Here is a 143523-nt window from a genome sequence, read left to right as displayed (position 1 = left end):
GTCGTACAAGTGGCGGACGGGGCGTAACAGACGAGACGCGCAATTTTCTCTCTGACGTTCGCTGGGCGGCCATGAGCAATGGCGGGGCTTGCTGGCTGGACAGGACGAGGAGTGGACTGTTTTATTTTCCTTCAACTGCTGCCATCCTTTCTGCCTGACCGAGCTCTGCGGGGCAAGGAAGGATGGGAGTGTGGGGTAGGGTCCTGCCAGTCACATCTCCTGACGCATGGACGGTCGTGTCGGAATAGTCTTCTGTGGCTTCTGTCGCTGAATCAACACTAACTTTATCTGGGTGTCAAATGACACGTGTCACAAACGCTAGCTTTAACTCATCCTTCCTACCTTTACCAAGATTCGGTTTTCCTGTAATTTGTTTTAGCAGGTGAACGTGGCACAGTGAGCTAAACTGATCACAGTTTATAACCGTTTGAACCCATTGTTACTCGTTTACCCATCAGTCAGTGTCTTGCTGCGATATTTGAACCTACCTCCAGGGTATGTAATTATAAAGCGATAAGTTTCTGTCCAGGGGAAAATTGGAGAAAGGACAATCGCTCTGTCTCCCTAGGATCCAAGCATCATGCAGTCCACACGAATATTGCTTTCTGTTGACATGTCTGTCCTTCGCCTAGCAGGCTGGGGGATCTGTCCTTCTTGATTTTTTTTTCTGCTCTGAGGTCATGCTTCATGGATGAAAAGTCTTGGACCTCATGTTTGCATCTTTTTCTGTTGCTGGATTCCATTCCGTTCTGCTTCACTCGGCAGCGACTTTGAGTTGCATTGAATAAAGTTACAATCACACTCGTTTCTTTTTAATATTCTCCAGATTACTGAATATTTCTCAGTATCCTGATATTACTAACCTTTGTTCTCTGGAGTCGTTATCGTTAAATCTGCAGTGATCGCCTTTATTGCCGGAACTCAGGAAGTCTTCGTATTGTTCTTCATTTTACATATTTATGACTATTTTGTGATTATGTTCAGCACATTGAGCTTGGCTTTTAGCTGATATATTGCACTACATACATTTTAACTTATTATTATTACTATTCCAGCAACTGGTAGAACAATAGCAGTAATGACAAAATTGTTGGGTATTCATACGTACAAACTCACATAAAATATGAACTGATGAATCTCGAAATTCAGAAATAGCTCTTGCTCTTCTCTACCTCAGACATCTGTAGAGCGCATTGAGTGAAGAAATGCTCTACATAAATCTCCATCACTATCACTACTATGTTACTTCACTCAAGAGAGGCCTGGCCACTGCTTTACAACTACGGTCCTGGGGGTAAATCAACATCCGCGGGGTCTGGGGGTCTGGACATCGCTTGACACTGATCTGAAACCATTAGACAGGCCCTCAGTCTGCGCTGTAATAGAAGTTGTAATGGAACCACGCCGCCATCTTGTAAGGTCACGTGATCCAGTGCAGGGCGTGACCAGACTGATGCTCACCCCATCAGGTTTCTAAATAAAAAGGTTTCTTTATGTTACCCTGGGTCAACGATATACCCTCATTTCCTACCTGCGTTGCCTCGTAGTTATTCTGTCGAATAAAGAAGATGATGGTTGCCTACCCGTGGACATGAATACCCGGCTCTCTCTCTCACACACACACGCACACGCGCACACATACACACTAACAAGTTCAGAATGACAGACTAAGTTCATTGTTGTCTTTTTATAGGAAGCTAAATGATATTTTTATTTTTTAATTCCATAAGAGCACTCTACGTTTGTGGCTCTAAACATTATTTGCACTCTGAAGATTTTTTCTTGCCGAAAGGCTTAAGTAATTACTCCAAGAAAAGTCTTCTAGACACGGCGGCATGCATAACTAAGCAATCTCATAGGGTTATTAAAGTTAAAAAAAAGCAACAGCTCACCATAGCAACATAGCAACACGTTTAGTTTAAGTGTCTGACAAGAGTACAAACTTGTATTGTGCCTCAGTGCGAGACTAGTTTCCCAAACCTGAGTCACTAGTCCTCTTTTTTTCTCATCCCTTCCGAGGGGCCAAAACCATGATACGACGAACATCCCTCTCGTCAAGGATGCAGAAAGGACCCTATGTTAATTATGGGTATCCGAGGATACTTGTGACATCAGAGTTTTGACCTCATTCGGTGCGAACTGGTGTTTGGAGACTTGCATCTCGAGACAAGAAAGGTGGGGTTGGCTTCAACAGTGTTGTTGTATCAATCCTTCATTAACATATCTTTGAAGCAAAAGGAAAGGTAAGTCTTCGGAAGGGTCGAGTCTTAGACACGGTGAGCCATGTACATTCTTTACATTCGATTTTTTTTATTAGGTTTACTGATTAAAAAGTAATGGATAAACCCTTGCTGTCTCCTCGAAGCCCACAAACCCGCCATACTGATACCCGACAGGCGATACTGTCTCAGTATTCAGAATAATCTGCCATATTTCTGTATTTTTTCCTCAACTATCATTGTAATTTTGTAAAAATTTTCTTAAACTGCTTTCTATTTTTTTTTCTTCAAAACTGAGGAGGAAGACTTGAATCTGTTCATTTTTCGTGTTAGTTCATGTAACATAATGAGTAGTAAGATGGCTTCTTGGTGGCTGCAGCAAGTTCTATTACAGCTTTCAAGCAGAGTCCGGTAGTTTGAGATCAGTGATTAGGTCACGTGACCTGACCTTACCCTAACCTTAGCCTAATTGACTTCCGGGTGTATTATTGTTCTCCTGTTTAATCGTCTTCGTCTCGACAGGCAAAAAGCACTTCCCAGGATCAAGAGAGCGGAAGGCAATACTATCTGGCCATCATTAATTTAAGATGACCACAATACCGGGCAGCGGTGTAGGAAGGTCACCGGAAACACCCTGCAATAAACCTTCATTATGATCTCCAGTGCGGTGCTGGCATAGGTCAACTATATCAACATGTCCTTGACCTCGAGTGACGTCAGTATAATAAACGGCTCACGAATACAAATAAAATAAATGCTCTGTCGTAACATTTGTATGTGTGTGTGTTGTCGCAGATTACGAAAGATTATGCGACGATTGTGAGAAGATGAAAGACCTACCTATAAATACAATATTTGTATACTTATATATTTGTATACTTAAATGAGAATGTCATTATTGAGCATCTGCAGCGCGGGAACAGGACAAATACTCAAGAACTCTTTAAACATTCTGGGCGTAAGAATGGACCCCAGATGAACAGATATAAGAAGAAACTATTTTGCGAATGGCTGAGGATGGAAGGACCATCATTTCTCAATTCCGAGCTTGGATGGATGGACATGTACGCACACACATACACTCATACACACACGCGCGCGTGCATACTCATGTTCTTTCACTCGCAAGAAGGCATCAATGTCACTCACGTGCAGCTCGACTCCCAGACGCTCAGAGGGTAGACAACTCCACTTCCTGCAGAATTCTCTCTCGCGAAGAAAATTGTCAACGGCCATTACGGAGATTCTACGACAGGATCATGCCAATCACGTGACTGCTATCCCGAGCGACGTGGAGCCCATCGCCGACGGTTTTGCGGAGTCATGTCCTGTTTTCACGAAAACTTTCTGCTGACTTATCCTCCCGTGAAGCGCGCCATACGTATCCAACCCGCATCACGGCAATTTCTTGGCGCTGCACATCCTGGTCCTTCTGGTGGCGATTAAAACCTGTTGGCACTGCCCGGAGCCGAGCTACGAGGACGGAGGAGACAGGCGGGATCCTGCTTGCGTGTTCTGCGATCACTGTTGTAAGAAAACGCCTTGCAGGGCTTGTTGAAAATCTTTGCCCTCGGCTAATGACGTGTTTAGAGCGAGAAAATGCAGTTGAAACGGACACAGCTCCATCATCCATACCGTGTTTGTCCCTAGAGGTTCGCAGTCTTGGCTAGCCGGGACGGGGGTTGGGGGGTGGTGGTAGGGGTAGGGGGAGCAGGGGGAGGGAATTGTTGAAGGGTGTAGGCGACGCCAGGAAGACGAGAGGGAGTCATCTGGCAGCTGAGAAAATCGCTGACCTCAAGAAGGGGAAAGATGCTGCTTTCAGAGAAAATTGCACTTCTCCCAAAAGTCCTCCCAAACTCTTTGTGCGAGTGTGTTAGTTTTATGAATGGGTTATATGCCTGTGCGCGCGCGCGCGTGTGTGTGTGTGTGCTTGATTGCTTGCCAAAAAAGTGGTGATAGAGTAAGGGAATGTGTAAGAAGTAGAGATAAAATTTATTGTTACATCTCTGTTGGAAATCCACCTTTCTACATGAAATACCTTTCAGGATCAGTGAACTCTTCTGCTCCCTCTTCAATTCCTCCTCTTCGTCCATGTCCGTCGTTGATGTTGGCCATGGTGTTATCTGTTTGCTGCTGCCTGCCTGCGTGCGTTGTTTTTTTGTTTTTTGTTTTTTTTGTTGTTGTTTTTTTTTGGGGGGGGGTTTGTTTTTGATTACTTCATCGACGTTTTGTGTACAGAAGAAAATACTGTTGGTCTGAGCTTACATTTCCACAACACGCAGTTCCTTTTGCAGGATTTGGAAGACTGTCGCTGCTTTTGAGAGCGAGCTTTAAATATGTAATGGCAAGCTGACACCCGAGATTATGTAACTGAGTTCAAACTGTAAATTCACACTTTTCTAGCCTATGCTAGAAACCCTAGCTGTCTGCTATGTTTTCAAAACTTTTGAGACATTTTCTTAGAATGTACGACTTACACATGCAGTTCCCGGTTAGCGACTGTCGGAGTTAAACGCAAGCGGTTGTTATTAATGAGCGCGAGAAATAGTTTATTATCCTATAATTATTATGTTTCAACATTTTGTACGATATTTGGAACTACTTCTGAAATATTTATGTGTTCAGAAATGTAAAATATATGACTAGGCGATGCTAGACACGAACCTTACAAATGTTTTTCGAACTACGTACAGCAGATGGTAACTCGCTCGTAACTCGAAAGCTACCTTAAATTTTGAATGTATTGTCATCGCTCTAGTAAGATTAGTTGTTTTGGTAACACAAATTATTATGCGTATAAAAGACCACCGAATAAAAATAAACCTTGGGTGAATACCATGTCATATGATCACCCAGTACACCTTGATGTCTCAATTATCTGCGATCTCTCTCAGTCGTGGGTGTGAACATGATGGTCTAGATAACTCTCATCAATAAAAGCCGGTGATCACATGGCAGTCAATAAACAGCTCGACCTACACTTGACACTGTCAAAGACAGCCAGGAAATCCCCAAGGCGATATTACACACTATCATTTTTCAAATGTCCTGATCTGATGCCATGTGGATTTCTGCACTGTAATCAGTTTTACATAATTGAGCGACAAACATGTCAACAGATTAATGAGCGAACTGGAATAAAGACGAATTCATTATAAGACGATCAAGAAGGGGAGAGAAGGACGGTCAAGAGGAGTCAGAAAAGCAGCAAAAAATGGTAAACAATGTCAATATGAGCAAAACTGGGAATCAGCTCCACTCCAAGGGTATTGATAACATGGGAGTACGATTAAGATTCATTGGTTTTAGTTTATAACAAGACTCTATTCACCTAAATCCGTTCCATTTGTCACATTCAATCCCTCATATTGACATGGGGTTGAATTCGTCCAATCATATTAAAACAGAAATACATCTCATCAACATACGCTCTCAGCTGTTTCCGTTTTCTGATTTAACGAAAAATCAAAGGAAATTGCAAGTTAGCAAACTTAATTATAGAAACTGATGCTTTGAATTGTTTAAGCTCAAAATTTGTGGCTGCAAATGAATAGAGTATTAAATAACCCCCCAAAAACACATCTCTTGGACGGAACAGGAAGGCCGCCATATTTTTGTTATCGAATGATGTCATCCCAACCATCTGGTGCCCTCATTTATTCTCAGTCTCTTATGTGCTGTAGTCAGAACTGGCATCGTGGAAACCTCGCCAAGCAATTTTAAACCCGAGCACAGCGAGAAAGAGCTGAGCAAAATGGAAAAGAATGGCGTGCCTGAGAATGCCCTTGTCAAATGGTTCTTTTCTCGTGACGAATTAGAGTCAGTTTGTTTTCCTTCGCGAAAGAGGAAGAAATATTGAGGGGTCCAAGAGCCTGCTCGTGCAGCTGTGTCTTAGACACGAGTGTAAGTAAAAGATGGCTTGTAATGCAATTTTTTAAGGCGGGAACGACGCTTTATGTCGATATCTATATAATTTAAGCTCAACTTTTCATTTATCTTTTCCTTTGAATTTTTTTTTAAAAAGTAGAAATCCCTCCGATCTGTAAAACTAATATACAGCTTGTTAAGTTGCAGTTGAAGTTGGAAGACAAATAGATATAATTGAACAAAATATTTTTGGAAAAATGAAAAGAAATTAAATAACAATATTTCTATAAGAAATAACGATGGATATTATTGCACACATAGAAAGTATTATTTTTAAAATGTAATATCTGTTTTAGGATCAGGATACACTTATTCTAACAGAGATAGAAATAAGGTGGATTTTTTTATTCCGAGGTTCAGTATTTGAGGATGTTAGCTGGACATCAGATAGACAGGTCTTGTGTAAGTAATTTGTTTGTTATTCACTGAGACAAACATGTTGCAAAAATATTGATGTGGTCAGATACAATCATTTCTGACAAATAAAACCAAAAAAAATAATCATGCTTTGTGAGTCACCAGTCTTCTTTTTACACTGAAATCAAGGATTACAAACAATTTCATTGTTATTATCTTACTATTGTCACAGTATTTGAATCTTCACCAACTGCCGCAAAACTGTTTCCAAATATACTACGTCGCACAAGTCTGTAAATCCGACAAATAACAACAAACAGCTGTTGTTCCCGAGGCCTGTAATTTGAAAACACACAAGAATACAAGATGGAGAGATATATTTACACTTTCACTCTTGCTCGGGTTCATCCACAACAAATACAAACAGACTGACTCGGAGACGTGGTCAACAGCAAGCAGAAGGCAAAAGACTAAGAGGATTTGTTTAGGAATGAGAAACCTAGTGTTTACCCTGTTTGCATAACAAAGATGGCTGCATAAATATCACCTACTTTGATGGATGATGCCAATTTCCGGAGCTGCGCAACAGTAGCTCCTGTTGCAAGTTCCTATCGATCTCGTCCTCTGATCACCAAGACTGGAAAATACCATGACGTGTCGGATGGAGATGTATCTTAACGGTGTATTGTGAATATTTCTTAATCAAATGTCTACCTTGTTTGGCGCCAGGGGAGAGCACTGCTGGCAAAAAGTCTGTCTAGTGAGCGTCTAGTGTAGCACTCCTCGTGCGCCGGCGCCACGTGGGAAATTACCATCCGTTCCTACCCTGGCTGCTTCAGTTTTTGGTTTGGTGCTAAATGGCCAATGTATTTTACTTGCAATTTACTTGCTGACCTTTAGGTCACGGCTACACGACCAGGTTGTTTAGAACAGGCTTTTGTCAGGTATCTCCTGGTTTTGTACAGTGAACTCAATCTACCCGCTACTACGTGCCGAAGCCCGCGATAGATCATTTCGACCGCTAGTTTTTGAATAAAAATGTGGAGAAGGAGGAGGATTTATTTTGAATCAAAATGTGGAGGAGGAGGAGGAGGAGGATTTAAATAGCGTTTTTGTAAAGGTTTACTCAGATCAATTTACATAAATAATACACAGGCTGAATCTCCAACAACCACGCACCCGCATTCGCATATAATAGACACATTTTTTCAATGTACACTAACTCATATACAAAATAAGATGCAGACACATGTTGTACACGCTCATGGTCAGGGCAGGGTTGCATTAAAGTCGTAGTTCTGGAAAAATGTGTCTTAGTTTAAAATTAATTTATATTGATTAACCTACAAATACATTTTCTTGATTTTCGATATTGTTGCTTGTGATGTAAAATAATTTCTATTCCCTAAATTTTGTAATGATGTAGGAGTTGATCTCATTTCCAGACATTTCTCGAAAATACTTATATAGTTATTCTGTTGTTTACCGAAGACGCATAAAAGCTGCTTTGTAACTGCCTATATATTTGGTGCGAAGAGGGTGATTGAAGGTGATCTGCAACTCCCTCTCAGTGCCATGGTAGTCTTTGCACCCACTGTTTGACTGAAACTCATATATATCTCATATATATTCCAACTACCTAGATAACTTCAATTACCTATATAATGTTCAATTCCCAAGGCACCTTTCACCTGTTGTGACACAGACTTCCTAAATGGCAAGAAAAGTGGATCACAATTTCTGATATCTGCATCTGTTCGAGACGATCCTTAAGTGATAACGAATACTGGAAAGATTTTTATGTAAACTATATCTATTTTGAAACAAAACTCGTAACAACAACAATAATTAAATAAATGTCATGGTCAGGGTGTATTTTATGGTGGTGGTGATTCAGGCCTTAGGCAATGGGAGAGGCGGGGTCAAATGTTAAAAAGCTTGTCTGTGTACAAACGTGACGTCACGATTTTGACCATATTCTGTGTGCACACACACAAACCTGCACACGAACTGATGTACGAGGAAATACTTACAAACACCATCACCATAGCCAGCAAATCTCGGACCTCCAAAGAATTATCAATATGCAAACATCTACAGCGGAAAATGTGTTGTTGTGTGGCATGCTTTCTAAATAAAACAAACAAACAAACAAACCAAAACAAAAAAACACACAACAGCAAACAAAAAAAACAAAAAAACAACAAGAAAACAAATTCTATACATGACAAACTTTCTTTTATGATTTATAAACTTTCCCTACACCGCTCACCTTAGGTTTTCATCAATAATTAACATTTTTGCAATGGAAAATTATTCCGAAGTTTGTTTTCCTTTGTGGGGCGCGAAGTGAGCTTGATTCACCAACAATGAGACTACCGCTGCTTGAACTTTCACTAACACGATATTTGTTTTTATCAAAGGATAGTGGAAGAGACACATTACAAACATTAGTGTGTCGGACCTGAATGGTTGTTTGATGTCATATCAAAACATATTCAACATAGCTTCACTTTTTTGCTACTTTCTCTCGGGAAAATGTTCGTCCTTTCAAATGGTCTCGATTTTGTTTTCTTACAATTGTTATTGTCTTATTTTTCTCTCAATTCTGGTTGTTTCAGACTAATCTCTTATCGCCTCACAGCTCAACTGTTATCTTTTTGTGGCCATGAAGTTTCTGGGCTTTGAAGCTTTGCTGTTTTTTCACTTACTTTAGATGTGTTTTTTGCTTTGAACTATGTTTTCAATTTTCTTTTACTGTCCTCTACTGCTGTTATCACCAGGCCGTTATCTGCGTGCACACAGTGCCAAGGACTTTAATTATGTAAGTTCTTTGATCCTGATCTTGTCTGGCTGGGTTAGTGGAGCCTTGTATATCAGTCTTTAGCACTGTGGGATTTTCTTCTATTATTACAACCCCAGTCTTGTTTTCTCGCTTAAAATAATAATGTTCCTTTTCGTGCTTTCTTTAAAAATGTTTTTGCAATTTTAGGAAACACAGTTTCTTTCAGCGGCTGCAGTGATAAACATCTTTCTCCTCTTTAATTCTTGGAATGGATTTTCCATTGCAGAAACTTTTTTGTGCTTGTTCATAAAGGGGAATACTTTAGAATCAATGCAGTGAACATTTTCACGGTAAACCACTCACATGCTCGGTAAATTTTCACTCGTGTCGATCACCTGGTTTCTTTTACAAGCAAATGTGGATGAGGAAGGATTAGATATCAGAAGAAAAGTGTAGAACAGTAAGAAGCATTCGCACAGTCTGTAAACAATTTTTTAAACAGTCGTCGAGTCCGACAGAATTTCTCTACGGACAGTATTCTCTAGAGGCAACTCAGTCAAAATACAGACGGATTTATCATCATAAATAATAGTTGATGACATATGAAACTGTCTGCCTACCACGCCAAAACACACTCATGCGAGCAATCGAGAAGACAGATGAACAAAGCAAAGATACTTTTACGATTTCAAATGAAGATTTTTAATATCTAACTGTTTGTAGCTCTGTATACTTAATACAACATGAATAATCTGCCCAATACAACCTTGCTTGGAAAATATGCATGATTAAATAGCTAATTAGGATTTACTATATCTCACACATTTGAAATTTATTAATTCAGAACTGGCAAAAGTATCCAAATTTTTAAAAATAAACCAAGTAACAGCTCAACTTAATACACACGTTGCTTACTTCTGTCCCCTTATACACATAAGAACAGAATATTTTGTTAAAGATTTATAAGTATTTACACTATGATTGCATATTGACCATAATACTCATTTACATATAAACCACCTGACTCTCCTGAGTTCTCTTATCTCAAATGGTTCTCTGAAATCAGTTCAATGTTTTCATTCTAACAGTATTTTGCTAATTTGGAGACAAGTAAAAGGGAAAGATATACACAGCAGGAAAGTACCCAACCGAAAGCAAATGTCTGCTTTTTCCTTCCATCCTAAATGCCATTCTTAACAGGACAAACATGGCAGAAGGATTGACCAAGTCTGGCAAACTTCTTCTATAAGTGACATTTAGAAACTTGGTCAAATATTCCTCCATAACAAGAGCCTTACGACAATGCGCCATCACTTGTCTGTCCTGAGAAGAAATCTAGAAACAAATTTATTCAAAGGATGATTATGATTGATTATTAATTGCCAGTCAAAAGTAACATGTCAGGTCAACATTTGGAGGAAAACACGGAGCACTAGATAACAGACACTCGCGATACGAAGCTCCTGTTCGAGATACGAAAATGAAAACGGGCCTCTCGCACTGTTTTATTGCAGGATTCGCTCGCTAGAGCCGAGGAGATGTCGGAGACGAAAGTGTTAATAATTCAATATGTTCCGTGCTGACAGATTCATGGGCCAGTGATGCGATCCAGCGCCTCCAGCAAGACTTGACCGGCAATTCATTACACGAGCCGTCACGGCGCGAGGATGTTGGTCTGGCACGTCTGATTGTTTATGTACCTTCCCTACAAGATGCTCTCGGCCATCGCTTGTCAACGCGCCGGTAATGAATATCGAATTTAAAAGCATTTCATTTCCTTGGCAGCACTCCCTGCAGACTCCGCTTCGCCTAAAAATACTCTCATCATATTCGGAAAATGTTGGAAATTCTTTCGAGAAAAAGACTACAAATATTTTTTTTTCGAACAATTGAAAGAAAATCTTAAAATCACAGGCTTCTTCTTCTTCCTATTATTATTATTAGAGAATCTGTGAGACAATAAGACTTTGCGACATCATAAAAAGATAACACCACAATAGGTTGCCAAAAAAATGAAATGTCATTATTCACGGACAACATCTGTAGATGACATCATTAAAATATTGATGGCATCGAATTTTCTTTATCGCCATTTTCATCAAGAGTGATACTTATTAAGATGGCTGAATAAGAGTCGATGCAGGCGACTTCTGGAAAGAGGTCCTGAACCGTTTGATAGATAACATACAGAGAACTTTTACCTACTGCAACCTTCTGAAGTGTTTATTGACTGAACAGCTGTGAACAGCTTTTATTCGCAGCCATCATTATTCCTGTCAGGGGATATTCCAACTCTTCCCATGTCACTTTGAGGTCACGAACAGAGCTGGCAGATATCCCGACAACCTCGTGACCTGGAGTTGACATCGTCACCATATTCATGGTGCCAGAACCAGACAGCCGACAGAGTAAAACAAACAAAAAGTGAACCCCATCTCCAGAGACAGGAAAAAAAACCTGTTATTTGTCAATGATGATGGGTTCGCCGTCCCTCAAGAGTATTTCTAAAGGTTCATGAAGGACTTATTCATTCGCGGCAGCCGAGTCTACAAGTGCAATGTAGCCTGGAAGTCCCCGACCCCACTGCGTCCCCCAACGGTAAAAACCGTCACAACATTGCGACACTTGGGGTTAGTAAAGCTGCACACACAAGGCTTTATTTTCTTTCTTCATATGTTCCAAACTTTTTGTTGGCTACTCATAAAGCGGGCCAAGTTATGTCCATCCAGAAATTCGTAAACTCATGCTAACCACACGGAGCAGAATTTGAATTAACGATCCGTGAAGTCGGGTACGTTTGGGTTTACGTTTGCAGGAAACTTTACAACTGGCCTCGCTCTTACAGAAAGGGGTATTAGCATTCAGTTGTCTAATTTCTCAAAAAAATCCTTTTTGTCTACTTAATCTCCACTATATTTTTACAAGAACTATTTAAACTCATGCAGCACTTACATGAGTAAGCCTGCCGCTGATGTTTGTCTTTTAAATCATGTTCAAATCATAGTAACGGCTGTCTCGGGGTGTTGGCTGCCACGACAAGCTGTCATGGAAATTCCACCATGTCTCTCAGGTTAGGGAGATAAAAACAGTTTACGCTTTAAAGGGCTGGTGCAGTCCCATTTCTTTTTGTTATCAGGTAAATCTCGGTGCAAGATATGTTTTCCAAAATTTTGGATAAAAACAACTTTCCGTTTAAACAGGCGTTTACAAACATCATCCTTAAGTGAATAAGGTTACAATGCTGACGTCACGTTTGCACACAGATTTGCCTGATTCACAGAAGGTCGCACTGCTCCCATTGGCTGAGATATTCACAGCGTAAGTATACATGTACAATTGTGACGTCAGTGGTGTTGACTTCTTTCTGTGGGTAGAGATGTGTGTAGGGTGTTTTGAGGGAATGAAGAGGGCTATTCGCCCACATATGGGGAAGCAGCATCTTTCACTGGGTTTGACCTATTGCACCCTATTAGTCCTTTAACAGTGTGAGGCTTTTTTTCTTTTTCAGGTGTAATGTTAAGTTAAACAGGCGAAATGTGTTTTGGTGAGGCAGAGAGATCAGCACCGCGAGATTAAAATTATAACGGACGACTCGTAAGCCCCCTAGGTTGAAGAGTGAGCTTGCTGATTGCAAGAGATGGGTTTTCTCACGGCTAATAGTGATAAACTTGTGTTAAAGGCACATAAACTCATGCGCAAGCACGCATAAACAGGGAGTGAGTGAAGACGGGAAGGACGCATGCTGCCACACACACACACATACATACACGTGTGTGTGTGTGTTAAAATAATGCATAGAGCCGACAACTTCATTTACATAAGCTAAGAAACAGAACAGAAACTGTCTTTTTGGACCAGAACTATTTTAAAAACAAAGCACCTTTCAATGAATTCGATCCGTCTTCATTAAACTTTCGTGTGCCGAATTTAGATCAAAGCTCCTTCAGGATATGGCTGCCGAGGCTTCTTCGTGTCGGGCTAATGTTGCGCTGTGGGTGGGTGCATTCTAGAGTAGTTTTCAGTCTTTAAATGCTTGATGAAACCTCTTCGAAGTCCTGAAACCATTTTGCTTCCAGCTGGGTTGCTGAGTTGTTTAAAGGATTAGGCTTAAGCGTCAAACTACGTTTTGCACTTGAATGGTCAGGGGTTGATGGCCTGTCCAGATCGCATCCCTCCGCTTCAGTCGCACTTCTACTTGCTAACCTTTTCGGGATTTTTTTCCAGATTGTGTCTACCTGGAGCCGTAGGTATGAAGCAAAGTAATATTACCTCAGGGATATATTTTGGATGGGAGATTTTTTCACCGCCCTGAAATTTAAAAAAATCCAAGGTCGGAGGGTAATCATCAGGTCTTCGACGTGTGCGGTCAATCCACAGCAATAGGTACAGAAAGTTTATTATGGCTGTATGTGCTGAACGTGAGTGATGCAAACCAGGAGGTAATGATGCCGGTTTCAAAATTACAATCCTGATGAAGCTTAGTCAATAAACATTTTCTTCCGCAAACAGGAGAAAATTGGGGTTGCAATATGAACAAAAAATAACAGGCGGGTTTTGAAATAATTGTTTCATGTTACATATTTCTTTCTCAGACCTCCCTAAGGACAAATGCCCCAGATTTTTCCAAAATATTTCTCCAATTCTTTTTCTGTAATATTCTCACTCCAGATGTCAAGATTTCCATGTTTGACAGAACCAACTGACTCTAAACACACATGTTGTGTTCTTAAAGCGTGACCGCAGCTTTGAAAGAATCAAAGCCAAGACAAAAATAAAAACAAAACAAAAAAACCAAATTGCAGCTTTGATGATCGTGGATCCGTAGCCAAGGGTCTAAATGCGTAGCTGCTTAGAAAAATTTGTTTCGGTAGGAAGTTCTGAACTCTCAAGAATTTTTTGCGCCTGCTCATACATCATTCAGATTTAGGTTCTTTGGGCAACATGTTTCACATAAATACAGATTTGCATCTACAAAGAGTACCTTTCAACCCTGTGAATTTTAACATCGCCATTCTTCATAAATGATATGAGATCTGACAACAGGTGTATTAACGCATCTAGTTTTTATTTCTTAAAGGTGGTTAAGGACTTTTCAGAAGGAAGACAATGTTTCTAACAAAAGAACATAGAACCTTGTGCTTAAACTTCGTTTCTGATTGAACCATTCAATCAATGAGTGACAAGAAGCTATGCTTACAATCCTACAAGAACAGATATTTCTTGAAAAAGGTAGAAAGGATTTGGTCGCATGAGAGATAGGGAGAGAAGAATTATATATTAACAGAGATTAAAGATGCATGTTGTAGCTTACGATTGGGTTAAGAAACTATCAGTCTCACACGCCGGACAAACAAGCGCCATGATCAGTGAAGAAAGAAAGAAAGGCGATATTGAATTTTGTTTGAAATAATCTAGTCTTCAGGAGGAATAATACCCGCAGGCTATCAGGATTACAAAGGAACATTCCAGAATAAAAGACATCAAGAGCTTGGGAAGTCAGCTTTGAGCCTTTGGCAGTATGTGTGACAAGGATCCAGAGATATTTTTCACAACATGAACTAATGGAGATCCTGTCTGTAGTACACCTTTGTCAAGATCATTATCTCCTCCTCTCGCCACCTCGGCTAAATGCTTGCTTTACTGTTTCTCAATTTTTCTTTAGCTTTCATCTTCTGTCTTTCTCGAGCTTTCTCTATCACACACCACACCTATTGCACAGAGAGCATAAAGAAAATATTTGTCATGATTCATTAAACATTTCTTCCCATCTGCATAGCTCCATACATACACAAAGTCATACTGCTGATTACACACGTGTCTTGTAAAATGATAGACTAAAAGTGTTTACCTATCTTTTAATCCGTCTTTTTAGGACCTTTTTAAGTTCATGGGATATTTTACATTTGGCCATGAGGCACTCACAAGCACTCACCGAACCCAGTCTGATCATGGACGTGTACAGGTGGACTGCTGTCTGTCTGCCGAGACCAAGGCTTAGCCTCTTGCGAAGTTCTCTGCTGTTAGTCTCGGCGAGCCTAAACAAAGAATGTGACTAAACCGGAAGCTTTGTAGTCTCATGCCTCGTTTTAGTAGTTCATCTGAAATGTGAATAAACCGGAAGTTTTGTAGTCTAATGCCTCGTTTTAGTAGTTAACTGGAAAAAATCGTCTGCTGGCAGTCCAGTAATACAAGTTTGTGGTCTGATTTTACATCTCTAATAGTGATGTGTGTAAGAAACTCGAGAACCCGATGTAAACAAACTCACCAGACATAGCAACTGTATTATGTAGGTAAAATCTCACATATTTTCTCCTATGAGATAATAAAGTTTTGCTGTATTACAACAAGATCAGCGGGCATAAGAGCGACCTTAAAATGGGGAAGGGGACTGGCCAAGTGCACCCGGCGATGTTCACTCGTCCTCCCACGTTCACTTGTCATAATTGTACCCCGGGATCCCTCCAGTGACCTCACTATCGATCTGTACTCTCCTCCACCTCCACCAGCATTGTTTTTCTCATGTGGCAGGCGGTGGATGGCATGATCATAGTCTTTTAATACTTTTTTTTTTTAAAAAAACTGGCGTGAATATTATTTTTTGTAATTCTTTCACACCTAATGCCCACATGTTGTTCGCTTTGAGAATAACTCAAATGACAACACTATCTCTGGAAAAATTGAGCGAACTGCTCACCTCCTTGCCAGAAAACTTGTTCCTTTGATTGTATTTTTTATGAAATAACTGACGTTTCATTAGTTTCGTTTTCTTCCCACCTCTCTCTCTACCCACCATTCTGTGTGTTTTCAGTCGTGAGTCGTGCTCATTGAAATTATTGGTAAAAAGTTGTTTTTTCTGTGTAGGATCTTTTTATACCACACTCGCCTGTTAATTTTTTTCGATGATAGAATGGTAAAAGATAAGACGGGAGAGAATAGTAACCATTCTACTAGCTATAAATTTAAATTCTGCCAAGTCTTACAAAAAATTCTTCAAACACAACATTCAATCTATTCAATCTATTCACTCAAGCAAAATAACAAGAAGAGAAAGCAGACATTCTAACTAAATGTTTCTAAATATTTTAGAAGACCAACTGAATTTCCTATTTATATCGTATTTGCTATTTAAAGAAAAAAATTTATAGATAATAATGCAATATATTATTCTATTAATAATATGTTAATTGATAAATTATTATATTATAGTTTATTACTCATTAAGCGGAATCCTCTACAAACCCTCTAAATAATACGACTTTTATGGAATATTTTATTATACTAGAAGTTTGGATTGTGGAGGAGAAACTTAATATTATGGTACATTTGAGTGCAATTTTTGAACAAAACACACAACTAAATTATTTTACAACCTTGAGGTTTCTAATTTCCATCTAGTTTGTAACTACGGTTCCGACAAGGTTTCTGGAACTGTTGCTAGGGACCGGAAATTAACAGAAGGCTGTTCAGATTGCTAGATCTTTCGACAACTAGGTAGCTGGATAGATGGATGTTTGGATAGCTAGTCGGTTGGACAGAGTTCGTGACCCTCATCCCTAACTTTCACATTCATTACAGGCTGTAGTAATGTGTTCTCAATAAAAACAAGTTAGCGCTTTTTTGATTAGATGCATAATACTTACAGTTTTCAGAGAAAATAAGATTTATCATATTATTATTTTCCTTTGTGCCAGAAACTCTTCCTGTTTTTGAGCTACTTTGCCTTTAACAACCTCAAGGAATTTTAACAATATCATTGGACGCGGTTATCTGCGCATGCAGAATGAGAGGGTGTTGACCGATTGACTTTCTGTAAACAACACTTTTTCTCTGAACATTTTGTTCTTTCTTCATTACTTTCTGCATTCTCTTGGCGACAGCAGTAATTTATCTTTGAATATTCTGCATGTAGACGCGTTTCTGACGCAACTCTTTCCCTTTTTTGTTCAGCCATTCCATCCGTCGGCGCCACTGTCAGTCTCCAATTTTTTTCTTTTGGTCCATAATCTGCGAAGTAACCGTTATTGTCTGTGCGCATGCGCACACAAACGCTTTCTCTCTTTTTCACACACATGAACTACATATACACAATCATCACCACCACTACCACCACGCACAAAGATTTCTCAGCATTACTCTGTTTTTCTTAGAGGTTGACAGCTTTTGATGAATTCTTTGTGACTATTTTTAACTTTCAAGTGGCATGGATCCTAATAAGTATTTCAAGAAATAATGCATTTTCCAAAATGACTATTTACTTCCTACACTCAGAAACCTGTACTTCTGACCCCCACACATTCGATCTGTTTGTGCGTCCTTTCTTGTTTCATTGTTTTTCTTCTGTTTCAGTTTGTTTTACCCTGGTGGCAAACCCTCTAGGGACACACAACTTCCAGATTAACTCGAATATGTCGTCCATTTATTTCCTTTAGTGCTCCTCAGTCTTGCTTTTGACTGGAAAATTCAGTTTTTCTCTGTGGGTAATCAAGTTCTAATCATTAATTACTAATTTGTGGGACATGAAGCATCTAAGATGTCGCTTACAATACAATTTTATCTAGGCTGAAAATGTTTTGGTCATTTTTCAAAATTTTTCTTTTATTCATCGGGAAAGAAACATTGGCTGTTGTAATGAATGGTATTCTGCAAGTAGTTCAGTTTTTGCGGGATATTTCAGTGGCCATGCTACACAGCTTAGCACTACTCAGCCCAAATGTTTTTATTTATTTATTTATTTATTTATTTATTTATTTATTTATTTATTTATTTATTTATTTATTTATTTATTTATACTCACGAGATATCATTGTCATACAGTCTTTATTGTCTGCAGGGAGGTAAACAGTACCAGCCAGCCTTTCTGGGAAGGGAAAGGTTGTGAAGTTAAACGAATTTTTCTATTTCCCTTGAGTGATCACCCATGGTGTGTGTATATGTGGGATGAGGGGGACATGGGGAGTGGGAGGCAAACAGCAGAACTGCATTATTTCAGATGTATTTTCGTACAGAAGATGCTGCAGCATACCTGTCTGACCTACTGTCGCCTCAGCACCTGAGTCGGTACCTGCTTGTGTTCTCTGTTCTCTGTGCCACTCATCAGACGAGGATAATCAGCAGATGCTTTTTCTCCATCCCACAGGTCCCATCATTTAGAATTCTCTGCTTCTTTCTTTACCAACTTTAAATTGTGTCCACGCTCGAAGTTTTCATTTCCGGCCACAGATTCAACTTCTTTAAGAAATATCTTTTATAATCAAGCGAACTATTCGACTCCTTGATTTTTCATCTTCATGTTCGCTATAGGATCATGTGTTTCTTGTGTGGCTGACTATTTTCTTCCAGTCTTTCTCGTAGAACAAGCTCGCCTCTTCCCTGGAAAACGTTCTTCACAAATTCAATATTATCTAAAACAGAAGGGGGAATAAACGGAAGATATAAAAAAGAAAGAAAGAAAGACCATTTAAGCTCGATAAATCTCCCATTCGATCTTACAGAAAGAACTTTTTTCCTATTGTCTGATTTGTAAAGCTGGGCAATAAACTGTTTCGGAGAGGATCAGGGAACAGCTTACAGCGTTTACAAGATGTGAGTTCACTCTCAGACAAATTACTTGTCAGAACTTACCCATCTGAGAAGCGAGGCTGCCACTTGGCCACACGAGAAGGCTGTGACATGGAGCAGAGAGTGGATGTCGGGAGAGAGTTAATGAAGGACGTGAGAGCGAGGCGCCACTTAACGCCCTCGTATTCCTCCGCTACGCTCCTGCCAGACGAAGTGCTCTTAGTGGCTGGGCGCTGGGCATCTTTTAGGGTTTACTTAGCTCACTAGTCTGATTGCCCTCCCATGAACACAGCTCAGCTTCCCCGCTGTCTTGGCTAATCTCCAGCATTGCTAGACTTCTTTGGTAGAAAGACCTTTGAAGAATTTTGTGCAAGACGAATCCTCTGTTCGGCAAAGACATTGTCCAAAGGTTTTGCCGGATTCCTTTCTTAGGGTCCAGAGGAGTTCTCGGCTTTGCAAAATTTTTAGGTTTATTGCATCTGTTATGTCTTATGTAAAAGTTCTGGGTTTTTATAGCAGTCTGCCTGTGAGTAGGACGGTTTGTTTGTCTCGCCCTCTGTTCTTCTGATCGTCCATTTCTTCTCGGTTCACACGCGCGGCGTGCTTCTCGTGATTTCGTTTGATGGCTTCTAGAAAGGCTTCGTGACTCCGCGGGATAGTAGTTTGTTAGTTGTATCAGTAATCAACAATTTAATTATGCTGTTTGTATACTCTGATCAGGACTCATATATTTTTATTAAGGCACAGAACAGAAAACCGGCCTGTCTTCTAAAGTCTGATAATGTCTACCTATGTAGGGCGTGATGTAGTTCGTAGTCAAACAATAAAAGTTTTATGGTAGTCAGTGAGGCTGGTCTTGTGTCAAGGGTTCGACATATAGCGTAAGCCAGCTTTGAGCTGCATTTCTCTCCTCCCTAATAAATAAGCTGCTGGTTGGATGGAAATCTTTTAATTCCAACATCCACCCCCGCACGCCCCCGTTTTCAAAATTCTGAAGTTGATTGAAAAGTGGAGTCTGACTGAAGCTGACGGCTGAACGAGTGAATGACCTAGAAGCAAAAAACATTTTAATAAATCAATTCTAAAAAAAAATTAAATTAAAAAAAAACATTATTAGAGAAACTGTTATTGATGTCGTTCTTAGGCAGCAAGTACATCATTATGACGATCGGCAGCCGGGGTATGAGTTTTCCCTTGACATAAGAAAACAACGATAGAAACTGGATACAAAGACAGCCATGATACATTGTTGTCATGTCCACACAAATGATTCACGCTTTCTGTTACAGCAAGCACTCCCTTTAGGTCTTGTTTCTAAGCTCATAACACATATAAGCAATTTTATTTTATTTTATTTGTTTTTTGTTTGTTTGTTTGTTTGTTTTTTGTTTTGTTTTTGTTTTGTTTTGTTTTTGTTTTTGTTTTGTTTGTTTTTTGTTTTGGTTTTGTCAGTTAGTTGTCATTTGCAAACGTCCATGCAAGAGTTTTTAAGGTACTAACAGAAACAGAACATAAAATACAGCCAGAAATTCTCCATATCAGTGTCTGTAATTGAAACGATGTGGATTCCCTGCTTAAATTTACTTTCGTTTTTTTTTTCTTCTGCAAGGAAAATGCGAGAGACACTATTGCCCGACACGTGTCACATACCTAGTCCTAAAAATATATTCCAAATTCATCATACAGAATTTGTTTAACCTGAATACACGTGCATCCATTTTTCGTTCTTTCTAATGTTGTCATATTTTTAAGGGAGTTTTCTGTACATCCGTCTGTTTGCCTGTAGCTATCGCATTTGTATTACGAGAATGACATGCTTGTTTAGTCTTCTGTTCGCGATTTGTTTTTGCCTCATCTATCCTTCTTGACTCTTCTTTAATATCACATTCCTGCTAATACTTCCCTTCCGCCTCCCTTCTACCTCCATCAAGTAGCTGTCTGTTTGTATCCCATCATTTTAACACTCACGTGTTATCAAGATTTTGTTGTTATGCTTTATGCGGTTACGGTATGTTTACATTTACTTCTGCTAATACATTTCTTCAGATTTTAACTTTTTCCTTCACAGTTGTCCAAACTGTTTGAGTCGAGTTCTCACCTCTCGTTGTCCCACTCTGGACCTTATCTTACTGTTCTCATCCATCACGCCAGCCACTCCTGTGTCCGCCATTGTTGGTGAAGCCACACGATCATCGGATATAGAATTCGTCTGAAGTGTTGAAAGTCTTCCCCATGTGGGGCAGCAAATACTGCACCTTAATCACGAAATCTCTCGAGTGCCCAGCCCACAGGCCATCTTCCTTTTCAAGACCTACGCATTTATGAAAGAGGGGTTAGAGGTCTTTGTCAACTAGTCCTGCATGGCCAAGACCTTCTTTGCTTTCCTTTGTGCGAGAGTTCTATAGAAGAAAATTCAGCAGTGGTCTGCCCACGGCTTAAGTAATTTGAGCACATTGAGCATGCGCATAGAGGGTGCGAATCAGAGTGGTGGACCTCTTTGTTAATAACTTGCATTTTCGTCCAAGGAAGCAATCAGCTCTTGAATAGCTGTCATGATTCTGTAGCAAATTTGAACAAGTAGCGAATGGAAAATCTTGTTTGTACAGAAGGCAATTTCTTTGATAGGTAATTGTTGAATAATAATGAAATAGAATCTACTGGAATTCAATCTCGCTATTCTCGGGGTAGATGTTGTCGTACGGAGTGTATTTACTTCTAGGAGGAGATAATTTACTGGTGTTACTAAATGGAACACATGCGACTCTGCTACCAAGCTGCATTTTAGGGCAAAGAGGTGAGGAGTCTCAGTACCGACTGCTATCACTCTCGTGCTTGCAGTAGGTCTCGGATGACCTAACCCTGGACACCGAGAGGTTGGCAGGGTAACGGTTTGAGTCGACGGATTTCGAACTTCAGGGGAGGTAATTGCATTGGCCCCTGCGGCGATGAGCAGTTTGTGCTCTCTGTGAGGAGAATGTTTTCACCGGACAACTCAGAGCGCGGGAATAACATTCTCTCCAGCATCTGCCAGCTGGAACAGAGTTGTCTGATCCTGCTCTAGCTAATCACGATGTCTTGGCGCCATTAGCAAAGACAGTTATGGCGGCATCGCATTTTCCTCGTATTTGAGATCCGAGTAAAATTGCTTGCTTTTGAGACACGCAAGTGGTTCCTTGTCATTCAATTTTGCTTACTTTTCAACCATTTTGTTGTATTTTGTGGTGGTCCTCCTGATTTTCTCAAGACATCCAATATTGTTCAGTTTCTTGCTAGTGGATGCCGAAGTTCTGCCCTGAAGGTAAAGTGTTGGAGATGGTTTGAGCGTGCCAGAGTGGTCGACAAATTGCGCTGTTCAAGTTTTAAGAATCGGAATAAAGGAATCGTTAAAAGAATAGACAGCAGACTGAGAGTTCAGACGACAGTTGGAGATTGCAGGAAGAACCATGGTCTCCATTTCTCAAGCAAACTCCGATTCCGGAATGTAGAGTTTAAGTCATGTGAAGCTCTTTTGTTAAGGAGGTCTTGGTATTGATTCTCCATTTTAGAGAACAAGTCTCCCGTTGAGATGATGTCCTGTACCGCAATTTTTGTCTCGCCATACTTTTATTAAAAACAGTGAATGCAGACAGCCAACTCCTCGAGAAGTTAAAGAATGGAAGATGATGAGCAAACATTGATTTGTGACTCAAAAGTTGTCCACGAGCCATCAGAATTTACTAACTACAAAATCAGACAGCTTAATGGACAGATGCTTTATTTCTATTTTAAAGCATTCCAGAAAATAAGGAGATTGTGTCCTTCTCGCATTCATTTTAGGGGGTGTTAATATATTTAACAACACAATACAAGCCCAGAAAAATTGAGTTACTTCGAATATTTCACTATAAAAATAAGTTTTTAAAGATCCAATAGGGTGCATAATGTTTTTCTGATGACTGGGTAAAGCTCAATGGAAGATACTATTTACAAAAGTCTGGATGAATTTCCCCCTTTCGTTCTTGAGGCAGATGTAACACACATCACCCTTCACAGAAAAATATCAAAGCTATGAAGTCACTTTTAAACGCACCTATGCCCAAATAATGTATAGTCCAAGCTCTGCCATTGTTAATTCTTTGACATTGTAAACATGTCTCTGTAGAAGTCTTGGTGTTTGTAATGTTGACCTCTTTCTGATGATGGTGATGTATGTAGTAGGCGTGCACCTCGATGGAGGGAGGGAATGGGGAAAGTTCACCAAGATTTGGGGACAAATTATCTTGCACCGAACGCTACCATAGGTCATTGAAAACAAAAACAGTGGTACCTCGCTCGACCTTTAATAAATAGGAAAATTGCACGAAGCAGGTGCGTCAAGAGAAAAAGTAATTTCCTGGCCAGCACACATTACCGCGCGAGGTCCTGCTGAAGCCAGAGCCGAAATTCGGTGACGGAGGATGCGGTGTGTCAACCTAATCACTCTTGTCGGCCTCCTCAGCTGTCACCGTGTAGGAAGTGGAGGATTAATAAGTGCCTGAAATATATCGAAGAGTATACGGTGCCCGCGGGATAACGCCGGCAGACTGTCTGCGCCAATCTTCTGTAGGAAGCGAGATGCGAGGGACAGTCATTATAGGGATCGCACCTTCTTCTGGATATTTTTTGTGGTGGTAAGTGAGGGGAGGTCTTTTCTTCCTTCTTTTAAAACGCAACACAGAGAGAGAGAGAATAGTGAATCTGGTAAGTCAAAATAGCTGCAGGAAGAAAAACACACAATGTGAAATGGAAGAGAAAATCAACAAAAGAAGATCTTTAGCTGATTTTGTTCACCCTGCACGTACACGTGCGCTCAAGCACATACAATAGGCAGAAAAGGGAGAAAGATAAGAAAACGAAAACGAGAATAAGGGCGATCAGAGTGCTGAAAAAGGGGAGACAACATGCAAATGACTTCAGGACAAAGGTTACGCATCTTGAATTTTAATTTTCACTGGGCGAAGCGTCAAACTAAAGGCAGCAGCACCCGCCGCCAGAAAGGGAGGATAAAGGAAGGAAGAGGTAAGCGACAGCTGACCTCACGTGACAAGTAAACAAGACGAAGACGATAACTGGCTTAGTTTTTTTTTTAAACAACGGACATGGTTCCCAGTCACTTAATCCCCAGACACTTAATCCCCAGACACTTCATCCCCAACCGAGCATTTTCGAAAATCTTAACCCTAATCAGAAATTTTAACTAAAAAAATTATGAAGCCGGCGAAAAATTTAACTGAAATTCAAATAATTATCTTCATATAAACTTATCACAATAAGGGTTTACAATTAAAATAAATATTGAAATACATTAATATATTTAAATCATGCTATTAACTTCAACGTCATTTGAACATCTACAACATTAGTTAAAGTATTTTAATTGTAAAACTTATTGTGATGTTTATTTGAAGATAATTATTTGAATTTCAATTAAATTTTTCGCTGGCTTCATAATTTTTATAGTTAAAATTTCATTTTAAGGATGAAGCGTTGTGGATGAAGTGTCTGGGGATTAAGTGTCTGGACACCCCAATTAGGCATGTGTGTGTCAATATATTGTCAATTATGTCGTCTTAACTTTTTAATTATTGTTTCTTAGCAAAAGATAAATTTTTGATTAGTACTTCTCTTCAAAAGATTGACTGGTTGGTTCATTGATTGATTGATTGATTGATTGATTGATTGATTGATTGATTGATTGATTTTTTAAGCAACTCTCTTTAGGAGCAAAAGTCGTCTGAATTCGTCAACAAAGTCATACAGTCTATTAGATATTTACTGCAAATTCGCAGGTCTGTCAGTCCACGTGGAGCTACGAAACCAGTCTAAGTCTTAGTTCTGCACAACTTCACTTCTCAGTGGGAGAACAAACACAATCCTCCATCAGACGACCAGACCATCAGCCTCAGACGCCATCAGCAAACCATCCTCTTGCGCCTGCGCACTGGACACCGCTGACTGTGCACACACATGCACCTCCCGGGGCTGTCACACCCTGTAAACTGTCCATGCCAGACAGACCCACAGACCCCTGAGCATACCCTGGAGTTTGTCTACCACGCAAACAGGCGTGAACACAGCTGTGGTCTCGGGGAGCCACATTAGCAGACAAACTTTGTGACACCAAAGTGAGTCCGGAAAAGGCAGCCCACTCCATACTGACAACAGAACTACAAGTCTGACAGGCATGCTCCCAAGGGGCAAAAAAGACCAACTTTACTCTCTGGTTGTGAACGGTGGGCCTAAAAATTCAGTGAGGATCAATGCGAAAGGTTGACGACCAATGGCTTCTGTGGCGGAATCGCGGCACCATTTTGGTTATTTTGATGACAGCAAGTTAAGATACCATTCATAAATATGTCACTTTAAGAAGCTTTGTCCATGGGATGTCTTGGGAAAATTTGGACAGTCTGACTAACATCTGACGGTTTAACAACTTAACCCCCTCAAGCGTCGCGACCTCGTTTTCTGGATCTTGGGCCAAAAGTACAGGGGAGAGCATATTTCATCTTGACTGCTCATGAGCTTGGAATATGACAAGTCAAAGGTCACAGACAGCTTGGTAAATACACAGACAGCATTTAACGCACGTGCGGGAGAAACTGAACTGTCCTCTTGATGCTGGTGATGCCCGGTATCTCTGAAACACGGTTTGACTTTGCATGGAACATTTTTTTTTATTATTATTCTCAAAGTGAATGATTTGAATTCGTTTCAGTCTCTTTTGTTGATATCGATTTCTGATTTTTCGCAGTCCACCTTGATTGAAAGAAGCTTTAACTCTCACAGAACCTGAGTCTGTCTCTCAAATAAAGTGTTGAACCTTCATTCTCTTTTGAATCAACTTTTAAGACTTAAGAATCATGTTCTTGTTCTTCTTTTTCTTGTTTCTTCCTTCTTTTTTCTTCTTCTTCTTCCTAATCGTATTGTAAGGTCGTTAATAGCTGTCTCATCAGAGATTCTGCAAGCGAGATTAGGATTAGACCCTGTATGTTTTCAAATTTCCAACATAACCGGGGGTGTGCTCTTGGCTTTCTGTCCCTTACCAAACAATCTTCGTTGGAGTGGACATCCCCAACCTGTTCATGTTCGAAGTGGCTAGTTCATTATCTAAGATGGACCTGCTCCTCATTTTGTCGATGAACACACACACACACACACACCAGTGCTCTTATAATGTGAGTGTACAAAAATGTAATTTTCTGCCTAATGAGAAACAACCTCCCGAAGTTGAAGAGTCTTACGGCACATACACTGCCACACTTCATTGCTTTTCTTGTGTTAGACGGATGCCAGTCCGTTGACATTTTCACTCCCATCATTGTCTTCCTTTCTCTGGAGAGTCTCGAAGCACAGGTGCTGGAGAAGACAATGATGTTATCAGTCGGGCCAGTGGAGAGGAAGCGACTACGGTCTCCTCTGCCAACCATCCTTCTTGTCGCCAGACACTGGGCCTTGAGGACCAATTTACAGGAGAGAAACCCCTTCCTCGACTGTCATGAAGAGCAACAACTCGTATGGCTGCTTGCACGTCCTCGTCGTTAAATGTCCTTAAAATAGTAATGACAGGTGCGTCGTCAGGGAAACAGACCAAAATGCTCGGAACCAAAAGCGAAGAGAGTAGCTTTGCGCAATATTTTTGGAAATATTGCGTGTGTTTAAGTCCCATGTTTCTGTAAAACAAAGGGATAAAATATACGACTATTTTCTTGATGACTAATAAGCATCCCATGCGGAAAACAACGACGACAACGATGATGATGAAATAACTTTGAGCATAGTTAAAATTTGTGATTGAGGGTAGTTATGTTACTGAACATAATACATGGGACATTGCCAGGGCTCGGGTGGCACTACAACATACTCGCACCAGACAAATACCGTTCCTTTGAAAAAAAAAAAAAAAAAAAAAAACGATTGGCTGAGGCTGTCCAAATCATGTTAAGTTATCGAGTGGCTCAGGACTTTACGAACATATTTACATCACATATGCATAACTTACAGCTCGCCTCGTGTCTGTGCGTCTGCATCTGTATGTGTGCCTGTGTGGCATTCTCTGCTCTTCTGTTCTTTAGTTCATTCTTTAATCATTCGTTCATTTTTTTAGCTTTCTTTCCTTGCTTCTTTCTTTTATCTTTCACTTTTATTCATTTTTTCTCTCTTCTTTCTTTTTTGAGACGCATCCACAATGCACTCGCCTCTGTTCTTACCCATCTCTCTTTTTTCTCTCTTTCTTTGCCTCTCCACCCCCTCCCAACTTTCCTCAGCTCTCGTTTTGATTGCCTCTTCCCAACACCTCGTCTTTCCGTTTGGCTAACTCCATTTTTAGTCTTCATGGGACAGCCACGGAAACTTTGATTAAAGATTATTGGCATAACCCTCCCGCTAATGTCTATCAGAAACCGCTCGTTTCGTGCAGTCTGGAACAGGCTTTCAATTCAGCCTGCCTCGTTTGTAGAATAGGATGTTAATAGCAACGCACTTGATGGCTTCTTTGACCTCTGACTATAAACTGCGATTTGCGCATGGGTCATGAAATTGGTGAAGGAAATGTTTAAAAATGTTATAGACGACAGTAAAGATTAAGTAAAAAAACAAAGCACAAATAAATAACAGATGTAAATTACAGATGACTGGTTTCAAACGTTGAAAACATGTTTGAAGAACTTCAACAACTTGAGATTCTGGATGCTAAAAATTTTATAAGCAAATATTTGACCTTTAACTACAGTGATGTCGCAAGTAAAATAATAGAAAAACGATTGGCTAGTATTCCCAGAAATCCTTTATCCAGTCCGCCATCATCTTATTTCCATTGTGAATTATTGAATCACAGGAAAAGGAAGACGAGAATATATGTATGCGTACCTAACTCTGTGTGTGTCTGTTTTGTTTGTTTGTTTGTTTGCTTGCTTGCTTGTTTGTTTGTTTGTTTGTTTGTTTGTTTGTTTGTTTGTTTGTTTGTTTGTTTGTTTGGAATCTCGAGAATTTAGGGCCGGCCAGAAACTGTCCCCAGTAACCCTGCCATCTTTGTCCAGACGTTCCTGCTGTTATTTCCCTTTGTAGAGTTATTTCACCAAACAGAGAATCAAGTACAATTTCCATCTCTAATTCAATGAAGGGAAGATTAGCAATCATCATACTCCCTCTTTTATAGCATGAAACGACGGGCTGTCTTTCTCGCACATCGTTCGGCTTCGTGACATACAGGGACCAAGAGGTTGTCTAGAGGGCTTCAGTCTTGATGGATGGAACTACAAGTGACATAACTTGTCTTTCGTGAAATGGATCAGAGGGTCAGCTCTGCCTAGGGACAATCATAGCACGCCAAGGGCAGCGAGTGCACAGCTATTCCCCAGTCGCTGCTCTGCAGGCAAGGGGCAGAGAAAGATAGGGAGTGGGGAATGTCATCTCTTGCTTAACGAAGTCCCGATGCCTTCCAGGCGTACATTGGCGATCTGTTGCTTTTTAACTGAGGTTTTTTTTTTTAAATCCTTTGAGACGAGATAGCTCTTGATGTTTCAGTCCCTAGTCTTGGAAACGCCAGGCAACAAAGTATAAACATAAAGAAGTTTATATTTGTAGTCATGAGGATTTTTATTATTACAGTTTTATTGCTATCATCCATGTGATATTTCACATAGTCGTGGAACAAAGTAAAGACAGTGAAATTAAAGATAAATGACTCTAGGACGGAAAACCTGCGCAAGCATGTCTGTAAGGTATATCTCCACCATCAACAGAAATCTGTGGTTAAAGCACTAAACGTCCTTGGGGCAGAAAGCCATAGATTCGATTCTCGCTCGGTTGCGTGACTCAACGTCTTCTTCTATTTATTTATGATCCACGAATGCTTATTTGATTTATCATTCAAAATTGAGCCCGGGGGATGGGTTGAGCTTCGCCTATCACAAGCCATACCCTAGATACAGGGAACCACTGACAACTCATTCCCTTCCCCTCCTAGCCCACTAGAACTTTATATTCTACATTTCTCCGTTGATAGTAGGAGGCGTATAGACCTGGTCTTTGCCTTGTGATGCCGTGCCTTAGATAAGACAGACAGTTCCTACCTCCCAACTCCTAGTCCACAAGGCTGTGATATCTTTACATTTCACATTTCGTTGGCACCTGCTTCTGTATCTCACTCCAGTCACGTTCCTCTTGGCTCATAAAACCCGCCCACAGCCAAGAGACCATGTCCAGCCTCCAGACCCGCCATTTGGGTAGAGATCAGCCTCTGTTCCTCTCTTTTCTATAATACACATTTAAAAGTACTAGGCTGCACGTTTGAGGGGGCGTTCACAGCTTGAAACACCTGCTAATGTCATCTTGTTGTTGATGTGCTACCTTGACAACACCGCTGCTTAAAATTTTTTTTAGGATACTTAGCAACTGCAAGGGAAAATGGAAAAATAAAAAAGAACAAAGAATATAGTCCATTAAGTTATTTTAGGAAAAACACACAAGCTGTTTCATCAGACAGTGATAAAGAGGTTGTTTGTGAGGTTGCTATAGTCAAGACAACAGCAAAGTCGCCTCCCTTATCTACAGTTATCTGACGCCTCTCTCATCTATCTATCATCCCATTTCCTTAACTATTTGCGATGTTGTCCTAATTTACAACCAGCTGAAGCAAAGCAATGCCAGGAAACAGCTGTCTTTTTTTCGTTAGTCAATCTGTTCAGAGGTGTAGAAGGATGGAGTTCTTATCTTATAATTGAGTGAAGCTCATTTGAAGATACTATTTGTAGGGTAAAGCCCTCCCACTTCCATTCTCGAGGTGCACGCCTACGAACATCACCATGTACACAAACATCCGCACAGACGTCAGGATTGTACACGAAGACTTCAATGATGTGAAGGCCTCAGCCAATAGGAGAGCTAGGACAATCTTTTCATGTGACATGTTTACAAACGACTGAATTTTAGACTGTTTAAAGCCTTTTCTTTTCTTTTGCTTTTGTGCGCTATTTTTAAAAAAAAAATTTTAGTGGTTTTTCTTCTTCTGTAGTAAGTTTGGGGAATTTTTTTTAAACGATTACTTTAATATTCACATACGCTCAAATTTGACTTTGAAATAGCAATCTTTCACATCACTACCTATCACTGGTATAGAATTTCATACCACGGACATGTATAGGTGGATTGCTGTCTGTCTGAAGTTCTCTGCTGTTAGTCTCGGCGAGCCTAAACAATGAATGTGACTAAACCGGAAGCTTTATACACTCCTGCCTCGTTTTAGTAGTTGACTGGAAAAATTCGTCTGCTAGCAGTCCAATAATACAAGTTCGTGTTCATACTAAAAGATGTTCCTGAAAAAAAACAACCTAGTATCTGAAAATGGTTGTGAACTGTGACCTTAACATGGGGTGGGAAGCACAAATTGACAAGAGATGCACAACACACTGCTTCCTCTGTCTAATATCGAGGGAAATTTATAATATGCCTTGCGAGATGCATGAGCAATGCAAACGATGCAGTTTTTCCCTAACAATAATAACATTGCAATCCTAAAAGCACCCAGGTATTTTCTTTTTTTGATTTTTGTGTGCGGTGGTCTCTCACTGTCGTGTAATACAGGTTTCAGGGGAAGCTTTTTATATAAATGAGATGCCACGTGCGGACAAAAACAGACCAAACAAAATCGAAAACATTTCCATTCTTGAATTCTCCACATCAAGAATCCTGATGTGGGGGGGGGGGACAGGCGGTAGGTTTCCACCCAAGAAGCGATCCTGGGGGTAGAGCGTCGGTGACGTCACACGTGTACACTGCTCCGCGAAGAGACAAGTGAGTCGCAAAGACATTTATTTATCTTGAGTGTCTTCCTCTCCTTCAAAACCGAAAATGTTTTGAGGACCTCTCCCGTTAAGATAGGCTTTCTGTTATTTTCATTTTGTGCCTTTTTTGCATGGACATTGCAAAAGTTTATCTTGAGAGCTATTTTTGTTTTGTTCTTGTTTTTGTTGTTTTTTTGTGTTTTTTTTTGTTTTGTTTTTTTTGCTGTTGTTTTTTTGGGTTGAGGGGTGTGGGAAGAGTTTTAAGGTTTCCTCCAGCCTCATGACTGAAAAGAGGTTTCATTTTCCTCCTTCTTGCCCGTGTTTGTCATGATTCCCTCTGGTTGCTGACACTTGTGTTATTTGTATAGTCTTCTCTCGGTTTGTTTGTAGTCTTGTGAACAGGATATTGAGCCCGCCACCGCTGGGAAAGGGGGAACGCCAGGACAAATTTATTACTGCTATTATTATATTATTACTGCTATTATTATATTATTATTGCTATTATTGCTATTATTATTGCTATTTTGTGTGTGTGCGAGAGAGAGAGAGGCTGCGTGTTGGGCCGAAGAGATGAAAGCTTTTCTTCAGTTTTCTTCGTTCCTTTTCTCTCTTTCTCTCTTTGCCTACTCTCCCCCTTCTCGCTCGGGATATTTTAGAAGTGTGTGTGTGTAAGGGGGCTGCACGACACTGTATGCACGTAAACTACATACGTATGTTCAATCCATGATAGGAGGAAGAAAGCAGGGAACATTTCACGCACGCACGGCGACTCAGTCATGCACACTAATGTTCAAATCCCATTCGCAAGCATGGTTGAACCAGTCAATGTCCAATCACACAACAACTGCTGCCTTTCTCCGTTCAGCCATCACGTGATCTGCACGGTCTGTTACCTGCAACCTAAACTAAACAATATTTTCCATACCTACAGTAATTATTATTCAGTAACTCGTCGGTCTGTATTATTGGGTACCTTACGTAACTTCATTGAACTATCGGGTACCTGTATCCCGGACTACCTATTAGCATCAGTTACCATCATTCTGTGGTACCGTGCCTGTGATTGAAAAATATTGGCAAAACTGCTTGCCTGGACCTCTAGGTGCGTGCTTACTTGCGGTGTATAACTGTGTCCCTGTCCTTCTCCTTCTTTACAAAGTTTCACCGAATTTGAGCCTGTGACAACTCTGCTTAAATCCTTGGCCAACACAGTGTTTTACGGGAAATTTGTTTAAGGGTGTTTTTCCTTTATCTGCAGGAATCTGAAAAAAACTGCTGTAAATTCTCTTAAATCTTGTTCCCAGCTTTCGCCTGAGGCCTGCCTTCATTTCCTTTTTTGTGCAAATGGTTTCCATCTTTAGCATTTCGTTGCTAGAGGGAGGTACCGTGAGTTTATCTTTTGTTAAATAGTCTTCTTTGTCACCAGGTTAGGGAAAATTGGGAGATTAAACGGAAAGCTGACTAAACTAATGATTGAATGAAAAACGGTCTTTGCCAAAACTTTCTCTCAGCTTTCCCAAACTGTTAACATGGACAAAATTGTTGTCGTTTGGGATAAACTCCGTTATCATCATCGGTACGTGAGAATTATGTGACTAGGATTTCATCTAGAGGAAATGAAATGTCGGTCAGCATCATTCTTCTTTTTTTTCTTCTGAATGCAGTAGTTTTAAAGAAGGGAGGTTGAACCGACCTCGTTCCTAACAATTTTATGTTGGGCGCATATTTCGGTTAAAGGACAATGATTCCCAGCTGACAGTTGAGTCTGGGATGAAATGATGTATTCTTTCTTTCTTTACCTCTCTTTTTATTATTTACGTTCGTGTCATCATTTTTTTAATCTTTAGTCTATAATAAAACTTGGCAAATTGCTTGCCTGCTTTTTGGTCCTTCGGGATGGCTTTCTTATCTATTCGTCTACTCTGGAATAAAAGTAGGCGGAAGCGCTGGGATGCTCTGGCTGCTCGAAGTGTGTTTGCTTCAAATCTTAAAGGTGTAGAGGGTAGTAACTGCTTCGTGATGTTTAGCTGCAAAATACATTTTTCCCAAAAGTAAATACTTACAGTTGTTCTTGATGTACACGCCTACAAAAATTCCCACGTACAGAAAAAATTCCCAGTTACACATAATTAACATATCCCACCTTTCCCATTGGTTCATGGCCGTCACGATGTAAACATTACCATGTACACTCCTGACCTCTGTGGTTGGTGACCTCTGTCTGTGCAGGGTGATGTCTGTAGGCAAAGTTTCACCTAGAACTGAGAATATTTAACTTGCTACGAGCTTCATCCAATAGTTAGGAAAAAACTTTGACCTACTACGCCTTTAATGTCTCTGTCAGGTCTCATGATTCACTCAAGACATAGTTGTCTCATTTTCTAGACGCCCCTCAATACAATTAATCGAGAAGAATATCGTTATCGACAGAACGAAAGAAGCGAGGGTCACAAAATCTCGGCCAAAGTTCACTGCTATCATGGACTACAAGCTTCGATGCTGTTAAGGTATTCGAAGGAAGAAGGAGGGCACGAAGAGAAAGGTTTGATGGACTAAAGGTGGGAAATATACAGATGATTGCTGAGGTAGGCTCAAGAAATTCACACCTACATCCACGAATACACTTGGGGCAAACTCACACACAAACACACCCTACGGTACTCATTCACGCCATCTAACCCGTCTTATCGCCTCCCTCCATGTCAGACGCTGTGATGAGGCTCTTCATAAACTCCACTGGGTGTTTTTCTGCTCCAAAAGTTTCTTCCTTTTCGCTGCCATGAACTCCAATCTCGCCTAAGTCCCCATTCAAGTCAAACTCTAGATGGAAAGCCTATTTTACACACCTGCCCCCTCCCTGCAAAAAAGTGGGGAAGGCAAGGGGGTCGCTTAGCTGAAGCTGCAAGAGGTCTTCTATTCATCGTGCCCCGCCATGCGGGAAGCCATTCCGAACGTGAGTAAATCAACGACATAATCCAATTCTCTAGGAACGTGAAGTCAGGGGCGATGACTATTACCAGCTTCCTGCCTGACAGCAAGGGACACAATTCTTCAGACAACCGTTACCAGCATCAGGCCAGGTGCATCGCCACCATCCCCCCTCACACTCTCTCTCACGAACGCAAGAGGCTTGAAACTAAAGATGGAGCGAAGACTGGAAAAGAAGAAAACAAAAACTGAAGCATGGAGATATAAATTTAAAGGTCAAACCTAAAATGCGTGAAAATGAATGTGGGTTGGAAGCCGGGGTGGGGACAGAACCATTTGTGAAATAAGTCTTTCGTTTCCTCTCTTCGGCCTCTTTGGCTAACCGTTTTCCCCAAAATTTTCACTTTCAGGAAATGAGTTTGGTTTCTTGTTTATTCCTCTTTCATTGCCGAATATATGCGGATGCGTTGGTACTGGGAGCATTTAAAACCTTTAAAGAGCCAAGCAAATTCAGAAAAATGTAAATGACAAGAAATGCAAAGAAGGTAAAATATTGAGCAGAAACTAGAGTAAGGTTGATTTTAAAAGATTTTTTCGAAGACGGTTTATGCATCATAATGCGACCACATATGTATCGTTGTCTTGGTGAGATGAAGGGGTCTAAATTAGTAGTTAATGACTCCGAATGGTCAAAATCTTGCTGGGCTTGATATTGTATGATTTTCTGTCTTGGTGTACCTACACTCCTAGTGTAGTCGGGTTTACTTGGGCAATCACTGTGGCCTCCCTTGTTCTCAGCTGCAGACGCTGAAACATAATACCGTCAAATTATCTCCTCCTTTTTCCTCCACCACCGGCCGGCCTGTCGTGTGGCCAGCTGTGATTGGAATTGGAAGTCAACAGTTTCCTGATCAAATAGGTTTCCGGCATTGTTATTTGGAATAATACAGGGCAAAAACAGCGATAACAAACAACAACAAACAACCGAGATCGTTGCACGCTTTTAGCTGTAACCACGGTTACAGCATAAACATTTTTCTTATCAGACAGTTTTCCAGCATTAGTCACTTAAAATGGTGGAAAGGATAAACACCAAATAAAATTAGTTGTGGCTGCAAAAACTAGCCTCTTGCGGGAAGTCTCGCTGTTATTTACTTGTGTTTATAATAATTATTTAATTTTTCTCCTCTTTCCTTATGAAATCTTCAAAGTCAATGACTCACTTCCCAACGACTTCATTCTGAATAGTAAACGTTTGTGCTTTATTTATTAACCGGTGTCTTCCAGTCAGGTGGATGTTTTTTCTATCGCACCTTTCCGTTTTTATTGTTATTTTCGTTTCTCGATGTACCTAGAAGTATTTGCAGAGTGTGAAATACAGTGACTGTCAGATCAACACTAATGCCTTTGGGAGAAAGCATTATCACGACTCGTCTCCATGGAAACACGAAATGTCTGCTAACACTTGGCAGCAATTCTAAAGATGGATTTCTTCACTCACCAAAATATATATATATACCATACCTATTTTGTTGAAATGTAAGAAGTGCGAAACCAACGTATGTTATAGGAAACTTTTAAAATTGAAGTGCTGTCCAAATTATCTGTTAAGCAAAAACTCTACTGAAGACTATTTTCGGGAAAAATCATCGTCAAGTATGAAGACCATGAAAAGGAGAACGATTAATTGCTTCAGCCCTTTGGTTGGCCACAGTGTCGCTGAGAAAGTTCATTGAAGTTTAAGGACAGGGACCGGGAGGAGCGGAAGAAGTCGCAGTCTTTTTAGGAAGAATATCTGATTTTGCGATTTATTGGGCGCAGTAAATGGCAAAGAAGCTTGGTGTTTTATTTACATTAAGTCTAATCTTTAAAAAAAAAAATAGAAAAATACAAGTTTTTGGCTGAACACTGTTCCATGAAAGAACTTCTGTAGCTTCTTCAATAAGGATGTCTACTGATCTCTGATGACTAAGAAAAAAAAAGAAGGCAATCGCGCAGACAAACATGTAGACTGCTGCTTTAAAATCTCAAAATCGATGCCAGCATGACACAATTTGGCAGCATGTGACCCAAATATTTTTTTTCCAGTCGATGATAGTGGAATCTCCTACTGACTGCGCAGTTTGTAGATATTCCTATAGATAAGATATAAAATTATGTGTACGGCTTGAGAGACAGCATCCGTTTATCGCTATAAAGACAAGGACTTGATGAGGTCCAGTGCAAATCTTTCTGACCATGTCTTCTGAGAGAATCATCTTTCAACGATGACAGAGGAAGATAAGTTGCTTTTTTAAAACTGTACTCGAGTTGTTCGTGTGACCTGTCTTTGAAAGAATTGTTCTCGTTAGTTCTTTCTTGTACATGCGCATAAGGCACACCCGAGAGGATGTTTACAGATATAAATAAACACTTTGAAACGTTTCTCCGAATGACATAATGCACACCCAGTGCATGTCAAACAACCGCTGCACACACAAACACACACTTCTCCAAAAACAAACACTTATGCTCTGCTTTGAATATTTAATGCCAGAGAATTAAAAACTCAAGCAAACCAAATTTTAAAAAGAATATAACCCGCTTCTTTTTGGACACACATTCACGAAGTGAGACAGGCATGCAAACACACAGACTCATGCAAGCACACATCACTTTCGATGAGATTTTTTTTTTCTAGTCGAGCTTCAAACTGCGCTTCAACTTTTCCATTCGTACTTGCTCCTTTAAAGAACCGGAAGGATACGAAAAACACTTTTTCGTAGAAACTTCATTTCAGTTTGCTCTAGGTGCGTCACTCGAAACGCTTCAGTATTTGATCAAGAATCCTTGAATCCAAACTCGGCAATCGGTCACATTCAGCTCACCCCAGCGTTGCTAGAATGGAGACTTAAAGGCGCCAGCCTCAGAATCAATCATCAGTGACAGGCCTGCTAGGACAAGAGAAGAGAGAGAGAGCCTGCCGGCCAGCAGGATCGAACCTGGACCTCGACATCACTTGATGTGTCGGTCATCACAAAGGGGGTAAATTCCAGAAATCCTTGATCGCGGAGAAAACCTTCTTCAGACCTTTATTAACCCGACAAATAAGGAGGAATTTTTTAATCAATTTTGGCAAGTGACTGTTATAACAAACCCTTTTCCAGACTAGTGTGTCCACGTTTGAACGACTAAAAACGGCCTTTAGCCTCGGAAACGCATCTTCTTGTCCAGAAGATGGCTCAGGGAGGTGTTAAGAGGACCAGGGAAGGAGTGGGTGGGTGGAAGTTAGGTTAGCAGGCACCTTCCCTCATGGTGCTCATTGTCATGCACCATGCGCACAGTCGTGGACGTCGACAGGGAAACGCACAAGACCGCGAGTCATCGAGGTGATAATGGCGATGATAGTTTGGCCATCTACCGACTTCTCGGGAAGTCAGAACATTAAGTTATTCCCCTTGATCTGTTTACTGGTCTCCCGTCGCCAATGAGTCTGAGAGATGGTGGCAAGAGTGTGCCAAAGATGGGGGCAAGAGGAGGCAGCGGTTCCGTTTCCGTGATTGCACCAAGCAGTTTCATGAATATATACATGCAAACACGCCGGCGGATTATCTGCCCCCTCCACACACACACACACCTTCCTTGCATATATGACACGCGTAGGAGTCTGGATTAAAGGAGATAAAGTAGGGATATATTTGCTCTGTTTATTGTGTTGTAGAGGCGATAAGAAAATAGGCAGATTCAGTATTTATCTTTATATATATATGTATACACATGCATATTCCTGAACGTATGCCGGTCTTAGTAACGTTTCTCCCAAATGTTACCAGTGCGTGTGGGGAAAGGGTGCGGGGGAGGAGCGGGAAAGGGAGAAGCGTCACCATAGTTGTTATCGACGTCATCATCATCATCATCGAGACTCCTCCAGTGGCTTCACCCACATGTCAGTTATCCTGAAAAAAATCCTTATGTCACCGTATGTCACCCCTGCACGATCTGTAAGTCATCCTTATGTGATTTGTATGCTATCCTTAACGCTATCTTTCTCGCTTTAAGGGAAAAATACCCACGGGACACACGAAGAATTTAATAAAAGAGACATACTTTGTAAAAAAAATTCATATTAATTGACTGAGGAAAATGACTCCATCAGTAATTTCTATTATCATTTAATAATAATAATATATTATTATTATTATTATTATTATTATTATTATTATTATTATTATTATTATTATTATTATCGTAAATTTACAGCATTTGGCCAGGTCCTCCGCGCTTCACTTTATATTTCAAATTAAAGAAATGTAACTCCTGTACTTGTCATTGTTATTAGAGTGCTGAGCATGATATCAATGCATTATCAACTGTCCTAGAGCGCGACAAGAGTAAACATGCTGACTTAGAGTATTGTGGTTCTTCACACACATCACACAGAAAGTACCGTGGAGCTAGCGCGGCACCCAGAACGAACGACCCATTTCTTACCAAAAGTAAACTGTGTAGAGGCACACTGACAGACAAGGCACGTGCAGACTTTCTGGAAGTTGTCACACCTTTGCCAGTTCTCCGGCAGGCGGGTAGTCAAGGTGCGAGAACAGCGGGGTACGGCGAGCCAATGAGGTCAAAATTTTACTCTGGATGAAGACACTTCCTCGACACTTCTTGGGCTGGAACACTAACAACAAACTAAGTTAACTAAAGTTTATTTAACTTTAAAGTAGGCAAACTTAGCTTTTTTCACGTACAGACGAAAAACAAGTTAAACCATTCGAGAAAGAACAGGGTGTGAACACTTAAAGGACAGTAGGGTGCTTCTTTTGTTTTAATGACTGACTCAGTGAAAGATACTATTTCCACAGATCTTGGAAGTCAAAAACACAAACATCATGGAGACTACTACCTTGAGTACAACAGCTTACTTGCATTGATATTTACTCAGTAATTAGAAATAAGATTTTGCACACCCATGAGGACTTTAAGCACTAGTGACTTTTCTGAACTGGTGTCTGAGGACTGCCCACGTAAACCGTGTTTATAAAGTTGTCAAGCAGGTCATTAGCCAAAAGAAACATTCTTGGATCTGCGTAAACAGACAAAGCTTGTAGACAAAACTTTCTCAGTACAGTGGTACCTCAGCACCCAAACAGCCTCGTGCTCAAATATTTGAGTCCTCGACCAGTATTTTCAATAGAATTCCGTTTCGGTGCTCGACCATAGCACTCGACCATGCAAACCTGTATGAGATGTCACGTTTACACTTCGGTCATCATGGCATCCAAGAGATGTAATGGGCTAAAAGTGACTGAAAGAGGTAAATAGTAATCACGAAGTGCTCGGTACTCAAATTGAGGTTCCACTGTACTTACCTCTGACTAGTCCTGGCGGTAAACACTGCTTACTCCACTCCCACTTGTTTTCATCTCTCGGCTGTTGATTTGAACAAACGAGGGCTTCCCTGTAGGAGGTTTGGCCGTACAAATGGGAACGGAAATGGGTTCGTACCTGTCTGCACACAATTGTAATTGCAAAGAGGTTTCATTCAGAGATAAATAAGATGTAGACGCGAGAAAACTGAAAGTCAGACTATTATTAACGGACATGGAATCTATTGAAGGTGTTCCTGTTTTCAAGCTCTCTCGCAGGTTGTTGCTTTCGCTCGTCTTCGTCTGCGCCGGACGTCAATTTGTAAGAATAAATTGGCTGGGCGTTTGTTCCGATCTGTTTGTCTTATTTTCATCTTCCATCTATGTCGAGAGATTTAAGGCCAGTTTAGCACATGCCCAGTCAATGGAGCCATCCATCAGTCTCCAGTCTTCCCGCACACCACGTGATATGCAAATGAATGTTTGTGCGCGCCCACAAACACAAAGCAGCAGCGTGAACCTGTTGGTGAGCACTGTCTGGTTTGTGATTTATGCTAGAGATATATTTATTGCGTATTAGAAACATTGAACAACATGTGTTTATCATAATATTCATTTTTGTGGAGGAGAAAAATCGTTTTAATCATGTTCACAAAAAAAAAAACGCTCAGGAAGTTTCTCCTTAAAAATCTGCTAAGTGTTCGCATTTTTAAAAGAAATCAATGATTAACAGATAACACACACACACACACAGAGTATGAAAAATACAGTTTTCTAATCTGTGCAAAAAAATAAGCGATTACTTCTTTCCCTCCCGAAGGGTTAGTACTGATTCCTTGACGGTTTCCTTACAGCTCTCGGCAGAAAACCCTCGGTGCTCTCTAAAGCCTCCAGAGAAGGATTTGTTGTCTGGGTCAGAGTCCCAGAAGCCTGTTAAAGAAATATTTTACCAACCAGAAAACGTAAGCACAACCGCATCATCTTTTGAACTGTAACCAGGGGTTCACTTGTTCAATTTACTTTAGCAAGTTTATCTACAAATGTGACTTATCCAATGTGTTTGGCCTAAATTTTTTTTTTTTTCGTTTTGCGTGCTAGGATTTTAACAAACTCTTCATTTGGTCGGCTTTAGTTCTAATCCAACCTTTCATGAAACATCTTAACCTTAGGCATAAATCTGTTGCAGGCCATTCCGATATTCTTTGCTTGTTAAGAAAACTCCTACCAACACCTCGAGGCTAGCGCGAGTTGGATGCAAAATTGATTTGAAAAAAGCTACAGTTCAGACATATAACTCGGTTATCTTAAATGTTGCTGAAATGTTATGTCAAATGCACTTTCTGTTTTACGAGGAAGTAATTTGCTATCAAAACTTAAAAACAAACACTAATCAACAAAAGAAAAAAAAAACTCATGTATTTAAAACTGGTCATTTAAAATTTGCGTGGATTATTTTTTTTTTTTTTTAAGTTCATAGGTGATCTCTTGCCCCTTCCGTTTTTGTGTCTTCATTTCAAGCATTCCCGTTAAAGGATACGTTTTTTCTGCCATTTTCTTTAGTGTGCTGGAGAATTCTTTCCGCTCCCCCACTCTCGGCTGACTCCACTTTCCACTTGACCTCTTAACATGATCCTGCAAGCTCAGTCTTCTTGAGTTTTTCTTCCTTCTTCGCTTTTCTGTTTTCTTTTTGTTACAGTGCTTTCTTCTTTACTATTGCACTGTATATGAAGTTTTCTTTGTGAAAGGTAGACTTATATTTATTTTCTGCTACTAAATACCCAACACTTCTCCTTTTCCCCCACTAACTACCTCCATCCTTCTTGCATAACTAAAACCAATTTTTTATGTTTAATCAATATTAAATCACGTAATAAATTTATTTACTGTTTTGTTATAAACTTGTGCAGGTCATCTTGAATTACTCGCAGTTCAAGTGTACTTATTGTCCGAATTTATTACTTTTTTTTTTTTTTACTTTTGCCTAATTGAGTCCCGCTATTTGCAGCAGAGAAACCGTATGATTTTTAATTAAATCCTTAAGACCGTAACTTGAGCTACATTAACTGAAACCACACAATAACGAGCGAAATATCGACAGAAAACAAGGTATTTTTTTTGTTTTTTTTTTCTTTTTCCTTTTACTCAGCCCGCGCGAAGAGAATAAATTTGGATTTGCAGATTGCCATCAGCTGCTTTGGGTAATGCGACGTCTTATCGTCAGAGCCGCGCGTGGTGCCACGGACGAATGACGTATAAGTCTGCAGCCCTCGCGAGCTGATATCTGTGTAAACATTACGGGGCGCCCTCCGCTCGGCAGAAATAGCGCCATGAATATGCATCACCACGCATGTCTGCTAATAGAGGCACTTCCGGACAAGAATGACGTATGGGTTCCCTAGGCTCGGCTGTCTTGTACATACCGCTGGCCTTTTGCTCACCAGACGGGGCGAGACAGTCAAGATGTGAAAGAAGAAAATAAGACCGAGACACAGGTAATAATAATACCTCAAGAAATACCTGACAGAGATAGCTAGACGAGGAAATGCGAGGGAAGAAGGAGGGGGGAGAGAAGCTGGTGATTTTGCTGAGCATTCTGGGATTGTCCTAATTAATCAAATAATGTTACCGTTTCCATTGTTTTAATTGTACTTTTTTTTTCCCGGTGCTCTCCTACAGAAGCAAATTATTAGCTCGGTTCATTGTATCTGCAATATTTAACGATGTCGTCGAGAGCCTTCTATCTCTGTAATTGTATCCAAATTTCTGTTCAAGGGAGGGAATCTCAGGCAATGTGGATGGCTGCCACTTTGAGAACACAACATTATTTTACATGAGTCCTTTGTTTGAATTACAACCGCTCAACATACTTTTCAAAGCTGCTTAAAGAGTTCGTCTTATTATTTTTTTCACAGCAATACATGTAGCATGCACTGTGTGCTCCGTCAACTCTGTTCCAACACATTGCTTCATCGCAACGCCTGCCACAGGACTACTGGAAATAAAATGTGATCTTGGGAGATATGAACATCAAAGACGTCAGATGTGCAGATCAGTTGGGGTTTTTTTGGGGATTTTGTTTTGTTTTTTATTTTTATTATTATTTTTTGCTGTTTAGTAACTGTCAATGCCAGCGAATCAAAATGAAGGCATGCACTCAAGATGTCAAAAATACTAATAGAAAGGGTAGAATTCGACCTGCGTGCACTCGACACAAGAACAAGAATCCATTAGCAAATCTTCTAGAACACACACACACACCGACGCACGCACGCACGCACACAGCAGTGTCAGCGTCAGCACTCACCCTTTCTCTCCATCAGCCATTCATCCGACCACAAAACAATCTTTCCTGCTGTCAGCGCGCTGAAACCATTACTTGCGTTCTAATCCAGTAATGCGATTATTTTTACAAGTAATCTCTACTTGACAGAGACATAACTAAAATTAAAATAAAAACCAAACAGAAATTAAATGGGATATTATTTCAAAATGAAATGGGATCCCCTTTGGGGAAATCATGTTAACTTAGAACAATAGGTAAAAATAACATTTACTCTGATTGCTGCAAAGTTGTCTTCAGCTCTGTCGTAAGAGGGAAAAATGAACGAATGGCCAAAATAATTTGCTTAAAAAGATGATTTATGTTGATTTTCTTCGGAGATTGAGAAGTAAGTGGCTGAGTGCAGCATTTCTTCGTGAAGAAAGCAGTTGACGGGCGGATGAGATTTGACCAAAATGGCGGCAAATGGCGTTCAACGTCAGGTGGTCGTTAAAGCAAAGCATTGATTACGGCCGTAAATCAAAGGCTGTTTGAGCACATAAAATAAATCTTGTTTTTCTTTATGTCTTTTGGCAATGCTACAGAAAACGATATTTACACTTCGTTGAAATCTTTGCTGGCGGTTTCCGCTGCGTAATTATTTAAACTTTTATGCGAGTCATGCCAGCCAATGGACGTTCGCTCCCTTCTTTGGTCACCAGGCGATATCCTCCTGTTTCCACCCATTTGACTGAAAATAAGATAAACGTTACCTTAATTCTTGGTACCTTTTTGTTTCTTTGGGGATATTTAAAAAAAAACTATGTAAGTCTAAGCTCTTGAAAAAGCGTGGAAAATCATTAAATGACATCTTGCTGTGTATCCATTTTTTTCTGTTTTAGTTTTTTTGTTGCTTTGTTTTTTATTTTGTTAGTTTGTTTTTTGGTGGTTTTTTTTTGTTTTGTTTTGGTTTGGTTTTTAACGCGGAGGGAAGTTCACTACAAGATTTCCTGACTTTAAAGGATAAATAAAGACTGACACTTTTAAGGGAGGTGAGGTGAAAGAAGAGTAGTAGCAGTGGAAGTAGACTAGATGGAGCAGTGGAAACCTACAGGTGTGGCCGTCGCTCAAGACATACCTAGGTTATGAGCATTGTCAGGTGTTGCGTCTATCCCGTTGTTCCACCTGACCAAAACCGGCGGACGAGCATAACCTTTCGTCAACTAATACCAGGGGCGAATGAATGGATGAATGTATTAATCTACGAAATGAACATTATCGAGGGGTTTTCAGAAAGTAATGTTTTTGGAATAACAAATTCCTTCCTCTCCACCCAACTCTGTTGAATATAAATCATTAATAAGCCATGCCTGTGAATGCTAAACTAGATCATCTAATTTGCTTTAGGTCGTTTGAGGTGTGAGGTGTTAGATACCCCATTTTCCCAGGGCCCAACGTTGTTTTTTGTTTTTTTTTTTTTTTTGTTTGTTTGTTTTTATGAGGGAGTGAAGCTCGAGGGGTGGGAAGTAAGCCATCTTTTCGCCCTCTCACTGTTTTTCCCCAACCCTGTCATCTTACATAAAGTTTATCAGCCTGCATATTTCGTACAAATCAACATTTGTAAGCACGCCAGTTCCATAGACTCAATTGACCTTTTTTGAAACGTAGCAGACGATCCACAACAAAGTGACTCTAGGTACGAGATTAAGCCACGTGAGCTAAGTGACCAATTGAAAGACTCTAATAGGGTCCCTGTATAAAATTCCTTAGGGAAAAGAAGATTCGCAAGCCGGAGCTCCTCAGGGTCTGGACAACGCACTCAGTTATCCACTATCCTTTGAATTTTAAGAACTTCGACTCTCCAGAAAATGCAAAAGACAGGAGACAAAAGAAAATAAAGCATGCTGGATGTTTCTCACAGCTGACTTGGCAATGTCAGAGCCTCATATAATGAGAAAAACAGGGAAGAAGCATTTTCAACACTTTTTGAGCGAACCGGAAGTGGACTACCCTCCTCTTGGGGGGAAAGGTCACATGCGCGCATAATTCTCCAAAATCATCCGTGTAAGCCGCGGGCAGACGACGAGATGCATGCACGTACTAGTATGTGTCCTGTCGATTCCATAATGGACGTTCATAGCTTGTCCCTCAAAATTTAGGTTATTATTATTTTTCACTTCATAAACTTTTAAGTTGCCAGGGGAGAAAAAGCTTATAGATTTACTGGAATCTGCGGTTGCTTTGGTGGGCCAGATTAAATTATTTTACGGGCCGTATACGTGGGCCGGACGTTCCCCACTCCTGCTGTAAGGTGTGGGTACAAGATGTACATTAACGGCGTCGTGGCTCTCAGCCACAATTTGAGCAGATTGACTCGACAACATTCTGTGGCAATATACTTCACTCGACCGAGTTTGCACGAGCCAAACGACTCTATCGACAATCACGCAGACCGAAACTCATCCAAGCCTGCGCCAATTCCCGCCATGCCCCGCGAATGCGCAAGCAGACCTCAGGGACAGGCCGGAAGGTAACGGGATCAGAGGACCTGCACGCTCGAGACTATTCAAGCGACACCGGCGGCTTGTTTGATGAAAGTTTACGGCAGCTCTATGACAACGGGAAAGGTCAAAGGCCGGGATAGATCTTTTCACCCTCGGACCTGTTCAACTAACCCCTCTACGCACCGTGCGGAGAATTATGTCCTCGAGGATGTCTGGGAGAAATCAAACGTGAAAGCAAGTGAAGAGATTTTAAAGTTCTCCAACAACTTTTAAAAGACTTTTTTTTTTGATTATTTTTAGTTACTTAAGACTACACAAAACAAAGACTTTGTCGATACTCTAAATACCAAAATATGCAACTTTTAGGATACTTTTAAAGTTATCCCATAAATACAATAATCACTGACAACTGTAATGGCGCCATCACACTTCTGGCTATTCCGCTCTTCGCCTTAAAAGATCATTAAAGAAAAAAAAACCTTCTCGACAGTTATATCGCAAAATCACGTATTTGTTTACATATTACAGCGTATTTTAATCACCTTAACTTCCACACGTGACAAAGTTTGTATTTGCTAACGGACTTGAAATTTTTGCTTCGTAAAATAAAGTATAATATAAAAATGTTTTATAGATGTACTTTTGTGGTTTTATGGCCAAGCCATTTATCTCTCCCACTTCTCAAGGAAAGATAGCTCAGACTCTGGAAACGATCTTTTTATGAAAAACGTGAGCCTCATTAATGGGGCGCGGGAGAAGGGGAGCTGATGTTTGGAACACTTTCATGCCGGAAGTCACGTGCTGGAGTCGTGACGACATCTGATGATCGTGCAAACACTCTTCACGTCTGCAGGCTGCAGCTGACAGCTGGCTCCACCCACAGCATTTCCTGTGTACGTCACTGGATCTGTGTGTGTGTCGTTTGTGGAGGTCAACAATCATTCCACACTTCTATTCCTTACCTTCCGTGTCTTTTCTTTTCTTCTTCATCGTCAACTAAGATTTACTTCAATAATAAATACTTGTTCATTTCCCAGACGCACTGTTGCTGACGTCAATAGCCGACGTCATTAGAAGCTTATGACGTCAAAATGTCGCAACCTAGGAGAGGGGAGAGGGTTAGAGTTCACAGTTCACTATGGAAGTCAGATTTTAAAAACTAACCTCCGCAAAGCAGAAGTCGTTACCTGATGCCTCAACTGATTTTTAATCCCGCATCATCCACGTGATCTGAGGGTGAAGGGATGTGACGATTTATCGGGGAGGCGATGTTCTGTGTTGCTCCGGCAGCTAGTGAAGGGGGGTGATGCTCGATTAGCTGCATCCGGGTAACCGCAATGTGCGGCAACAGGAACTTAATCCGCCAGAAGGAGGACACGGGGTGACGGCCTCCTGCATGTGTAGCAGGGTGGGAGGGAAGAGGGACGGGGAGATGCAAGGAGGGTGGAGCCATTCATTACACGGCGATGATCATTTATTTATCGAGTTTACGCCACGTGGAAGAAGCCATTAAAACGAGGAATTCTACGAGAGATTTTTTTTTGGCTTGTTTGTTTGTTTTGTTTTGTTTTTATTTGTTCAAATGAACGGCACGTGGTGGGTGTGTGAAGTTCCAGATTAAGTGACGAGGGTCAGGTGACTGACAGTTCAATGCTTGATGACGCACGCTGTCCGGGGAGGCAAGCTGCATAATTTTTTTTAAGCGATGGAGGGATGGGGAGGTGATGGTTATAAAGTCGGCCTTAAGGTGAGTACCTGATTGAAATGCACCTTAAAAATCACATCGAAGCATTTTTTCATTGTTTTTTTACAAATACTTGTGTTGTTGCGAGGATCAACGCATTTTAATATCTGTGTTTAGAGCTGTTCGAAGAGTGACGATGACAACAGTGTCCAGAAAAAAACGCTAACTGGTTTAGGTTTGCAGGATCCAAGTTAATGACAGCTGTGAGAATGGTCCATTGGTTCAGCTGTAAGATAAAAGCCTTTAAAAGTCGCTAGTAATTTATGTACATTAGCACGGACAAGAGCAAAACAATGACGAACACTGTCGGACATGATAAAGCAGATATCCATATAAATGGCTTGCAACTTGAGGAGATGCAGAGTTTCCAGTATCTAGAAGAGACGATCGACAGCTGCATAGAGGAGATTTGTCCAAAAATCACTACAGAGACGGCACCAATGGCAAACAAGACAAGGAACAGCTTGGTGACCAAATTCAAGCTATACAAGTTCCTGGTCGCTCTCCTGGACTCTGTTGACCAAAACAGATAGAAAGATCCAGGCATTTGAGATGAAATGGTTTCAGAGACTGCTTCATACTTTCTTCAGGGAACAAAAGACAAACGAATTTATTCGCAATCCACTGAACTGATCGGTACCCAGCGCTTTTGCTCACCATTGTCAAGCGACACGCTTCTCAAGACGAGTGGACGGGTAGATGGAAGCCATCGACGCGACAAAAGAATAAGTGTTGACTGAGTAACATCAAGGAGTGGACAGACCGCCAGCTGCATGACCTGGAAGGGGTGCAGGACAGGTCAAGTTGGCTGCAACTCATTATTCCCATCTAACAACTGGTCACAGTAAAGGAGAGAGAGAAAGTAATCTACTTGCGCCATGCTTCATTCCAAAGCCATAGACATTCAAACTGTGCACCAGTTCTGTTTTTATTCTTATATTTTTTTTAAAAAATATAGACAAATATATTCATGTGCGCTTCCCCTGTCTCCATTTTATTTCATCATCATCTATTGGTGTGCAGCATTTTGCAAGTTAAGTGGTAATCCCACAGGTACAAATCAGGGATAACAGAGCTTATCTAATTTCAATCTTTTGTGTCCTTTGTTAATCATTATACAGATTTGTTTTCCAAAATCTAGCATTTAATATCATTATTTTATAGCTCCTTTTTAACGATTGAAATAAACTCAACTTTTATTATTTGAGTCACACTTTAATTAAAAGCCGATCAAACATTAAATGGTTTCGTGTTGCTCGGTGATTGAGGTTACTTTTTTTCAATTTTCCCAAAGCTGCAGTTGGTTCTTTGAAGTTGTGGTTGTTTATACGTGTGCAGACAACTCTATGCGACCTTTCCGTCTTTCTTTAGTGATGATAGTGAAGAAAACGGCAGTGAACTTTAATAATTTAATAATATAATATTAAATAATGCATCATATTAATAGAAAAAGTAAAAAATGGTATTGCTAGGAACAGGCATTTCCTCTTTTCTTTAGTGCTTCAGCCTGACAGGCCCAGGCCCTGCAGGAAGAAGGCACAACTTGCAAAAGCGAGGGAACAGATGGAAATGGAAGACATGCCACTGACAGCAGAGTCTGATATAAAACTTGCCGACATGTCACTGCCATGTAGTTAGTAGGTAGGGTTTTGTTATAAAACACAATAATCCGGTGTATGGACTTGAAAACCTCAGGGCACAGATTCACGCCAAACGAATGAATAATTCTAAGCAACGTCTTGACAACAGCAGCTGCAGCTCCTACATCGGAAAACGATAGCCGTGTCACTGAGAACTTGACCTCTGACTCTTGGTAACCACCAACGTTTCTTTGAACACCGCCTTCCTATCATTGTCAGATCATGCCACCTAAATGTCAATGAACTCTTTAGACACAAACACAGAGTGTGGAATCAATGGACGATGTGAACTGTTTGCTGTGATTGGGTAGAAAGGAGCTGGTGACTGCCAGATACTCTTTCTCTTCCAGTCCTGTTCCTTGTCCTTCATACAGCTGGCTGAGCCAAAAGATGAGAAATGACAAAAGACTGTTGCACATCCCTGTCCAACCCTTTCTGTTTATTGCCGTGTTATCCTGTGGTGCCACACTGCTGGTGATGTGTACACTAACAACTGTCGGTCGTCTCGCAGCTTTTCCAAAGGTTCAACTGTTTCTCCCAACAAATCAAACCCAACAACAAACCAAAAACAAGGAGGGAGCGAAATGCAGGATGACAAGAAACGAATCTCTAGTCTGAGCGGCATATTTCACTGAGCTTCCAAGAGATTCATGATGTCAATCACTGCAGACTGGTGTGTACTCCACACAAAGCTTGCTGTGACAGCTGGACATTGTGAAGCAGCTGGGAAGGCAATCAAAGTTTGAATTCGACACTGCCGATACACATCTCACATCCAAGTAATGGCTAGATGGCGCTGATGACAGTAGAAATTAATAAAATGGCACAGGAAAAGATTAAAAGTGGCGCAGGCGCAGAAATCCATCCAGAAACGTAGCAAATCTCACGCAGGACAAATTTAAAAAGTAAGGGAGAGGAGCCACTAGTACTGTTACTATCATTTCAACACATACTGTTTTTGTCTCTTATCAGCACGAGAGCTCATCTTCGAGGATCGACTCTCAGACGAAATGTTTCTATTAAAAGTTCCTTGAGAGCAGGGTTTAATACTATCGAATCAACCATCATCAATGACCATTCTGAATCAGGTTTAGACCGGGAAGTATTAATGAATTCAAGAAGTCTTGTAGTTAATGGGCCCACGGACTTTCAGCCGATAAAGCTCAAGAGAGTGTTTAACCCGTCCATCTTTAAGAGTATGTGTCCAGTACAAGCACCATCTCAATGAAATGCATACAGCAGCCAGCTCAAGAAATTACAAAATGCTAACCTGGACAACACAAAGCGAAAAAAGCCTTTTAACGGAATCAAGGAAGGTCTGATGATGGCTTATCCTCAGAAATTCAAGAAAGGTGAGCATGCAAAGTCCATTAATACAATTATTTTTAAGAGGGAGATGACACATCATTGGGACTGTCCGCGAAATGAAGATTTTTGTACCAGAGAATTCTATAGTAGCAGACGTACAATAGTTTGTGATCGAAGGTTTTGTACATACATCCTGAGTCCTAGTACCCATCCATGTTTTCGCTGAATATTTTCTCGTCTTACCAACGTGGAGAGAATATATTGCCATATTGTTCAAGCAGAATGCGAGTCTGGTGGAGGGTCACAGTCGATGACAGCATTTCTATTTCACTGCTCCCAGGGATTTCACTTCCTCCTCTCCGGGATTTGCTTTTATTTCCAGAGTTTCGGTAATGGTTTGGGATATCACTTCCCCGGGTCATTTTTACACCCTTTGTGGTGTCTGGGAAAAAATGTTGGATGCGATCTCCTTGTTCTTGTGGTGCAAACTGATAAAAGCATTCGACAGCTATTTGTCTGCACGGCAGACTGCAGCATTTTCATTATCGGATTCAGTTGACTTCAGCTGCTGGTTCCATTGCCTCCAGGTGGGGGAGACTACAAGTTTTGGGAGGTTTTTTTTGGGGGGGAAGTATTTTATTTATTTATTTTTATATATTTTTTTTTGTAGTAACCGTAAACGATTTTCGGTGATACAGCAGGATGCGGGTTACGCTGAAATGAGAAGAAAAAAAAAACGGTCTAGAAAGAAGTTGAAGGTCTGGCTGTAGTTGTTCGTCTGTTTTTGTTCTCTGTATGTCAAGTCTTCCTCGGTGCTGAACTTTCAAAGAACCTTTTAGTGCCCACGCTGCTTTTTGCTGTTGGTAAGTTACAAAGTGTCACACAAGCGGAAAAATGCAGGGTATTCCTGGTTCAAAAGGAAAAAAATACTTGAAAGAGGTCGCTTTATTTGATCACAGTCACTCGAAAGCCAGCAGAAATTACTGGGAATGAGTGAAAAAAAACATTTGGAACCTTTCGTCTTAGTGCTCAAAAAATAAAATCGAGTGCAAAGGCTGGCGTCCCTTTGACAGCATAGACATCCTCCTGTGCGCATTCTTTGGAGCTAGAAAGGACGGGAAAATGCTGTCTTCAGTGACAATTTTTTTTTTAAAAAAGACTGTCAATGCGAACATTGTTAAGGAACGGGCTGTAGAACTCTATCATATCATGTTAAGGTCAATGAACTTGAACAAAAAAAAAAAAAACAAAAAAAAAGAAACTATTCTGATCTGGACAGTCCATATAAGTTCTTCCAAAAAATCTAGAATAAAACAGTGGATATTGTTTGACAATATAATAATTGTCATCACACCCAAGCTCATTGCTATTTCTTTATGAATCAGGACCCTGTAATAATAACTGTGCACATCCGTGAATAAAGGAAGGACATCAGACGATACCCAGTTACATTCTTCACAACCACATTCATCTCTCCGCCACACACATACGACATTGTGCATGATCCTGAAACACTAGATGTCAGCTGAGTGAAGGACCCGACATTTCCGAGTATAATTTTTAAAATATCAACATCCAAACCTCGGGCATGAAGCAAGGAGAGGGGCGGACAGCCAAAAGTTTGCTTTCTCAGAGTACTTTGAAGTGACGCCTTTTCGGGATATTAGGAATCGGCGATGGCTTTTGTTGTCAAAAAGGGAAAGATAATTTACGATGTTGCTCAAGAAGTCCGGCGCCAGCCTCCTTAAAAATCTTATTTCGTGGGCTTTTATGATCCTTCCTTTTATTTCATACCTTTTTCCTTTCGTCTTCCTACGGTTCGCAAGACTCTTCCTCTGGGCTTTCATTTGCAGTCTTTCATCATTTCTCATTCAGATTCTTTTTTCAGCTTCATCGTCTGATCGTTCTTATCAGCATTCAATTTTTTCATCTTCTTATGACACTTTCGCTCTCCATCTTAGGGTTTATGTTTCTTTTATTTCTTCTTAGTAGTGTTCCACGTAGCTTATTCTTTCTTTGTTGTTATTCTTTAGAGTGATTCCTTTTCTGCTTTTGCTTTTTACAGAACTCTACTTTTTTTCTTAATCCTATGAACGCTCTGAAGCTTTTGTTGTTCGTGTGCTGGTCTTCGGAGCAGATCCGAGACTCGATGGTTTGAGAAGCGCACTTGAGACGATTAACCACTTACACTGCCATGCTTTTAAGTTTTGTAGGCTGTGTGACATTTCAGCATTTTACCGTATCTTATGTGCAGTCTCCTGTATTTTTCCACCATTGTTGTATTCATGTAGACCAATTTTTTAAATCTTAACTTTTTTTTTTTATCATGTCGAAGTTTGGTGCCCTCTTGTAGCAGCGATTTTTTAAAAACAATTATTTCTTTGCTTTTTATTTCTCCTTTTCTTGGTGTCTTTTTCTTTCTTTGCAGAAATCCGGCTTTTAAACGATTATTTCATTACCATTTTTATTTCTTTTTTTTTTTTAGCAATGTCTTTGTAGAAGCCCAGCTCTGGGTTGTCTGAGCTTTTAAGATTCAGGGCACATTTTTCCATTCACATGGCTTTGTAACCAGCCTGAATTCTTTCGTTAAAACTGGTCTTCCCTACCAAATCAAGACCTCGTTCATCAAATTCATCCTTCATCCTTCGTTTCTTTCATCTAAAACGCATCCTTTCTGTTGCAGAACCAACATGGTGCAGAATGGGTTGGCCTGATGAAGAAGGCAATTTTTACAGCTTTTAGAGCCGTCCATGTTCTTCAACATTGCTTCTTTCATTTTCATTTTCTTCCATTCCATTTTGTCTGTTCCCTTCGTGTCGTGCCGTTAATATTCCCATTAATTCATTAATCTGCATCACTTTTGCTATCATTTGTCTTCTATTATCCTTTTTCTTTTTCGATTTCTTCCAAAATATGTTTTTCTTCTCGTCGTAGCTGCTTCCATCATGCTCTCACCAGCTTGCCCTCTTGTCCTTTCAGTTGACTTGTGAAGACCGACACTCTTAAATGTCAATGTGTTCGTAATTTCTTCTTGTTTCTCTGGTCTCTTCCATACCCTTCTATTACCCAGAGTGGATTTTTGTCACAAGATGGAAGGCTGCTGCAGATGTTCACGACTACGCTCTGCTTGGCGGAAAATTTCAAGTGACATTGTTTGATCTTTCTCTGCGTCGCATTTGAACTGCTTTTTTTTTATTAAACATTAACCCACACATCTGAAATCACTTCACATGAAGATAATAAAGGTATATTTACTATTGTTTGCTTTCTATCAAGACTTTTTACAATTTATTTATCACATTTCTTACTTATAGTACCTATAATTCTGAAGCTGTTATATTGAAGCTTTCTCACAAACGCGCAACAGCGATGACCAAGAATATTTTCACATTTAATCTTGTATCTTAAGGCTCGATTCTAGGGTTACAGCCAAAAAGAAAAGAACAAATAAAATTGAAATCAGCATACAAATGCCTTCATCTGGGGAGCGGTCTTGTGAAGCTTGACCCACTTTGATGTCAGTTTGTTCAGATTTTGTACCCCTCTTCCCTACCTCTTCCATACGCTTCACTTATCCAGATGAGCTTGTGTCACAAGATGGAAGGCTGCTGCAGATGTTTACGACTGCATCTTTGCTTGGCGGAAAATTCAAGTGACATTGTTTGATCTTTTGCAGAGTCGAGCAGAGAAGTATTTATACAGAAAATGCGAAGGTCATACTGATATTTTTCATTAAAAAAAAGACCAGTCAGGCATAATGTTCATGGAAACGTCTCGTTCATAGAATAAACAAAGGGTTTGAAGTTTTAAATAATTCCACTGGCAAGATATTCACAAACAAAGAACGAGAAATTGACTTCAAGAAAATATTCGTTAGCGTTTCAAGAAAATTATCTAGATTATAATGTTTGACAACATTTCACACATAAATATTTGTGAAAAAAAGCTAATTCTCACAACTTATATCATCTTGAATGAAAATCAAAGATCACAGTTTCTGTGCTATGTTAGCTGTACACGTATATCAAATATGCAGAAAATAAAGAGCAGAAGATATGTTAGTGTGTTCAAGAACTAAAATGATAGTATGGCAAGGACGCTAAACTATTCTCGGCTGACCACCATTATTGATGCTTTGCATAGTCATTAAATTAAGCATTTTATAATCCATTGTTTTCTATTGTTTTACTTTCAGATTTTATATGAATTTCTTGAGAAGTACATTTTTAAACTGAAACTTTTGTAACCGGGGTGAGTCTCTTGGTGCAAATCTTGTCACTGCCAGACAAGACGGGGAGGGTTCATTTTTCATCTTGCTGGAGACTAGGAGGTGGTGGAAGTCTGGAACAAAGATTATGTCTACTTAAGTGAGTGTTTGATAGGTTTGATTGTAGCATTCTTCTGCGCAGTCAAAATCTGCAGCTGCCGCAGCCATGACCTGTCCCTTCAGAGGCCGTGCATGGCTCGTGTTGACAAAAGGATGTTAGCCCAGCGTCTAGACAGTTCCCTTTTAGTCCAAATATCTGTAGGTATTTTTGCAGCCAATAACTTGCCACATACATACAGCCCGTCAAGTGCAAGACAGTTGTCGGCAGTTCAAGACGATGGCTGAGGCACAGAAATCACATCACTTTACATCTCGTTAATCCTCGGTCAGAATTGTAGTGGTCAAAAATATAGTCAAGACTACAATGACTAGATGGTTGGCTAGTTCGGAAGGAGATTACTTACCCTTAAATGTGAGTTTGCGGGAGTGGGATGGAGGGGAGAGAATGAATAATGGAGGTATGATGAATGCCTCGACTGTCAGTCATTTTGTGAAAAATCTCATATCTAGAAATAATTGTCTCTCCTCTAAGTACAGCAAAGCTGTACACTGTCAATGATGACAAGTCAGTCTTTCTTTTCATTTGGTGTTCGATACTAAGTAGTTCTAAGATGCCAGAAATATGCTGAGCTGTCATTTTTGATGACTTGCATGACCAGCGTGGTAGATTGTACTCGATGACGAGTGATGGATGGGCAGTGCTAGACGCATGATGAACTTTGACCTCAGACATACTTCATGCATGCCAAAGCTTCTGGCATTAGTGCTCGCAGTTGTCGAAAGAGAGAATGTCATTGGTCATATCTGGTCAGTGTATTAGACAGTATTACTACGAGATAGTAAAACCACGAAATAAATTACGAGAACCAGACGAGAGGTCTGAACCACTTCCCTCTAAGTCTTATTTGCTGGGAGATAAACTCCTCACCACTGCGCTCCAAACCACTTTTTTTTTTTTTTTTTTGTTAACGTCCTAAAATAATTTCTACCACAACAAGGTGAGCAACAGGTCAATAAAGTAAAATAAAAACCGGAAAGATGAAAAAGTCGTTATCATAACAATTCTCCTCGTCATTACAATAATTGTCCATTTCAATTACCCACCGACAACATCAGCAACATTTCCCCCAGAATAAAGCAAGAAAACGATCTCAACTCTCGATGTGAACGCCGCCCTGTCGATGGCTGGCAGTGAGGGTCTATTTATTTGTCCCACGAGGCCATTCCCTGGAGAGGCATTCTTTCTTCCCGCGCAAGAGGAAAGAGGTGGGGCGGGTCAAACTCAATTTAGCATTCAAGGCTCGCGAAACTAAAGAAATTTCGCTTCTGGGGTTTCTAGACAATGGTAGCTAAGACAAGGTGCCAGCTGCGTTCCTCAAATGCGACCAGAGGAGCTGTCCTCCGTGTTATCTGCTGTTCATTCCGAGGAGGTCAGGTCTCCAGTTTCGCTCAGAACGTCTCGGGGAGATTAGGGCGGGCAAAGAAATATATGCTGGCTTGAGCAACACTTCAATTCCTTCTGATATGCGACATTTCCTTTTACTGAGGCTGGTCCGGGTGTCAAGTGATGTCGCTACCACTACATCACCGACTCTGAGAGTAGTCACACACCATCGCTCTCGGTCAGATGTGAAAAACTCCATGAAATCAGCCGTTGGGAATGGCGGGTGTCTCCGGTGGGTTTGGGTGTCTGCGTTTAGGGTTAGATTGTTCGTGTGTGAATTTGGATGTGCCACTTCATATTTGTTATATATTTATAAAACTTCTCTTAGAGAATATTTGAGGACGGTTTTTCTACCAAAATTTTAATTTCTAACTTAAACATTTCTTTTATTTCTTATGTGAGCGTGATGGTATCTTCTACTTTCTTTTCGGTTTTTGTTTTTATTTGTCTTCGATTTCGTTTGTTCTCGCTTTTTTTATGTCCAGTTATTGCAGGTATTTTTCGTAGACATTCTTCACACAAAATAATAAATATGATTTTTTTATAAATAATTTGAGCTGCTGTTGTTATACCAACATTTAGGAAATTCATGTAGATTCTTAATGATTGCAAGTCGCATTAGCTGTTGGAGTCAGGAAAGAAAGGTTTCCCAAAGTAATGCTTATTTGTCTTGACATCAGACCTATTAGGAGCGTGGTTACAACAGCAAAAGCAGCATGAACGACTACAGAACAGTAAAAGCGACAACATACATTGTTTTCAGAGTCACTTTAACACTCCACAGAGCTGTTTTATTTGAACTCCTTGCCTTTAACATGAACACAAAAATGTTCCTGAGAACTTTAATTTTGGACGAGAGACAAAACCTTAAGAAAGAACTTCAGCTCGATGCAAAGGAGACGGAAAGAAAAATATTTCTCGTGGTTTCTATCGGCTTCGAATGCAGTTTACACATCTTTTACGTTGGAACATCGACAGTGATTGGCAGGCAGTGTCAGGTTTGACTTGTTGTTGTCTCGAGACAGGTTCTCCGAGATAAAATTGTTAGAATATGGGCCAAGAAGTATTTTTCTTGCTCTGTACATCGTTCTAATCATAAATCCGGCATGCGAAATGAAACATTAGGAGATGAACTGCTGGATAGAGAGAAGGGAAGAAGGAAGAGTAAAGAGTTTGCTTTCAGGAAGGGAACAAAAGCTTCTACCGAATTTGTCTTTATTCCTAGTCTGAAGCACATCCGGAGACCCACAAAGGATTTCGTGACAAAGATTAAAAGCAACAGTCACGCACATGTTTCTATGGCGACCAATTGAGTGAACAGTTTGAGAATTTTCCTTTTTTTTTTTCTTTTTCTCTCCTGTCTCTCTTTCTTTCACCTCTCTTTTTCTCGTTCTCTATTTCAGTCCTATCACTCAATCCTATCACTCAATTACTGAAGATCTTATTTGTGAGGGTACCTGGGAGATTTTTATGAACGCTGATAATGGTTTTGATTTCTAGAAGCTTCTTGTTTTGCTTTCCACCCAGAATATACCTTCATCAGTTTCTTGACCAAGCCCACATACCCAGAAAACCCTTCCCTGCAAGGTTTCACTTGTACTGCTATGTACCTAGTTGAAATTCATTAGTGCATTAGTCTCCTTGAGTCTCTCTTTTTTTTGTGTCGACTGTGGGTCCAAAAGAAAAGTCAAATTAAAACCCCAGGTGTGCTTAAATAATGAATACTGACGATCTGAATCCCCCCTCACACAATTTCGGCATCTGTGCTTGTCTCACAATTTCGATCTTACAACAATTCTTTTGTCTTCTGCAAGCGCTCGTGCGATATCAAGCATACACGTAGGTGAAAGTGTAAAGATTCGTTATCTCTCCATTTCTTCATCTGTCAACTCCGACTCAGTATCACATGTGACAAAATTCTCGAAAATCTGAGCCTCTCTTCCAAGCCCGTGTAACATTATCTTCATCCAGTCATCTTCGCGGAGCTTTAAATTTAGTCACGTGACTTTAAACCAAAGCAATTTCCGGATCCATGGAGAGCTTGTAGGTTACGATGGATCCAAGTTGAACAGATGAACACCTTCGAGTTTATGATTATCGATGGTGATGACTGGCGATCCATCTGTATTCTGTCTCAGGATGTTAGTCTTTTGCAGGCTGACAGTCAAACAATCCTTTTAGCTCGGTTCAAACTGTTTGGCATCGCAAACTAATACTATTTCTGCGGGGTCTTCTTCGCAGAGATGGTCAAGGATGCACTGCATGCTGTGACAAAGAATTTCCCACTTAAATGGTGTATTTTTTCCATTTTCTTCTTCTAGTAGCTTCAAACGGCGTCCGAATCTGAACGTGTACACCCTGGTCGGTTCGATTCCCGAGTGACGCAGTGTACTTCCCACATCTGTGGATTGGGTACCTGACTCCGTAAAAAGCTGATAGGAAAGACAGCGAGAGAGAAAAGATGAGAACCGCCGAAAAAATATAACCCCGAAAAAATTCAGTCTCTAACATCTCATTCCCCGTATGTCCTCAAGAGCTTGACCTCTCCTCTCTTTATCCTCCTCTGTCCCTTCCTCTTCGTCCTTCCCTTGATCCTTCTTATTTTCTTTTGTCTTCTTCAGAAAAATAATTTCTTCTCTCCGCTCTCTTTTTGCTAGTTTCGCTGATGCAGTCAATTAAAAAATTGTCTTCTCTTTCTTCAAAAAAACTTTCTAGTTGCCCAATCAGCCGCGCAGTCTGAACAGCTCGAATATTAAACGGAAATTATATCTGCGGAGCACACGAGTCGATTTACGACAAATCAAATAAATGCTAGTAATTTTCTGATCTCTTGATCTTTCGAAAGAGTCAGCTACTTTCAAAGAGATTTGAACTTATTCTCCCTTGAGAACCCAAAAACATTTTGTGCGAATTTTGTCCCTGTGCTGTTCAGTGGAGCTTACTTGACATTTCCATGTATGTCTGAACAGTGCTCACTCCACCACACACGTGTACATGCAGGGATGGGTCGAGTTTTAACACTTACAAATGGACCATCCAGACGGATAGAATTAACGAAGCTGAATATATGTCTATAGAGCTCATGGGAAATATGTCCTATATCTTTAAAATAAATCTATGGAGTGTCTTCTTCCCTCCCTCCATCACTCCTCTCTCTCTCTCTTTCTGTTTTTCTTCTTCTACTTTCTATCTCTATTTTCTGCTTGATTGGTCACATGTTAATGTAAACTCACAAGAATATAATGTCATTCGATGTATTTGTAAACTGAATGTCATAAAAAGGTTTATATGTGTCCACGACTCACATAAATTCTCTCTCTCGTGCACTGCCACAAGCCTTTCTCTTTCACTGTCTCACACACAATGTCCATGAAGAATCGTCTTCTGTAAAGAAAAATGCTACTCAATATCAGAACCTCCACCACTACCCTCACTTTTTCAACTTCACTTGCACCAAACAGTCAAAAAATTTGAAAAACATGCCTTCACACACAAAAGATAATCCGAGAGAAAAAATTCAGACTCTAAAAAATAAAGTATAAAAAGAAGCAACGATGTCTTCTTTCCGTTTGTTGTTGTCGTTGGTTTTTTGGGTGGGTTGTTTTTTTTGGTTTTATTTTTTGTTTGTTGGTTGGTTTTTTTTAATCTTATCGTCTGTTGTAACGCATTTGCAAAAGCGTCGTCACTCCAACCGAAGGTAAGGACAGCCCCACATCTTGCCCCAGCCCCCAGCGCACCCTTCCCAGTGTTTGGACCCGTTGGGAGATGAGGTGCACACGGCGGACTATGCCGAGGACACGGGAGGGGCGTGAGGAATAAAAACGTTTTCCAAAGTTGCTGTTGCCCAACATTTTGTTTAAAGAAGGGGTGGGAAAAGTACTGTGCAAACACCCTTCCCCTTCATTCTCACTATCAGCAAACTCTCTTTGTTCTTGACTTCTTCTATCCTGAGCATTTTTAAAATTTTATTTTTGAAACTTTTGTGTGCACTCTTTATTCTTTCTTTGTGTTTGTGTAGTATTTCTAATACGTGTTCTTTTTAGAGTAAACTTAGCTTATTGGCATTTTTTAATTTTGGCGTGTCTGCTTTCATCATAAAATTGTTACCTTTGGGAGATATCTTTTGTAGGTAACTCACATTTCCTTTGTTGAACTTGTGCGACTACTGTATGTACAGAAAGGTGCATAGAAAGCCAGAGAAGCCGTGGTCCGGTTCACAAAAATTTGTAATAAGATTTGATAATCTCCATCCCTTTCAAAATAACACCAATATCACACTCATGATTATTTTGAAATCAAAAGTCATCATCGTTTTCATCTTCAATGCACACATTCTTTAATGGTACCTCCTTCGTTTGTTTGTCATTTTGCCGACCTCCGTGCATCAGCTCGAACTCTACGACCTCTGGAAAACAAAGCCTCTGTTGAAATCTGAAATTAGAACAAAGCTTCATTGTTTCTGACCTGAATATTTAAAACATTTATTTTTTATTTCAATATTGCTCAGCTGTCTGTTGTCCACCGTCTTTCAACGCCTTCCGTTTGAACAGCTCGGCGGCAGGGTCATTTATAAGAGCAGATTCCTTCTCTACAACCCCTCTCTTCAGCCACAGGTAAGCATTTTCTTTTTGAAAGACAGACAAATTGGTCCTGTATATTGTTGTCTTTAACCTGTGCATAAAGGCTCACATTGTAACGAAAATATCACAAAAGCTTTGAGCAGAATTTAAGTGAAGTGAGTTTCACATCATGAAATACATCTCGATGTGATGCTTTACCTTTCTCGTTAATCCGAAACCTGGTTCTTGTATTGTTTGGCTTAAAAACAAAAAAATAAATCCAGCCGGAAAAAATGTGTTCATTTCTTTTTATGCTATTTTGGAGATTAGACAAAATAATGTGTCTGTTTTATTCTAACATTTCAGATCGTTTTGTAAATATTTTTTTCATTAGTCTATTTTAACACAATGTTGAATCCGTCTTAACTTCCACATCTCAGCCTGTTGTTAACAAAATCTTACACAGAATGTTGCACATTAGCCTGAATTGTTTTAACAAAAGCTTACACAACTAATTTTTAACAAAATCTCACACATCAGTTTTCTAACAGAATGTTGCGAGCCTTGCTTGTCTTCGTGCTTGTCTCGGCGGCGACTACGGGTGTGGAGGGCGTCGTGCGCTTCCAGGTGCTCAACTACTGGTATGGCGGCTTCAGCGGGGTGCTGGCAGTGCAAGTACCCACAGCCACGGATGGCTGGACGGTGCACGTCCTCTTTAGTTTGCCAGTAGAGTCTCTGGACGTGAGTAGTTGTCGTCTCACACGTCTGATTCTCTAGTTCTTTGACTGTTGTGTGTTTCAATAAGCTTACTTGCATGTACAGATGTTTATCTGTGGATATATGTGTGCATAAATAAATGTTCGTGCGAATGTGGATTAGTGTGTGTGTGAGAGAGAGACCGAGAGAGAGCCGGCATGAGTTCACACCCTCATACACCTCACTTTCATTGCCGCAGGCCGGATCATCAGTCACTGTCTCCAAGGTGAGTGACCGCGAGTTCGTGCTGTCCAGCAAGACCCTCGGCGCCCCCCAGCAGGCCGGCCAGACTATCAACATAACTATTATGGGTACGAGCAGCGGCGAGACGAAACCAAACGGTTGTGCCTACGTCAACGGACTCAACGACGACGTCTGCACTCACTTAAGAATGACGTCAACTAAGGCCAATACGTCACTTCCGGCAGTCCCCAAAACTGTGTTCTCCATGAGTGCTCCAAACCTCGATATCAATCCACCAGGTTGGCAGAGCATCCCATATTAAAATTATTGACAAGAAAAAAACTTTAAGTGCACAATCCTACTTCTTCTCCCATAATCCTTTGGGAGAGGTGATTGGAGGAAGGATTAAAACTGAACCTAACACTTAAAAAGCATTTATACATCCTTAGTATTCTTAGGTTTCCAGTTCTGCTTATAACAAGGTTGTTTTAAGATTATTTACATCTATTACAAAACCACAAAATTATGTTATCTTATATAAGATTTATTCTATTTTTCCTTTAATAAATTTACACAGCTATTGTCAGTTATTTGCAGAACACCCCAGCACGGGCAATAAGAATTATGCCGAAGCTCTGAGGCTGTCCATTCTGTTTTACTACGCCCAAAGATCCGGGGAACTTCCGGACGACAACCCAATACCTTGGCGGAGAGATTCAGCTCTTGGTGACTGTGTTGTGGGAGGCTTCTATGATGGTAAACTTTTGTAGTTTGTCATTATTGTGTACCTTACATAATAGCTTTACAATCTTTATTATTCTTTTCGTAACAACTTCATTTACATAAAGTACATTGGAGGATTAAAACAACAAAGAAAGTCGACCTCCCAGTTCTAGCTCTCTATTCTAGCCCTCTACTATGCAACCTCCTCACCCGAGTACACTAGACTAAAAGTTATGGTTATTCTTATAACAAAAGTGTACAATATTAGCAATAATTTTTAAGCGCACACTTAAAAGCTGCAGTTTCCTCAACCGACTGTGAACCTTCTTAAAAACATTCTCTACATAAACTTATCCAAGTAATTAATCATCGATCATTATACCTACATTTTTGCAACTGTCAACCCTTCCTGCTACTCCTCCTTCAACAACTATCCAGCTTCCTGAACAACTCTCCCTGACAACCTTGTCCTTCCTCAAATCAATAATAATTTCTTTCCTTTTCTCTACATACAACGCTACATAATGACCGCTGCACCATGCAGCAAAGTGATCGATTTCCTGTCTGTAGTGAGAATCATCATCGGAGGGAATCGGTCTGGAATATTCGGTGTTATCTGTGAATTTAACCAATGCGCAGTCTTCATTTCTTTGCCCACGTTCAGCCGTGTACAAGAAAAACAAGAAAGCACAGAGCTGCTTCCCTTGTGGACCACCCATGTTTGTGGACATAGTATCAGAAATAACAGGACTAGAGATGCGGATAAATTTAGGTCTATTAGTCAGGTAATGTAAAATCCACAGAAACGTTCTGGCATCAATATTCATCCGAAATAGCTTCTGAACAAGCAAATGGCTTTGAATTGTATTTTTAAAAACACCGGGGAGGTAAAAAAACACGGATGTTTGGGTACCCCAGGTGTTCATAAAACATGAAACAGCGGGTGCTATACTGCGATCACTTCTGCAGGCAAACTGAAGAAGATATTAAAAAGTCATGAACTACATTTTATGAACGTCTGAGGATTTTCCTTTAAAAATCTTCAACGCAGTAGGTCGAAGAAACAGGACTAGGATCATGTATTTCTGTCACGGGACTTTTCTCTGGCAGAATACCAGATGTTTACTACAGGGAGGGACATACCTACTTAAAAGAAACATGTAAAAATAGTATTTTTGGAGAATTTTGGAGAGCTAGTTAGCACAGAAGAAAGGCTTTACTTTCTCAGGACTGGCTGCCTCATGAGTGGGCACCCTGTGAAGCTGTCGGCGCATCTCCTCTTTTGTAATCTCATTAAATAAATAAAAAAGAAAAAAGAAAAACCTCCACTTCCTTACCTTCCTTTAGTTCATTAGCAAGTTCCTCTCTTTCCTTCTTTAAAATCGTGCCGGTCAAAACGACAGTAGAATTATTTAGTTCATCTGCACACTCCTTGTTCTCGGAGTGCTAATCAGAATTATCTTTTCTTTCTTTATTTTCTTTGTTTTGTTAGTTCGTTCTTTATTTCTTTTTTTTTTTTTTTTTTTTTTTTTTTGTTTTTTTTTTTTGTTTACCTTTGTTCTTCCATTTTCCTTTTTTTCTTTTCTTTCTTTCTAATCTTTCTCGCGACTTTTCATGTTTCTATTTAATATAATTGATATTTCTTCTGTATTCTGCTGCTACGGTTCCTACATATTCCTGCAGCTGTTAGTACAATAGTGTTCCTCTCTTTATGGCTCTAAGACCGGTCATTCTTTACACATTTCTATTTCTTATCGTTTTTGTCTTCCGATATTCATACACCTTTGCCCTTTGTCCCTTTGTGACGTCACAGCTGGGGATCGTGTCAAGTTTGGGTTTCCCCTGGCCAGTGCCATGACCTTGTTGCTTTGGGGGGTCAACCGCTTCAAAGACGGCTACGCGACAGCTGGTCAGCTCTGGGACTTCTACAACATCGCCAGGTGGGGACTGGACTTCATGATGGACTCGTGGAATCCTTTTACTCAAGAGCTGGTCATTCAGGTCACTTTTTTTCCTTACTTGATACCTTTATTTTCAGTAAAAAATTAATTATTTTACTGTTAATTCTAGAGACATTCATCCTCGCCTGTGTTTCTTTCCTATTAGCTCCCAATTACAGGACCACTACTTTTCTGGTCTATTTTCTAACTCCAGGTAAGGCTACCTCTGCATAGTGGCTACAGCCTCAGGCGCTCAGGAAATAGAAGACGGTGTGAAGGAAATGACTAACGCTTCCGTTTCTGCTGCCATTTTCTGTTTTCAGGTGGTAGAAAATTAGTCTTTTTCCGCTTGATATCCGTCTCTCAACCATCAAACCCGGCTGCGCCTTATCGTATTCCTAATTTTTGTCCGCTCCCTTATCCAAAATCCTATTTTCTTTGAAATTTGTCTTGATATAGATAGGTGATGGCGACCTGGATCATCAGTATTGGGGAAAGTCGGGTAACATCACGGTTCCTCGTCCTTGCGTCAAAATCAGCCCAGACCGCCCCGGAAGTGACGTAGCAGGTGAATACGCTGCGGCCTAGCGGCAGGTGCCATAGCTTTCCGCGACAAGGGAGGTAAGCAAAAAATAGTCGATGCTAGTAATACTTCTGGTGTGCAAATTCATTTCTTTTTTTTCTTCTTTTTTTTTTTTTTTTTTTTTTTTTTTTTTAAAATAAAAGTGAGGGTGATTAATGTCAGCGTTTTTGTGTTTTGCCATGTGTATCAAGAATGTTCTAGACCTTCTCTTTTACTTGGACGAGGCTGGTTAGCCAGCTAAAACAGAGCCTAGCTGAACGCCGCGTCGAGGAAATTTCAGAAATCGCTTACTCAAATCAACTTCTCGAGACAGCCGAGAGTATTTACAACTTCGCCGAGAGGCACAGGGGGCTGTACACCGACAGCCCACCCCTCACCCAGAGTTGGTACTACAGGTTGGTGACGTCATATGTGTACTTACCGCGTGAGATCCGTTCCCTCGTTTATTTCTCGTGTGAATTTTTTTTTTTTCATTTGTTTTGTTATTTGCTTGGGGAGTTTTGTCAGCAGCTGGAAGAAGTCTTTTTTTTTTCTCCCACTGCTGATTTTTAGGTCTAATATTTAATTCTCTTTGGAGCAAACTTCCCTGAGGTGGTGTTTGTCATTCTTTATCTCCTTCCTTTTTCTTCTTTCTATCTCCCCTCCCCTCTTCGTTTTCTCTCTCTCTCTCTCTCTCTCTTTTACTGTGTGTGTTTTTAATAAGATCTTTCAGGAGATAGAAGTGCTCATACACAGAAAAAGAGGATGCTTGTGAACAGTGATGAAGTCGAAAGATTTCAGCCTGACATGAAGAGTTAAAAAAATTAATTTCAAATACAAGAAATCGAAACCGTAATAAAAGAAAATGACCAGAAGCTTCACACATGAAACCACCCACACTTTGGGGCTCAAACGACATAAAAAATATAAAGCATACAAAAACTTGATTTCAGACTTTTTCAGACTTCCGGCAAAATCGTGTTCGTTGATAAACAGTTCAAGAATGACGAGGGCAGCCGATATTCCATCACATCGCGTGGTTAGGGCAAGGAGACCAAAAAGGGCGTTTGCTGCTTGAACAGACATTTGTTTTCGTTTTATGTGTGTGTGTGTGTGTAAGTGGGAGGAAGGTGTTGAAATTCCAACTGACATTAACTTAAATGTAAGGTCAACGGTCAGTGAAATGTCAGAAAAAAATATTCTTATTATTCTATCGACTTTCCCACAATGGAGAGAGATATTATTATTGATATATCAATGTTCTTATAGCGTCATCGCTTTATAACATCAGCTCATAACATTACAGCTGGTTTTATTTTTTTCATTTTTTTTTTTTAGCATGGATCTATACACTACAGAATGAGACATATGTCCACATGTCAATTCCTACGTAGACGTACATACAGTGATAATTGTATTAAGGTCAATCCCAACCACAACACACATACCTCTCACATCCGCACCTTGCCCGTTTCTTACGATTGCATAGTGGATGGTGGGTGGTTTGGTCCAAACGTGTTCGTCTATACGTTTGCCAACGAAACGAGTGTTTGAAGCATGTCCAAGGATTCGGCCCCAAACTGCAGGGATCCTCGACCGCATCTGACAGATGCATTTTGAAGATGTCTTACAGCTACGTTTCTCACGTGCCTGACCGTTAGACGTTGTGTGTGCAGGTCGACAGGTGACAGGGATGAAATGTGTGTGGCAGGAGCCTGGCTGTTCCAGGCCACGGGGGAGATGGACTACCTGGCCAGCGCGGAGAAGGAGCACGAGACTTCCACCGCCAAAGAACTGTCGTGGAACGACAAACGAGCCGCCTGTCAGGTGAGGATCGCCATCAGATGGAGAGGCCATTGTGGCGGCACCTTGCAAAGGACCGCTGGGATGACTGAAGGAATCCTTGAAATGTTATTTCCTTTCCTGAACGACTCCTACATTTCTTTGTACCCTAGTATTTTTTGTTTTGTTTTGTTTTGGGTTTTTGTTTTTTTTTTTTGTCTTTTGTTGTTGTTTACTGACACATTGAATATGGGTGCTCTTAAGTATTATAATATTTCTTAACTATTTCTTTATCGGCAGACTCCAGTCGATGATTGGAGAATAAGATTTGTTCATTTTCATATCGATGATCTTGTCTTCATCTTGTCTATCATACTATAAATTAAAAGCCGAGATGATTAATAACATTTTCCCGACAGCTCCTTCTGTATGAAATCACTGGAATGGACTCCTACGCAGATGAATTTGAGGCTTTCTTAAAGAACTGGCGGCCAGGTGGATTAGTGGATTATACGCCGTGTGGTCTAGCCTGGTCTGATCGGACTTACTGGGGCTCCAACAGACATGCTGGTGTGTGTTTGTGCGTGCGTGTGTAATATTGTTACAGTCTGTTTGCTGCTTTCTTACATTCCTGTCAAATACTTGCTACAATAATTTTTCTTTTTGTCTCTGCCATGACCAAGCATATTAATACCACAGTAGGTTCATCTATCCAGCTAAATAGCTAGCTATTTGTATATATTAAGGAATATTTAGGAATGGACTTTCTGTAGTTACATCAGTATATAGCCTCAGCCACTACTCGGTCTCAACACAATTTACCGTTGACCACTCGTTCTTTCGATCAGCCAATGTAGCATTCGCAGCACTGCTGGCAGCAGAGGATGGCCTGGAACCTGATGGTAACCGGAAGTGGGCTGCAGAGCAGATCAACTACATACTGGGCGACAATCCCCATGACGGCGGTTGCTTTAGCTACGAGATCGGCTACGGGAACAAGTACCCTCTCAGGCCCCACCACAAAGCTGCGTAAGCTTAGCACAGCTCTCAGGTCGTTGGAGTGTTGGTGATGTAGTCTACTACCTCATCGATAAAGGCTCATATTCCACCTCACGGTGGGGAACGAATGATTTGACCCGAGAGCGATATTTTTCCTGTATTGATCCGCAACACATGCGCACACCATCTTTTCATTTGTCCTTTAAGGAGGACAGTAAAAAATAGCTTAACTGGGGACTAACCTGTCGAAACTGTCACAATAGAGGATAAAGTGCGTCGTTGTCAGGTCGAATGTTGCAGTTTCGCTTTTTCATGGATTTTTTTTTTCGTTTGGTATGCGTATTTATCTTTTTTTCTGTGTGTACAAGTGTTTTAACATTTTATAATAAAAATGGGGCTTGGGTTAGGTTTGGGGTTAGGGTTTGGTTAGGAGGGGTTGTTGTTGTTGTTGTTGTTGTTGTTGTTGTTGTTGTTGTTGAAGGGATTTACTTTGTACAGAATAAGCAGACAGAACGATCGAAGTCAATGTTAGGCAACCGCGGTTGTTCGTGCTGTCTGTGCATGCGAAAGACTAGTTAGTCTCCGAAGTCAGGTATAAAAAAAAATGTTGCAATCCAAGGAAGCCCACGTAGTTCCGGCTGTCCTCGTGGTCATACTATTTTGATTGCTTCCACCCGACAGGTGTCATCAGTACAGTGAGGGTTGGCTGTGCTGAATTCAGTTTTCGCCTCGGGCACACTGTTCTTTCTTTGCAAGTGGTATCTATTTACAGGGCTGGCTTAGTTGCTGGCTCGGCATAAAACACATATTCCCCTCCCCCCAACACCAGACCTGACAGGTAGCTCACCTCCCATCCTCCGGGTCTTAACCATTCTCGACTGCAGTAGAGTATGTTCGGCTGTTGTAATCCTCCTCCTCATCATCATCATAATATTAATACTTAAATTTTAATTTTGTTTCTCTGGTTTTATTTTAGGAACACGGTAAAAAAAAAAATAATAGGACAAAAGAATCGTTGTTAATCTCGAAGTTGTGATGTAATTCTCTTTGTAGGCTGTAATTTTCTTTATTTCTAGAACGTTCTTATTCAGTTCTTAGTATCTCTTAGTACACGACCAGCAGCTTTGCGAACAAGTATGGCGTGTAATGAAACGCTTATCGTTACAACTTTATAAAAACTATCCTCGCCATGCATTGATTCTTAATCTTTCTCTCTACCCTTTTCCACCTTTCCTCGGGCGACAGAAATAGTATTTTGTCGAAATAAAATGTTGCTAAAGCCTACACGCGTGTCAAAGGTCGTGTCCTGCCCCACCCGAGCAGTGCACTCCGGAAAACCTGAACACAGACGAACCCAGTCCGCACATCCTGTACGGAGGGCTGGTGGGAGGCCCGCTGCTCAACGACGGCTACAACGACACCAGAACCGATTACGTCCACAACGAGGTGGCCCTGGACTACAACGCGGGCTTCCAGTCTGCTCTAGCCGGTAAGCTGCGCCGTTACAATCTGCTCTAGCCAATAGCTGACGCTCTTACATGTAAGGCCTGGCCAGTGATTTGTGGACGCACGTGCCTGGACTGGCAGTCTGCTGCTATTGATTTCCCCGAGGCATTGCCGTCAATCACACTCATCAGCAGCTTCATCACTGATGACGAGTGCAAACAATATGTGTTGTTGAATTAACTTCATCGATTTAATGTTTATTTTTGTAGAATTATGACTTTATTCCCTTTTCAGCGTTGGTCCGGCTGGTGGCCACCGGACACTTACCGCAGACCAACAATAAGTGCCCGTGCCCTGAGTAAAAACTTGGCCGGCTGAACAGATGGAAAGCCATTGAACTGTGCAAAGTGAATATTGTTAGAAAAAGAAGAAAATCGCATTGAATAAAAACGACTTCTGTGTGTATTCTTAAAAAGAATTCGTGTACTTTTGACCAATGTATGGTCTGTAGGTGCTGATTTACCTGGCTAAATAAAGTTGCATTGAATTGTCAAATTTTTCCAAGTAGATTGTAATATAGATTGTTGCTACAAATGTAGAACACTTTCACAAAAATTGAATGACGCAAATGAGGGAAGTCTAATGTTCTAACACAATTTTCACAATATTTTTTCTGGATTTACAAAGAATCGCTGTTCAGTCCCTACAGGCCAGGGACAAGATGAGCAAGCCGTGAGTAGTATTTCAAACATCCGAGGCCCGTTAGAATCCCGATAGCTATTCACCTCACCCCACCTCACCCACCCACCAACTCACCTTCCCCTTTCAGTACTTTTTTTTCTTTGGTTTAAGAAAAACAAATCCGCGTCCTTGGGCAAATTCTAAGCTGCGACCAACTGTAGAGGAGAACATGCTCGATACCATCTATCGTCGCCGTCACAGGTGCGATGGTTCGTTATTTGAGGCAAGTGCGCATTTGTAGGAACGTGTTTAACACAAGACTTCATGACGACCTGCTGGGAAACCTGTTAACCACCATGGGTGTGCTCTGGCACAAAGCGGGTAGCTGCTGCGTGTGGAACACAATGAGACATTCCTCTGCCATTTTCCTGCATTCTTTACAGAATGTGTTTGTTTTTGTTTTGTTTTGTTTTTACTTTAGATGAGAGGAAGATAAAATACGTGAATTTACTGACGTTTTAAATAATCGTTTCTGACTTTAAAGATAAACCTGAGAGTCTCTGGAAAAGTAAATATCTTGTGAATCCAGAAAGAATTCCAACTGTCGCAGCTTGTCAGTGTCATATTTTAACCTGTTGTGTGCGAGATGCTTAAAGGAAGCTGCTGGATATAATTACCTGCATGTTTGTGTTTTATGTGTCCCATGGACGTATATCTCTGGATTGCTGCCTGTTTCCCCAGAACAACTCTTAGCCCTAATCAGAACTTCTTCGAAAAGACACTCTTCGTTATGATGTATGTACTAATTAACATTCAGTTACACCTGTTCCGATGTAGCGAGAAAAGAGTTCGTGACAGGTAGATGTCTACTGTGTACGTGCAGCGTTCCCCTGACACCACGATGGTGAATGTAGGATCAAAGGGAACTAACCATTTACAAAGTTGGAATTAGTTATAGCCTCCCTTTTTCTGTATTCTGTATGATGTCTAAAATGTGTGTACATGAGCAGTCTTTCTCTCTCCCTCTGAACTTTTGTTTTCCTCTTCATTCTTTTGGAATTTTTATTATCTCTTACCTCAGTCAAAGTCTTTTTTAATTATTTCTTGCATATATGCAGATTTTTCTCCTTACTGTCCTAAAGTCGACTGAATTTGTATATAATTAAAACGGATTTTATTGTGGAGAAAAAGGAAGTTAATAGTTAACTTCAAGAAAATTCAGACTTTAAACATCTGTATGTAATTATTTCAATTGTACCACAACCTTTTTAATGTCCAATTGCCTATTGACTCTCTGTATTTACATGGACTGACCAAAATATTTCAGCGCCCTGTTATCTCAAAATTAACTTTCGTCCACCAAAACTTCTCTCAATACACTTTCTTTACAAATGCACGCACGCGCGCATACACATACACACAGGGGAGGGAAAATCCACCTGTAATTTTAAAAAGTGTTGCGATTTCAAGCGATTACCGACAGTTAATTTTTGTGTTAATTTTTTAAAACACTGCAGTCTGTTTACATTTTCATCGCAATAAAAAGGTCAAAGACTGAGCACTTCTAAAAACAGCTCACCACAATCGTTTTTGACATAGTCTTGAGACTAATCTGAGTATTGCTGAAATCATCTTTAGAGGGTTAAAGCAGTGTCAGTCTACACACACAGAGAGATGGAGAGCAAGTTAACACACAGCCGGACATGCCAAAATAAAAGCAGATGGAGGAGACGAGTGGTCACATAGGCAGGGGTCACATCCGCGGCAGACATCGAGAAACAAGCGACATTTTCTGTCCTTTTTCTTCAATCATTCCAGGCTTCTCCGCTGATGTAAAACAGGTCATCCACGGCTGTACTTTAATATCCTGTGTGTGTACAATCTCTTGATCAGCTTCGTCACAGCTGTGGCAAATCCTCTGTAACTGCAATCTCCTCTGTGTGCCTTCGATCTTTTTAATTTTGTGAGTGTTGTAAAGTATACATTGTAGGCTGAATGTGGTGCAGGATGTCTCTGATGAGCTTCTTACATTTATCTGAGCTCCTTTTCTTCGTCAATGATTGTGTCAAGAAATCAGTACTATATTTTCAACGTTAGCCTCATAAGGAGCTAAAAAGATTTTTTTCAAAGAAATATAAGGAAATGTATATATATATATGTAAATCTTCATGATGAAGAAAATTTTTATATCAATATTAACTCTTAAAACAAATTTTACTTCTTGTAAAATCGACTCTTAAACGAGAGGCACATAGCTCGTACATCGAAATGAATAACAAGCAAATGAACAGAAAAAAAATGGTTGCGGTAGGCAAGGACCGGTTTAATTTTTAGGTTAAATAAAAAGCTAATTTTGATGCTGGAGAACAATGCTGCACGGAAACCCTGCTTTTACAACAACTCTGATTTGCATTTAAAAATTTATCGAAATTTAGCCAGGACATTTTCGGATATCCCTTTGAACAAAAAAAAATATATTTCTCTCTTGCACTTTCCTGTATGCAAGACCAGACCTGTTAAGGTTTTTAACCCTTTCCCCGAAGACAAAACAATTCTTGTCACGCAGTTTTACAGAGTACATGAGCCAACGGCAATAGCAGTTACAGAGATGTAGAAACGAGACATTCAAATAGGCAATAACAATTCATATCTTCTCCTTCCTTCCTTCCTTCCTACCCAAATAAAAACACCGAGAAATTATTGTCAGTCACTTCTTGCTCGTTGCTTCTATTTCTGTGACTTTTCTCAGGCATTGCATGGGCATAGGTTGTTTGTCTTTGGCAAGTCACCGAGAAACGTGTGTTGCGCTAATCCTGCAATTGAACGAAAAAAATGTAGATAGAGTGTAGCTAAATTTTGTAAATGAAAGCATGCATTCTGGAACATGAAAATAGTGGCTTAAATAACAGCGAGTGACGGCTCCCTCTCTTCGTGTATTGCTAAAGAACAAAATTAAGTCATTCGTGAATGTAATAAGAATCGCAGCAGCACACCGGCACCACCGGTAAGTTACTAAACAAACAGTTAGTATGCCAAAGAATGCGATGTCGAATAATATTATCATAGAGTAGCTTAGATGTTTATGTAAGATTTCGTATTCCCACGAGTCGCGACCAATCACATCAGCGTCAATCCTTTTTTTTTTTTTAACTGCAGTGCATTCTGGGACATGTTTTCGTTCGTGGACAAGTTGAAGGTTGAAGATGTGACCTGGATGAAACCCAAGATGCTACAGCGCCACCTACCGGCTTACATGTAAAAAGGTCAGCTATTGGCTAGAGCAGAGTGTTACAGCGCCACCTACCGGCTAGAGCAGACTGGAAGCCGGAGTTGTAGTCCAGGGCCACCTCGTTGTGGACGTAGTCGGGTCTGGTGTCGTTGTAGCCGTCGTTGAGGATAGGACCTCCCACCAGCCCTCCGTACAGGATGTGGGGGCTTGGATTGTCTGTATTCAGGTTTCGCTGATCGCAGGTAGCTGGTGGGTCGGGACAGGACCTACAGATATCGATAATTCAAAAGATTTTGGGGGCAAGCGAACTTGAATCCTTCGCCTGTCATCCAAGTGTTAATTAACAAAGCAAAAATAATCCAGTAATTGTGTTATAGTCACGTGCACACCCACGCTATAAACTTTTGAAATGTATTTACGCTGCTCTGTGGTGGGGCCTCAGAGGGTACTTGTTCCCGTAGCCGATCTCGTAGCTAAAGCAACCGCCGTCATGGGGATTGTCGCCCAGTATGTAGTTGATCTGCTCCGCGGCCCACTTCCGGTTGACCTCAGGGGCAATACCGTCTTCAGCCGCTACTAATGCCGCAAAGGCGACGTTTGCTGTAACAATGGACAGAAATCTCCGGACTGAGTGCAGAATATAACTGAACTAGTTACTTCTTTCTGCCTATCGAATGATCGCCCGAGGTTTATGATTTGTAAAAGACAGGAAATCAAGCTGGAGTGCAATAATGGCAATGGATAATGGCAGCCGGAGACTGGGGACTTTTTTGCGAAGAAGGAAAGGAAGAAAGTATTGCCCATATTATTGCTGACACCTTCCGCTTTATTCTTCCAGCAGGTTGTGTTGTTAAATCGGCAGGCACTTAGCAACTTGTTTCACTGTCTTCCATTTTCATGGCGCATTATATCATGTTCTTTTCTATCCCGATGGAAAAACCTGGAAAGAGAAAGCTTCACGTGCCATATCCTAAAATCTTAGTGTCAGGTGAGATATGAATCAACCATTTATGAGTTTTTGTAAAATGTGTTTCACCTGATACACCACCGAAGTAACGCTGGTGAGTTAGAAAAACAAGACGAGAAAAGGAGAAAGAGAAATATAAGAATGTCGGTGAGACACTTCTAAACCTTGAAGGTCTTTACCTGGGTATCTGAAGGCTTGCTCACCTTAAAGTTGAAGACCTTTTAACTAGGGATCTTATACCGCGTGTGTAATGGCATTTTCACCTGCGTGTCTGTTGGATCCCCAGTAGGTTTGTTCCGACCAGGCCAGGCCGCAGGGTGTGTACTGTACAAAGCCACCCGGCTGCCAGCCCTTCAGGAAGCTTCGATATCCTCCGCGTACATGTGCTTCCCTGTGGCCTCGTACAGCAGCAACTGGAAGGAAAGACGAAGGTAGAATGAGTGCACGCGGCGGCCAGAACAAAACCCTTATATTGCCATCAGAAATGATTAACTGGCAGTAACTTCAGACCTCTGAATGGCGCGATATGAAGCGGGTGACAAACTGAATACAAATTTCCAACCAGACAGACAAACTGAGATGATGATAATAATAATAATAATAATAATAATAATAATAATAATAATAATAACAACAATAACAACTTTACATTGCAAGCTGCTGTCTTATCTGCCCAGGAAAGCTCCTTGGACGTGGTGTTCTCGCGTTCACGCTCCGCCTGGTACAGGTACTTGTCATCACCCGTTGCCTTGAACAGCCAGACACCGGCCACGCACATCTCGTCCTTGTCGTTAGTCGATCTACAAAGGAACTGCAAATTATTGTGTGTGTGTGTGTGAGAGAGAGAGAGTGAAAGCGACTGCAGTTTTGTCCATGTGTATGAATGTGTGTACTCACCTGCGGTGTCCGTTAAGGCTTTTCTTAACCCGATACATATAATCAAATATGTGACTTTATTTGACAACATTTGTATATCACCGTTATCCTCTACCTCTTTGTAAACAGAAAACACAATTTACTCTAGTGCTTACCTGTAGTACTGCTGTTGAGCGGCGCTAAGTGTGTTGGAGTATAGCCCTCGGTTGTTTACAGCGAAATCATAGATACTCTCTGCAGTCAACAAGAGTTCTCTGGCGTATTGGACATCTAGAAAGAAAGCAGTACATAGTTCTCGTGTGTTGCAAGAGCTCCATCTCCTCTTCTACATGCAAGCAGTAATACACTATCAATTTATGCAAGCAAGAAATCACAGGTCGGAAAAGTGGGACTTTTACCATGGGAAACACTTTATGGTAAATATTAGGTTATCTGGACACTGAGGCTTCCTCAACGCAGCTCACACCAGCACCAGCAGCTATACTAAAAACAAAACAATAAAAGGTCTCTTACGGAAAATTCCCAAAGAATATAAAACAAAAACAGTTTAACTCTTGTTTAGCGGTGAAAATATTTTTCCAAAGAATACAAAACAAGACATATTTTCAAAGTAAATAAAAATAATCCAGTCGCCCATCGCTACCTCCTTTTTCTCTGAATACAATAGATCCTGCTGCCAGAGCCGCCGCGTAGTCTGCTGCTACGTCACTTCCGTCGCGATTAACGCCGATCTTGAGGCAAGGCCGTGGCATGGTCATGTCTTCCGGTCTTCCCCAAAACTGATGGTCTATATCTCCGTCACCGACCTTAAAAAGCGAGGCCGGTAGGGCGACAAGTTGAAACAACAAAATTTTTACATGATTGTAATGAAAGTTTTCGTCCTGATGATTTGAAAAACCAATACTTAAATAAATAACAATAGAGGGATGTTGATACTAACATCTTGAAAAATAATTCTTGAAGCTACAAACTATTCTCGCCTATTTTCTTTTACTTAAGACCTTAGTACTAACATGCAGGCTTTCCAAATGACATCTGCAGTGTTTGTATGTATAAGGAATACAAAACATGTAAAACTATATAGAAAATGATCCTAAGTCCCCTTTGTAATAATCTCTGCACATTACCCATAACACCACCACCTCTTACAGTACATCCGATACCAACTCCTGTGTTACCTGAATGACCAGCTCTTCGCGAAAGGGATCCCACGAGTTCACCATGTAGTCCAGCCCCCACTTGCTGATGGTGTACACGTCGTCCAGTTGCCCGGCGTAGACATACCCGTCCCTGAATCGGACCACCCCCCACAGCAGCATCGTCATGGCGGCGCCGAAGGGGAAGCCGAACTTGACATGGTCACCAGCTGCCGTACAGACACATCTTTTATTTTACACGTCTGTGTCCATCTCTCTATCTACATACTTCTCAAGAAAAAAATTATATAGCTGTTCATGTGTGTGTGTGTTCTGGATTGCAAGTAACGAAATCCAAGTAATGAAAACAAATAATATAAAAAGAAAGTAGTCTCACCATCGTAGAAACCTCCGACCACACAGTCAAGCAACGCTGAGTCCTTCCTCCAAGGAACTGGGTTATTCGCCGGAAGTTTTCCCGATCGTTGAGCGTAGTAAAACAAGTTTGATAATCGAAGGGCTTCGTTGTATCTTTTTGGAGCTGGGACAGTGAAAGAATTATCGCTTTATGAAACTTTGGAGAAAATGTTAGTGTACTGCAGTGAGGCGAACTCGGTTTCAAGAGCGACTTAGGGAATCAAGATGGATGGTGTCAATTCATCTCGGTTTAATGAAAACTTTGACTTATTCAACCCGGTGTCTATATTTTTCCAGTTAAAGAGGGGCTTTAAGAAGGAATAAAGAACACTGGGAAGTATGGTCACTCACGTGGTCCAGCAGGGGTCGAGCTGGCCTCAGGTGCACGTCTCCGCGTGTCACTGGCACCAGATTCTAACCCTCGAATCGGTTCTATCCGGAGGAGAACCACCGTCAGAACAAACACCAACATCGGCGCCATCATCCTTTGAAATAAAACCACAACAGACTACACTCTGCAAACTTAATCATAACTAGGATGTTTCCCCAGTACGTCACTGCATGGTGTACGCACACAGTTGTCCATATGCACACGTCACGCGCTTGTTCTAATTCATTCACACACATCTACTTTGTACATCGCAGTTTTAAACAAAAAAAATCAGGGGAATGTTGGTTGTTGAAAGGAATGAGGGATTTAAAAATAGCAGCAGATGAGGGGGTGAACGAATCGCTTATATTATGAATTAAAATGAATGGTTGAAACAAAATAAGCAATAAACGTGTGCATACCCACCCTCACACACACCACTACCGCACCACACTACACTACACGTACAAAAATTATATCGAGAGAGAAGGCATAAAAATATAGTAATGTGCAAGACACACTTCGTTAGTGTCAGAAAATATATCCAAGAACATTAAATTTCATGGAAGCATGTACAACTCGTTCCCTTCGCAGTCTTATCCCACATTGAACTCATATGTCACATAAAATTTCTTACTGAACCTTACCTGATATTTGTAATCCGCCGCTGCCTATAGATTAATAAAACATCTCTAAGATATTTATAAGCGGACTTGTTCAAGGATCCAGCTTATCGAAGTATGTCACCCATGTTCACCTTCAACGTAATCTTCACATGGGGACCGAACAATTGAACAGGGGGCAGCAAAGGTGGTCGCAACTAGACATGGTCATGAGGCACAGGTCAGGGTCGTCATCTGTTAAAAGACGACGACGTTCACATGGACGAAGAAGAAACAATAAGAACAGAAAACACATACATACATATCGTGACAGTGAACTTACTCATGCCTTACGCACACATGCACTCATACCCAAGCACACACACAGACAGATTATTGGCATTGTCTTTTATTTCAACTTAGTCAACCTTGTAACTGTAGGTCATTTTTGGTGCCAGCACTCAGTTATCTCAGGAATATAGGATCATGTGTGCGTTTTTGCTTTCTGTTGACGATGCAAAGATCAACGAGAAAGTTCTTCGGATATTTAATAATAACTGTTTTCCTCTGTTTATTCTTTGAGCAAATCCATGGTGTGCTGAAATTTCCCCCTAGTCGATCTGGTTGTTGGAAATGGGTTGCTGACTCCAGCAGTAGCGTAGGAAGATGACTTTTCTGACAGTGAACGACGTCCACATTCTTGTTCAAAAGAGGGTTGGGATGGTAAAACAAATTGCGAGAAAAGACGTCTGTGAGAGCATTTATGTCTCTAAATTCTAAAACCTCATCCCACAACCACCTAAAATGGGATTTTTTTTTTTAAGAGGACTCCTTTACCTTTTACTTGGATATAAATGCTAACGAATCACGTAAATTACGTTAATCACACATTTCCAAAAAATGTTTTTGTAATTTAAAGGGCCTGTTCTACCATTATGCAAACTAGGCACTGAGTGGGGAATAGGGTCTATATATTTTTATTTTCAAAACGACGAGTTATGTTTTGGAAAAATAGTGTGCTGGTCAGCTATATGCACATATATTTGCTGTCCACTACAAATAGTGAAATAATGATCAGTTAGGCTTAGCTGTATTTTATACTGCAGTGCTTCTGCTTACGCAAAAAATTGCGTACAGTACGCATTAAAAGTTCGGAGGACCCCTTCAATTTTCGTCAATGGGGTCCCCTTCAAATTTGGGCGAAGAACAGGGACCCCTTAAAAATCTGAAGGGGTCATTGGGATCCCAAAGAATTTAGCCTTAGCAGAAGCCCTGTACTGTATTTTATATTGTATCAAATGAGGATTTTAATAATGACCATAGGTTTACATAACACCAGTGAGGATTGTCGTGGTGTGATTTGCGAACACACACGCAGCAATGGAAGCTTTTCTCAAGCCTAAAATTAATCAGTTCTAATCTTCATTGTCCGACATAAATTTACTGTGCGACACCTGTCTCTCAAAACTGTATTGACTTGGCAACAAAGCTTAGCACCGTATGCTTTCTGTCACCTTACTCCATATCAGCTGAAAGGTTCAGCTACTGCTTTTATTTTATTTTTTGTTCATGTCTGAAGAAAACTCCATGTCTGTCCGTGAGTGTGCGTTCCGCTCTTTTACCGCGGAGGTAGTTATGTTCAACCGGAAATTGGCGGCTGCTCTCAACTTCCGGTTTATCCGTTCTCCGTTATCTCATCTAAAGATTTACGAAAATTTTAAATTCCTTAAATTTCAAAGAAAACTTTCTTGTACTTTAACGTCATGCGAGTGATTTCAACTTTTGCTTTAGGAGCTGTCTATTTCATAGCTTTATTTCCCTTAATATTTTCTGAAGATTTATACAAGATTTTAGGTGTTCGCAGAGGTGCTTCAACACAAGAAATAAAAGCCGCTTATAAGAAACTTGCCAGAGAATGGTAAGTAGCAAAAACTGGTGATAGATCCCGCCACTAAAGGTATTGTTTTATACAAATGATTATAAGTTGTAAGTTGTACTAAAGTGTAGAGTCATTATAACCGGAAAAATTTACCGGCAGTCTAGCTGTGTGGAGGAGAGTCCAGAAAGATCGAAATATTTCCAGTTTAGAACTTGGTTATCATTTACATCCATAATTCAAGAAAATATTTTAGTTTCATTTCATGTAAAGAAGTTGCTTAACACAAAGCTATGAACCTTCAGATTTAGCAGAAATTAAAATCCTGATGTATTAATCAATTTTTTTTTCATTTCAGACCTTTATATGTATGTTATCAAATTCTGTAAGAAATTTGAAATATCATTAAACAAACACTTCACTTTATACGTTTGCTTTTTTATATTTTTCTAGGCACCCTGATAAAAATAAGGATCCAGATGCAACTGACAGGTTCACGAAAATCAACGAAGCATATGAGGTACCTTAAGATGCCAATATAGCTTCAGTCTGAGTATCAGCAATTCCTAATCACTAACCTTCTGTTTTGGTCGATAGGGTTAATTAAACTGTTTCTTTGTTTAAAATTGTTTATAATAGAAAACTACAGCTTTTACTTGTATATGGTGTGCCATCTTAATTTCCAGTTTTACATAGTATTTCTAATACTATTATATATACAGGTTGTAATCATTTTTAAGTTCTATGGTTTATATTCCAATCTTGCATTCTGAATGCCACCTATGAGAAAGAAGAATTTTTAAAGGTCAAGCTTTGTATTTACAACTCAAATTATCTTTAACTCAATCAAAACTTTGAAACTGACTATTGACAATCAAGATGTACAACCTAACATCCTGATCCTCGAATGTTAATGTTAAAACACATGCATATATATATATCGTGATTGTGTTAAAGTTAACTGCATATTATATATATATCAAGGTTTTTTAATTATTATTTTTGGGGCACCATTATTAATTTCCTTATGTTTAGAAACTTATCTGATCTAACAAGTAGTATACAGCTTCAGTATTAATATTATATAATAGTAAGTATTCTTAAGCACTAGATAAATAAAGCTTTATTTCCAGAGCACAATGCATTGTGTGTTGAATGAGAATTAAATAGCAACAGAGCCCTAGGTTTAAAATGTGGGAACTAATTATAATAATATGTTAATTTGTATAGTGCTCTTCTCACCCTTAAAGGCAGACTCAAAGCGCTTCTCTAAAAAAAAAAAACACACATAAACATAATAATGGATGCTGGTCTCAAAAGCAATTGTTAAATCAATGAAAAATAGCTGAATTCTTGTAGTAAGATCATCAGGTTAGTTTTACAGTCGTTGAGAAATAGCCAGATTTTGAACTGAATTATTTGACTTTATGTTGTTCATTGTGTCTCAGACACTGACTGACTCTGAGAGGCGAAGAGACTATGATAATTTTGGCTACACATCAGCTCAAGAAAGACCTCAGCCTAGGCAACATGACTTTGGATTTCCCTTTGGTGACATGTTTGGTGGTGGGTTTAGTTTTGGAGGTGGTCGACAAGCCACATCAGTGATTGACAAACATATGACAACATTAAGGTAAAAGAATGAATATATATATTATTTACTTCTAATTTTTTGTTAACTTATGCATTTATAATGGGCTTTATCTGATGTCAAAAAATTCAATTTTTAAGTGAGAAACATTTCTTAATGCCTTTGGTGTGACATGCCTTTGTGAACATCTCTGTTCGATATAAAACTCTTCTATAGTATATTCTTTAATGAAATAATTGAGTTGCTTTCCTCTCCTTGAAAGTCTTTATTTAATTTCTCAGAAACTTTGAAACTAAACTTCAGCCAGGAAGCCAACATACCCCGTGTTTTATTTATGCATTTGGAAACTTCTGCTTCACCTGCATGCGTATGGACCATCTCCTGGAAAAATTCTTTGAGGAGATGGAAAATGTTGGTGAGTGCCCAGAATATTTGTTGAATGGATAATCATTCCACTAAAGGTCTTTACAGATTCTTTAATGCCGTTACTTTGTTCATGATTGAAGGGAGATAACTTCAGAATTTAGCACGCGAAAGGTCTGTCAGGAGTCTTCTCCCTTCATTCTTTTTTTTTCACCATATATTTCTCACAAATTATAGCTGTTGCTACACACACTAAAAGAAAAACAAAGCAAAAAAAATCAAGATCATAGCATATATATGATAGACTGAGGCTGCATGTGTGATCCAGTCAATCACAATGATCAGGTACATAGTAATGAAATTACTCTCTTTTTTTCCTCTTTCTCTCATCCTCCTTTTCTCTCACACCCACATAATGTATGAATATAGAGGGTGACTATGATCAATTTTCCTTGTTATACATTATTTTAAATGAAGCTGTTGAAATTTGTTGGGGGTTTTTTCCTTCTATTTCAAACTCTTCTTACAGGTTTGTGCGTGGCTGCCGTCCATGTCCATCGATCTCCTGATCTTGCCAACCATCTTCGAGTGACCAGTATTCCTGAGCTGATGGGGCTCGTTAATGGGCGAGTAATCTACATGAAGTGGGATACTCTTGCTCTGCAGGACTTGCGAGACTTTGTGAGACACCTTTTTCCAAAAGAAACTCTACCAATGGTGAGCTTTTAAGCTTGATGGGGGAAGACCCTAAGCAAATGTTTCTTCCATGTATGTTTACTTTTTATCTGAGAAATACTCTTATGTTTACATTATAAAAATGAAATTTTCCTAAAATTTTATTCTGAATTTTTTTCTTTTCTTTGGTGTTTATAATTATTTTAAATTGGTAATGTTCCCTCACGGTCTTTTTTCCAACATGCTCTGTTACACATCTTGAATATATAGCTAAAACAACTAAGGAATAAACGCACAAAATTTTGCATTGTCATTAATTGTACAAGCTGTTACTACTTAAGTGGTAAATATGATAAATTAGTGAAAGCAATAGTGTTCATGGGCTCCTTACCCACTCCAGTTTATGTGACATAAACAAATAGGTTTCTTGACTTTGAGTGCTGTTTTATCACGTGGGTTGTCTTTCGTTGAAAGAAAAAAATCATCTTTGAAAAATTTTAACTTTTTCCTCACCTGTTTTCTGACTAACACACACAATCATATGCAGTATGATTTTACTTTTAAGATTTTTTGTTTTGTTTTTTGGGTGGGGGGATTAACAGAACTAACTATATCCAATGAAGAAAAAGTCTGTCGGTCTAATTACCATTTTGTAAGTACTGATAGACAAGTTATGAGATTTTCTAGTGTGCCTATTTTTATTTTCCCAATGATCAGCTGAAAGACGGCAAAGTGGATGCTTTCCTAGAAAACTGGCAGAACAACCTGGTTAGTGCCATCTTTTTTTCACCAAGAACTGAACCATCAGCACGGTTCCTTGCACCAGCTTTCTACCACAGAGATCGCATTGCCTTCAGCTATGTGTCCACATCCACAAATGATGCCCTAAAACTCATGGAGAAGTTCAACATCAACAAGCGGCGGGAGACACTACTTATGTTTAATGAAGATGCAAGTTCTCCTGTAGCCACTATCAGTGTGAGTTTCCTTTCTACTAATTTGATCTTAAAGGTTGAAGTAAAAAAGGGAGGAGAGAGAAATAATGAAGAACCTTAATGATATTAGTGATGATGAGGACAATGATGATGTTAAAATTTACTCAAGACATTGGTTGGCTTTTTATTTCTTTGCTGGATTTTTTCTGTATCCCTGTTTCACATTACTGTTGATTGAAGGTCATTTAGAAAAGTATGTTTAAATTTTGTTAAAGAATGCCAGTATCTTCTAAATTTATGTTTATTTACTGTGCACTTGTGAGATGTGTGCACTATAGCTACTGCTTGTGTCAAACAGATGCAACAACTGCCACGCTCCACTGTGGAAGAGGTCATTTCAGCCAATCGATTCCTCTCCCTGCCACGACTTTCATCACAATCAGTGTTTGAGGAACTGTGCCCCAAAGAGCCGAAGCTAAAGAAAAGGAAGTGAGGGAGATAACTTTCTTTTGTTCTTTTAGAGTCTTGAGAGCAGTACCGAAAATCTGTTTGGTTTAAATCTGGAGTCTCACTGTTATATTTACTTCAGCAATTAGTTTTACTTTATTAAGATTATTCATGTATCAAAAAACTTTTTTGCTTAGAGTGTTCATTGACCCTACCCCTCCCCCAGCACTTCTACATCTCTTTGTTTCTGTAAGAGGCCATAATTGTTTTGGTGTTATTGTCTGCTTAGTGGTATATTTACTAACTCCATTATGTCTAGTGAGTGCAGTTCCTATAAGCTCTTCGGTGACCTTACCTTGGACTTTGAGGACTAACGGCTATGGCCATTGAGGGCCATTATTGTTGTTTGAACAAAACTATGGAGTTCTTATAAATATATTGCTCTGTCACTCTGTCTATTCAGATTATGTGTTGCTTTGGTGACCAAGAAGGTGCCAGAGCATGATGTGCACCGGGAAAGATTCCGAAAGTTCGCACACTCTGTCGCCTCGCAGCTTGCTCCTGATCGTGTACGCTTTGTTTACTTGTACGAGGAGGTGCAGCAGAGGGTAATGCAGGCCCTGACTAAAGGCAACATGACACGAACTGACACTGTTCTTGAGGTATGCAGCAACAGGGATTTGTGGGGGATGAACAAAACAGGCTCTATACTAGTTCTTGGCTGTACTTTGGTCTTTCATTAGAATTATTATGTTACCATGAGAGATTACAATTGACAGTTACATATGCAACATGTTTTATAGCTGCATTATCAGTTTTGTGATTAAGGGTTGGGGTGGAGGGGTCAGGGATGCATGTGCACATACTTTTTTCTCACTCACTTTAGCATACTGATTTACTGACACAGGGTATTGACTAGAGTCAAGTGTTTTCACACTTATTAGGAGAGAGTTCAGTTAATTTCAGCTTTTAAAAGCTTGTATTTTTTTTTTCTTTCTTTATGTACGTAGTCCATTGGATTTCATGGTGTTACAGGTAGCCATACTGTGGCATCTTGATGACGGCCGTGTGAGCTATGAATTTTTGGAGCAAGGGTGGAACCTGCAGGAAGATGGTCTGGTTGTGTCCAGAGAAGCTTTGACAAAACGGTTGACCGAACTTCTCACCTCTGATCACTTACTGCCATACAAGGCCATGGTGCCAGACTTCTACAATGAGCATGCCCTGGTGAGCAGACCTACCTTGTCTTATTTTAACCTTCAGAATCACATTTTACATAGGCTTTAGCAAAATAAAGACTGGTCATTTTGATAAAGATCCACAAAGATATTTTTAATGGGTTCATAATAAATGCTTCTACAAATGCATAGCAATACCTTTGATTTTTTTCAGAGTCTAGCAAAGAGGATGTTCCTTAGAGTTGTGGACTGGGCCGACAGAGGTGTGGTTTATCTTGGCAGGGTAAGTTTGGAGTATCCATAAAGTAAGAGAAGATAGTCTCTTGTTCTTCCTCTCCATTATAACCTACTTGTTCACCATATTGAGAGTTCATTATACCCATCATACTGAAAAACTCTGGTTCCCTATAGTGCTGGCCTGCACTGATGCTCTGGGATATTAATTCTCTACAGTTAAACATACGGAGTGAAGAAGTTGCTTGGTGGCTGAGCAAGTAACAGTAAGGTGTCCAGAAAGTGTTTGTGGCTAGCACTTGAAATGTGTTTGGTTTCTCCTTCCACTACTTTGGGAGATTCCAGTCTGGGTGCTTCCTTTCCTGGACCTGACATCATACTTGTATCTTTCTTCTTTCACATTTAAGCGAAGTCTTGACGTTTTAATACATACTCACAGCAAGCAGTGGAAACAGACATTCTCTACATCGAGGCTGTCTTTTGCAGGTATCATCCGACAACGTGGGTGATGACGATGATGGGAATAGTAATGGTTTGCGCAATGGGCATTTTTATGAAAAAAATGGCCGATATGGAGGAAAAACAGGTGCAAGCCAGGATGAAAGCCAAGGAAAGACAAACACGACCACCTTCAAGGTAGCGTCACATTTAGGATTTTGGTCTTTAGAAGCATCAGAATATGCAGATTTGTGGTTAAATGATGTTATTTCATGCTCTTATCTAAATGGATGCTAAATGCATTGTGTGCACATGTAAAACAGCTAAAAATGGCAAACAAGATGATGAATCAATAATGTGGATCACTTTTAATCAAGTGGATCATCAACTTTGTAAGGCAGTCTGAGAATCAATATGATTACATCACTAAGGAAAGAAGCTGCTTCACTTTTTTTTGTCTTGTCCTTATTCTTATTCTTACAATCACCCACAATAGGTAAGAGTGGTGAGCCCTGTCAGCTGCCACATCTATCCTTGTGCTTACCCTGACAGGTGCCGTTCAAGGGACGACTGTCCTTTTTGTTGTTGCCGCCTTCTCTGTTCACAAATTATCAAAGTGCATTTTTTTTTAAAGAGTCAGCAGAAATATGGTATGTAATTAGCTTGATTTTAAATTTAATCCATCTTAAACACAGCACACCTGACAACCAGACTATTCACCTGTATGAACTTCGATATGAAACCTTCATCAATCTTGTGAAGAATGCAGACACTGGGCTCACAATTGTTGTTCTGGTGGACGAAGAGAGCAAGCCACATATACTGCGGAAGTTTGCCGAGATCATGCAGCCATACTCTAGGTGACATATGCTCTTTATTTTTGTATAACATGGAACTTTGCAAATATTCTGTTTAAGCAGCATTAAAAGAATTCCTGCATTACAAATATGATGGAAGGTTCTTTTCAGGGGCACTTAATAATAATAGTTGACTCGTTTCTTATATATGGTCTTCTTTCCGTAATATTGCCTCTTTTAGTAAACAATCATATTTTTCAGTATGCCTAATCCAAATCCTACTGCCTACTTGCTGCAATGTTCAATATTGTCACTCCCATGCAGATATAGTGCTTTGACATTCGGCTTCATGCAGCTGGAGTATTATGTGTCATGGTATCAGCACCTGCTGGAAATGAGCATGAGTTTCAAGGTTAAGCTGGATTCTATTAACATCCGCAATTGCATCGGCACTGTTCTAGCCTTAAATGGCTATCGCAAGTAGGTGGCAATTACAACTCTTACAGATAAAATATACAAACTGTAATGTGTGTTTGTGCATTACATGCATGCATATTTACACATACCAAAAAACATATGCATTATCACTAGTGTTGGGTGCGGGAAATACACTAGATTTGAGACAAAGAAATACTTCCTTTCATTCTGGCTGGTTTTAACCATGTTACTAGAACAAACATTTTTACTCAGCACTTGCTTTGCAAAAATTAAAAGAAACTGGTAAACAAGTCAAAAGTTAAGCTGATTACACAGCTTACATCAAGGAAAATGTACCTGACATTGAGCATCATTTTACAGGTACTTGCATCAACAGTAAACATTTTGCAAAGTTTTGGGGGTATTGCTTTACACATACTGTTAACAGATGACATTTTTTTGTTTCTTTAGTTCTTACTTTGCAGATATAGAAGGTAAATTATTTGAACCTGAGACTGATTTAGTCTTTATATATTCAGGTACTACTACATCTACCATCCACGAAGAGCTCAAAAGTGGATCCGAGCGCAGAATAAGATAGTGCAAGCAATGGGATTCATGGATTCAGATTCAGATTCTGAACCACAGAATCAAGCAGCTGCGGACAATGATGATAAACTATTTCTAAACGAAGTCTTGTCTGGACTATCACTTTGGATGGATCGAGTATTTGATGGATCTGTGCGGAAAATTCGTCTTAATGAGTGGCCAGAAATGGCACCTTGACACTGCAGAATGGTCTCAAGATTGCCTAACGTGTTCCATGAAAGCATTGTAAAGTCTTGACATTTTAAGCACATATTTAATTTTAAGCACAGATTTTTTGGCAAACCACTGCCTACTTTGAAAAAAAAATCTAGTCAGGGAAAAGCAGTAAATACTGGTGAAGCAGTTTTCTTAGCTGCGTCAGTAGAAAGACTTAACAGTTGATGAGTGTTTTAACTGCGCTTTATCAGTTGTTTTTCTCCAATGTAGTAATTTCTTAAAGGATACATGTTATGTATAGTTTCACTTACTTTTGAGGTTTTCTGTGATAACTGCATGTTTTGGGGGATACAATCACTACTTACTAAATTTTATAGCACATGTTGTTTCATACTTGTATGCAGTGTATTTCATATAATTATTTTAAAGACAGTGGCTAACAACTTTTTAAGTAGGTCCTATGGGATGTTTTTTGCATTTTCCTCCACTCCAAATATGTGATCTACTGAGTAATCTAATTGTATGATTATAATTTTATTATTAAAATCTGATCTCTTTCCCTAAAATTAACATTAAAAATAGATAACATCATCATTGTCACTTGTTGCAACCAAGTGATGTGTACCATAGAGGGCTACAGCTGTGCCCAATAATCTTTTTATCAAATCCTTGTCAGTTTTTCTTCCTGCGTGAGCTGCACATAAAAGTTTACATTTATGTATGTTGTTAGTTTAAAATTTGTGACTTGACCTAGCTGTTCTGTGCATGTTTTGTGGTATTTTTACTAGTTGAAACTTCACTGACATTCATCACATTTGACCTCGTTATTTACAGTTCACAATGTATACTATTCTAGATTTTCCAATACAATCACTTGTTGTTCTGGTCCGTAAATTGTGTTGTGGGCATCAAAGCAAAAACATTGATCATACAAAAGCAATTTGTTTGATAAATGCTTACATTGCTGTGAGTTATTCACATGATTTCTCTGGTAATCGGGCATGTTATTTCACTTCAGTAGAAGACTTTGTAGAATTGTCAGATATTGAGTCCATATGTCTGAAGTGAGGAAGAACAGCATGTCTGTGTGGAAGGGTTTTGTGCAATGCGGGGGTTAAGTTCATACATTTTCTCTTCATTTGTCCTCTAGGCATCAAAGTGTTCATTAGACTCCCCCCCACCCCAAGCAGCTTGTTAAAATGAGCAATAGTCTAAAGGTAGCTGCAAACCATGACACTTGATGCATCGTATTTTGAGTGACTATTAGGCCATTAACAGCTTGTTTTAATAGTACTTGTTGACTTTAATAGTCAAAAGTCTAGATTTGGTATGTGATCTCCACAAATAGTAAATTGCAGGTTAATGAAACTCTGATGTCTTGTCCTGATTTCCTCTTCAGCAATCAACCTTGGTTAATGACTATTAAAAAAGCAGTTCAAGTTGTGAATCTGTTGTATTATTGCCAGATATTTATTGTGACAATGTTCCTAATTTTACAATTTTCAAAATAAACCTTTAAATGTTATACGTTTTCATTACAACTTACTGAAGTCTGTGCTTGAGGACACAAATCTCTGTGTGTGGTGATAAAATGTTCTAGAATCCTACTCATCAGAAACTAAACTTTATTCCCTTTCATCAATGCCTTGTTTCTCTTTAAAATGTTATGCCATCACAAATTTCCTTTTAATCAAGTCCATTAGATCAGATACTGTCAAAACAACATTTATCTTCACAGCTTAACCCATTCATTGCAAACCCTAAGTTTCAATCAATGAAACTGCTGAATTGCACACATGATGCATGCAAGAGTGAGTCATCACATTGTCCTTAGGGCTAAATGAACCCTGACCAAACAAATTTTCCATGAGCTGATGATAGCGTACATTTTTTTTTTCTTAACTGCACTAGCCTTGATCTAACTCAACTGCAATTGTTATTTTTCCCCCTCCCTCTCCATCATTCACTTTTGCACACAATTCTTCAACTGCCCATCCCAAATTTCATGATCTGCACTTTCATATTTCCTTGTTGTCAGTTATTGTCATGATATGCAAAAACTCGTCTTAATTTCTCTTTTTTGTTATGGTTGTTGTGTTTCTTCCATGGCTTGCCCACCAAAGACTGCTGACTACTATCAACAGAGGCTGTGGCTGCATCTCCAGACCTAATCTGTTTCAGACCCTCATTGCGGACATAGCCAGCTACTCTGTGAGTCCCAAGAGAATGGGCTTTCACACAAACCTGCAATTCCAAATGAAAGTGTGCAAGGAGATAACCATATCTGCATAGGCCAGAAATGAAGTGTCCATTTCTCAGCACCAAAATTTACTGTGTGAATGGAAAATTGTCAGGATTTGGAATCAGGCAACTTTGCATATGAATAATATTTTACTTATACACAGCAGGAAAAAGCACCATAATTTTACCCTACACATCAACTATATCTAAAATTAGGTGATAATTACAAAACAAAAATGCATAAATCACGTTTTAAGATGACCCAGATTATATGCTTTATATTTTAAGCCAAAAATGATATTTAAAAAATAAGTAGCACTAACATAAGTAATTATTATAATAATAATAATTTTATAAGTGCATTAGCATTTTCCAACTGATCAAATCTCAAGCGAAGTTTTCAAAATGACCAAATTGTTGCACACATTCTGCATTATTGCTGATGCATAGAATATGCCAATCAAAATAATAGTTACCTTAGAAAAGAAGTCTTTGTCCAACCTGCTTGTTATCTGACCAGGTTTCTGAGACTTTAACCACAGAAGACTGCTGTAAAAACAAAAAGGTAAATTTTGAATTCTATAAAAGGTTAACATAGTAGGGAGTTATTTAAATAAGAACTAATCTAACAAGATACAGTCATTAATTATGCATCAATTCTATCCACAATAACTTAAGCAAATTATAAAATAAAAAAGATAGAGCTAAACTTTTGATCTGCTTGCTTTACCTTTTTTTTTTGGGGGGGAGGGGGATTAGAAAGATCTATAGCAATAACACTGCTGTAAGATAGTAGCTAGCATGACCATTTAAAAATGCCTACTTCTTGACGGCATGAAATGTTGGAAAAAAGAAAATAGCAATGGGATCTGTAGAGTGGATTTCCATCTGAAGGCAAGCTCAATACCCTGGGCATGACAGACTGCAAATGAACCAACAGATGACCACACAACAAAGAAACGCAAAAGAATAACACCATGGCAAACAGGAACAAAGTGCATGGGTGAAGATGAAGAGGGAACAGAAGAGTTAGCTTGATTAGGAAATTCTTTTCTGAAAGAGATGGGTTTTGAGGCCAGACTTGAAACATAGATACAGTTCAAAGAAAAGGGATAGGAAATTCCAAACAGAGGCCACTGAAGAAGTGCCTGCCAAATGTCTTTTGTCTATGCATGACCAGACAGATCAGCACAAGCATATCAAAGAGACAGACTCAGATGGTAGGCATCTGTAGCTCAGACAGGTATGTCAGGACAAGGTCATAACGACAACGGCAACACAGCATTGCAGTTTTGTGAGCAACACAGTAAGAACTGTCTTTACTTCTTGTAAATAAGACTTAATAAGATGTCCATTAAAGAATGTGTATAATAAGTGAGACCACTGGTATTACAGCTATGCCTATGGCTGATACTGATATCAAGAAGAATTTTTTGTCACAGTAAATGTAACAATGGACAAAGCCCTTTTGACTTCATGTAAAATAAAAAAAAACCAGTAAAACCTAGTAAAATTATGATCAGTTATAAAGGTGATTTGGGGTGTGAACTGGTGTAGCCTTCTATATATCTTACCTCTTGACTGCTGTTAGCAGACTCCAGAAATCTTAATGCCTTGACTGGTGGGGGTGCTTGGAACAGCTTTGCATCGGCTCCAGGGGGTGGATGGCAGTATAACAGTTTCCCCTAAAGCAAAAGCATACACTGATAACTAGTGAGATTCAACAAAATAATTTGCTTATCTTTCACACATACACAGACATGCACAATCAATCTGATTCTGACACATCCATGAAGGCCAAAAACAAGCAACGAATGCAAAACAGAAAAAAAATGCTTCATTCATTATGCACAAGAACATCACAGGTCCACTGATATACTTTATGAAAAGGAACTTACATTAACATAGTCTTTCAGAATATAACGGGCAGATCTGGGACCATCAGGATTTCCTTTTTGTGTCATGAAACCCCTCATGTCTGATGACAGACAAAATCAGCAAGTGAAAGCAATATGTTCATGCTATAATAAGCATGGATATATGGAGGCAAATGTGAAATATTTAATGTCCATGCCTTTACAAAAGTTGATCACTGTCATATGACATTAAAACAAAAACAAATAAATAAACAAGTAAGATACTCTGTAGAGTAATGCCTACCAGAAACTTAAAACAAATGATTTTAAACATTATTAAAGAAGATTGGAAAGCAAATCTCACATCCATAGGAAGACAGTAGCTCTCCAGCAGTTGGAGGTCGGTTGGGATCCTCTGCTTCTCCAGGCACAGGCAGATTTATACCATAGACAGCCTCCAAGACAGTTTTTGGAATACGTTCACACACGTGGCCCATTAAGGAAAAATTATTTAAAAATAATACTGAACAAGTACAGTCAAACACACACAGGCCACACTTTGTTTCTTTGTAAATGTATCCAGACATAGGTTCCTGTACATACATTTTACACATGTAATTGCAAAAGCAAGGGAAGAGTCTTTAAACTTTGCTCTTGATTTAATACACAAATTCACTTAATACACTAAATATCTTATTATTCAACTGTACATCAATCTAGTTACTTGAGAGAGTGTGTGTGTGAAAGCTAGTAAGAATGCTAATGAACACAAATAAGTATGCATGTTCATAGCTGACTACATAAATTTTATTAATGAACAGACTGAAAATAAAGTAACATGAAGGTAAAGTAATTAGTAATTAATAAAGTAATTTTTTTATCATCACTGCAGATACATCAGATTTCTAAGCTAGCTACACAAAGAAAACATTATTATGGCAAAAATAAAAGACAGTCTGAATACTAAAACAACAAGGAATTACAAGCCTCAAGGATATGAGATTAATGGGTGGCACACAGTCTCGCAGCTGGTCAATAGGTAATATGCCATTCACAACCAGCTCTGCAGTTGTAGAAATAAATGAAGGAAACACAAGACCAGGGCAGTCACAGAGCATCAGATCATGGTCCACAAACAGTGTCTGCCAAGGGGGGGAAAAAATCTTACAACTACCATTCATTTCAATGACCACTATGTGAAAACAATTTTGAACACAAAGAAGTGATTTCATGTCATTAAGTTTCCACTCTAAAAATTCCATAAAGTCTTTTTGTTTCACAATCACTGGGATCTTCCTGCCCTTTTTTATTGTCATTAAGTGCAAGAAGTTTTAACAGGCTTTTAAGCATTTTTGATCTTCTATGCAATAGACAATAAATAAAAATCTTTTTTTTTAACTCAGCTCTTTCCTCTTTTATTCCTAAGCAGAAAGTGCAGAATATGACATTTAGGTGCATATCAAACAGTAAGCAAAGTTCAATATTCTTCACCTGAAAGTGTTTTGTTCGGCCTGGTGTAGCAGAGACAGGAACTTTTTTATGGCGAAGAATGGCATTAATTGTGGAACTCTTACCAACATTAGGGTACCCCACCATGCCAATAGTTGTATGTTCAGGTGAATGTGAGGCCAAGGCCAATTTCCGCAGTATTTGTAACAGCTGTTCTCCATTGACTATGTCTGCTCAAAAGAGGAAAAAAAAAATATGGCTTAATCCCCTTTCTTCAAATAATCCCAAGATCTTCCTTTTATCTGCTTATGTTTAAGGTTTCTTTTTTTATCTCATGTCTTCTTTACTTTTTCGTGTTAACACTTGCATCAGTATTTCATGTTGGGGAAAGATTGATAAAATATCAGAAGCAAGAGATTTACATCACAATGTATATCTTGAAATTGGCACACAAGAAGCAAGATTCGCCATTTTTGCTTTTGTTTTTTTTTTTTCAGTGGGGGAGGACGGGGGTGTTAACTGTTTGTGAATGATAATCAAAATCATAAATTTGAAAAATGTATATATGAAAGAGATTGCCAGATAATAACACAAGGAAATCTTTAAAAATCTTAAAAAGGAGGGAGCACCAAGAATAAAAGATATCTAGGTTGCTTCCTGCCTCATAAGACATACCATCCTCTATAGGATCAGAACTGGTGAAGGACTGCTGTACAGATGACAATGCTGACTCTGTTGGTAACCTTGGTTCTTCATGTTCATCTCCTATGAAAGAGTCTTCATGACTGCTTGCTTCCTCTTCACTATCGTTTGTTTCACCTTCAATATCATTTGCTTCCCTTTCACTATCATTTGCTTCACCTTCAATATCATTTGCTTCCCCTTCACTATCATTTCCTTCACTTTCACTATTTTCCACTTTCCTTTTGGTATCTTTCACCTCGCTTTCAGTCTCTTCCTCTTTATCCTTCTCTGTATCTTCTGTCTTCTGGTTGATGCCAGTGTCTTGCACATCTGAAAAACTGTCAAAAATAGGCTTTTGTTCTGCCAGACCACGCTTCTCTGACTGAAAGAAAAAGAAAAGGCATATTGTCTGTAAACAAAATAGATTGACTTATGATAGTAAAAATATAAAACCATTATCTTATTATGTAATTACTGATGTAACTGCAAGACTTTCCCCCAAAAAAATTTATTATCTCATATACATATAGGCAACTGATATAAATTTAACATAAACGATTTTTGACAATCCATTCACAAAATTTTCACTGACTGCAAAAATTTGAATGACAACTCACAATTTCTTTTTCTATTCGCTGTGTTTCTTCTAAAGCTGACCAAAAAACTACTGTCATGCCTTTCTCCTTAAAGTAGTCTGCCCACAATTTTCTGGAATGAAAAATGAAGCAACATTCCATATGCATTGCAAGGAGCAAAACTAAAAAACTTGCAAAATGCAAAACTGTGTTCATGTTCTAGTTTAGACAGCCATGATGCGAAAGCATAAAAATTATTAAATCTCAACATTCAAGTTCTTTTATAAAGATAAGATGATCGCCCAACAAAAGGCAACTTTTGCACACTAGGTCTGCCAAGGTTTGTCCCTGTATGTGTAGTGAGCATACATATACGAGCACAAGATCTGTCATTTATATCTGGATGTGTGCTGAGCATACATATTTGTAAAGCAAATTATCTTCCTATATAATTTTTAAATGCTTAATTTATGCTAACCTCTGCTGTTGTGTAAGATAGTCTGCTTTGTTCATGAGAAGCACATTTGTTTTCTCTGGGCAGACTTCTTTTACATAAGTATCCAAGTCTGGACACCAGAACAGCAATGGATTGCGAGCGTCAACTATCTGCACAATCACATCACTGCAAAGAAATAAACTATGTTAAAGGCACTTAACTGAAAACTAAATTATCCGAGGAACAAATATAAAACTCTCTCAGGTTATAGCAAATGACTTACAGACTACTATTTAATTTCAAATGCATTATTTCAAATGATCAACAGATGCCCTATGAGGACAAGCATTTTCATTCCATTAAAAATATATCATTAAAATGCTGTCCCATTATTATGAATTATAGAAAATGCTTGCTTTTGGGGACAAATGACAATTCAAGACCAAAATACTAATGTGTAATAAATAGCAATACTTCTACCTCTGTAGATTATGTTATAATTTTTCACCTACTGGAGTAAAAGTAAAATAAAATTACTAAAAGAACTGCCATTTTGCAATACGCTACTTAAAAAAAAAAAAAAAAAGAATAAACTAGTAAATGACCTTCTTGTGGATCTAATAATTTCAGAGAAAATGGACGAACATACATGATTAACATTTAAACAGGAAATTTTAAAATATTATTAAGAACCACTAGAAAATGATCACAATTTACAACTCACTTGGATTAATACCATACAATACAATTAATGTTAATAAAAATCAAACTAACTTTTACTACTTTCCTATATGTAAACACTAATTATTATATTTGCAATATATAAATACTAATTAATGTTGTCTATGTATAAATCCTCATTTTCAGATGTTCTTACCTTCTCTCTATTACTCTCCAAAGCTGACGCCAAAACTCTAAATTCTTCTCAAAGGGAGTGAGGACAATGTGTTCTTTTTCTTCCAAGCTAAAAATTAAAAACCAATTGCACAGATGCGAAGGAGCATTTCCAATTAACTGTAAAAGCATGCAGTCAAACTAACCATCTAGTGCTGTTTATGTGGTCATCTCTAAGCCTTTTGGAAGATGATCAAACTGTCTTCATCACTAAACTGACAACTGACATTGCATGAAGGTACTTGGCATTTTATCAGTTTCAATCAATTACTGCAATGTAGAATAAAAGCACATAAATGATGTCACTTTAACTGTCTGAATGTGTGTAAATGATGTCAAAAAGATTCTGATGTAAGGGAAGAAGATCGTTGAGAGATGCATGACAGAAAAATTGGAAGAGAGATCATCAGTATGTTTAGCAAAGACAAATTTATTTTTGATCTGGATAGTAGATGCTTCAATGCCCAGCAGTTGCATCTTACAGCAGCATTTTGAACTAGATGTCTCAACGTTTAACTCTTGCAACTCTTCAGCTATCGTGGAACCCTGGTTTAGGCTAAGCCATTAAAACTTTGAGAAAAATGTTTCTCCATGGTCCTGTAATTACTATTTTTTAAAAACGCACCATGGAAAAAGAGGAAGGAGAAAGAAAACTACACGCGGAAGAGTCATCATACCTTGCTAACTGACGCCGCCACTGGAGAAATGTGTTCTTCTCCAGTGAGTCCAGCATTTCAGGTGTGGTGTTCTTATCCCATGTTGGCCTATAAGATAAAAAACAAAAAGAGAGGAATAAAGGTGGAGGGTAGGCAAATTAAAATCTGATGAAATGGCATCATCTAATAAACACAATGATCATTCATTAACAGTCAAAAAATATCTCCATCCAATGAAAATGGAAACATTCTATGACCAGGCTAAATGAAAAGATCAGCTTACCGTCGTGGGATACGCAAAAGAGACCGATGTTCGTTTTGTGCCTGTATAATCTTGTTGAGTTCATCATCGTCTAATACTCCACTGCGGTTTTGTGAAGGCAAAATCTGAATGTTCATCTTCTCTGAAAGTTGAGAAGTCAAAATATTTCACTGTTCCACAAACATCACATCATGTTAAAAATGTTACTTGCAGTTTCAGATAATATGCTACTGTTTTGAAAGGCATAGGGTACAGCTAGCCAATAGTTCTGCCTATTTGCATAAAAGCAGTAAATCTGATCACATCAAATCCTTTATGTAGAAAATAAATATTACCAGCAATAAATTCAGTTCCAGCAAGCTCGGCAGTGGACAAAAAGTCTTCAAGATTGCTTTGCTCTGTAACTGAACGTAGATTGAGGCGCCCCCAGTCATAGCCATCATTCAGGTCTTGTGAGTGAAGCTGTAGTTTAAATAAAAATTCTCAGACAGGCACTGACTTGAAATTCACATATGGATGCACCAAAATACAGTTTTCAAATAAGACAAGAAAAGATTAGCATAAGCATTTATGAATAATAATACTTATAACAGAAACTAGTTTTGCTTAAGTGTTCTTACTAACTGTGAAATGATAGTCATATACTATTGGGTAGTCGGAAAAGTCATGGCATATTTTTCTGTGTTTTTCTAAAGGCATTTATTTATATAATAAAGAACAAAGATCAATCAATTATATATTGCCCATTTTGTTTGATAACCTTTTGCTATCTTTCAGCTTCATAATTTCTTGTTCATAGAAGGACCTGTCTTTATCGGTGAAAAAACTGAAGGTGCTGACTTACAGGCTTATCTAAACTGACCGTTATACCACACAAGGAGTTTTGAACAGAGCAAAACAAGTTGAAGTCTTACAGCATTAGGTCAGGCAAGTATGGTGAGTGCGGCAACACATCCTATCCAAGCTCCAATAACTTTTGACAGGTGATCAAACTTGTGTGTGTTCTCACATTGTCATGATGGAACACAACTTGTTTACAATTAACAAGTGCTAGACATTTCTGGATGTTGGATTTGTTAAAACTGTCCAATTGCCAACAATACACATTTGAATTGATTGTTTTGATCTTCGGTAGGAGCTCGAAAAAACACAGCATCTTAAAAAGCTCTCTACACTTTAAAGGATGTCTGCTTTCTATATTGTTTTAGGCAAATCATCTTGTTGGGACCAAGACCATTTGTGTATCAAACTGTTGTAAACAATCCACTTCTCATTACCATTCCCATTACCATGACTTTTTCGACAACCCAACAGTAATTACACATGGTCACTTACATAGAAGGGTACCATTTTATATTGAAATGCACTGGCAATATGACATGACAGCTGATATGTATATTTATAATGGTTATGCTACATTGTTTATTAAGGTTCAATTCCATGCTAACTAGCAGCAAGCTATTCTTAATCGGACAAATGTTTGACCAAGATTTTATATAACAAAAATTTAGCAAAATTTTGTCAAACATTGTTATATAACCATCATATAAACATTTTCACCAGACCTGGTCAAACGATCGTCCTGAATTGTTCGGTTAAGAAGGGCCTTACGAAATGTATTCTATATTTTGCGGATTTTAATATCTTGGTTTGCGTGTACTCTGTTTTGTTTACAGTGCGTGTGTTGCTTAGCACGGTTTAAAACTAAATGAAGATATAAAATGGCATTTATAAATGGTATTGTAACGTCAACGAATGCTAACACATATATAGGTATATTGTAAAACTGACTGCGAATGATATTGTAATGACTTCTGTGTAACAGTGCTATGATATACTTACATCAGTTACATATCCGTCTGTTCGTGAGCGGCTGCTTTTACCGCGAAATCTGTCGCGGATGATACTTTTGCCCATATTTGCTGCTTGACCTTTCCTCTTACCCATGTTGATAATGAATATTAATTAATACAAATAAGAGTCTGATAAATCAACAAACTGTCGCTACAAAGTTTGCTTACGATTTCACAAGCCACATGCAAGCCACCATATTGTAGCTTAGGGCTGAATGAAGACAATTTTCTGATTGGTTGATATTCTGAAATAACAGTCAATGCCCTTTTTTTGGTCTCGTTCTTCTTTTAATAAATAAAATATGCAAAATTTGTAAAGTGCATAGTTAATAAGTATAAACATGCCTCAAAGCATATGCGAACCAAACGTACGAGTTTCCGTCATACGAAAGGATCGAGCAATCCTGGAAAATTTGGTTAGGACTGGGTAAACGGTATGGATTTGTATACTATACAGTGATACCTCGGTTCTCGAACATAATTCGTTCCGCGAGGACGGTCGAGAACCAAATTGTTCGAGAACCGAAGCAATGAAACCCATAGGAAATAATGGAAACTGGATTAATTCGTTCCAAGCCCCAGAAAATGCCTATTTACTGGCCTAATTTGTATATAATATGTAGAAAAACATGAGTCTCAACAAGAAATAAGAAATAAAAGTGCATTTATTAAAACAAAACAAAAAAATGTACTGTACAGTACAGTAAATTGTGTTTCATTTACTGTACCTGTACCAAAGTTTATGGCAGGAGGGAATGAATGTGAAGGGAGGAGGGAAGGGGGATGGTTATTGTTTTGAAGGGGAGTCCTCTTCAATAAAAACAGAGGGTAACTGCTTTTCGGGTGTTTCTGTTCTCTGTATCTTTTGCTGAGGAGAATCAGAATCTTGCTCTTCAGTTGCTTGTCTGATTTCTTTACGGAAGAATTTGTCAGTTGTTTGCTGTTTTTTTCTCCTTTGCAAAATTTTGCGGAAAGTGGACATAACATTGTCATTAAAAATGTTAACTGCTCTATTTGCTACCACTTTATCAGGGTGATGTTGTTCAACAAAATTTGCGATTTCTGCCCATTTTGCACACATTTCATGACTCTCTCCACAAAAACGTGACTCATCTCTGCACTCACACTGATGACGCAAGCAAGGCGCGCTGGGCCGAAATGAACGCCATTCGGCTCAACTCGGCTCATCTCGGACGTTCGGATGTTCGAGTTCCAAATATTTGTTCGGATTCCAAGACAAAATTTTCTCGAATTTCCTGGTCGAATACCGATTTGGTCGAACTTCAAGGCGTTCGAGAACCGAGGTATCACTGTATATACTGATATGTCAATCAAAGATCACATCACTCATATTTAAAGAAGTTTACTATTCGTGCCCTACCTGTGACTCAGTAACCAGCGTACAAGATTGTCTCTAAACCTCTAATCCTCGCTTTATCGCTCTAATTTTCTCCATCGCCCTTTCGATGTTCCTCGATCGCTTTGATCAGCTTTAAATTCGATCAGTTCTTTAAATATATACACTCTTGTTGTAATCAAGTGCATGGTTGGAAAAATAAAAGGCATTTTTCTCTCTCTCAAAGCATGACTTCTAAACTATCTATATTAGATCCTTTGATTGCTTGCAGAGTCCTTCCATTCAACGAAACAATTGCACTCAAAACAATGAAAAATTGTGCATGAATCATAGTTTAGGGTGTGGTTGCTAGCCCCACGCTCAACCCTCCTCCTTCATCCGGGCTTGGGACCGGCAGGTTTGGTTATACCCGGTTGGTTTCCAGGCGGAGTTGCATGTATGTTATACTTATTCAGCAGTCCAAAATTCCAGTCAAATTATAGACAGCAACCCCAATCTTATTGTACACATATATATATTCTTATATATTATATAGCCTCTTTAATGCCTTTAATTGTTTTATAGTTATAATTAGTAGTGTTTTAATTATAGTTTCCTTGCCTTAGATCGATCAAGTATAGGCGTTTAATAAAGCTTAACTTTAGTTTGCTTATTTTAATTGTTACCATCATAAATAAAGAGTTGTCATTTAATTGTCTCTCGTCAATCTGCATGATCACTTTAAGTTTTGGTCTCCATTACTCACCTTAATTCTCTCTCCTTATTATGCTGTCTTGATCTGTCACTGTCTTGCTGTGTAACATTGTCTCTTTTTCTGTCTCTGTCTTTCTCGGTATAGTGCGTGTTATTATTGTCAATCAACAGAATTGAGTCAAACGTCGACGAATTTTGTGTTCGATTGCTTCATTTATGCCACTAAACTACAGTTCTTGCTACAACTTACAGTTTTATTTTGATAGTCGTGTAAAAACGCCAAATGCTCCTGCCAGAGCAAGAATTTATTGTTTATGCATGCATCGATCGTTATGAGTGTGGTGAATGCACGCGTTTTGCACTGCTTGCAAACAACAATCATGACATGTATACAGACTCTGCAAATGCCATCCGTCCAGAAAACCACGCATGATAAACAGGTTGATATTAAGCACATTGTTTAATGCTAGTACTAAATTGTACAACAATGTACTTTGCGTATAAATTTCCGTAACCTCATATGATACGTTCATTTAATAAAGTATGTAATATGATCCTTACAGACTGTGGCTTAGTATGTAATAAGCGTAGGTTTTTATTTTCCGCATTGTGTAACACAATGATACTGAATGATAGAACAATTGCACTGCAACAAATTCTGCGATGCTGTTGCATAGCCATTGAGATGAAAACACCTCCAAGACGAATGTGGTCCAAGTGAAATTTTCTCGTTCCTTTTTTTATTTCTTTTAACTTTAAATGATTAAAGCGGTAAGAAAACTAGAAAACTGATGCTTTCGTTATCTCTGTCTTGACCAATGTGCCTCCGTTTCCCCGGTACGACAGATGTGGTATTTGTTCAAGCCTTCGTGTCGTCTGTTCTTCACTGAACGTTCACCGGAAGTTCTGGAAATCCTTAAATACCGGGCGCCCCAGACCTCTCCAGTTTCCGTTCCAAAGCTCTCAGTGACTGCATGGTGTCCGCCATTCGCTCAGCTGTGTTGGTCATTTGGCTCCAGCCTGTAAGGAGAATAAAATTAGACAACTTTGCTTTAAAACAGTAATGCCTGATGTCGCAGGACCAATGAATCCATCATAGCTGCTTGAAAAAATAAAAACCATATAAAAAAAAAGTGGCCCACAGAGTCTGATTTGTTCGGCATACAGACTCCGGCTACCCTTGTATCCTATGTTTCATAGCTACATGTTCTTCGGTTTTTGTCCCTTTTTTAACTGGTCTTTTATTTGTTATGAAAGCGAACACCTTCTTGGGGATTTTTTTCAGTTCTAATCTCTTTTACACGATCTCAGTCACATATAATAACTGCACTGACCATCGAGTTTTGTGGGTCTCATCGACGTTCTCGCTAGTTTGATGACTACGATGCTTTGCATGCTCACCCTCGTCCCTTACACGTCACATCAAACAAATCTTCAACGTGACACACGTAAATAACCGAAAATTAAGTACATAAACATTATTTCTCCTCATAACACAGGGTTCGCAACAACAAAAATGAGTTAACTCAAAATTAATGTAAGCATTAATTCACGTCGTAAACAAGTTAGAAAAACGTCTAAACAGTCAGAGCCAACAGCACCCAGCATGCGTCCTACCTGTTGCTTGAACTGCACCCGGGGTAGAGAGAACCAAGCTGTGGATTATCGAAAGTACATACCACCCCCTTATAGGCTGTCCGGTAGACCACCAGTCACAACGACCAGAAGAGTCTCGTCAGGTTCTGTAAAGGTAAGCTTGAAGCGAAGCACGATTCACGATGTTATCAAATCCTTGTGCTGGTTCGCAGACCACCTCCAGCACAAACATCCCCATCACAAACACACACAACAGGTGTTAAATGCTCGCAAACAAGTTCTTTTCGTGGTTATGTCCTAGCTCACGGCTAACCGGATACGCAAAGCAGCAGTTTCAATGGCGGTGGTGTGGGTGCCCCTCCTCTTTCATCTGGCACGGGACGAAAGTGTAGTGTGGTCACATTGGCAAAGTACACAAAGTACACACGTGGACACAATACTTCATTTGCTTTGTGCGTGCCATAACAGACATGGTCACTCGGTACATGTCCCTTGAAGCACAGCTGTTAGGACGTCGACAAGTGTGTTTATGTACATACGTCATACATATGTACACTTATACACATACATACACTTATAGGTAATTACACACATATACAAACAGCATAATTATATAATCACATATACATGTACACCTACGACTTCCCTCGAGTTGTCTCTTTGGTAAAATGATTGTATAATAATCAACAAAATCACAAAACAATAACACCGAAAAACAAAGTCTTTTTAATTATAAGTGAAGCAAAACATTGCTTTGAAAAAGATAAAACTGTAAATTTATTAGTACTAGGTAAAGATCCCACAGCCTAATGTCCATAAAGGTAGGGTTTGTAAGTGGTTCATCGTGAGTAGGATACGGCATGTGGAAAGGGGTCCAGCTGCTTCCTTTCGTCGTCTTGTTCTTTCCTCGAGAAATTTAGGAACCGTTGCTGCTGGAAGGGAACATATTCATCAAGATAGGTAATAATGCTTGCCTAACGGTCCAAGTGACAAATAACTGATGACAAGGTTTGAGAAAAGAGCGCCACCTACTTTTTGCTTTAGCTTAAAAGAAGAAAAAAAATAAAGAGAGGGAATGGTAAGCACGAGCACATTGGACTGTTCCTGTTTTCACAAGCTTAAAGATTGGCTGAGTTCGTACAATTTCTCCATTCCTGTGTGAAGTCTTCTCAACCCCTGGTAGTCACCTGAAATGGAAGGGTTTACGCTTTTAGAGCAGTGTTCGCAGCCTGCATGTCGCGCACAATGCGGTTGTCTGCTCAGATGCTGTCGCTGCGCAAGACTGGTGGCGCCACCTACAGATGCGCGGTCCTTTGCTCTCTCGCTGCTACTTTCTTTTGCTCAGTGCGCGTGCCAGCAGCTAAGTCCTAGAGCTCGCTGGGAAACAGTTTTATAGCTACTCTGGAATAATGCATACAAATTCGAGTGTTTGACGAGGGCCTTTTGTCTAGACTTGCCTTCGCTGTCTTTCTGTCAACGACATTCTTTTTCTAAAGAGAAATTCATCGAGAGAGAATTCCAATTTCTTTCGCCTAAATAAACTGGTGACTTTGCCTTCAAAGTTTATAGATTCTTAAACCTTTTACTTTTAAAAATAGTATTCAAAAGCAATTTTCAAACTTTTGATTTTCAATTTTGAAAACTGGGGCTTTACAGGCCCTCTTTTAAAAACGTCATGGAAGTTGTGACGTCATCCCTTTTGTGATCGAGACATACTGGAAGTTGTGACGTCATACAAGGACATCAATAACTGAGACGGTACTGGACATCGTGACGTCATACAATGACAGTATTGATTGAAACTGCGCTGGAAGCTGTGATGCTGTAGTTAATTTCACAAACGAGCACGTGACAGAAATAAAGGTATGTTAGAAAACACGAGTGACACTTACTGCCGCGGCAGGTATTCACACATCTACTGAGGTGGATATCCACTCCCGGTACAACAAACAGCTCAGGGAGGATCCAGTGGTTGAAAGACACAGTTCAATGCACAGGACACCTGGATCTCTTCGGATGTGCACACGTAATCTACCACAAGACTTTTCACAAAAACACACATGCACAGGTAAACGATGTCAGTGGTCGTCAAGTGACCATTTGCAGGCATGGACATAAATACGCTTGCGCTTCCCCCTCCACGTAAACAAGTTTAAATCACGTAAATAACGAGACCACAAGACTGTGACAACAACATGTATATTTATTCACGAAGAAAGTATATAAAGTTATGTATGTCCTGATTGGCGGTCGGAAACCTACACATAACTTTTTTCAAAACAAAAAGTTAGGATAATTACTTATCAAACAGTCTTTGTCACAGTCGTGCAAGGGAAAGTCGATAGATGGTTTCTCTCTACATCTGACATCAACTAGAAGTGCAATCAGATTCGATGCTTCCAGTAATAGGCTCGATCGTCACCATCAGCCTTCTGACAACATATACTAGATTTTTTTTTCTTTTACTTCGACGTTGGGGGAAGAGGGTGAGGTAGCATCATCGTCACCAAAAAAAAATAAAGCAAAAAAAAAAAAAACAACCCCAGAGTCACGTGACAGCTGCCTCAAGGCGGTGTTCCGTGTTGCGAACTGACTTGTTCAACAAAGGTGTCGAGATCTGGAATTGAAGAGCCGTTCCATCAGCTGCCTGTTGCAATCTGTCGCTTGTGAATCGCAGATTAATATTTTCTGGAGTCCTTGTAAGTGTTATCATATTCTAGAAGTAACCAAACACTATCTCCTATTCTATGTATCACTGTAACGATCAACATCTGCATGATTGCAATACATGCTTATGGTACTGAAATTTTTTTTTTTTTTTTTTTTTTTTTTGTCGAAGACGTTGTTGAAATCCCCCAAAAATGTACTTATATTAGTTGAAAACAGCTGCAAATGCCTAAACTGTCACTTTGTCTTAATCTTGCACATACCAACAAGTAGATTTACAGGTTCACCAGAGTGCAGTTTACCTAAATGAAGCTGAAAACTGATCCCAAATTAATGAGCTGTCAGTTGAAACAATATTTTACAGTAATATGTGTGACTGTATTTTTGTTGTTTTTCTTATTGGTAAAGCGGATCTGAATTCTAAATCTCACCAGACGTGGTGCCATATGTCAAGGTCGTAAGAAAAGTCAGAATTAGAAACACACGTTAATAACGTGCATCCTTGGTAACCTTTGAGTACGATGGCGTCAAGGGTTTGACCTCTTGAAATGTAGTCTTGAATTGTTATACGTCACACGCAAATATTCTAAAATAAATTTTCTCAGAATTACGGGAAACATCATTTGTGATGGCTTCAACATAATTGTTTTTAAAAACTGACAATTTTTAAACTTCGGCTTCAGTTCTGACAGTAGACCTTATAGCAGTTTTCCTAAGCAGCCTGCATGCACTTGTCGGTACTCTTAATCTGAAATGGATATCGTTTTAATTTATAGACTGTACTATTTATTTTTCTTTATTGTATATAGATACATATACACAAACACTCTTGTCTAAAATAGCTATATCTACATGTACATATACCTAGTTCTGCACATGAAACACATAACTGTACAATTGCACATCCGTTAGGATATTTAAACACCTGCACAGACACAACAACCGATGTTCTCTCACGCATACACTACAGACGCAGAAGTACGCATGAACTTTTCAGCATCGCACGCGGAGAGAAGGCTTGTAGTCAGCGCAAGCATTTGCATTAGTACAAACACATTGTTTTATAAACAAAACATTCGATAAACAGATAGACGGACGAACGAACTGACTCCAAAAAGCATTTGATTTGCATAGAGATGCTCGATAAATAAATGTATAACAATTTTTTCCTTAATTTGAATTGAATAGATAGGACGGTAAGCATTAACCCCCCTGACCCATCGCTGAGCACTGCTCAGTCCAAGACACACCAAGAAGATCTTTCGCCCGACAGCTCGCAGACCTGTCTGTCTGCTAGTCTGATAATGCTCTCTCTCTCTCTCTCACTGTCCCTCCATCCCCTCCCTTGACACTCATCTCTTTCTCACCTCACCCAAGTTAAGTAAGTATTTTTACAGTCAAATCTAGAAATTTGACAGCATAAGCTGATTTGCTTTGTTCTGTAGCAAGGACAAGACAGCAAGCACTTTCGTGGGGTGGTCTGATTTGTCAGCTTGCTGTCACTGAGAGGCTACCCTCGGTGTTTTAAATCATAAAGTGAAAGGACTGCCGTGAATACAAAGACGGCTGGCAGCTCCCCCTGGCATACATCACCGTCTACCTCTTGTCATAAAGTGTCAAGCTAAAATGGTTTGGGGAAGGTCTTTTTGAAATTTTAATTGCCTTTGTACACACTGCTTTTGCTGTAAAATGAAAATTTCCATTGCAATATTTAGATATTTTTACTGGACAATAAAACGTTTCTGCTGTTGAGGCTATTATTAGCAGTAGTGAAAGTAGTGGCAATATTATTGGTATTAGCACAATGCTTATGTCTTCGCAGACTATGGTAATGAACGGCAGATGTCTCGCTGTTCGCGGCTGAAAAGATGATTTTTTTTTTTTTTTTTTTTTTTTTTTTTTGCCTTTAACGTGGCGTTTACGTCAAATATATAACGTCCAAGTTCTGGCAAGCGTGCACGGCGCATGTGCAAAATGCCTGAATACTGTTTCCACCATGAAAGGGAATTTCGATGACTATAGTTATTGGTAACTACATGGTGACAATGGTTCATTGTGCATTTATGCAAAGGTGACAAACAGAAGGTTCGTTGTTGCGAAGCTTTTTGTTGTCTCCACAGCTTCCTTGTCTCCGCCCTCGAGAGAGTTACTGGCCCATCACGTTGCTCAACGCAGCTAAGCGTGACGGTGAACACAAAGACAGTGATTCAGGGTGAAGATGATGTATATACCGAGGTCACTTTCAAGATTACATAAATAAATGAAGAGAGAGAAATATTTGAAATACTTCCTTTTAAAACTTAGACCTAACTTATGCCAGTTGTATTTCTGATAAAGGCTTATCGGGGTTTTCTGAGTTATTTTTCTTTGTTTTATTTGGTGTTTATTTTGTTGTTTTGTGTTCTGTTGGTTTTTGTTTTGTTTTGGGGGTTTGTTGTTGTTGTTTTTTTTTCTTTTTTCTTGTTTTTTTTCTTGTTTTTTTTTTCTTTTTTTTTTTCTTTATGTTTTGTTGTCACAAGCTGTCGTTTTTAGCTTAGTTTTATATATATATAACTGTGTTTCTCTGTAAGTCTCACGAAGATTCTAGGCTAACGTTTTCCTTGACTGTTATTACAGTAGTGGCGACAAGGGAAGTCATAAATCTTACATTTGTCACGATCTTGTCACAAGCATTCACGTCGCGTGACTTAAAATTTCGTTTTCTTACGCTTCGTTGCTCTCTTTCTTTCTCTCTTTTCTCGCGCTTGCAGGAACATACACACACGCGAGCAAAGGTGAGTGCCCCACAACCGACTAACCAAAATCACATAACAGATGTCTTGTATTAACTTCCTGTCTGTGGGACAAGTATTATTTTCCTCTAGTAATGAAAGATTGTTGTGCTCTGCTCTGTAACGCGGTCAGGCAGTGAAGCCAGTATGGCATCCTGTCTGCGCAATAAATAATAATTTATCAACTCAGCTTCACTTTTGAGAAGAGGTCATCGCACTGCAGAGCCCCAAAGCACTTGGCTCTATTTCGCTAAGTGGTCTTCTTAACCTAAGACAGTATGATGTGTGAATAAGAAAGCCTTTAAACAAGTGGAGTACGTTAATGCGAAAAAAAGCGCAAAACCTCGAAACCGGAAATCAGCAGTCACGCATGCGTAGACACGTCTCGTGTGTCTCCATGCAGTGATCTACAGAGGATGTTAATTTAAATTTACAATTATATGTCTCTCTTATCTCTATTTCTCCCACACCACAACCCCATCCACCCCACCCCACCCCACCCACACACACGCACGCACCATCAAGTCAGAGGTGTCCGTATGCATGAATGGACAAATTTTTTTTTTTAAATCAAGGACTCACTGAATGGTTGTGGAGGTGGAGGAGGCTTGTAAACATTCCATGCCGTAGATTCCAGGTGGAACCACCCTCCCATTGACTTCAGTTTGGCTCTGCCAACAGAAACACACACACCATGACGACCACGACGATATAAATACATGACACGCACTTCCGAAGAAGGAAAAGGAAGGGAAGAAAAAGAAAGAAGCAAGCAACAACAACAAACTGCTACTACTACCCCAAGAAAAGAACTATATACCTAATATTACCAAACCAGTGTCAGCCACATTAACAGAACAAACAGCAGCAACATTAAACATTAACAGAAGGTTCTTTCAGGTGGAGTAACTCTACTTGGAAGAGAAAAGGAAATTTAGATGATAGCAGTTGCGGTTGTGATATATCGTAATACATCAACCAGTAGAAGAGGTGAGATGAAGTGGTGGGAACTTGAGGAAGGCTCCTTCCTTGGACGCTGGAAGAAATGTAATCGGCTTTTCGTTCACCTCTTCAACACCATCCGTCTGCCTACCGACAATGATTGATTGCTTAGATGTGAAAAGTTCAAGACTGTCAGACAGGCTTAGTCGTCCGTTTTCTTTAAAAAGACAAAGTGAGGGATACTTACACGAATTTTATGGTGGATTGTGCGAGGGCCTTGTCATCCGGGTACCATAGGAAGGCTGCCCCAGAGCGGGAGGCGGCCTGGAAGCTGACGAGTCTGGGCTCGTGAGGAAACTGTCTCTTGAGCAGATCTGTCATCCTCTCCTCAAAACTTCCTACTGTGTCGTCGGATGCCGTGTACATGTTACACTTCATTGACGATGTCCCGGGGGCAAACCGTGGTAATACCTTTAACAAAAAAAAAAACCACTTTATTTTGTGCTCTGAAGATAAGTAAACCACAATGATAGTAAATCAAGGTACGTTTTTCACTAGAAATAATGGAAAGTATAGAAGAAGCCCATGCCTGATCCATCCTACTGCTGATCGCTCTTTATCATGTATGCGGAAACAAAATAGAAGTGTGCTTCCCAACTTCTCAACCTACCCCTCCTGGCATGACACTGATAAAGTGTAAAAATGATCAGATGTGTGGAGGTACTTGCAAAAAATGAATAAATTATCAGTAATGCCTTCCTGCATGCCAAGGTCGAGTTGGTGGGCACCCTTTCATTATACACAGAAGACGATAAAGACACTTTTGATTTCTGAAATATATGGACGAGCTATGTTCACTGTAATCAGCTATGACCACATGCCACGTCCTTAGCTTGGGTCCATTATACCCATATGCCACGTCCCTAACTGATGTCAATAATACCCATATACCCCGTCCATAACTGATGCCAGTAATACCCACATGCCACGTCCCCAGTTGTGTGGTTGCTACAGGTGGAGCTTGTTGCGCCCCGGCGACAGGCTCGAGCTCGATCCTGGGAGCCGCGGGGAAGGGTGGAAGATCTGGCTCTGCCCATAGCGCGAAGTCCGTGAAGTTGAAGCCACCCAGGCGCGGGTGAGAGGGCAGTATGGAGACTACAACATTGAGACAGACGAGGTGGGTTAGACAATAATGTTAATGTTGGCAATAAGGGGTTAACGAACGACACACGATGTCAGCTGTAGGGAGTGCAGAGACTTGTGATGTGTGTGTGTGGTTATTCTGCTTTGGGGTGGAGAAGGGTAATCTTGCATTTGCTAAGGTACGTGTGGTTATTTTTATATGTGTCGGGTGAGTGAGAGAGAAAGACAAAAGTGTAGTTATACGAGTCCAGGACAAAGGCTGCTTTGTTGGATATTTTCGTTCTTCGGCGTGACTGATGATAAAGGAACACCACGTCAGAATGCAATGTGGCAAGAGGAAGTGTATGACAATACACCGACATTGTGACGCTCAACGGACATACGTTACTGCGGCGACCATGTCTCTGCGCGAGGTAGTCTGGACGAGATGTTCTCGCACGCATCCGTTCGTGTAGTGTGTGCGCGCTTGCTTGCTTGCTTTTGTTGACGCAATTGCAGATCTCTCTCTCTTTTCTTTCTCCCTCTCTCGCACACACACACCTCTTTATCTCTATTTCAAATATATTTGAACCGTATGTTTCTTAATGTACGGTCCAAAGTCATCAATCAACCGTTGCACAGAAAGGGTGTACATAGACGTGTATATATTTTTAATATCTGTAACAAAATTCGAGATTATTATTATTAAAAGACTGTATATGAATAGATTGAGCAAAAGCAATATTCTTGTTGAAGGACAAGTGGAATTAAGGAAGGATTGTAGCTTATATTTACCACGTATTTACCTTGATGGCACTTATTCAGAAGCAGTTGGTTAAACCCCCCAAAAAACTGTATCTAGTCTTCGTAGATTTCAAGAGAACTTTCAATCCTATAACTAAGGAAAATTTTCAAACTGTATTGCATATATAATAATAGCACCCTTGGGAAAATATTAAGAGCTATCAAAAGTATGCATGAAGTTGATAAAGCCAGAGCACGGGTTGGTGGGAATCTGAGTACTTCAGCTGCTCAAGAGGACTAAAGCAAGGTGAATTTGCAGTCCTGTTAAATTCTCTCTGTTTATTAACGATTAAACAAATGATATAAATATTTTGTCTTATTGCCAAAAGCGTAAATCTTACGGTAAACAAACGTAGTAGCTTTTAGTGGTATTGTTGCGAAAAAGAAAACTGTTTATATGATGGGAGAAAGCTTGAGATTTTTCGTTTATTTAACTGGGGAAAGCTTCTGACTACATATTTTTTTTTCTCATATGACATTCTATATTATGTTGAGTGCGTTTCATACGTGTTTCATACCCAGAGGCAACCTTATAAGATATATAGATCGACTTATTGAAATATATCAGATATATAAATATTTGTTTCCATCATTTACTTTCCTTCAGTCATGGGCGAGAGCCTGAGATGAAGGAAGTTTTTTTCTTCTCTTTCTTCCTTTTATAGAACCCCAGCCAATGATTAATGAGAACAACTATACACGTTCAGAGCTGAAGAATTATGGTATGGTCTCTCTCACACACACACCATAGCCATGTAAGCCTGTCTAGAGACTTCTGTAACCAGCCTTCATGACACCCGCATAAATCACCAAGGTGTCTGCTCCACTACTGTGACGATGTACTGTATCGTGATACGTGTGCACTCTATAAACAATGCCAGACATTCGGTAAGAAAGAGAGATTGAGAGGGCAAACAAACTCAATTTAATATCTATTTTCATCATTGATGGATTATTATATAACAATTTATAGACATACGGACAAGGAGACAAAAAGAGGGACACAAGGTAAGAAGAAAAAGAAAAGAAACTAACCAAAGAAGAAGGAGGAACCAAAGTAGTTTATCGTTCACATTATTTATCAGTAATGTTAACAACTACCTGAGATGTTGATAACCTTCGTTTTCTTGTCATATGGAACACCTCGAACTAAGGTCATCTGAGGAATTGCTTAAACTATGTTGCAAGCTTCCTAGATGGCGAACATTTCGAAATGATTTTAAGCGCGTTGTATTAAACAGAAGAAAGCTGTAAAACACGAAACACGCCCTTGTTGCGGCATAAGTTAGATTTTGGAAATAGGAAAACATACAAAGTTTGTTTAGGAACTACCTGCGAAATATTGAGCTGAAGAATATGTTTGTGAGCACAGGCATATTAGCTCTGTACATATAAACACAGACGAGAAAAAGTGCATGACCCTTCGCTGCGTTTTCAAAATACGTGCAATTGTGTAGTGTTCTGGTGCTTGCTGTTGTCTGTATTTAACTTTTGTGCACATGTACTGATTTTTTCGAAAAAAATCATGGAAATTATGGAAAGAGGGTTGACATCGTGACCGGCAGGTAAGCGTCAAGGCGAAAAAGAAGAGAGGAAGAGAAGTGAAGAGTGGGGGGATGGATGGAAAGAGATAATTAACGATATTCCTGTGTTTTAACACATAGCTGACAGCTACTTTCCACAATATAATCCTAGTCTCAAATGATTCTTACAAAGGATTGCGACTCGTCTGACCTTCAATGGGATAGCTTCTCCTAACGAGCCCAGAGTACGACCTGGTGTAGATCTTGAATGGACTGGCGTTGACGCCCCAGTTGGACGGTGCCGTGATGAGGTATCGACAGTGGCTGCTTTGCACCTGGGGGTACATCATCGCGTGCGACGGCATGGGTGGCATTGACATTGGTGGAGGCGGAGGGCCTTGTCCCAGAGAATCAGGTACCAGGACGACCAGCGCCACCAGAGCGGTTAGAAAATGCGCCATAACTAACAGTTACCTCCCTTGTTTGGTAAGCTCAACGGTCGTTCGGCGACTATCTCCCCACTTTGGTTACTTTCCTCCAGGCAGGTTCCAGCAGCCTGCACGGTGGACTCAGGGCCTGGTGATATGCGTGGGAGCGGACTGAGTTGATGTACCTCCTCGGGGATCACAGGTGTGCGAAGCCGCGGAGATGGCGTGGAGTGATGGGGCTATGGGGAGGGATCTTGCTGTCGTGTACCTGAGATGCATACCTTACCGGGGCGTCTAAGCTCCGCCTCCTGTCTGGACACAAGTCTTCGTCAACTTTTCTGGCGAACGTGTTCATCCGCGTTTCCCTCTCTGAGTACCGATGACATATGCGTTTGCTGGTGATCACGAAGTGTCCGTATTATATCTTACCTAGTGCTAGACACTTGAGGTTTATTTATAAGACTCCGGGGTGTTGCAATAATTACTAAAAATATTAATCTCGGCGAACGGCATTTAAAACGTGTGTGTGTGTGTTCTTTAAATCAGTATACTAAAAAAGCTCCTCAGCCCTAAATAGGTCTTGCATTATATACATACCAAAAATGTGCTTAAATTAAAAATTGGTTCCCCTTTTCGAAACTTTATGGAGTTTAAACATTAAAGCATAGAGCAGGGGTGCCCAACCTACGGCACATCCGGCCAGCTCATTTTAACCAGACACAACATAATTTTCATCTTCAACATCAGATTCTGGCCAAACCACCATGTTCTGGCCCGCGCGAGATTTTAAACCATGTCCCGTTTGACCCTCGGGCGAAAAAAGGTTGGGCACCACTGGCATAAAGAGTACGGCGATTACTACCGTCGACCCCAAAGGTAACACCAGCCAGAGATACATTCATTACCCCTATCCCCAGTGCATATTTATTGTGCGTTTATTTCTAGTTGCTCCATCTACTTTGGGGATTCCGTTCAGAACTTGATTGTGCTTTTCCTGCCGTGTCCTGGCTTCTGTAACAGATGCCTCAGTGAGCTGCTACAGACGAAGGTGACGAAATGCGAAACAAAGTCACCACTATCACTGAAGCCCATTTTTCAACTCAAAAAAATCTTTAGCTGAGTTTTGTCTCAGCGTCTGTCACTGTTTGTTTCCTTTGACCCCATCCCTGACCCCCACCCAGCACTCGTCGTGCGGTCTCAGATGTTGTCACGACGCTATACATCATACTTACGTAATCATCTAAATTTAGCCTCCTGTTCTATTCTTGGCTACTTTGCTATCTTCGTACCACGAACTTAGATCCCTATATATCTACGTCCATGTTCGTACATTTTCCAAAGCTGGAGACCGCTGCCTGTGTGTGAGTCCATGCGCGTGTGAACTCGTGTGACCTTACCTCCTTTGTTTCCTCTGATTACTGGAGACAGATCGTTAAAAGGAATGCAACTTTCGCGATTGGTGGTTTGTTTGGGGGGAGGTCTTTTTTGTTTTGTTTGTTTTTTGTTTTTTTGAGTAGTATTCTCCCCTGAACTACGGGCAGACGAGGCGGTGGACAGGGCAGTCTACCCTAATGCAGTGCAACAACAACAACAACAACAACAACAACAACAACAACAACAACAACAACAACAACAAAAGCAATCGAGCTTTGAATTAAAAAATTATGTAGACGACATGAAGCAGGTTATTAAAGGATGATGGTAGTTTAATGCAGTTAACTGTTTTCAACCCAACAGTATATATGGATTCATCGCTCAGACAGATCGAGTACTTTTAGAAATGTTAACGCAAGAAATGTAAATAAGGAAAATCATAGGATTATGCTTTAGCTTAAATTTGTATAGAGGCAGTAAGTTACAAGTCGGTGCACATTATAAAAAAACGCGCGAGAAAGATTATTCTGACGATGATCAATAACTTAAAAAAAAAGACGCCTTCATCAGAAACACATATCGAAAAACAGTCGATTGATAAAGAACAATCAATTAGTCTTCTTTTCTCATTAAAAAGTCTTCACATTATATATCCCCAAAGGAGATGGCAAATTTTGAAACGAATCATTAAAAGAGATATACGTACTTAACTGCAATTTTTTCATACAAAAAAGTGCAATATAATACATACGTTGTGGGAACTTAGTTGCCTTCTCCATTAATTACTAATTTAATTTTAATTATTAAACTGCGATAATGAATACCATCGATGGCGTTAAATCCAAGAACAGAACAGATATATAGCATCATATATCAGTCTACAAAGCAGGATTTTAGATTCGACAAGTCAGTTTCTTCCTCGAATTAATCTTGTGATTTCATTGTCAACTCGATCTGTATCTGTCTCATCTCATTTGAAGGAAGCTTATTTATTGAGTATAATTGTGTGGCGTCAGTGTATATAGGGAGAGCTAGAATATTAAGACCATAAGAATATATATAGTTGTTTCATTATTTCGCTGCACTGTCGCAACCCATTAATAAACCTGACTCAGATAAGATCGAGGATTGACAATAAAATTACAGCTGGAAGAGTTCATGGCAAACTTCAACCCGAAAGAAACCAGGTATGAGGTAGCTTTTGCATGATTATTAATCGCCGCCCGCAAGCCTCTCTCGGTTTTGTTAATAAGATGGTTACCGTACGCCTCTTTGAAATGTATCCTCTGTTGAGGGAAAAAAAGAGGGATAAAAATATAGTATCCAACAGGGAAGAAGAGAGACTGTTGATTTAGTAGCGAGTGATGGAAACAAAGAGAAGGGGATAAAAACGTACTCCTGCTTCTGTCACTGTTCCAGAAGATAACGCATTCCTGTTAACTAAAGATTCCATCATTTCTACATTCTTAAATGGCTGGGGTGCCAGAGTCGCGAAATCGATCGTCTGCAACTCAGTCGAGCGAGATGAGAGAATTGGGGACTGTTATTGTGTGCCTCCTATTGGTGACATGTATTCAGTCGGAAGAGGAGGTTTCGTATGAGACTGAAGAAAGGAAGCCGTGTACCTATTTCTGTAAGTCCTGTTTATTTTCTCTATTACTATGTCTTTTTCTACATTATTTATTATGTCAAAAAATATATTTATCCAATTATATTTTTATTTCAGGTGTAAAAATTGTAGTGAAGATCTCATAGAGATTAAAAATCTCACCAAGGGATGATTGCCTTTGCTATTGTGTTTTCGTTTTCATTGTTGTGTTTTCTAGTTAGGTTGTAACTGTTTTTCAACTAAACGGATGATGATAAACGTCGCAAATCATTATACTAAGGGAGGCTATAGTGTTAAAATCGAGTATATTTTTCGTGGTTATTTCCCTTATCTAAACAGTTCAAAGACTTAAGTCGTTAAGAAAAAAAATTCTTAAATTAGATTTCATTATTTATAAACTAAATATCTGTTACCTAGTTCAGTATATTTTGTAATTTTGTTTGCCATATACACATAATCTGCATAAAGGAATTAGGAATATCACTTACGTGAACATTAATTCATTAATGAGCTGACAAGAATAACAGCATTTATGCATCCTTTGTTGCATATTTCAAACTTATATAGACACAAATCTTTTTTTACAGATAGTGACAGGGTTGCCAAACCTGAGGGTGGTCTCGTCAATTGTTCGTGGTATTCAAACCAGGCATGCTGCAAACGAACAGAGGTTACATCTGTGTTTTCTAACATAGAACCTCTGCATTCAGCAACAAGAGCTTGTCGAAATCAGCTTAACTATCTCATGTGCTTTTTTTGCAGCCCTGATCAACATTTGTGGTATATAGACCAGTAGGTATCAGTTACTTTGATTTTTGTGTGTGTTCATCCTTGTGTGTGCATTCATGCATGTGTGTGAGAGAGAGAAAAAAAGTGTGCATATGTGTGTGAGACTGATGGTATTAGAAGCATTTAAATAACAGACTTAAAGCAGATTTATGAGTGAACAAAATGAGTTTCACAGGTCATGTGTTATTTAAGATTGTTCTGCGCCCTTGAAAAGTGCCCAAAATGCATAGCAGTTTTATATATATATACTCTGTGTATACACATGAACACCTCAATGCATCTTGCTGTAAAGATAACACTTAAGCAGTAAACTTAACAAGGACCTTTCCGATAGGCATTCAGCTTAATTTCATAAATGTCAGATGTAAGAGAGAATTCTTATAAGTTTTCTATCCTCCAGTGCAGGATCTTGTTTTGTCTATCACGATATGTATTGTCTTGCAGTTAAATTTGTATAAAACAGATCAGTCCAGTTATAGAATTAGGCTGGTATGGTTGCTTTACTGCACTAATGGTTTGTTGTTACTGACTCAGTGTTACCAATAATATTTATAGAACTATTTTTCATCATCCTTCTGCATTCTAGGTGATTTACTCTAAAAGATGCTACACAACTGCTATTCTTTGCAGGAAGCTGCGAGTTTGCGCAAAGTACTGTAAATCTCTCTATGAAGACTGTCGTAATGCTGGTGTTGGCAATCAAATTATTGGTGAGGCTCTTGTCAGATACAGAATTTGAAAATTCTTCAATAGAATTGTATACTCTCACACATACACATGCACACACAGAGTATTACTGCATAAACTGAAAGCTTTGCCAAACTGCTGATTTTCTGTTGTTACTGTGATGCATTAGTCTGATGTAACTAACATTTGAAAGTCAGTCTAGCCTTTTGATCTCATACTGAGTTTATATGACTATTTTAATTTTCAGAGGTATCATGTTTTGTTTTGTTTACTTTCACCTCAGGAAAAGAATATTCTAATGGATCTGCATTTTGTGAAGCTCAAAACTTCGAAGTTGTTGAAGGAGCCAGCTGCTTTGAGTATGATCCTGATGTCTTTGGAATTGGCACCTTTCTAATACCAACTGCTTTGTACATGTTTGTTGGCCTCCTGGTAGTTCTGTTATTAAAGTAAATATTCACTTTCATATAGCCATATAAAAGACATTCCTGTACATAGATACGCAAAAGCAGTTTAAAATAAGATTATTCTGTTTCAGTTAATGAGTACAGTATTTTCTAACAACGAATGTTCATTTAGTTCTACATAAATGCATGAAATGCCAGGTAAGAAAAAAAAACATAAAAACAAAAAGGTAATATTGCAAAGATGAATGCTGATTATACGAATGTTGTTATCATTATTTCATTCTACAAATTAACCTGGCAGACATATCAATGGCTGTCAGTGTCTAGAAGTCAGGATTATAACACTGCCATTTAAGAAGGACAATTTGGATAACATCTTACAGACTTTGTAGTATTTATTATGTCTGATTTAGGTGTTCTTTGTAACATTTGTTTTTGTTTTTTTTTAATCTACTTAAATTTTTTACTACCATCTCAGCTTCTTTTCTTTGGATGCAATTACATATTTATATTCTGGACAATGATTATGATTATTTTTGAAAATGAAGGTTTATTTCATTGCCATTTTTTATGATGTGTTTTGAGCTGAATACAAGTGGCGTTTTTTTTTTCTATGTAGATATTCAAATGATCATTGGATGATGTTATTTGTGTAACAGCTAGGGGCGGTGAGGGTTGCTTAAGCAATAAGCATCTCACCACAATACTAAGGATCAAACACTGTGGTGGGTATAGCTGGCTTTAATCTTACACTGGTTGATGTTTCCAACACAAGTGAAACGTTCACAAAAATACTCAAATTCCTGGGTAGGGTAATTCTCATACCTGTGCAACTCTCTATATATATATAGCCTTTGTCCCTTGCCACTCCACCCTCTTAATGCTCCTACCCCGAATATTTTAGAATGTACACTGTTGCCACGGGGGTGGGAGGGGGAGAAAGAATAGGGGGGCATCTTTCTTGATCTGAGGTCACAGGTGGCTAGCCATGAGGTTAGAGAATCCAGAGGAGATCAGAGCTGACACCTCCTCCCCACCCATCTCTCCCTTCTCTGGAAAAAAACCTTAGGAAAAAGCACAATGACCTAACATTTGTAAAGGCAAAGGTAAGTTTGGGATTATCCTTTTCAAAGGATGCACACATGGTAATTTCAGAGATTTAAGTGGTGAAAGAATTTAGTATTTAATTTATTTTTAGTCTTGTAGCCAATGCATGTATATGCTGTAGATATTCAGCAGAAGTACGTGTAGGGTGCAGTGACTTATTTTCTTTTTAACATGTATTTTCAAGTAATATAATTTTGTATTTGTTTCTTAGTAAAGTTAAAACCAAAATCATTTTTTTTTTCATTTGTATTGATGTTCCTGAATGTGACCAAGTTGAATTCTACTCTTCAGATGAATCCATATATGTGGAGAACATATTATCTTATAAGCACAATTTTAATAACATTACCCATACATTGGCTGGTACAAACTGACAAGTGGTTCTTATCTCTTATTACTCATCTTTTGGGGAACAGCTGGATAGACGAAGTGGCTAACAGATCATGCTGCTTTTGTCTTCTGTTCTCATTTGCTAACCACTTCTTCCTCTGTCCAACTTGGTGTTGATCATTCCTCCTTAAAAGTACTGCGAGGGACAGTTTTAGACAGAACACTGTGTCATGCATGGCCGAACCAGACAGGCTTGCCTACTTGGGACACTTCATTAATTGTTGGGACATTTATGAGGTTCATGTCTTACGAAAGCTGCGACCGTGCTCCACAAGTCATTATAAATTAACGCTCCCTGTACGAAATATTTTGTAAGACATCAATTTATTTCAGATACGAATAAGAAATTTAAATTACCACAGTTCAATTTTCATGAAAGCAAAAGGATTTGTTTTATTTCTTGCGCTTTTGAGAAAAATCTCCGTCTATATATGGCCTCTGAACACTTTCTCTGGTACCGCTATTACTCTTTCCCAGTCTGTCTACCATGGAGTAACACACCATGGTCTTTTGAGAATCATATGTTAACTCAGTCTACGAGTCCATTTTTCTTGAAATGTGTAGGATTAGGAAATTTTACATGCACAGCTAGTTACATTTAAATGTCACTGAAATTAAAAAATCAATTAAGTATATGAACATTGAATACCTAATATGCACATATTAAAAAAATAAAAGTCGTGTTATAAAGCAAGTTATGATTTAAGAAGAGTATGTGTAATTGCTGCAAGAACATGAAAAATGTCCACCAAAAAGTGATGCTTAGCATAAGATCGAAAGTTAAAGCGGTTTGCTTGATTACACACCTAAAACTAAATCGTACAAATATCGGTAAATTTTTCATTTGGCATACGCGGATAGGATAACCAGGTCGAAATGTGTTAAATTTCAACGTAAGATTCCTCTCTAAATGTGTCGGATCCAAAAGACAACCATTATAGGGTTGCCTCTCAAATGTAGTATCAAGTTTGGAACCAGAACTAATCTAACTGACTTTGAATTGTTTATCAAGTTCCCTGGGGAACCGCGAAAAATTGCGCATGCCGACCACGAGGGTCGTCAGCGCGGGGTATTGGGGTTAGTTTTCAACAAGCAATAACCACGCCTCGGATAGACCTCATCGGCTATGGTACCGCCACTGCGCAAAGCTAACGACTATAGGCGTCACCAGCGACTGCCTCAAGGGCTTATCTGTAAAATAGCTGGTGTTCATTTCTCATGTATTTCATTGTTTATTGATTTCCTATGCCATCATTTTTTTAAAAAATATTATTTATAATAATCACGATAAGTGTATAATTATAAGAATATATGCGTGAATGATGCAAGTAACAATAATATTTTAGCATATATTAACTATTATTATTTGAAACATTCTTTATTTTGAAGGTAGGGGAAATAACTCAAAGGAGTAACCGGTAAACTGTTAAACTTCACAATTTTGTACCTACAACACACACAAAATGTAATGTTCCTTTTTTGTTAGGACCTTAACTGTAAAGGAATTTGGAGGGGGGAATTTGTGGTTTACGCCGAATGAAGGTTTCATCACGCCATAATCAGCCAACTCTGTAAACAGGTGCGACACGCACAGAAAGAACTGCCCGAAACACTTTGTGCAAGGAGGTAGCGAGAAGGTACACAAGGGCGAAGTTCATTCGAGTAACTTTTTAACCCAACATTATGCCGCCTTCACAAGTATCCATTACTGACATTGAATTATTAAGAAAGTTCCCTGAGGAACCGCGAAAAATTGCGCATGCCGACCACAAGGGTCGTCAGCGCGGGGTATTGGGGTTAGTTTTCAACTAGCAATAACCACGCCTCGGATAAACCTCATCGGCTATGGTACCGCCACTGCGCAAAGCTAAAAATACTGCACGTCACCAGCGACTACCTCAAAGCTTTTGCTGCAAATTTGCGAGTGTTTATTTCCTGCATAGCATTTAATTTCCTTAAGTTTGCTCAGATATCTTTCTACCAATTACTACAATTTTTTTTCTTATGTGGTTTATTATTATTATGTTAAATACTGCCAAAATATTTAATATAATATGATATTTATGATAATTATTTGACAATAGAATAAACTGTTTGAATTTTTGGCAGGTGCTCTAGTTGTCTCCCTTGACCAAGGCAGCCGTAAGGGAACGCGAGAGAGAAAACGGCTGCATGTTTTCCCGAACCTACCTGGGCGTAGGGTGCCGGGGAGAACAAAGATCTGAAAAAAGTTTATTAAACAGCTATTAAATCATTGATCAATGAACCTAACCTTTTTGCTGTTGATATCTTAAGGTTTATAAGCTTAACCCTGACAGTATGTTCAGTTGGAAACCGTTTCACTTCAGCTTTCTAAACGCCAACAGCAAGTTACTCCGCTGAGAAAGACGTTGTATTGCTAAGTTATAGTGCCTGTGACAGTATGTTCAGATAGAAGTTGTTTCACCTCAGCGCTCAGACCCTACAGCAGTAGTTTTTAACCGGGGTTTGGTCGAACCCTAGGGGTTCGGTGAGTCGATCTCAGGGGTTCGGCGGAGCCTCAGCCACGGAGGTCAAGACACACCCGCAATTCGTGATGACACTAAAGAAGGGTTCGGTGAATGTGCATATGAAACTTCTGGGTTCGGTACCTCAAACAAGGTTAAGAACCACTGCCCTACAGCAAGGGTGAGGAATTAAGACGTGTTATTGCCAGGCGAGTCTGCAGTGCCTGTGATGTCTACCCCGCCTTTTGTCCGGGTAGTAATTGGAGACGACTGACCGCGTGTACTCCTACCTTCCCTCGCACGGATGATACCATTCGATTCCGTCCGGACGGTAGACATTAACCTCTTCGCGACTTATGGACTGCTAGTGTAGATAGAATCTATGGGAGAAATAACGAGAACGTCAGAGGGGAAAGGGTTAACACGATCGTGCTGATGGCACAATATATTTCAGATGCCTATTACTCTTGCATACAGGCATGGCATAGCGCTTACCTGAACTTAATAATACAAATTCCCCCGCTAATAATTAGCACATGTTCAGGTATTGACAGAATGCGGGAAGCTTTCCTATAGCTATAGTTGTTGATCACAGAATTAAGGAAGTCAAGTCCCTCTGTTTGATACCAATTATCTTAGAACAGATGTGGACAATGCTACTCAAACCATTCCTATCATGGACAGATAGATTGCGAAACCAGCATACAAATGAAAAAGATAAACGACTGGTAGAAACGGCCTAAAATTGCTTGACTGACTGAAAAACTATTTAACTTCCGCAGAAGGTACATTAATTTTCTTTGCTGGCCACGTTTAACAATGTGTTCAGTGTTTAGATTCCATTTAAGCTGGCAATCAAAAACAGTTCCCAGGTACCTGAAGGAGGTAACGGTTTCAACACGTTTGCTATGTATCACACTGTGAGCAACAAAATCCTCTTTTATTCTCCTAAAATATATATTCAAGCAGGGAAGTGTCGATCGACGGTGAATGCGGCGCGGTACTGGCCCCTTTTTGATTAACCTCGCCAAAAGGATGTTGTTGTTTTTCTTTGTTGTTGTTTTGGTTGGTTGGTTGGTTGGTTGGTTGGTTGGTTGGTTGGTTGGTTGGTTGGTTTGTGTGTTTGTTTGTTTGTTTGTTTTTTGAATAGGCGGATTCAACTGGAACCCTTCTGGATGAGGAAGAATCACCTCACCTTAATCGCCTTCGGTCCAACACCCAGCAGCACTTGGGCTAACTATGCAAGATCGACCAACGGGCTTATCGAGAATTTGTTAATAGGCACCGTCGGTCCCGTGAACTCACCGTAGAGTACCTCTGCTGTGACCCCGGAAACCGCCTCATCACACGGCCAGCGTGTACGGCAGCGGTTCTCAACCTGTGGGGCGCGACCCCCTGGGGGGTCGCGACGTGCCTACAAGGGGGTCGCGAAGGTGGTCCTTTTTTAAAAGTTTCTTATACTGGTATTAGTGAAATTAGCTTAGATTGTGTAACCGAGTGGTGAGGGCGATCAAACTCCAAATCGCTTCTCCCTATTCAAGTACACTGTCTCGGCATGCAGTGACTTCTCACTTCCAAAACTCAAAACACAATCCCCCTCTCAACAATTAAGCCTCCAATCTCCCTCCTCTCGCCTTTTGCCCTCTCTCTCCCCCAGTCTCTCATCGCTGACTCCCCTCTCCCTTTCCAGTCACACCTCTCTCTTTTTTTTAGAAAAAAAACATCTAAAAGGCAAACATTCAGGAAACGTCCATCATTCACACCCTTTCGCCCTCCACGTGCTCAGTCCTAGTACTCTAGGTCCCTGACCGAAGGCCATGACCAGACAGTGCGGGGTGGGGGCTTAAGAACGACCGATGGCTGCTGCTAATGGCATATTTATCGGACATATTTGAGAAGCTGAACGTTGTGAATACTTCTATTCAAGGGAAAGACACCACCATATTACAAACAACTGACAAGATGAATGCTTTCGTCCGAAAAATTTCGTTGTGAACGCAAAAGATAAGCCAAGAAAATATTTTTGATGTGTTTCCGTGCTTGTGTAAGTGCAAGGCTGACAACTTGAATCTTGATCAGGTGAAAAATGTAATTATTGCCCATCTAAACGGACTGCAAGAAAGGTTTCAGCATTACTTCGCTGAAATTGATGTGACTAAATACGATTGGATTCGTAATCCATTTCTGGCTGATCCTAGCACAAGCGGGTTGTCCCCAGAAGAAGAAGAGCAGCTCATCGACCTTTCGAGTGACCAATCCCTGAAAATGGTCTTCCACACAACACCAGTGCCAACATTCGGGATTAGCGTCAACGGTGAATATCCTCTCCTTTCTGAGAAAGCAATGAAAGTTCTGCTGCCATTTTCAACTTCATATATGTGTGAGCAAGGATTTTCAGCATTGGCAGCACTGAAGTCGAAATACAGAAATCGTGTGGACGCAGAGGCTGAGCTGCGAATAGCAGTGGGTACGAACATCGCACACAGGTTCGCTTCTCTATGCCACAGCAAGCAGGCTCAACCTTCTCATTAATCAAAGTGAGTGTCCAATAAAATAATATTTATTAGCACCGCAGAATTTGCTTTAGTAAAATTTCATTAACAGTTATACTTCTTGCAGATACGAACTTTGTTCTTCCGTTGTTGATTTCCTCGACGCGGCGTTCGACGTTAGCTAAGGCTCCCCCCCCCCCCCCCCGCTCTTCCACCGACCTCGCTGGCTAAAGGGGGTCGCGGACGTACCGGTGTTCGTCAAGGGGGTCGCCACAAGTAAAAGGTTGAGAACCGCTGGTGTACGGCCTTCTAGTGTCGTCAATCGCTGAGTTACGCGGAGCGACCAAAATCTTTCTTCCCATCCCCCTCGGGGAAAGTTCAACCGATTCACTAGTAAGTAAATTTTGTAAGTAAAATTTGTGTTATTTGGATTCTAGTTGGCTGGAGATGCGACAACCTTAAGATAGTTGGATACGAACTGTGAGTATCGTTATGCACGACTGATATTTTTAAGCGGTTTGCTTGATTACAGACTTAAAACAAATTCGTACAAATATCGGTTAATTTTTTCCTTTGCCATATGCGAATAACCTTATCGTAAAGGGATAATGACGTATGATTCCGTTCTAATTGTTTTTAATTCACGCTCGGCCCTGAGTAGTACCAGAGACGTTGAGACGTAGTACTGACTTTGAATTGTTTACCAAGTTCCCTGGGGAACCGCGAAAAATTGAAGGTTATCTCACACTCAGCTCTAAATAATACTGACTTTGAATTGTTTATCAAGTTCCCTGGGGAACCGCGAAAAATTGCGCGTGCCGACCACAAGGGTCGTCAGCGCGGGGTATTGGGGTTAGTTTTCAACTAGCAATAACCACGCCTCGGATAAACCTCATCGGCTATGGTACCGCCACTGCGCAAAGCTAACGATGATGCTTGTCACCAGCGACTACCTCAAAGGCTTAAATGTAAAATGGCTGGTGTTCAATTCTCATGCATTTCATTGCTTATTCATGTCTTATGCCATCATAGACAGCAATATTATCTGTAATATTGACTATACGCATATATTTCAAAGCAAATGTGCGTATATTATGCAAGAAACAGTTATAATTTAGCCAATGTTAATAATTATTTGAAACATCATATATTTTCAAGGAGGGGAAATAACTCAAAGTAACCGGTAAACTGATTAAACTTCACAGTTGTGTAGCTCAACAGTCAACACACACAACACACAAAACGTAATGTTCGTGGGGTTTTTTGTTTTTTGTTAGGACCTTAATTGTTAAAGAGTTTGGAGGAATTTGTTGGTTTACGCCGAATGAAGGTTTCATCACGCCATAATCAGCCAACTCTGTAAACAGGTGCGACACGCACAGAAAGAACTGCCCGAAACACTTCGTGCAAGGAGGTAGCGAGAAGGTACACAAGGGCGAAGTTCATTCTGATAATTGTTAATCCCAACATTCTGTAGTATAAACACTCAGCAGTAATGACTCACGATTAATCCAAGTACGCTGTCGCCGATAATTTATCTAAACTGATGGCGACATTATTTACCGAGTATTTACTATTCCACAACTGACATTGATTTATTAAGAAAGCTCCCTGGGGAACCGTTAAAAATTGCGCATGCCGACCACAAGGGTCGTCAGCGCGGGGTATTGGGGTTAGTTTTCAACTAGCAATAACCACGCCTCGGATAAACCTCATCGGCTATGGTACCGCCACTGCGCAAAGCTAAAGGTACTTCACGTCACACCGGTCACTGCCTCAAAAACTTATCTATGAAATCGCGGGTGTTTTTTCTGAACATTTATTCGTCATTATGGATAAAATTTACTTAGTACAAAAATGTTTGATAGCTTAAATGCTTTTAATGGCGGTATTAAATGAAGTTGTTTAATATAACTGAACAGAGATTGTAAAATTAATACGTTTCAATAAATTCTTTAAATCGTAGACTGCAAATGAGCAAGGGAAGCAACTCTATTTCAAAGCCTAAAGGATTTGAACGTGAATGTGAGAGAAAGTTGTGTACAAGTTAGGGCTGAACTATGAATGTATACTACAACTACTACAAGTTCGTGGTTGAACTGTGTAATGCTTAGTAGCGTAGAAACCAACAAAGGGGGGGGGGTGGCGAAAGGGGCAGCCATCCCCTCAAAAAGATACTGAGACAAGAATGTAAACGTCGTTCACTGTCAGTATGTAATTTGCCCCATATATGCTTCTGCGCCACCGATGATGATATGTGCGGATGTAATTTATAGCTAAGATTTCTGATATGCTGAAGTGCTTAATTTTGGGCCAGCAGAAAATGTCATATAATCTTTTTACCGGCTTTAACTGAGGTCGAAATGTTTTTAGTGTGAATGCACGTAGAGTGAAATAGTGTCGAGCTGTTGTAGCTGTCGACGTAAATTAAACTTATTATTCTTTAAATGATAATTAACTCCTGCATGTGCTGTAACTTGCTGCAACCATATGAAGCCGTCTAAGCTCAACACTATGTTTTGTTTCAAACAAATTGTATTAACTAAAACAGAGTACAATGTGACTAAGAGCAAACCCCCACCAACGTTTTGCCATCAGTTTTACAAGTAATTAATATTCTCACGCGAGCATTCTTTTCGTTGACAAACAATGTACACTTACCTCGGTGGCGCGACTGTTACTTTGGACGTTGTGAAACGTGCGTCATGCAAATTCTTTCCGATTAGTCAATAATTACATCACCAATTAAGTCTGATGTTCTGTCTCCATGCAGTGCTCTGTGTAATAATGCGCATGCGTATAGTCCCCATGTCAAGTATTTTTTTACACAAAGCATGCAACTTTTCAGACTTATACTTTACGCTTGAAATAGATTACAGAATTTTTATTGGTAAGCTCTTATCGTGTGCGAACTATGTCAATAAGGAAAGCGGCTGATGCGTATATAGCTATATGCATTTTCAGTCTAGGGTAATTAGCATTAACTGAAATCTGTGCTGGGTTTAATTTTGGTTGCGTGCACACTTCAACGATTTAAATAAAAGAAATCCACATAGCACCTATATTGTATGTGCTTCATCCCTAATGACTCCACAATGCACGGCCTTGTGACGACTCGATCAAGCTTACAGGCAGCTTTCATGCTCATGAAGTTCCTGTTTGAAAATAATGTGAAATGGCAAACGGTAGCTCTGTGCAGTCGGACCATGAACTGCTGGGGACCCAAGCAAAAATTCAACTGTAGACACCCACCACACAAGTTTGTTGTTTTCAGTCCTTTAATTATTTGTGCATACATTTATGCTTTCTGTTTAACAAGTGCATTTTACAGTTGCAGAAATGGCTTAAGTTGCATTAGTGTCATTGTCACTTTCGGATACTGTATTTGTAAAGCTGGAATAATTTTATACACAACATCTCAACATGCTGAACTTCAGACCACTAATAACAAAACCTGAAGAGACATCAATAAGATGTAGTCTTTTATTTCCAAAGCCCTGGTCAATCATGTATTATCCTCCCATATTGCAAAGCAGACAACACCAATCTCTGACTAAAAATACATCTAAGTAAACTTTAATGATTTACTTTTGAAAACAAAAATATTTACAGAAAAAGGTCTTTATCAGACACATGCGATATAACAAAACCAAAAAAATTTGTATTTGGTTTCAACTTATGCTATAAAATTATGAACAATTGCAGGTAAATGATATAAAACAAAGCACAGTTTTATTGACAATTTTTTTGTTTTTTGGTTGGGAAGTTGAATTATCTGCAACTGAAATACATTTTGCACTTTTTATTCAGAACCCTATCTACATGCAATACACCCAAAGACAATTTTCAACTAAGAGTTCTGATGAATACTCTGCCTAGAAAGTCATTTCTGTGAAGGTGTACAAAAAACGAGTGGCAAGTTTTGCTTCAGTTACAAGCTTCTTCAATCAGAATTGCTTAAAATCTGGTGATACTGATTTTTCCAAAAATAATTACCTCAGTGCTTTGATGTCTTACCTGAAAAATACTACCCAATGAAAAATAACTCGTTATAAGCATATTTATCAATATATCAAAATATCTTAATGGTATACCAAAAAAAAAATCTTTAGCCAAATTGTTTCTTTTTGGAGGTCGAATGCTTGGCCTTTTGCAGCAAAGCAAAAAAAAGATTATTTGTAGATCGTGCAATATACACTGGGGATGGGGAAGGACAAGACAGTAGAAAGATATGAAGCCATTTAAAATAAAATTAAATTTACCACTATATCTCTTAGTAAGTGCATATTTACAACAAAAAAAACTTTAGAGGAAAATAAGAAACATAAGGCGCAAGACATGATGAATATTTACATAAGTTTTATTTTTAAATCAATCATGATTATCACAACTGGCTTACGGCAAGGCATGCAACTCTATGATGCATTTCCTTTTAAGCTTTTCTTTCACCCCAGACAGAACACTTTCCTCACATGTTCAAAAGGACAAACGGTTCCTGTCAATTTCTGGCCACTTGAAAAATGATGCTAATCACTTTGAAGGAAGAGGTGAAAGAAAAAAAAAAAAAGCACGTATCTTCTACGCATTCTTCCACACCATGCCGTCCAATGATACTACGCATCTCTCTCACTTTCTTTTATTTATTTATTCTCTGTTCAGATAAGTGTAAAGTGGAAAGGGACTGAGGGAGGCTCTAAGTGGAGAAAATATTCTGTCTGGGTACAGGACAGGATTCCAGATTTCAGTGACAATCCTGTTTTTGTGGAAAATAGGGAATGCCAGATGTCAAAAGCCACAGTTTCAGGCGAGATGCTATGTACACAATGAAGTTGCAGCTAGCAGACGGTGACTGAAGCTGACATGGTGGCCTTTGGGCAGCTAAGCACCATAGACACTCTCATCACTGTAAGCGATGTACAAGAAAAAGTCTTCTTCATGGTGTTCCTGAAAAAAAAAAAAACAAGAATAACAGTACTTGAGGGGAAGACCAATTTACATATAAAAGATCCCAGATCAATACGGGGTTCCCAGGAATCAAGAATTATGCCAAGTAAGGACCTTAAAAGGACCATGCTGAGACACGGATTGCAGGGAGCGCCCAGATGTAAACACTGCATATATCTTTTAGATTTTTTGTTGCCTTAATAACGCTTTGTGAAGGCGAATTGTTACAAATAAGTATTTGTGCTGTAGTCTGTAAAATCTTGAGCTACTCAATAACAAAATTATTATGAAATGGACGGCCTCAGTGAATCGTTTTATTGTTTGTTCAAAGAACGCGCAATCGTCTGGTGCGAGTGTGTTGTTTGAACCATCCTTGCCATGACATGTGGACATAAGAAGTGTGCAATTTTTTAATTTAAAGATAGAGGCTATCCTAAGAATCTTAGGCAAAAAGACTACCTGAAAGTTATATGTGAAAACCAAATGGAAAAAATAAAAACAAAAGACAACTGTACCTAACAAAATATATTATACTTTTATACTCCTAATTTTTATGTTAATAACATTATTCAGTTATGCATAATACTTGTTTGCTCTTCATTTTCAATTTTCTGATGTATATACAGACGACAACCCATGATAAGGTACCTGATATAGGGCACCCATTGTTGCTGAGGTGGGAGGAATGACATTGTTGACAAAGAAGAATAAAGCATCTTCTGGTCGCAAGTGAATACGTTTGCGAATCAGGAAGTAGAACTGACCAACTGTCAGGTCAGAAGGTACCAAATATTTCTTTTTGTCCAGATCGCCAACACGAGCCTTTGGAGCTTTTTCCACAATTACCTGAAACAACATCAATTTATTAACATATATAATGATAATTCAGCAATATTCAATAATAATAAAAAAACTTAAAATTTTCAATAAACGTACATACAGAAGCATATGCTGCTCCTGAAGTTTGAAAAAAACAAACACAACATTAAAGAAACTATACCCACAAGATTTTACACTGCATATACACTACTCAATTTGAAAACTTTCATTGGAATTGGCGTATATCAGTACTCTAATAGTTAAAGGCAGAACTTCTTGTGGGCGTTTTTTTAAATGGTTTCTCCCATGCAAAGGAAGGTAGGAGTACACGGTGCTGACTTTAACAAGCAGTTTTCCCTAACTGCTACGCTGACCCTGAGGCAGGGTGGAGATCACAGGCAATAAAACATCCTTCTCAGCCTAGTATTTGCTGTTGGCGTTTAGAAAGCTGAAGTGAAACAGTTTCCAGCTGAACATACTGTCAGGGTTAGGACCGACAATTGAATGTATTCTCCATAAAATAGAGAGAAAAAAAAAATTTGGGAGAAAAAGATGAACAGCGGAAATGACACAAGCACAACTGAATTTTAAAACTTGATTGCTTTTGTCTGTCTTTATATATCTATACAGTGGAATCTCGGCTAGCGAACACCTCCAATAGCAAACATTTCGGATAACAACCAAAATTTTCGCTAAAGATTAGCACCAGATACCGAAAAGGCACTTCACCCACACATGACTGACCAGCATCTCAGACCAAGCATTATTTGCGCTCAAGACGCAGTTACGATCGGACATTTGTTATCTTTATCTGTGCGCATCCTGCTTTAGTGATTTTTGTGCTTTATTTTAATAATATAACTCTCAATCATGGCTCCAAAGATTAAGAGCAATAGTAGCAAGGAAATGAAAAGGAAGCAGCCAACAACTGAATTGAAAAAGGAAATGATTTCAAAGTATGAAGGAGTCATAAGTGTATATTATCATGTATTAGCGAGTCAACAGGTGCTGGGAATCAATTTAATCTATTTCCTTTATTTCTTATGGGGAAAATTGTTTCGGATACTGACTAACTTTCCAGAACGGATTGTGGTTGCTGGCCAAGGTTCCACTGTATCTTTCTTTACTCATAAGGGATGATAATATTCAATATTTTCAGTTTATTCCCCTGGTGACTCGACAAAAGTTCATGTGTTTGGATGATGTTCGTACCTTTACAAATGGGCAACAAAACACCTGTAACACAGGGCCCATTCACCATCTTCAACAGCGGCACAACGGTCTATGTTTGTTGGTGAGTTCGACAAGGTGAAGGACATTGTAGGTCACATTGAGTCTCATGCACCTCTTTGCTCCAAGCAAAGATTTCAAAAATGGGTGGACATGCGCTGATCATGTTTGGTTGTCCTAACGGACATAGTATCGTCTGTATTCTGTAACTAGTCTCTGCTAGGTGACGGTTATTCAATTCTGTAAGTGAAAAGAATGTACCTGCAGTACATCAGGGATTATTCCCATTCAATATACAAAATTTGCTAAGTTTACCAATTTGGGACATGTAAATAATACATCTTTGAGAAGAAAGCTGCCACGGATATGCAGTCAGAGACTTTTTGAAGTGCCAGTCTGTCGCAGTTAGGATCAGTGTAAGGACAGATGCAAGGCACGCATGTCAAAAAACTTCACATCACACTAATAATGTTACTCTGGCAGTATCGACCCAAAAGCAAATCACCAAAGATGATGACGTGTGCAAACAGCCGCACCAGGCAGTGGGTGCAACAGGATGTATGAAAGTATGAATGTCTAAGATGTCATCATTCCAGAGGATGTTCTCAACCGTAACGTGGCAATTAATAAGTTAGTGAGAACAAAAGATGTTAGAAACATTAACGAGGGGTGGCATGGTGCTAAAAGTATAAAAGTTGGGATGAGAAAAACTGGCGCAAGGTAATACAATGAACCTCGGCGAGACATGGCTCCCTCAGCTCAATGACAATACAATGGCGGTCAGGAATCATGTTTACTGGTATATCAAACATTGCAATGGTGACCCTGTGAGACTAAGGCACTTGTTGGATGGATGTATTACACACTTCCAAAATATCCATGACAAGTGTAACCAAGCCTCACCATGCAGGAAATCGCTATGCATACCATCTCTAATAGTGCTGATCCAGCTGCTGTCATCTGGGCACAGACTACAAACCGAATATTGATATCCCCGCTTATTAGGAAAGAAATATAAGAGATATAGAGAAAGACAAAATAGCAATAAAAATGGTCGGGTGAAGAAGACGCTTTATTGCCAGGGTAGTCGGCATTGCCTGTGATGTCTACCCTGCCTATTGTCCGAGTAGTTATTGGAGACGACTGGGCGCTAGCAGTCCGCACCACGCGAAAAATCACACGCACAATACATACTGATTCCATTATCCTTTCTCTTGAATGTAAAATCTTTCACCAAATACTGTAACTGAGGCACGGTACTCAAGAGCAGTTTTGGGGTTTACATTGTATCTGACTTTAGTGTACAGTTGTAAACATACTTAGAACAACTTGCAAGTTGCATGGATCCGTACACCTTAAAATAAGATTTAAAAAAATTCCCTCTAAAAGAGCATTTAAATGTATTATATTTACATACTTCTCACATCTTCACGCCAATCATTCTTTCCAAACAGCGTACTTAAAGGCTGTTTCTGATGCAAGGCATTTTTCGAAAAAATCTAGAACGTTAGTGATAATACGTCACAAATCAAAATATCAACTCACTGGAACACGATCAGGATACTTTTTCCTGATTTTCTCTCCCTCAGCTCGCCTTTTTTCGAAGGGATGTTCTTCTTTGTACTGCCACTTCATGGTGTACACAGATTTCGTACTAAATGTGCTTTACAGTTTAGTGTTCAGCTGTTGGTTTCTTGCAGATGGTTAAAATGGCGCCTGACGATGTTCCTACGTAAACAGAGAAATCAATGTGCAGACAAAATATAGAGCGAGAGAAAAGAGTAAATTATGTATAAAGAACACATACTTTATGCACAATATAACAAATCTTTTACACTTTTTTGAGCTAAAAGTACAAAACTGTTACTGTTTGACAGTACGCGACGTTTAGAAACAAAGCGGACTAATACAAATTGTTGTTATTTTTGTTCTGACGTCACGACTCACATGATACATTACTGTGTTCTATTTTAAGAATCGCCAAACAATAATAAATTCGACATGTAATCATTAAACTGGTTTTCAACTTAAATAATAAGTCATTGTGTGATAATTTAAGTAAAATTACGGATCATTTTTTAAAATGCTAATTACAATGGAGATTTAGGGACGGATTGTTGATTTATCAGTCCTCGTTACTTGTATATCAGACGTGTATAGGGATATTAGTTCGTGCTTGTATGGTCTTATGCATGTATGACATATCGAATAGGTGTATACAAACTCTTCTTTTTAGCCCCTCCACCACTAGCTTCTCTTATTATACCAAACACTATAAATAGGGGCTAAACCCGCAGCGAGTTGGTCAAGGGAGGCAACTAACGTTATTCCCTCCACACGTGTTAAAAGATGAGGCCCCTAACAGAGGAGGAAACTACATTGTTTTTTGAGAAGCTGTCTAAATAGTATGTATTTTTGTCTTTCTGTATCATAGTAACAACGCAATATGTATATATTATATTACGTAAAAATTTCTTAAGCTAAAGACAAAAACACACCAAAGACGATAATTTCTTTCTGGTAAATATTGCCCAGGCACGATGACAAGATTTTCTTTCCCTATGAAGAATATTTCAGACTCCTGGAATAAGACATATCTTTACATTCCACAAGTAATTTTCAGCTTGTCTTTGTACTTTTTCCACTAATATCTATATACACTTTATTTTCCAAAGGTACATTACTGTTTGCTGTACATAGACTTATTAAGCACTTTTAACACTAATCACATCTTGCAAAGTGCCTACTTAATCTGGAAGTCAACAGTAATCTAGTTTTATAGATAAAAGTACCATGTGCATGAGAATGCACGCAAGAGGTCCTTCATACTGGAAGCCATTACTATCCTCAATAATTAACAGATTCCTAGGATTATTTTGTATTGTTAGCATTATTTCATTCATATTGCTGTCTTTTGTGATAATACTTTATTTATCCCAAAGGGCATTTCAAGGCAAAGACAAATTCTGTTCTGGTCTTGTGCTTAATACAGACAATAAAGATTAATTACTGTCATACTTTAATTTTTTTCCTCTTGATGACGGACGCTCTATCTGTTTGCTTGTTTGTTTGGAACTTAAATTATCTTGGCAAGTTTAACTGTCTTATTTTTATATAAAAGAGAACCAAGGATAAGCTTCAACTGTATCAGAAATAGAACTGCTGTGTGAAGACCTTTTCATCTCTTGAAGGATTAAAAATTGCATGTTATAGCTGCGTCACTTTATCCCTGCAAGTTATTTTGCATCTCTTCTCAGTCTTATACCACACTTTCTTTGATGTGTTATTCAGTATTGGTGATAACATCAGACTCTTGATTGATCGACAAGATGGAGCATACTGTTTTCGCCTTCATAAAGAAAGAATTTACTATGTCAAGTAAGGACATATTTTGTATTGTCAGTGTAGTATGATTAATGTTGAAAAAGTTTCTGGTGTACTTTTATTTAAAAGTTTGTATGAAATACATAGTTATTATTTATGCTGTGGTGTCTTTTGCTTTGAATTATAATGAAAAAATTGCTAAGTTCAAGCAGTCTCCCATGTATGCAAAGCATGTGTACTGATCCCATCTCAGCTTCCCAAAATTTCAAGTGTCTAAATTTTTGTTAAAATCACTACAAATATTTCCAGTGAGGAACTAATGAGAAAAGCTTGTACCGTGGCAAAAGAAAATCTGCTCTCGTTTGGAACATGCTTTTGGCAAGTTCACAAAATCCCGGAAGTTCAGACTTCATGTCACAGCTTTGGATTACCTAGCCCCATATGCAAAGGTTGGTGGATATTTTTTTATTTCATGCTTTTGATAGCTTTGATGATTTCTGTCGTAGTGGAAGGGCTAGTGTTGACATGAATTTCATGGTAGTATTGTTACTCAAGTGATTTCTTATGGCAAATAGTTTTCAGTCAAATATGCTTTTGTTCCATATGTATATTGAAGTTTTACATCATATCTACAATGTCAAGTGACATTGGCGTTAAATGCATTTTGATTCTAAGTGAAATGTCCTGTTAAATAGGCAATTTTTGTTTTAAAATACAAAGATAATAAACTTTATACTGTGGAGGTAATTTGCTGTTACTATACCATTTCTAGCTAGGATGGAATGTTCAGGCATAAACCTGGTTAAAATTATCTGATAGCAAATAAATTAAAGCTGAGGTTTTGTCACTGGTAATTTATAACCATGGCACAATGTTAGCTTTTATGTCTGGTTTATTGCTAATTGTCTTGCATGCTGAGATCTCTTATATTTTTGGACTCCATATCATTCACATTTCCCGACACCTTAGCAAATTTTCTTTAAATGGTTTTGTTTCTCATTTTTATGTATGGGGAAATGCTGACTTATCATTAATGTTATAAATTTAGCTCTTAGAACCATCTTATCCTGTAAGTCTCCACACATGCGCACATTTGATTCGCTGTGAAACATTTCAGTTAAAGCCATACGTTTTGTCCAAAGATTCCCTAGGAAGTGGCTTAAACAGATCTCTTGGCTACAAAGAACTTTCCAAAAAGAAAAATTTATGAAATATAATTTTGCTCTTTGATTTAGTACAAGGTTTGGCTAAAGCCATCTGCTGAACAGCAATTTCTGTATGGGTGTCATGTGATGAAAAGCGGACTCGGACGGATTACTGAGGGAACAGCAAAATACCAGGGAGTTGTAGTCTACAGCATGAGTGATGTGCCATTGGTAAGATTATCAATTTCTTTTGCACATCATGAAAATGATTCGTGAGCCAACATATAAAGTTCTTGTTCCCATTTAATTGGCAAACTATATTTCCACCAACCAAGAAAGATGAGTAAATCATATTTCAGGAGATTTTCTTTAGAAACAGTTCATAATCATATTTATTACTACTTTGTGACACTCTCAATATTTTGTTTCACAGGTTTTTTTGGTACTTGTTCAGTATTGAAACATCTATCTTACTATATTATTATCTTTAGGGTTTTGGTGTTGCTGCCAAGTCAACTCAAGAATGCAGACATGCAGACCCAACGACAATAGTCACATTTCATCAAGCAGACGTTGGAGAATATATTCGCAATGAAGAGTCACTGATATAATTTGCTATGATGTGTGAGTGAGAGAATGTGTTTAGTAGTAAGTCTGTGTGGGTGAGAGTTTGGCAGCATAAGAATGGATGGTGAGGAAAAAAAAACCCAACAAAACCATTCAACATTGTGTTCTGTTTTTTTTTGTACAAACGAGTTTTATTAAAATATCCAGACCAAAAGATACACATACACATTGCATTATCATTTATGCTTGCATGCATATACTGTGCAAATCACTAACAGCCAGTTGGGCTGAAATCACTCTTCTCTGGCACAATCAGATACAAAATTTATTGCTAATATCCCATAAGCACTTATGCATAGGATAGTTCTGTACATCAGCTGTATTTATCCTACAAATACCAACCACTGAGCCAGAAACATTGCTTCAAGAGATTAAAGAACCAACACAAAAGCTATCATCGTCTGTTTAAAAACATGCACTTATTAAAGGCATATAAACGTTCTATGTGATTTATAGGAAAGCTCAACATTTGGATTTATTTTAGATAAGGGACATGTGACTGCCAATATGTCATCCTGCTAAAATTTTGTTCATGTTTAAACTTAGATATACAGATGGCAGTTTTGCCAAAACAAGATCAATGTATGCAATTTCTAAATCATTCAGTGGTCGCTAAACACTTGTGTGCAAAAATTGTATCCAAACCATGCCATACAAATCAAAGTGACAACTTTTGTTGCTAATAACATCACAAATACACAAACAATGAGCTGATATGATGTAGAACTAGCACTATTGCCCTCTACATGATCACTAAAATCTCTTGGATGAATGAAAGGAATGAAAATGTCCTTAAAATATGACTGTTTAGTAAACTTATCAAAAAATATTTCTCTCAGTGTCACTTAACACTGAAAACACCTCAATAATAAGAGGTGAAATCATCTAAGGACATGACAATTTCAAAAGTGTCAATGATAGCTGCACGCATTCAAAATAAAACAGTAACAAACTTCCTCTTTATTTATGTGGTCACCGTCTTCACAGCAAGAATTGCTGTCTTCTGCTGCGGGAAGCTCTAGTTTGTGGTTCTTTCCCATTCTGCCTCTTCCCTTTACCTGACCCTTTTTTTGGACCATCACTTTTATGAGGTCATCATCTGCAATGGCTTCTGCTAAACGATAAACCTGACATGCAAACTTCCCCTGTGTAGATTTTACCAAGTGGACAATAGTATCCAAATCCATGTTTATGCTGTGTTCCATGTACTGCAAAACGAGAAATATGCCATGTGTATACTATTTGTGTTAGTAGAATTTTAAATTCTTTTGAATTTGAACTCTCACCACCATATATGTGCATCTGAAGGGGGATAATGGCTCACACAATGTGGGTTTGGTTTTTTTTTTTTTTTGGTGCCATATGGATACCACTTTGGATCTAAATATCAGAAACAGGAAGGGAAATCAAAATCAGACTATTGGATTCTGTGAATTTCTTTAGTATCTGTGAGTAAACATTTCACTCTAACAGTTTTTCAAAATGAATGTTAATAAATAAGACTGGACATTTTCTGCTTGCATGTAATCTAATTTTTCTAGAATGCAACTTACATCACACCATGGTTCATCCAAATTGAAGGATGTTAAATGATGGCCTGTGGCATTGTCATAAAATCCTACTTTGCCACACAGTGAATCAGACTGGTGGATGGTGGAACATATCACCATAACATCTAGTTCATCTTCATAATCTACCTCATGAATTGTCTGTGGTAAAAAAGACAGAAAATGCAAAAACACCCAAGAATGAGATTATTTCTGGCTTATTAATACTGAATAGTCAATTCGATCAGAAAACTTTGAGTGGGGAAAAGTCAAATATTAACTGACCTATTCCGGTTCTGTATCTCAGTAAAAATACCATATTCATTCGGTGGATATGTAAGAAACTGAACTGTAAATGTCTAAAAGATATAAACAACAAAAAGAAAACTGAATAGTATGCAAAATTCATGCACACCTAAATAGGTTCACAGATGTACATATACATCCATTAATATTATTCAACACAATTTGACCTAAAAGAAAATGATTTCTTTCTTATTTAGACATTGGTAATGAATACTCACTAGGCAGATATCGCTTCCAAATATTTCATCTGCTGTGAAACGTCGCTTAATCTTCCGGCCAGAGGCTGTTGTTGGACACTGGACAAAGTTAAGTGGTACCCTTCTCAATATGATTTAAATGAACCATTTAAGTAGACCACCAGTCTACATTCAGGTGCGCACTTGCTCTCCTATTAATCCTCTGCTCACAATAATTCTGCCATATCAAAAAATGTACAGGAAATTGGTATTTTTTTTTTTCATTGGAGTCAAGTATTTCAGGGAATGTTATAACAGGCAGTGATATGAGGGATGTGCATGACTCAACATTAAAAAAACACAACAGGAAATTCCAAATCCTCACTCTGAGCAGAGCCACTGTTAGTTACCTAGCATATGAATGCATGCAACTTATGATATAAAAGTCAGCAAACAATTTTTAATTTCCTCATCAGTGTTTGCTCATAGACTAGCATTAAGATTTTCAAAATCATGTCGAATTTTGCTGAAACAAGAGAAAACATTTAAAGGTTCAGCAAAATCAGCATTTTTGTTTCTTCCTGAAAAAAAAAAAGTAAAAAAAGAAGCACCTTTGGGTTTGACAGCTGAGTCCTGAAGTGAATTTTAAGAAAGCAGCTCAAAGAAGTTTTAAATGAACAGGTTAAAGAATGTCAGTGAATTCCGTCCAGTGGTAAAACAGAACTGGAAGTCCTGCAAAACATGATTACCCTTAGAGAGGCTCTTCAAAGGTTGTGATTTCCCTTTAAGTATTATGTGCTTTATAGTATTGACCAACATGCTATAACAAGCATGTAAGCAGCTACTTGATTTTACCATGCCATGAGAGCCAGCAGTAAAGTACTCAAACCAATAGCTTTGCTAAATAAAAAGACAAAATGACACTTTACCATGAGTGAGGGCTTTTGATCCTGGAGTCTGATGATGAAAGCTTGCATTAAGGCATTACAATTAAGGCTGCTGTCATGTTTCAGGTAGTACACACTGCCAACAAAAGCCAACACAACAGTTTTATTTGCATCTTTCTCATAACAGAATGTCTTTTGAACTAGAAAACAATTATATATTTTAAATAATCAGAAAATAAACCCCACCGAAGACCAGACAACTCATGTAGCCATTGAATTATCTTAATGAAAAACTGGAAAATGTAATAAAATTTTGTACTGTTATTGACATGCAATAAATGACAACCATCATCAGAATTTTTTACCTGACGTTTTCAGCACTAATGTGAATAATTCGGCCAGATTCATCCCCATGAAAGGAAGCTCTGTCCATTTCAAGACAATCATTGTTAGAATCCAGATGTCCATTTTTTGCCTGCACGGAGAAAAGACACTGGTGTTTTTATGAAGAGTGTCTGTGAAAGACAGAGTGATGGCGTTCATTTACTTCTTCAATAGCAATGAAGTATGCACATAAATTTATTTATCTCCACGGCTCTTTCAAGAACAATACGCTATGCCTGCATGCAGTGTCTTTAAATAATTTGCTTTTAACTGAACAAGTAAACAGGCATTGAGGAAAGTGTAGATGTTTGGAAAAACCCAAGACATGGGAGAAAATGTGACTGCAAAAGTAAAAATATTATCCATGAACTACAGTTAAGATCATATTGATGTATGGTTTTAGTTCCACTGTCTGAAAAATAGCGTGCACTGTACGATTTGTATGCATATTTATACACACCAGAGGTAGACATTATGTTTGAGTGACTGGTCTTTAGTGCATTAGAATACAAGCTTATAAAGTTGTAAACATTGGTAGCTTTTTATAGCGGCACAATTCACTGATAACTGTGCCTTCAATAGGGACTGTACTGAATTATTTTCATTATCAGTTTTGTGGGAGTAGTGGTGAGGTAAAATTGCACAGAGGCAATCCACCAATCCTAAGGGGAAGGGAGTGTTCGATAGCCCCATCTGAAGGTGGTTGTGAGAGAAATCTGCAGAAAATATGGCAATGGTAGAAAACAAAGAGCTATATATATGGTCAATATATGGTCATGCACCATCATCATATGAAATGAAGATCATCATTTTATGATATTCAATTTGAAATAGCTGTAACATTTGCAACTGATATATAATCTTTATTACTTGCTAGAAATAATGTTGAATACTGGAGTACAGTCTAGACAAAGGTACAGCCTAGTAAATAGAGTAAGTTGTCTGAACCTAAAGGCATGCACATTAGCTAATTCAATAACCATGTGATGCAGTGTACTTCCCCAGTTGGCCCAGCTGTAGATTCTGATTCCTTAGAGAGATAGCAAAGGTAAAGTAACAAGGGTGAGGAGACTGGTACTACCTTCACAAAAGGCTGGTTCCAAGATATGTGAGGTATCTTAACACCTTACTCCTCAATGACTGTAAAGACTCAGGACTACTATTTACTTTATCACTTTATACTGCAAAACATTTCGGACATACAAACCAAGGAACCAGTGTCCACTGAGTACACATTAAAGGTACCAGCCCTTCCTGGAGGGGAAATGAGATAATGCCAGGGAAATCCTCCTATCTGTACATTGTGCTCCGAACAGGCCACTTCAAAAAGGCAAGGAGGCAGTTCTGCTCACAATAATTAGAAACTGTCAGAAACAAACATACACAAACACAAGCATGCATACTGCGTATACATTTGTTAAAGATAAATACTTACTTTATCCCCCAACACACACATACAATACCCAACCTCAAATACAAATCTTTATGTTCATCAAAATCTAAATAAATATCAATTTTGCAAACCTGAAATAACAAGATTGATGGGCAGAGGAGTGGGTGCCTGACCATGGAAAGTTCCAGGACTATATGCTGAGTCAAACAACTTCACCGGCTTGGCCTACAAAATAATAAGTAAACATGTTAGTTACCTTTCCATTGCAAAAATCTTAAGGCAACGGTGTCAAATATCTCACTCAAACACTTCAAATCTGAAGGGGGAAAAAAAGAGACTAGTTATAATTATATGAATTTAGTACCTAGTTGCAAACACTAACTGCTAAAAACTATGGAATGTTTAGATTTTTCGTGTTGTCTGCAAATGGTCTTCCTCTGGCTGTATACACTACAAACTAAAACCTTACAAATTGTTTCATTAACCTGCCTGCTGATGATCCTGAACTTTCAGCTAGCTATTTGCATCATTATAATTCTGTTCAAAGCAAATTCAACAAATAGAACTGCAATTCAAGAAAAACACAAACTTTAGGTAGAAGATCCTGCAAGTCGTACATTCGAACAAGGCGTGATTGGTGCATAGTTATAAGATGGCCTTGGGACATGATAGCATCCACTGTATCAGAACCAAATACCTGCGAAAAGAGCCAGCAGAAACGTATGCGAGAATTGTCCTGGTTCCATGTGAGTCTGTTTGACTTTCAATCTATAGAATATAGTTTTGTTCCTATAACAAAAAAGAATTAAGCTATAGTAGTTTTACAGAAACATCCTGACCACATACAAGCGCATTCAGTGATCTCTTTCTCACACATACACACACATACATGAATGACCGAATCACACACTACTTCAACTGTGACAGACTAACCCGTTTTTTCACTTCAAACATGCATTCAAATTCTAGTGGCATAGTGTTGAACACAGCCAATATTTTCAAAGTATCCATGACAGCTGCTCTTGAGCCCAGTTCATCCATTTGCTTTTGACAACGTGTTGTGGACAGAACAACTTTTTCTTCGTGCTCTGCCCAATTTATACTCCTGAGGAAAAATGTGGAAGATACATTAGTTATGTCATACAATGTGGCTCAGTCTATTTACAGGGCCAGCTGCTTTTGAATTAAAACACTTCCTGTTCCCAAACTCCTGCAAGCTTTTCCTAACTTTGATGCACCTAAATTATTAAAAACACACATTAGAGAACTTAGAAGCACTGGATTCAAATTTGCTGTGATCTTCATTATTTTATTACAAAAAATAAATGACTGCTGAATAGTCTCTAAAGCCCAGACAACACTGAATCTTCAAGTTATGTTATGGAAAAACATTGTACAATGAAATGGTGCATACACAATCAAAGGAAAAAAAAATCACAAAACACAAATGTGCAAACAAAATTAACCACTATGTGGTCATAAAATTCTGGGAGAGGCACACACTTTAGACGAGTATATCTTGACCCTAGAACTTGTACTTCCTTCAGGCAACGACCAGAAACAAGATCCACAATGAGTAATTTATTGTTTGATGTCACAGCCATCATTTGTGAACCATGTGTTTCTTCTGAGGCAATGTCTGTCTGGAATAACACAAATATGCATTTATAATACCTATATATTTTACAACTTCACCTGAATAAAGATAATAAACATAAAGGAACAATAAGAATTCTCAAATCTGGAAACTCATTAGGAATAAAGACTTCTTTTGTCAGTATTTAGCAAGTATTAGACCAGCAAATGGAGATCAGTTAGTTTGTTCAATAAGATCAGTCTCCCAAAAGTCTTTTACAATATAGTTGATAGAGTTTTGAAAACTGTTCCCCACTTTTTTTGGCCCTATTCACACAAAATCAGCTAACAACAATAAAGAGAAAAGAGAATTATGTCTCTGATCTTTTTCCTGTTCTTCGTTTTGTTGGTTTTTTTAAAGTGGCTTTTCACCATTAGTCTGTCATTTGGCACTAATCAGAATATTTCTCTGTTTCAGCCTCCTCCCTCTCAGTGAGGGAAACTATGTACAACTTAGTACACTGCATGGCTCAAAATAATTATGATACTTTTCATTTAAATCAGGCTTTTGTGGAAAAAATTAGATGATAGAAAAGCTAGTTCACCTTAACTGTGAATTTGCAATATCCAAGCACATTATTCAAGAAATGTCTATTTGTTAAAAGGTAATTGGTAGTTTGTTTCGCTTAAACCTAAGAAAAGCAACAAGTTTCCTTACTAATACTAGTAACAAAAAAGTGACCTGAAAATGGGAAAGGAGACAATGAAAATAATAAACGGTTTATCATCAAATTACCTTATTTATTTGAAAACATTTTGATAATGAAAACCCTGAATCCACTTAACAAAGAAAATATATGCAATGGGGAAAAAATATGATTTTTTGGTCATAAACATGTTCACACATGGTACAACAGAACAAGAGAAACATGGTGTGATTATCAATTCCTTATCATTTCTAAAAAAATATTTAAAACAAAATCTCACTGGTCTGGGATAACTAAGAATTGCATCAACAATCTTGTGTGTACCAGGCTGCCGGGGCAATGTGAAACGATGAACAGGTTGCAAATCAAGGCCATATCTGCAACAGATGGAAAATCCAGACTGCACACAAAGCTTCTACATATTTTCAGAACTAGTAGTTATTTTATTAACATAAGGAGCAAAGATTTTTTTTCTAGGTTACGGACAGAGGAACAGCAAAGAAAGCAAAAATATAAAGTGTGTTTATTTGTACCTAAACAATGTCCATGAAAAATAAATAATTTAAGTGTCAGGTAGCAAGACGTGATACGATCCTCTTCGTGAAATTGCATTTACCATTAAAAAGTCAGACTCACCCACTAAAGCACTTAGTGTAGTTTTCCAAGAAAATGGAGGAACTGCAAAATTAAAGTTAGAAGCAAAATCAACATTGGAAAAAAAAGAGAAAAACAATTTGGCTCGATAATAAATCAAGAGATACTAAGAAGACAATTGTTTCTGTACTCTGATACTTTGGGGTTTGTTTTTTTTTTAAAAGTGTCTGCTTTATCTCCTAAATGTAGTCACCAACAACCATCAGACAAAGAGGTAAGGTATTATCTGAATTTTTTTACATAGGAACTTTGTTCAGTTACTCCTCTCACCCACTGAAATGGCTGCCAAAAGTTAAAGAGGGATGAGATTGGTAAATATTTTTTTTAATGTACCAGGCTAAGCTAGCACTTTATATCACAGATTTTGAATTCATGTATACTGTAAATCCAGATATACTTTACCTTTCACAAAAAATTTGTTGATGTGAATGCTTTTCCCATACTTTCTTGAACCTATAATTTCCCTACAAAAGGAACTTACACATAATATTTCATTGTATCAAATTCAAAGTGGTCAGAACAAGGATTGCATGCTCCTTTATTAAAATACACAAATCTCACCTACGTGTCCTGCTATCACAAACTCAATATGACAAGTTGAAGAATATTTTACAAGAAGCATCATGAAACTATTGACATTAAAATACAAATAATATTTCTGTGGTCTATGCTGAAGATAGCTGCTAGATGATACTTTATACAGTGCTTTGTTTTGGTGTGTATATTGACATGCATAGTTTGAACTAAAAGCACGCATTACATTATTTTGCTGCTTGCACGCGTGAAACATTTTTTTGTGGTAATCAACCATTAATTTTAGTTAAATTATAAAACCAAAGAGGACAATCAGCAAAAGTGTCATATACGTTACTTAACCTGTGATTTCATTAATTTTAAACTGTATTTTATCGATCAACAATAAGGACAGTTTTAGTGATATAGTTTAATATTACATGCTATTTGTTGTGTGTTTGATGACTTGCTAATATATTTATTAGTTTATCCGTTTCTCATAGAACGTATGCAAATTGTATACTAAAACCAAGTATTTTACTATTAATAATGTCTCATTACTTAAAAAGGAAAGATCACTGATCGAGTTAACAATTCGCGTAACTATAATAGTGACAATTAGAAAGTTGGAAATACGATTTTACCTTGCATATTAACAATTTCAATACCCTGAGATTTTTTCTTAAATTATCCTTGTGATAGTACTCTCTAGATATGAGCGTAGAAAGGACATTTTGGTTACTGAGGTTATGTGATTTCATTGTTATGCTTTCTCTTGTCGTGCTGCTGCCATGTGGAAGACGACTTCATCACAAAAGAGCTACATTTTCTAGATTCGCTTTGATAATAGATGATAACGATTCTTAATAGACATAGTCTGACAGGATGGAGCACAGACTTTTATATGAAGACTCTAGTATGTAGAGAGGAATAAAGATATATCAAAATTATTTAATTTGATTTTGTCATCTTTCGCTCTTAATGTTGCTTGTTGATTACATAATAGCTAGAAAAAAAAAGAGGCCAATAACTATAGAGTAAGGCAGTCGCCC

General features: G+C 39.1%; 8 protein-coding genes, 4 non-coding genes and 1 pseudogene across 18 annotated transcripts; 4 read left to right on the top strand and 9 right to left on the bottom strand.

Annotated features, from left to right (window-relative positions):
• Nucleotides 1–60251: 60251 nt before the first annotated feature.
• On the top strand, nt 60252–68877 carry LOC112558254 (annotated as a pseudogene).
• A 2202-nt stretch (nt 68878–71079) lies between these two features.
• Nucleotides 71080–76551, bottom strand: LOC112555813 (endoglucanase E-4-like). Its single transcript, XM_025224341.1, has 11 exons — nt 76420–76551; nt 75754–75887; nt 75383–75526; nt 75028–75215; nt 74493–74655; nt 74005–74119; nt 73628–73773; nt 73237–73386; nt 72426–72606; nt 72082–72272; nt 71080–71590 (listed from the first exon to the last, which is right to left on the bottom strand). The coding sequence occupies exons 2-11, from the start codon at nt 75884–75886 to the stop codon at nt 71523–71525; spliced, it is 1479 nt and encodes a 492-aa protein (XP_025080126.1). The 5' UTR covers nt 75887; nt 76420–76551; the 3' UTR covers nt 71080–71522.
• A 1473-nt stretch (nt 76552–78024) lies between these two features.
• LOC112557387 (dnaJ homolog subfamily C member 16-like) lies at nt 78025–87615 on the top strand. The gene is given in 15 exon segments (XM_025227203.1): nt 78025–78292; nt 78704–78770; nt 79699–79883; nt 80123–80256; nt 80734–80921; nt 81597–81857; nt 82173–82303; nt 82725–82923; nt 83297–83488; nt 83654–83722; nt 84160–84228; nt 84230–84309; nt 84807–84971; nt 85233–85388; nt 85865–87615. Coding segments are annotated over 15 exon segments (2298 nt in total). The 5' UTR covers nt 78025–78137; the 3' UTR covers nt 86112–87615.
• Nucleotides 87616–88003: 388 nt separating this feature from the next.
• On the bottom strand, nt 88004–97225 carry LOC112557386 (large subunit GTPase 1 homolog). 2 transcript variants are annotated; one of them, XM_025227200.1, is made up of 15 exons: nt 96986–97225; nt 95479–95605; nt 95165–95285; nt 94903–94989; nt 94209–94295; nt 93374–93517; nt 92938–93028; nt 92312–92702; nt 91679–91866; nt 91186–91329; nt 90552–90675; nt 90230–90309; nt 89906–90016; nt 88808–88880; nt 88004–88334 (listed from the first exon to the last, which is right to left on the bottom strand). In XM_025227200.1, the coding sequence occupies exons 1-14, from the start codon at nt 97088–97090 to the stop codon at nt 88809–88811; spliced, it is 1872 nt and encodes a 623-aa protein (XP_025082985.1). In that variant the 5' UTR covers nt 97091–97225; the 3' UTR covers nt 88004–88334; nt 88808. The 2 variants fall into 2 exon arrangements, with proteins under 2 accessions (XP_025082985.1, XP_025082986.1); XM_025227201.1 differs by having other exon boundaries at nt 88808–88877.
• Nucleotides 97226–99487: 2262 nt separating this feature from the next.
• Nucleotides 99488–111141, bottom strand: LOC112557240. 3 transcript variants are annotated; one of them, XM_025226980.1, is made up of 5 exons: nt 110683–111138; nt 108005–108177; nt 107270–107493; nt 106663–106751; nt 99488–100066 (listed from the first exon to the last, which is right to left on the bottom strand). In XM_025226980.1, the coding sequence occupies exons 1-5, from the start codon at nt 110930–110932 to the stop codon at nt 99963–99965; spliced, it is 840 nt and encodes a 279-aa protein (XP_025082765.1). In that variant the 5' UTR covers nt 110933–111138; the 3' UTR covers nt 99488–99962. The 3 variants fall into 3 exon arrangements, with proteins under 3 accessions (XP_025082765.1, XP_025082766.1, XP_025082768.1); XM_025226981.1 differs by lacking the exon at nt 99488–100066 and adding an exon at nt 101346–101829 and having other exon boundaries at nt 110683–111141; XM_025226983.1 differs by lacking the exon at nt 99488–100066 and adding an exon at nt 102828–103259 and having other exon boundaries at nt 110683–111141.
• Nucleotides 108113–117103, top strand: LOC112557241. The gene is made up of 5 exons (XM_025226984.1): nt 108113–108199; nt 113693–113906; nt 114470–114674; nt 115302–115381; nt 115642–117103. Exons 2-5 carry the CDS (start codon nt 113744–113746, stop codon nt 115809–115811), a joined length of 618 nt encoding a protein of 205 aa, XP_025082769.1. The 5' UTR covers nt 108113–108199; nt 113693–113743; the 3' UTR covers nt 115812–117103.
• A 1171-nt stretch (nt 117104–118274) lies between these two features.
• Nucleotides 118275–118412, bottom strand: LOC112558415. Its single transcript, XR_003098151.1, has one exon. It is a non-coding gene; the product is annotated as a U4 spliceosomal RNA (small nuclear RNA).
• Nucleotides 118413–118993: 581 nt separating this feature from the next.
• On the bottom strand, nt 118994–119131 carry LOC112558412. Its single transcript, XR_003098148.1, has one exon. It is a non-coding gene; the product is annotated as a U4 spliceosomal RNA (small nuclear RNA).
• Nucleotides 119132–123027: 3896 nt separating this feature from the next.
• Nucleotides 123028–123165, bottom strand: LOC112558413. Its single transcript, XR_003098149.1, has one exon. It is a non-coding gene; the product is annotated as a U4 spliceosomal RNA (small nuclear RNA).
• Nucleotides 123166–123847: 682 nt separating this feature from the next.
• Nucleotides 123848–123985, bottom strand: LOC112558414. The gene has a single exon (XR_003098150.1). It is a non-coding gene; the product is annotated as a U4 spliceosomal RNA (small nuclear RNA).
• A 1722-nt stretch (nt 123986–125707) lies between these two features.
• On the bottom strand, nt 125708–130961 carry LOC112556821 (gamma-aminobutyric acid receptor-associated protein). Its single transcript, XM_025226192.1, has 3 exons — nt 130779–130961; nt 127833–128030; nt 125708–127184 (listed from the first exon to the last, which is right to left on the bottom strand). The coding sequence occupies exons 1-3, from the start codon at nt 130866–130868 to the stop codon at nt 127119–127121; spliced, it is 354 nt and encodes a 117-aa protein (XP_025081977.1). The 5' UTR covers nt 130869–130961; the 3' UTR covers nt 125708–127118.
• Nucleotides 130962–131317: 356 nt separating this feature from the next.
• Nucleotides 131318–134426, top strand: LOC112556820 (60S ribosome subunit biogenesis protein NIP7 homolog). The gene is given in 6 exon segments (XM_025226191.1): nt 131318–131638; nt 132525–132611; nt 132867–132930; nt 132932–133006; nt 133793–133933; nt 134194–134426. Coding segments are annotated over 6 exon segments (543 nt in total). The 5' UTR covers nt 131318–131582; the 3' UTR covers nt 134314–134426.
• A 12-nt stretch (nt 134427–134438) lies between these two features.
• Nucleotides 134439–143270, bottom strand: LOC112556819 (DDB1- and CUL4-associated factor 17-like). Of its 4 annotated transcripts, none has more exons than XM_025226188.1 (14): nt 143116–143270; nt 142361–142422; nt 141941–141982; nt 141585–141681; nt 140526–140665; nt 139956–140127; nt 139612–139719; nt 139154–139247; nt 138837–138973; nt 137611–137720; nt 137288–137381; nt 136401–136478; nt 135883–136038; nt 134439–135537 (listed from the first exon to the last, which is right to left on the bottom strand). In XM_025226188.1, exons 1-14 carry the CDS (start codon nt 143230–143232, stop codon nt 135241–135243), a joined length of 1704 nt encoding a protein of 567 aa, XP_025081973.1. In that variant the 5' UTR covers nt 143233–143270; the 3' UTR covers nt 134439–135240. The 4 variants fall into 4 exon arrangements, 3 of the variants coding, with proteins under 3 accessions (XP_025081973.1, XP_025081975.1, XP_025081974.1); XM_025226190.1 differs by having other exon boundaries at nt 141629–141681; nt 143116–143153; XM_025226189.1 differs by lacking the exon at nt 142361–142422 and having other exon boundaries at nt 141629–141681; nt 143116–143255.
• Nucleotides 143271–143523: the final 253 nt, after the last annotated feature.

Source organism: Pomacea canaliculata, linkage group LG2, assembly GCF_003073045.1.
Source record: "Pomacea canaliculata isolate SZHN2017 linkage group LG2, ASM307304v1, whole genome shotgun sequence".
NCBI lineage: Eukaryota > Metazoa > Mollusca > Gastropoda > Architaenioglossa > Ampullariidae > Pomacea > Pomacea canaliculata.
The sequence above is the reverse complement of the archived record's forward strand: the minus strand, read 5'-3'. Positions and strand labels throughout refer to the sequence as shown.

Excerpts from the sequence above, each read along its gene's own strand:
- LOC112557240 (XM_025226980.1), bottom strand. The coding sequence starts at position 110,932 with ATGGCGCATTTTCTAACCGCTCTGGTGGCGCTGGTCGTCCTGGTACCT. Across the intron at positions 108,178-110,682 it reads GAGAAGCTATCCCATTGAAG|TCTCCATACTGCCCTCTCAC; the intron begins GTCAGACGAGTC and ends TCAATGTTGTAG. Across the intron at positions 107,494-108,004 it reads CACAACTGGGGACGTGGCAT|GTATTACCACGGTTTGCCCC; the intron begins GTGGGTATTACT and ends TTTTTGTTAAAG.
- LOC112556819 (XM_025226188.1), bottom strand. The coding sequence starts at position 143,232 with ATGAAATCACATAACCTCAGTAACCAAAATGTCCTTTCTACGCTCATA. Across the intron at positions 141,682-141,940 it reads TACACTAAGTGCTTTAGTGG|ATATGGCCTTGATTTGCAAC; the intron begins GTGAGTCTGACT and ends CATCTGTTGCAG. Across the intron at positions 140,128-140,525 it reads TCAAGATATACTCGTCTAAA|GAGTATAAATTGGGCAGAGC; the intron begins GTGTGTGCCTCT and ends ATTTTTCCTCAG.
- LOC112555813 (XM_025224341.1), bottom strand. The coding sequence starts at position 75,886 with ATGATGGCGCCGATGTTGGTGTTTGTTCTGACGGTGGTTCTCCTCCGG. Across the intron at positions 75,527-75,753 it reads CTCGACCCCTGCTGGACCAC|CTCCAAAAAGATACAACGAA; the intron begins GTGAGTGACCAT and ends TCACTGTCCCAG. Across the intron at positions 72,273-72,425 it reads AGGCCCCACCACAGAGCAGC|GTCCTGTCCCGACCCACCAG; the intron begins GTAAATACATTT and ends CGATATCTGTAG.
- LOC112557241 (XM_025226984.1), top strand. The coding sequence starts at position 113,744 with ATGGCTGGGGTGCCAGAGTCGCGAAATCGATCGTCTGCAACTCAGTCG. Across the intron at positions 113,907-114,469 it reads GAAGCCGTGTACCTATTTCT|ATAGTGACAGGGTTGCCAAA; the intron begins GTAAGTCCTGTT and ends CTTTTTTTACAG. Across the intron at positions 115,382-115,641 it reads TGTTGGCAATCAAATTATTG|GAAAAGAATATTCTAATGGA; the intron begins GTGAGGCTCTTG and ends CTTTCACCTCAG.
- LOC112556821 (XM_025226192.1), bottom strand. The coding sequence starts at position 130,868 with ATGAAGTGGCAGTACAAAGAAGAACATCCCTTCGAAAAAAGGCGAGCT. Across the intron at positions 128,031-130,778 it reads AGTATCCTGATCGTGTTCCA|GTAATTGTGGAAAAAGCTCC; the intron begins GTGAGTTGATAT and ends ATGTTGTTTCAG. Across the intron at positions 127,185-127,832 it reads CAATGGGTGCCCTATATCAG|GAACACCATGAAGAAGACTT; the intron begins GTACCTTATCAT and ends TTTTTTTTTCAG.
- LOC112557386 (XM_025227200.1), bottom strand. The coding sequence starts at position 97,090 with ATGGGTAAGAGGAAAGGTCAAGCAGCAAATATGGGCAAAAGTATCATC. Across the intron at positions 95,606-96,985 it reads CAGACGGATATGTAACTGAT|CTTCACTCACAAGACCTGAA; the intron begins GTAAGTATATCA and ends TTTAAACTACAG. Across the intron at positions 91,330-91,678 it reads GCCGAACAAAACACTTTCAG|ACACTGTTTGTGGACCATGA; the intron begins GTGAAGAATATT and ends CCCCCTTGGCAG.